General features: G+C 44.1%; 1 protein-coding gene across 1 annotated transcript; it reads right to left on the bottom strand.

Annotated features, from left to right (window-relative positions):
* Window positions 1–68,398: 68,398 nt before the first annotated feature.
* LOC129323807 (cytochrome c oxidase assembly protein COX16 homolog, mitochondrial) lies at window positions 68,399–142,040 on the bottom strand. Its single transcript, XM_054970533.1, has 4 exons — window positions 141,897–142,040; window positions 107,041–107,118; window positions 83,462–83,524; window positions 68,399–68,675 (listed from the first exon to the last, which is right to left on the bottom strand). Exons 1-4 carry the CDS (start codon window positions 141,954–141,956, stop codon window positions 68,583–68,585), a joined length of 294 nt encoding a protein of 97 aa, XP_054826508.1. The 5' UTR covers window positions 141,957–142,040; the 3' UTR covers window positions 68,399–68,582.
* Between the last annotated feature and the right edge of the window lie 2,139 nt (window positions 142,041–144,179).

Genomic DNA, 144,179 nt, shown 5'->3' with positions numbered 1-144,179 from the left:
ATCAGAGTCCATGTAGTTCAGTGTCCTGTTTCACACAGTGGCCAACCAGTTGTCCTGGAGGGCCAACCAATAGGGCACAGAGAGGCCAAGGCCTCCCTTGATGTTGCCTCCTAGAGCAGGTATTCAGAGGTTTGCTGCCTCTGAATATGGAGTTCCATTTAATCATCATGGCTAGTTCCCCTTTAAAGCCATTTATGTCTAACATCCTTTTAAAGTCATCTGCGTTCATGGCCATTACTACCTCCAGCGGCAGTGAATGCCACCGTTTTAGGAACAATACGGACATAACAGGCCTCGTATTTCCCCAAATGCAGAGTGATCTCCAATCTAGTGGGATCAGGAATTTGTACAAAGCTGTTATGTGAGGCTACATAGAGCCCTACTGGTCGTGTAATTCTATTAAATTAATTAAGATTCCAATTGACTACACAATTGTTAACGTATCTGCCCTCTAAAATGTAGGAAAGAGTCAGAACTATATTTTATAAATAAGTACACAATCCTATTATTTATTTATTTGACATCTCTATATACCCTTCCTTTCCCATACGGACATAAGGCAGCTTTTAAAAAGGAAAGCCTACGTGATCCATAAATTAAATAATTTACTCAACACTAATAAAGAAATTGGAGACAGAAATAACTGAGGCAGGTCTCCGTGATCCATTTCCAATGTTGTGCCCTGGATACCACACTAATACCAATCATAACCACTGCCTTAAAACACTGTTATCAGATCTATCATTTCTTTCATGGCTTGAAAGTGACTGAAGGGATCTCTGCCACTTTCCCCTTCTTTCTCCAGCCTTTTTTACCACCCATTTGAAGCTTAGGGGATCTAATTTGAATTTGGCCATTCGCTGCGAGGCTTTTGCGAACTTTTTCACTGATAAAGTCTTGTCTCTCTGCCGCAAACTGCCGGCCACAGTTGATACGGTATGTGAACTAGAGACCCCTTGGCCATCTTCGGGGCTGGTATTCGATCATTTCAGCCCTCTCTTCAGGGAGGAGGTGGACAGGATTCTGCAGGTGGTGAGGCCTACCACATGTCTCCTGGACCCGTGTCCATCATGGCTGGGGAAAGCCAGTGTCAGTGGACTGCAAGATTCCTTGGAAGCTATTATTAACATGTCCCTGGGCTCCGGGGGTTTTCCCAGGGCACTGAAGGAGGCTGTGGTGAAGCCCCTTTTAAAGAAACCATCACTGGACCCCACCGACCCACTCAGCTACCGCCCAGTTTCAAATCTTCCATTTCTGGGTAAGGGGATTGAGCAGGCGGCAGAGAAACAGCTGCAGAACTTCCTGAAGGAGACCTCGGCTCTGGATCCCTTCCAGTCCGGCTTCCACCCGGGACACAAGACTGAGACACTGCTGGTCGCCCTCACAGACATCTCCATGGACACCTGGATCGAGGGGGATCAGCGCTGCTGATTTTGTTAGATCTCTCGGCAGCGTTCAAAACAGTTGATTACAATCTTTTGACCCACTGCCTTGCCGACGTGGAAATACAAGGGACGGCACTACAGTAGCTTGTCTCTTTTCTCCATAGCCAGGGACAGAAGGTGGCACTTGGGGAGGAATTGTCATCCCGCTATCCACTGGTATGTGGTGTGCCACAGGGGGCAATATTCTCCCCACTGCTATTTAACATCTATATGCACCCCCTCGCCCAGTTGGTGCAGAGATTCGGGCTTGGGTATCATCAGTACGCTGATGACACCCAGCTATATCTGTTGATGGCTGGCTGGCCTGGACTGGCCCCAGCTGCCCTGGAGCATGCTTTTGGAGCCATGGCTGGATGGTTGAGGCAGAGTTGCCTGAAGTTGAACCCTTCAAAGACGGAGATCCTGTACATGGGCCACGGGGGTGTGGATTTGGGACCCCGGCTCCCTACTCTCGATGGGGTGGTGCTTACACCAGCACTGAGAGTTAGGAGCCTGGGGGTGATCCTGGATGCCTCCTTAAAAATGGAGGCCCTGGTCGCAGTGGTTGCCAGGTCTTCCTTCTTCCATCTTCGGCAGACCAGGCAGCTTGCTCCCTATCTTTCGACCCATGACCTAACTACAGTGGTCCAAGCAATGGTCACCTCTAGGCTAGACTACTGTAACGCGCTCTATGCAGGGCTTCCCTTGAACCTGATCTGGCGATTGCCACTAGTCCAAAATGCGGCAGCGTGTGTCATCATTGGAGTGCCTTCTTATGCACATATAACACCGGTATTGCGCCAGCTGCATTGGCTACTGGTGGAGTACTGAATCAGATTCAAGGTTTTTGTATTGACTTATAAAGCCCTATGAGGACTGGGACCAACATATCTGCAGGACCGCCTCTCCCTATATGAGCCCTAGAGGACGCTCCAATCCAGCAATAAATAGCTGTTAATGATCCCTGGCCCCAAGGAGGCCCGCCTGGCATCAACCAGAACCAGGGCCTTCTTGATCCTGGCTCCAGCCTGGCAGAACACTCTGTGGCAAGAGACTAGGGCCCAGTCGGATGTGTTATCTTTCCACCGGGCCTCTAAGACGGAGCTGTTCCACCAGGCATACGGTTGATGCTGGCTAGGGCCTCCCCACCGGCCAAACTGAGGAAAATCTGCCCTCCCTATCAGATGTATTCTCCACCCAGCCTCTCTCTCTCTCTCTCTCTCTCTCTCTCACACACACACACACACACACACACACATATATATATATGTATGTATGTATGTATGTAATCTGCCCTGAGCCTGCTATTGCGGAGAGGGCGGAATATACATCGAATTAAATAAATAAATAAATAAATTCAGGAACAGTGTATGATGCAATGAAAGGAGCTGTGGTGTGTAGGGGGGATTGGTGGAAATCACACACTCTAGAATTATGTGAATTCCTACTCCGTTTACAGAAGAATTTGTACAGGAGTGGGAGGGGCAATTCCCAGCAATTCTTCCTTCACACTCACGTGCACTTCCCACACTGTTCCTGAGGGTCTTCTGACTTGGGGGGTTAGTTTTTCAGGGGCATAGGGACCTGAAGTAAGAAAGAGAAGGCAGAAAAGATGCCTTCCTTGAGTTCTCTTCCTCTTGTGGAAGTTTGGCTCCAGCCTACTATTTCCACATAGTCAAGCATTATCCAACTACAGACAGAGCATTATCTCAAAACAGCTACAATGTAGAAGTAACACAAGTGCTGCAGAAATCACAGTGTTGTGCCTAGGAGAAAAGTTACTTCCTTCAGTCAAACTGAAGAAATGGAAATAAATATCTATAATCCAGATTGAACCCCAACATTCTCTGATAAAAATGCTGTTTCAGTCATCCTTCTTCCTTTGTATTTGCATTAAGTCTACAGCCTCTTGATTACTTTTCGCGTCAATCCATTCACTAGTATTTAATGCGTTTAACGTAGAAGCAAGAGACAGCCAAGGACAGATGGAAGAGAAAACCAGTGACTAGAGGGTTGTATGGGGGCTATGATTATGGAATTGAGTCCATTATGCGGCTTTCATTGTATGTTTTTCTCCCTCATTTCCCCTACGTAAAATGAGAACAACTGACTTTCCATACAGACTTCTTATGAAGAGGGATGGTATCAGAAACTGTCATCAAGTCCCTGAGTGAGCAGAGCGGGGGGATATACTGAGTACAGACAAGTGGCTTAGTTCCCACTGGTTTGGGAATCTGTTGTTCTGAAAGAAAATGCCACACTGTGTCAGTAAGGGTCAACAAACCACTCAGTTTTGTGTACAATGAAAACATATGTCCTCACAACCTGAAAAATCTTTAAAATGTGGGTTAAATCTGGATATTGGGATCTGAAATCTGTGTGAAGGTCTTCACAAGACCCACCTCAATTCAACTCATAGTGACACTATCACAGAACCCCAACTTCTAAAAATGGCCATGTAAAATAGCCAACTGAAAAGATATATTAAATAAAACCCTGAAAGCTTCCTTCAAATACCCCTTTCCTTTCATTTTTCATGCAGTGCTGTTTTCTTTAGAGAAACTTCATGATACAGACATAAGAAGTCAAAATCAAAACCACATTATCATACTACTGTTCCACAGGAAGAAAAAAATGTTCTTGTCATGCTAGGACAAATGTAGTTTTAGAATCTGCATGCTAATTCTTAGATGAAAAGCAGAGGAAAGAGAATGCAACTTTTCAGAGCAGTTAACACAAATAAATAGTGTAAATATGAGCAAATATGATTTGCCAGTTAGTCCCTAAAATAACCTCAACTGTATAGTTTCACTTTCCCCATATATGACAGCTCTGCAGAGCAGAAGAATAACATCAGGTCTACTGATGAAATTAATGAAACCCTTGTCAGGAAAGGTTAAGGCCAACATGAGATTTTTCCTTTTAAGCTTCAGACTGTTTCGCTGGCCAGTTTGGCCTCACAGATGTTTAGGGAATGGGGTGTTCAATCCTACACAGAGTTATTCCTGTCTAAGCCCACTGATTTCCATTGATCTATGCTGGAGTCATCTTCATAGGGTTGCACTGTGAGTTAGGTAGGCCTCAAAGGGCAAGAAGGGGCAGAGAAAAGTAAACCCCTTTTGCAGGAGCAGACTGGATCCCAAGCCGTCTCCCACTAAAAAGTCAACTGTTCTTGTCCTATTTAGGAAGAGAGCATGGCGCAGGAGCTATATTTGAAACCCGAGGTAAACAAGATCTCAGCAGGAGTGGATGGAGCACAACAGCTGCGCAAGATTAATCGCACACGTCGAGACGAGGAGAGACACACACCGGGGGCTGCGAGAGGTTCCCCTCGCTTTCATTTTGAAATCAGCATCATCGTAGCAACGCCGGCTGGAAATCCCTTGGCTTCAACCACCGCCGTTTCCTCTCAACCCAAACACCGCCCCCCTTCTCTTTAAATATGTAGAGATGATCTCCGGCGATCTCCTTTTCAAACATTTCTGGGGTCCAGCGACCAGCTGGCTAGTTTCGGGTACTTTTTTGCTAAATTGCACGTTTTCCCTCCCGCCTTCCGGCTCTAAATCAAAACAAGCCACGCTCGGGCTGCCTGTACACCTGGAAATAGGGCGTTCTGGATAGAAATTTATAGCACTGCATTCAAGGCATTTATTCTGCCTATCGCTCCCGCCCCCAAATGCCTTCTCTCTTTCTCTCCCCTCGCTAATAACCCACCGCTTTTGCCCTTCCCTTTCCTCCTGCATCTGATCCAAAGGGCTGTCAGCAAGTTCTGCAGGAATCAAGGGATCCCGCGGTTTGGCTGTGAAACTGAGCTGCCGCCACGTTTCCCCTCCGAGCCTTTGCCAGCTTGTTGTTGTTATATTAAAACACCCCCCGCCCCCCCCCCGTCAACCTTTTGATCCCTGTATAAATCCTCCCGTGCAGTAGGAGGAGAGTTTTGAAGTGGCAGCAAACCACAAGGAAAGGCAACCTTAAAAATGCACCTTGGACAGAGCAGGACCCCAGCAGCTTCCTTCCTTCCTTCCCTGCAATTTCCTCCTGCTCCTCAGATGGTCTGAGTGCAGAGCTAGGATGCGAGGCTGCAGCACACGGCTTATCTCCATATGTATGTGCAATACAGACACACACGCACGCGAGGCTACCGCTCCAGCGAGGCAGCAAAATAGACCCTCCCCCCCCGCGCTCGTATCTGCAACGTTCTATCCCCCCGTTTCATCTTGTAAAGCCATTCCATCCCCCCCCCCACACACACACACACTGTATGGGAATTCACACGCAATTGCTTAAGTGTCACTTCCCAGCAGCAAATCACAAACCTTGTATATTTTGTAAACCACTGATATGGGACTGAACGTACCTTTCCGGCCTCTTTGCTCCGGGGAGGGGTGTCCTCGTTGCTCCCCCAGTTACAGATCCTTCCGGCTCTCTACAGCGATCTCATTCCATCTCGTGGTAAATCTCTGCCAGGACGGGATGGGAGGGGGATCCTCCTTCGCATGTCAATCCAAGTTGCGTTGCTTGCTGGAAAAGCAGGTTCTCGTTTGCCGCTGCGAGTGAGGAAGCGCATCTGGAAGCGGGGGGTGGGATGTGGATAAATGCCACCACCTTCGCCTTTTTCAGTCGCGTGCAGAGTGCTTTCAACGGGGGAGGGAAGGGAAGAGAAGCCGAAGAGCAGGAGGATGAGGATGCAGCGGGGTGTGGAGTGGGCAATGACGCCTGCCCCCCCCCCGATTGCAAGAGAACAGGATGGGCTTCCCCCTTCTTTTGCAGTCTCTCTCTTTCACACCATCACTGGTTCAGCCGAGAGACTTCCCAGCATCACAGAGCAAGCGGGCAAGCCTTGGAGCCTGGTTGGTTTCTGTGGGAGAGACAGCCACAGCTCGCCCTTGCACAACTGCAGCAAAGAAGCCAAATCAAAAAGCCAGTCTCCAAGCCTCTCCAAACTCCACGTCACCCTATCAGCTGGGAGCAAGAACTGCAACCAAATTACAAGCCATGCATATTTATCCTTCGCCCAAACTGCGGTGTGTGTGTGTCAGATTGTGTTCTTTGAAGCAAATCACAAAGAGAGGAACCACAGGCAAGCCCGGTGCACACAGAGACTTGAATGAGGGGAAGACTCCGGCTGGGGCTGACTGACTGGCAACCGGAGAGCTGAGCAGGGATCACCCGGGTATCTCCTGCTTGCTCTGTGGCCTTGTGCCTTCTGGCGGGGGAAGCAAAGGCTGGGTGGAGAACAGATCTGAGCCGTAGGCATCACAACACAAAACCAAGATTTTGGGTCCTGTTTGAAATTCCTGCCAAGGACATCTGAGAGGGATGTTATATATAGCCCTGGAAATGGCTTAGGCAGAATGCGAATGGGCTGTTGTGCCCAGGCCCTTGTTTGAAAGCACCCAGCTCAGCTGGATAGTGGAGCTGTGGCAGAGAGCGGCCACCCCATCGTCACTAAACCAAAGTCAAATGACAACTGGGGAGGCAGCAGGAGCCATTTGGAGGCTAAAAATATGACCAGCTGCCTCACAAATTGCTGTTTGACTTCAGTGACAAATGACCAGGCTTGAATCTGTGGGTTCCCTCAAGCTGGAGGAGAATGATAGCTTTTGAATCATGAAATTAAGGCCAGGCCCAGATGTTTGACTCCCTATAATTGCCTCTATATTTGTCAAGAACAAGCCTACGTAAGTGTGCCTGAAGAGGTCTGCCACTTGGCATGGGCTATACTTTTCTTTGAAGCTTTCTTTGAAGCTTTCTCGAAAAATCCTCTCCCCACCCAGCACAGTTTGTGCAAAGGATAAAGTATGGGACACCATCCATTGAAAATTCAGGCCCCAGTGAAACAAATGGGAACTGTGCAAGAGCACTGCCACGTTTGTTCACCAATTCAGTTGTCAAATGAAGGAGCCCTTTCATTCCATGCATCTTATTGTTAGCGCTTTGTAAACATTAGTCATGTTTAATTCTCAACAAGAGTCGAAAGCAGGTTGAGGCATCAAGATACATCTTGCTTGCCTGTGAGAGCAAAACTGCAGGCGGATTTACAGTTGAGAGTGTTAAGACAGACACGGCTCTTCAAGGTAGGTAGGGGTTGCACTAAAGTTGCCACTTGCAACCCTGTATAGCAAACCATTTCCTTTCTCCCATCCTATGGAACTATAAAATTCCTGTTGGTTTGCTCTTTTCAGACTACTGGTTCCTAGTTCTGACCTTTCATGTAGCTAAAAAACCTCTGCTTCCGATAAATTCAAATTTATATTTTTAAAAATTTGCCCTGCAAGGATCAGGTCACGTTCTGATTGATTATTTATGACAGTCTTTGCATACTCTGTCAGCTAAGCCTAAAGTGACTGTCCTCTACCCTATGCACAGATCATTGGACTACGTTCCATAACAATATTACCCCACATGCCAAGTTAAAGAAAACAAGGGTATATCTTTGTGGCAGACCACAAAGTCTTACAAGTCTTGTAAGACTTTTTAACTGGCTGGGTTTTGCTGGTTGGAATTACACCAATGATATGTGTGAGGACTCAGGTTTAGTAGGTCCTTCAACAGCAGTCTCACACAACGATGCGCAGATTTCATTCTCATTAAAATAGATGGCCTAAAGTGCTCATAACATTGCTGGATTGCAGCCTTTCTTTTCCATGTAGATAGGTCTCTGCATACACACACAGGATGGTTCCTTGCCCTGAACTGAACCCCACTCTGTCAGGAGCTCCATTTGTGTGCCTAAGTACATATAAGAAGCTACTCAGGACAAACAAAAGGAAATACCCAACAAGCTATTAAAATATGGATTTCACTGCCAGAGGATGTAGTGATGGTCACAATCACAGACAGCTTTAAAAGGGGATTAGACAGATTCATGGAGGGTAGATCTCAGTGGCTACTAGCCATGCTGACTCAAGTGAAGCTCCTCATTCAGAGGCAGAAAACCTCTGCATACCAGTGTCAGCGGGCAACATCAGGAGAAAGCCTAAGCATCACTACCCTTTTGTTGGCCCTTCATAGTAATTGGTTGGCTACTGGGCGAGACAGGATGCTGAAATAGATGACCACAGGTCTGATCCAGAAGAGCTTTTCTTATGTTCTCAGAAAGCTGAATAAAAGGGATGAAAGGAATATTTTTGAATCTCACCCCCATCTTTACATATTCCTAGAAGCTCCATACTATACAGAGGGACAGAGGTAGATAGTAGAAAGATAGGGGGTGGAGCATGAGGCACTTGTTACATATCTAGTTTGTAATACAAAAAAAATCCTGACTAGAGGTGGGCATGGACCAAAAAACAGACCAAATTTTTACACGGACCAGGCCAGTTCAGTGTTCGCAAGCCAGCGGGTCGTGGGATGCACCTTTTTTCACGGCCACGACAACCTTTGGCCGGTCTGTTGGTCCATGAAACCAGACATCCCGGAGCCGAGCAATCAGTTCCCTAGACAATGTAGGAGCCACCTGCAGACCTTCTACTGCCCTTGAAAAACACCAATCGTACCCTTAAAACCTTGATAGGCAGCTCTAGCTGCCAACCAGAGAGCAGCTATTATTCTCTATGTGAGCGTTTAGTATATAAGACACAGGCAGAGCTGTGGTTTCACTTTAGAGCTGGTTACCGGCTTAGAGGAACTGCTTGTTGTGGGAGTTTTTCCCAGATGGTGCCAGAGGGAGGCTTGGGGCTTGTGTTGCAGCAAGGTTCTGGGTGGGAGCAAGCTTATTGGGTTTCCTCGCCTGAGGGCTCACTCTTGTTTCTCCTTTTTTCCTTTTAATTCTTATTTGCTTGTGGGGCAGTGGGATAGCTTAGGGTGCAAGCTTATTGGGCTCCTTGAGGGCTCACTCTTCTGTCTCTTTTTTCCCCTTTCAGTTCTTATTAGATTGTGGGGTGGTGGGCTAGCCTAGGAAAACCTTTCTACTTACAAACTTCATTTCTGTACAGTACAAAATTGTAAAGTTATAAAATTATACAATTTAAATAGTTACATAATAAACATTCAGAAGAGTATAACTTTATAAACATTCTAACTCTTTAAGGGCTCTGCCCCACCCGTTTCAGGGTTGCAGTCATGCTCTGGGACCAAGCTTATTGAGTTTCCTTGGTTGAGGACTCCCTCTTCTGTCTCCTTTCCCCACCCCTTTCATTTCTTATTTGTGGGGTTGGGATAGAGCTCTGCCCCAACCCAGTCTCAGGGCTTCAGTCAGACTCTGGGACCAAGCTTGTTGGTTTCCTCAGCTGAGGGCTCTTCTTATAGCACCAAGAGGGTTGGAATGAGGAGGAAGGGTGGTCATGGGGGGAAGAAGTGTCAAGGTTGTCCTAGTTGCCCATCGCCATCGGTGCCCAGCACCAGCCATACTGGGAACTGGGAGGTCTCAGAGGCAGTGCTTCTTTCTACAGATCTGCTTTTGGGGATCAAGGAGGAGACAGGAGAGCTGTTAGCGTTGCCAGAAGAAGAGCAGCTGCAAAAACTTTTTGAGGAGGGAGCTCAAGAGGATGTCTCGGGGTCTTGGAGAAACATCCAGCATCCCAACCTCTTGGGGCTGCCCCTGCCTGCAGTACGTCCTCCCAGTCCAGCCCCTCGCCTCAGCGGTTATGGCTCTGTCCTACTCCCAATCCACCAACTCCCAGTCACCATTTCAGTCCCACACTTTGGCAGCACTGCCTAATCCTCCCCAATGATCTCTGTTTGGCACATTGCCGGGCCTGCAATGCCCTGGTGCATAGGTGCATGGACCCCAATCACCAGTCATCCAGTGTCCTCTACAAGCATCTGCAGAGGCATCACCTGAGCATGTTGCCTCAACAAGAACCATCCAGTGGGGGGGGGGGCAAGAGGGCTTCTGAGCAGGGAGAAGGGGGAGGGGAACAGGAGTCCACCCCAAGGAAGAAGACTCACACCGAGGGCGCTGTGGATGGGAGTGGAACTTCCAGGAACGCCACCCTTCAGGAGGTTGTTCCCTCAGGGTCATCTGTACCAAGCAAAAGATTTAGAGGGAGGGCTCAGGAGGTGGGCACTCGTGTACTGGCTGAGATGATAGCCGAGGATATTTGTCCGTGTTGGAGGGTGTGGGCTTTTGTCGGGCACTGTGTCATTTTACCTGCTGGTTCACAATGCCCTCATGGCAGACTGTTGGCGGACAAGTCTTGCCTGCCCTCTACAACTGAGTGGCAGAGATGATCAGTAACTAGTTGGCCAGAGTAGAAGGGCAGACCCTGCACTTCCCAGCCAATCTGTGGAGTGGCCGTCATCATGGCTACCTTGCCATTACTGCCCACTGGTGGCAACCAGAGGACCTCCAGGCACCATGGGAAAATTCGGGCCCCGGGAGGAGGACCCACCCCTGCCACTGGGCTATAGAGCAGTTCTGCTCCAGGCACAGGGGATGGATATGGGTCAAACTGGGAAGAACATTGCCAGCATGATCAAGTGTGGACTGAGGGAGTGGGTGCCCCCAGCTGATGCTGTCCATGGCTATATGGTCATGGACACAGGTAGAAACATGCTAGTAGCCCTAAATGATGCATGCCTTGAGGGCATTGTCTGCCTGGCACACAAGCTCCACTTGGCCGTGGGGCATGCTCTTGAGCTGAGTAGCACCATCAAGCCAACCTGGAGAACATTTGGTCTGGGGAACATTGGAAGCGCGCGAGTTGTGGGACAGCTTTCATTGTCTTGGTGCCCACTTTTCCTGCAGCATTAAGTCTTCCCACCAGCTTCACAAGATGCAGGGGGAGGGGGGATCCCGAGCACCAGCTCTTCCAGAACATGGCCACCCATTGGAACTCCACCTACCTGATGATAACGTGTCTAGTGGAGCAAAAACACGTGTTGGAGGACATTATGACCCCCATGTCAATTATTCATGCAGGAAGGGTGCTCAGCATCAGCTCCATGGACTGGCTAGTCCTCTCCCAAAGGGTCCATTTGAAGACATTTCAGGACACCACCAACCTCCTCTGCTCCTACAAGTCTAGCCTGGGGCAACCCCTGATCCTTGGGCTGGACTGGGCGCTGGCCAAAGAACTGGAGCGGGGAGGAGCTCTTCTCCCCAGTGTCAGGGACTTAGTGAAGAGGTTGCAGGCAGGTGCAGCTGCCCTCTTGCATCCCGTCTGCAAACAGTGGGCATACAGAATGGCCTGCATGTGCAACCCCTGTGTAAAGGGAGTCATCGCCATGCAGCAATGTGAGCTCCAGCGCTGGAAGAAAGAGCTCCTCAGAGAGGTCCGCAGGTTTCAGGAGAAAAGACATGGCCAGAGGAAAGAGGGTACGGAAAAGGGAATGTTGGTGGTGGAGGAGGAGGAGCCCAGCATCCCAGGCCATGGCAGCCCACCCAACAAGGACCACTCCCACTACTGGTCCTCTGTGTTGAATTGGGAGGTTGCCAGCATCAGGAAGGAAAGAGTTGCACTCGCAGAGGACTCGGCGGAAGTGATGGTGAGAGAGTACCTTGTTAACCCCCTCCCCGAGTCCCCTGACTTCAGTCCCCTGGAGTATTGGACACGTAAAGCTGCCATCTGGCCAGACCTGTCATCCGTGGCCATGAACTTCCTCTCCTGCCCCCCCCCCCGTGTCTTTGGTTGGGGACCAACCTCTCCCCAGTCTGTGTGCCACTGCCAGACTCACTCACCGACAGTCAGGCTCCAGGCCACCCCCACTTCCTCATGGAGGAATGCCATGTTAGTCTGTCTGTAGCAGCAGAGTAGAGCAGGAGCCCATTAAGTGAGGGTCATTTCAACCTACTTGTCTATGAATCTGCTGGGGAAAGGCAATTTTGGTGTCCACCCTGTGGGCGAGATGGTTTCTTCTTCTGGGTGTTGTGCTGCTGCTGCAGCTGCTTCCCAGGGTGTGTTTCTACATCAGTGGGGTTCTCCGACCACCCCGTCAACGAAGTGTCTCTTGCCAGCAGAAATGAATCCACGACAGGTGTGAAAGCCCCCACCCTCAAGGGAACAGAACTCTCCTTTACTCATGGGTGGAGAAGGTGCACCTCGCGGCCACCCCATCTGGGAGGCGGGTTTGGGTTGATGGGAAGCGGGAAAGTTTCTTATTTTGAGCAATTGTTCCTCACCATCACCAAAAGATGCTAATCTCAGCACCTGAGGTTTGCTCTGCCACAGAGAATGTCGGGGAAGCATCCATCCATTCCTTTCTGTCTACACTGAGGTGGGTTTTGCCTGTGGTTGTCTTTTCATTGCAGGAACTTGTGTCCACCCCATTGGGGAGATGGGTTCTAGTGGTCTGATGCAGCGGGCTTGCAGAGCAAGAGGAATTTCAGCATTTCCCTTGGGTCCTCTGGGGGAAGGATTCCCGTTTGGACACCCCGTTGGTGAGGTGGGTTCTTGTTGCTGAACCAGCCTTGGGTACAACCCTTATGTATTCCCAAATAACCCTGTAGCTGTTATGTACCTATTCCCACCCACCCCAGGACTTGGGCAGTTGGAGGTCCCACCTCTATGAGTCTTTCCAAGAACTCAGATAACACTTGGTGGCTTCCCTCTCTTGTGGCCCATTCAGGAGGTGGTGTCTTGGTCACCATCACCACTCTTTCATAGAGGGGATGGTACTCCCTTTCCATCCCCGCTCCCTTCTGTCCCCGCTCCTTTCTGATGGGGTGGTGGAAACAGCCCCCCAAAGTGGACTCTTAACTACCTTTTCCCCAGATTGAGAAGAAAACTCTCACGGCCACCACGTTGATGAGGTGGGTTCTGGGGACTGACAAGCACACCTGTCGGCTGTGGCAACATGTCTCGATCAGTGGGAAGGCCTTTCATCTATGATGTGTTTCCCACAGGTGAGCCCCTCCTTTCCCTTCCGTTCCGTTGCAGCCACCCCATCAGAGAGGTGGCTTCTGTTGATGGCCACCTCTTCAAAACTGGGGGGGTCCATCTGCCACCATTATGTTTTCTGGATGGGAACAGGCTCCGTCCTCAAGGGGCCTTTGAATTGCTTTTCCAAATGGTGAGGAAGGTATCCATCCATTCCTTTCTGTTCCATTGCAGCCACGCCATCAGTGAGGCGGGTTCCAATGGCCAACTCCTCTCAATTGATGGAGCATCCGTCTGTCTCAATCATGTGCTAGGGTAGGTAATGGGAACCCCCCTGTAAGGGGAAGAAAAATCACCTTCCCCAAAGGTGGGGAAGGCACCCATCTGTTCCCTTTCTATTGTGGGCAGCACCACATTGGTGAGGTGCCTTTGGCCAGCTGAAACACATCCACAACAGGTGCGAATGCACCCCCCAGCAAGGGTGCAGGAAAGGTTCTTATTTTCAACATCTGTCCAAGCTGGGTGGGGAAGGAATCATTGCAGGCACCCTGTCGGTGAGGAGTGTAACTTTTGATGTTGACCTGTGTCGTGGTTTCGTTCCCTGCACTGCACAAAGGGGGGGGGGTTGGGGCCATCCCACCTCTCACTACAGAAGCCCATCACCCCTGGGGGAAGGAAGGGTGGTGGGCCCCTGACCACCTCCCAGGCCCACGAGGAGGGGGTGGCCAGCAATGGAACTCACCTCACCAATGTGGTGGCCACCCCCCAGTCAGAAAGAGGAGTATTTCGGCCACCCCACCCCCCACTACAGGAGCTCATTGCCCCCAGGGGGAGAAAGGAAGGGTGGCAGGCCGCTGACCACCTTCTAGGCCCTCTAAGAGGGGCGGCCACAGATGGAACTCACTTCACCAACATGGTGGCTGCCCCCCCAGTCACAAAGGGGGGTGTTGAGAGCCACCCCACCCCCCCAGTACAGGAGCTTGTCACCCCCAGGGGAAGAAAGGAAGGGCAGCAGGTCTCTGACTGCCTCCCAGGCCCTTGAGAAGGGGGTGGCCACCGATGGAACTCACCTCACCAACACAGTGGCCACCCTCCTGTCACAAAGGGGGGTGCTGGGCCCACCCCCCCAGGACAGGACCCCATCACCCCCGGGGAAGAAGAAGGGCGGTGGGCTCTTGACCACCTCCTGGGCCCTTGAGGAGGGGACAGCCACCAATGGAACTCACCTCACCAACATGGTGGCTGCCCCACAGTCACAAAAGGGGGTGTTGGAGGCCACCCCCCAGTACAGGAGCCCATCGTCTCTGGGGGAAGGAAGAACAGTAGGCCCCTGATCACCTCCGGGGCCCTTGAGGAGGGGGAAGCCACCAAAGAAACCCACCGCACTAACCCAGTGGCTGCCTCCCAGTCACAAAGAGGGGGTTGGGGGCTACCCTGCAGTGGAGGAGCCCATTGCCCATGAGTGAAGAATGGGCAGCGGGCCCCTGACTGCCTCCTGGGGGGCAGCCTCCTTACCCTTGTGGCTGCCCCCACAACTGGGGCTTATGGCCCGCGGGGGAAGTAAGGGAGGCTTGCAGCACTTGACCACCTCCCGGGCTCACGAGAAAGGGGCGACCACCATCTGAAGAACCCATCTCCTTTGTGTGGCCACTTCCCAGACACCGGAGGAGGTGTTGCAAGCCACCCCTGCTCCAGGAGCCCGTAGGTCACGGCCAAGGACCAGTAGGCATCTTGCAGGCTTGGCATGGGAAGGGTGACTGAACGGCTCTAGTGGTTATCTAGTTGCAGTGCAAAGGTTGCTCCCCCTCTTGAAAGTCTTCTAAGGGCCTCTTGCTCCTAGAGACAAATACCACCCCCTCACCAGTGCATGAGGCTCCTCACAGAGGTCTGGCTTCCTCCATTGGCGGAGCACCTCATTATGGACTGCAATACTAATGTACAGTGGAGACCTGCCGATGTCTGGCTGTCCACATCTGCCTCCTTCCAATTTTGGTCTGTCCCCCATAAAATCCTCACTTTCATCCTCCTTTCCACATGTGTTCCCTCAAGATGTCTGCCCCCCGCCCAGAGTCCTCCAGTCTTTTAGTCTCCCCATACCCAGGTCTGCCTCCTCATGATGACTGTTCTCCATCCCTTTCCTGTACAGGGATATTCTTGTATCCCCAAAGAAATCCATTCCCTCCCCCCAAATTTAACCTCCTCTTGTAGATTGTCTCTGTCCTCATGCCCTTTAAAAGAATATTCCTCCTGTCTCCCTCAAAATATCTCCTTGACTGTCCTCTCAAATAGTACTTCTCTGCCTCAACATTCCAGCTCCAGAGCAGGTTTTCTGCCTCCAGGAAATGTCATTCCTCTCTGGGGGCCATCATTCCTTTCACAGAGGAAGATTCTCCAATTCCATCCCACGTTTTCATTAAAACTTTTTGGTGCTGCAAACGAATGCAAGTTGCAACTCCTATTCTATGTACTGGAAGTTTCCTGGGGGTGGCCTCTTTGGGGTATGTAACTCGGACATCTGAAATACAATCTTGGCCAAACTTGACGAGTGGCTGGAGGAGAGCCTGCTGAAGACACACTGTGTGTTTGGCATCTCTGAGTGTGAAGGGGGCAGTGCCAGGGCCCTGACAAACTGGTCCATGAACTGGGGCAGATCCATGAATGGTCCATGGTTTGTGAAATGCAATGGACCACGGACCAACAGTCCATGACTTTTTCCCGTTCTGTGCCCATGTCTAATCCTGACATCTTTTTATAACAGGACACTCATTATTAATAATCATTTAGATACTCATCATATTCCAGAGAGAAAGACAGTGAGTAATAATTATGTGTTTATTGTGTGCACAGCAAAGATAAAATTAAAATGTTTCAGAACCTGTCACTCCCAGTGCAGTCAACGGGTTTAGAAAGATGCAATTCTGCTTAGTATTGCACTGCCAGTATCTCAAAGTGTTGTAATAGCCAGAAAGGGTATAATTTACACAGTAATGTGAGATTCTGTGTTATTACTTATTAGTTTGACTCCAAAGGCCTATTAAAGGCTAAAGCCACTCTCATAACTTCTCACAGACCTGGGTGGTTTCCATAATGGGACAGCCTTGTGTGGCTTCTCCATTGCTAGTATGGCTGCCAATACAGTGCAGCAACAGCAGGGCTTCCATATGGCAGATTTCCCCACAGTTTGCCTGCTCCAGTCCCCCTGCTACAGCCATCCCCTCTCCCTTAGGCCACTGGGGTCTTTTCAATTTTTTTTAAAAAATGGCAACTGTTTATTTGCTGTAATAATATAAGGTTATGACAATATGTGTAGCAGGTTCTCTGATTCCCCAGTTTTCATTTTTTAAAATAGGTCTGTAGACCAGCAGTCCCCGATGTGGTGCCCACTGATATCTAATGTTGCCAGCTCTGGGCTGGGAAATTCCTAGAGATTTGGGGGGTGGAGCCTGGGGACGACGGGGTTTGAGAAGTAGCTCAGTAGAGTATAACACCAACACCACAGAGTCCACCTCCTAAGCAGCCATCTTCCCTAGGGGAACTAATCTCTGTTGCCTGGAGATGAGTTGTAATTCTGGAAGATCTCCAGGCCCCACCTGGAGAATGGCAACCCTATACCTTTCCTGGGGCCTACTAAATGATTTTAGGAAGTGGGCACAGCCATGTGGGGTTCCTGCTCAGTAGGGCTTCAGCTTAACCGCTGCAGATTAAAATACAATCATTTCAGCAGCAGCTGCTACCCACAATGATGGTGTTATTCTCTTTCCCAATATATTTTTAAAAATTTCTCTATTTGTCTCCTGCAGTTGGTTTTCCTTTCTCTGCCTCCCACAATAGCCATTTTGTGGTTGCACCCCCTCATCCTGTGTCAGAATACTAAAGGAGCCCATAGGCTCAAAAAGATTGGAGACCCCTGTTCTGGCTACTTCTGCTGCAGAGATATGCCTTTCCTAGGGTTGTGTCAACCTCCAAGTGGTGGCTGGAGATCTCCCAGAATTACAATTGATCTCCTGGCCATAGAGAACAGTTCTCCTGGAGAAAATGGCTGTTTTGCAGGATGGACTGTATGGCATTATACCTTGCTGAAGACCCTCCCCTCCCCAAATCCCTCCCTCTCCAAGCTTCACTCCCCTCTCCCCACAAATCTCCAGTAATTTTGCAGCCTGGAGCTAGCGATGCTAGCCTTTCTCCTTTTAAAAAAGGAAAAGTGGAATTTCAGAGATCCTTTTAAATGTATTAATATAATTTTATATATATATAAAATCAAAAAAGCACACACACCCCGCCAGTATCCGAGAGAAGGTCGTGACAGCACAGGGCTGTCCACAGGCTATAGTGTAATTCCTATAGTGTTTTATCAAGTTTGTACTGTATATTTTACCTGCATCGTTGCTCATATTTTTGTTACTGTTTTATTGTTTGTAATGGCCTTTGGCCTAATGCAATAAACTTTACCTACCTACCTACCCCCCCCTCCCCCGCGCCAGTGAGGAGATGGGCACCACAGGGACAGTGTCAGAAAAAATGGCTGCCTTGTGCACAGGAAGATCTGAATTAACCTGAACTAATTTGAACTTTACTGCGATCTTTCCCAAAACTTTGCAACAAACTAGATTTGAGAGAAAGATCAGATAAAAGCTGGAGAAACCCCAGGAGGTGCTTGAATAACCATGATTCTGTGGGGAGGCAGGGGAAAAATAATCTTCTCAACAGTATTGAACCCATGGTAGATAACCTGTGTGGAAATGGCCTTATTTACATGTTGTAAATGGCATTAAAACCTATTCTGCATGTGTATTATAACAAAGTACCATATCTATTTATTTACATCATTTATAGTCCATCTTTCTCACTGGGACTCAAGTAGGGTTTCTAGGCCTGTGCCTGGCAATCTCAAGAGCATTAGAGGATGAGGCATTCGAGATGCTATTGGCATGATGGCATGGTGCTTCTCCAGGGTTCTAGGGAAACACTGTGATAAAGCCATAGATTTTCCATAAAATTCTAGAGAGATGTGATGTCACTTATGGGTTCAGTTCAGAAATGATGTCATGCCATCACATTGATGGTGCTTTGCAGTGGTATTTTTCCCTGCCCCCCACCTACCAAGCGGCAGTGGGGGTTGAGGAGTCACCAGCAGGCAACCCGGGCCTAGACTCAAGGCAAATTACAGTTGAAAACACTGCAGTAAAAACAGTATAAGACATCCAGCCAACAAAATTAGAGAACACCATATATAATACAGACAATACAGAAGGATTACAAGACTGCAGAACAATGCAGTGAAATATTATATTATATACAGCAAACAATATAATACAGCTGGATTATAAAATTAGAGAATAATATAGAAAAAAACAGCGTAATATATGCAATGAAGACTGCCTTAAATTCTATAGACATTAACTTAAATGTGCAAACAGGGCACAACAAATTTTAATTATAATTGTACACCATAAAAATTAAAATTTAAAAATATATAATCTCTTGGGAAACTAAATTCATTTTACTGGTGTGCAAGGAAAAATGTGTAGATAAGGGAATTCTGGAGAGGTTAGCAGTTAATTTATTAACGGCTGCCAGATTGACTGCAGCTGAGTGTGGGCTAAGCAAGCCACCATCACTGAGAGAGTGGCTTTACATGGTCAGGAATGTCATATCACTGACAATGTTGAAAGATTTGATAAAGAGAAGGGAGGGGAGGCAAACTGACAATGGATTTGTAGAACAGTCATTGCATTATCATGTCCTGGAATGACACATTTTGAGAGAACTTGATATTGACTGGTTGGATGCTTTACTATCACTTACCTCATTGTGTACTATCAGAATAAGAGACCCCTGCTGGAGCTGACCAACAATACAGTCCTAAACAGACTTACACCCTTTTAAGTAACTCTGTTCAGGATAGCACTGCAAGAGTCCATAAAAGCTAGCGCCCTCTTTCCTACAGTGGCCAGACAAATTTCTCCAGGAGACCCATAAAGGGAACAAAGACAATAGTCCTCCACCATTGTTACTCCCCAACAATTTATATTCAGTAGTATACTGCCTCTGAAAATGGAGGCTCCTTTAATCATCATGAATAACAGATCTCCTATCCTCCATGAATGTGTCTAATCTCTTCTGGCTATCAGCATGGCGAGATCATGCATGTATGTGGACTTTACACTACAGGCATTTAATCTTAGCTATCAGCCTCACAGAGGTTCCGGCATACAGATCTGTTCAATGGTTTCCCTGTTCATTTTAGTGGGATGCTGCCTCCTCTGGGTCCAGAGGACCTTTGTGGACTCTTGGGATTGCATATGAGATTTTGGATTGGAGCCATTAAAGTGATTCTGGGCCCTTGGGGAAAAGTCCGGGATGGGGTCCCAGAAATCAGCCTCTCCAACCGCCCTGCTGGGCAAAAGCCACTGCTGCCACCAGAAGCCAGATGCCTAAGCTCCAGTTGAGGCAGGTGCAAGTGATGGCAGAAGCATGCTCTTTTTCTTCTCCCCCTCATTTTTGGGTGATGTGCAGAAGCCCCCACCCCACAAGTGTGGGGCCCAGAACAGCTGCCCATGTGCTCACTGGCTAAGATGTCCCCTGACTGGAGCAGAAAGCATTCAAGACCATAAACTAGTAGAATGCTTGATACATTCCCTGGTTACTTTTCTGTCTGTGGTGGACCAAGGACATGCCTTCTCTCCCAACTCACCTTGCATTCCTGCCCTGTCTCCATTCCAAATCCATATGAGGCTGTAATGTTCAAAATTGGCCTTATGCACATTGCATTTTATATATGTATTCTGGATTTTAATGCTTTGCTCCTCCATGGATGTTTGGAGGTAGGATGGGTACACCATTATACACACCTTCTTATTCCTTTCCCTTGCTCATCATCACATGTAAGGAAGCAGTTCAGAAATGTATCTACCAAACTGGCCCTAATTATTTTGGGTTTATACTCCCAGATTATTACTTTTTTATAATAACCTTGGATGCCAAAAACCATCTCAAAGAACTTTTAAAATGAAAACCAAAAGGTTCTCATTTTTTTTAGTCATGTGCCACTGTTTATACGAAAAACATCCTTGGACCATAAGTGTCGGGAAGCTTCCTCGTCCCAAGATCAGTCCATTGACCTCTCTAGCCTCATACTGTTGACTCTGACTAGATACTCCTGTATCTTGTGTTTCTCACCCTTCCCTGTGCTTCTTATTACTTTCTTTCCTTTCGGGTTTCTTCTAGCAGCCACTGCACAGATAAATCATAAATAGCACCTGGGATTCATGGCTTGTTTTGGATATTGGGACATAAAGACTTGGGTGACAAATATTTGTAATATCTGAGTTGGCAGTTCGGGGGCACAGAGCCTTACATTTTTTTGTATTCTCTGTCATTCAGCAATCTCAGTGTGCCTATTATTGATGGAGGTGACTCTGATAATACAGTAGCTGCTATATTTTTGCTTGAGTTTTTAAATTTAAAATCATCTTTAAAATGTAATCCATAAAAGGATAGACAGTTCCCCCCTCTGCTTCTAGCAACTTCTTATTTTTAAGTTACTTATCCCCTTTTCCCCACCCCCACAACTTGCACTAGATATCACTATGCAGTGAAGGAGTAATTCCCATTAAATGCAAGGTTAGATTATTAATAAAGATTCTTACAGGGCACTGGACACTTGGAGACACCTGTGTGAATCTATTGTCTTTTAATGCTATTCTCTGTAGCTGCCATGAAGGAAGCTCTGGTGCCATTAGCAAATTTCCGTAGCTATGCAACAGCCTCTGGCCTTGCTATTATTCAACTGGAGATGAGACGGGACAGATAGAGCTGCTGGCCTTTTTTTCTGGCTTACCTTGCAAAGCTTCACCTGATGAATTCTTGCTTGTTATTTACTTTATGTATACCCTTTTTTTCTCCCCAGTGGGGACCCAAAGTGGCTTATATTGTTCTGGCCTGGGTCACCAAATTTTCTGTTACTGTACCAAAAATAAAAGACTGGATGAAATACGATAAAATAGGGTTTCACCAAATTCCTCCCCAACAGTAGTATCAGTTCAACTAGAAAGAATTACCTCTCACCATAACAGAGACCTATCTAGGGTAGTCATCCCTACTAAGGGCAAGGTATCTCCTGCCTCCAATGGGCCTTGCCCACTGGCAGTCCAGTGGCCGGTTGGAGAAAGAAAGAATGTAAAACATCATTGGTGATAGCAAGACATCACTTCCAGGTTTTCCCTGTAGGTGATGCCATGCCTCTCTAGGAATTGCTGGAAACTCTATAGTAAACCTGGTGATTCCTAGAAAGGCATGACATCACTTTCAGCAAAAACCCAAAAATGATGTCAGTCCTTTCCAGGGATCACACACACACCCCAAACCCTTTTGGTTGTTATCCTAGAGCTTCCAGTATCTCACTATTCAAATTCCCTGGTGACACAGTAGAGGTTTTTAGTCACTGCCTGACACCTGTAGTTAAATGGTTGAAAGCAAACCTACTAAAACTGATCCCAGACAAAACAAAATTGGTGCTGGTTGGAAAGGCTGATGGCTGCTCCTCCATGTCCCTGCCCCCTGGGACATGTGCTCCCCACTTTCAGTGGGATTCAGTTGACACTGGTAAACTAGGTTAAGAATCTAGGGGTTATATTAGATATGACATTACTGTTAAGGAAGCAAGTTAACACAGCTGCAAAAAAAGACTTTCTTCCAACTTTGTATAGCCCAGAAGATGGCCACTGAAATTAATACAGATGATCTGGCCACTGGGATCCACACCACGGTAACATGGAGACTAGATACACATTACATAGATCTCTTCTCAAAGTCAACACAGAGACTCCAGTTGGTGTAGAATTCCACAGCTCGATTTATTATTGGGAGCTAGGTGGTGTGTGCATATTATTCCCATTCTGCAGTCTTTCCATAGGCTTCCCATAAGTTACCAGGCTGAATTGAAGGTACTGGCTATCACGTACAAGGCCCTTCATGATCTTGATCCCTCATAACTGTGGGACCACCTCTATTCCTATACTCTACCACAGCAGTTTCACTCATCAGAACAGTGCCTTCTGCAGGTGCCACCTTGTAAATGAGCAAAATGAATAACTGCTGTACACATGCATTCTCTCGTGTGGCCCCCACCTTCTGGAATGCCTGATGATATTAGAAGAGCTTCTGCTCTCTTGGCTTTCCACAAACTGTGTAAAACTGAATTATTCAGGAGACTTTTTATACATGGGTAGGAGGGTTGTCCTGTTAAGGAAATGGTTCAAAGAGATGCATTGGTAAAGAGAGAGGGACTGTAGATACTATAGTATACTATCCGTTGCTGTATGTATGATCCTGCTGGGTGGTTTCTGTACAGTTTAATATGTCCTGTTTAACTACTTCACTTTATTTCAGCATTCCTCCCCTGCCTTTGGATCAAAACCTAACAGGAGATCTGATGATCAGGTTCACACTAAGAACACTGAGGATTGTCTCAAAAGTCCCAAAGATGTATACTTCTGTGTGACAGCCAGTATGGTGTATTTGACACAGTATTGGACTAGGACAGGGGTGGCCAAACTTGCTTAATGTAAGAGCCACATAGAATAAACATCAGATGTTTGAGAGCCGCAAGACACTGATGTGACTTCAGATGAAAAGGGTTTGGGGGAGTGTCCTGAAAGTGACACCATGGGAAGGAGTGGGGGTTTGGTGCCGTATGCTGGAAGGGACATCATCAGAAGGAGTGGAGCTTGGGAAGAGCCATCACATGACCTTTGAGTTGGAAGTGACATCACAAAAGTGATGTCACATCCTTGTTAGGCTTTACCTCCAAAGTCCCCAGGTATTTTCTGAGTCAGACCTGGCAAACCCAACATTTTTACTGAAAATATAAAAAAGACATGGAAAGAAAGAAGGATGGAAGGAAAAAAAGAAAGGGGAAGGAAAGACAGGGAAAGACAGGGAAAGAAAGAAGGGAAGGGAGGGGAGGGGAGGGAAGGGAAGGGAGGGAGGGAACTCAAATAAAATGTATGGTCACAGCAATACTCAGAGACCTCTGGGAGCCACACAATATGTCTAGAAGAGCCACATGTGGCTCCCAAGCCACAGTTTGGCCACCCCTGGACTAGGACTAGGAAGTCCCAGGTTCAAATATCTGTTTGTCATGAAACTTACTGAGTGACCCTTGGTCCTTGGCCCTAGGATTGTTAGGCCCCTGTTGGAGCCCAGGCATTCCCACCCCCAGCCAGTGCTCCTGCTGCTACTAAGCTGGACAGCAGGGGGAAAGAGTAGTAAACTGGGGAGAAGCTAGATAGCATGGCAATATGCTGATGTCCGCCCCCATACACCTGGAAGTGACGTCATCATGTTATTGAGTGAAGCCTTGGTATTTGGCCATAGAATTTTGCCCAAATACCAGAGTGGATCTGGCAGGCCTGATGATATGATGATATCACTTCTGGGAGTGATATTAGCATATCACCTGTGAGTGCCCCCAACACCCAGTAAGTCCCCTCTCCCCCTGTCAGTTGCTAGGGAGGGCCTGGCACCCATACTTAGGCCAGTCATTCTGTCTCAGCCTAATCTATCTCACAGAGTTGCTGTGAGAATAAAATGAAGGAGGAGAGAACCATATATGCTACCCGGAACTCCTTCGAGGAACAGTGAAATACAGCAGCACTTGAAACGAAAAATAAGATTCAGAGATCACAGAAAAAGTATATCCATGTGTTGCTATAGATAACAACTACTTCAAAACTAGCTCCCTGTGTGATTAAAACATGTCTTTTTGTAAGATTTTTTGGCACATAGTGTTAGTTGTTGAAAGGGTTCCTCTTGTTTGTTTGTTTGTTTCTCTGGTACAGAATTGTGTGATGATTGTACTTCTCTGCTAGACAGAAACAAAGTAAGAACCTTTGCAATCCTAACTTTCTGTATGCCAAAAACTAACCCTTTGCATGCCATAAACACTTATAGTTTTTTGGCATACAAAAATGCTAAGGTGGGGTGGGGTGAGTGTTCATATTACTCCTTGGGTTGTTCTTACTCCTTGAGGTTTGGTCAAAATTTGATCTAACAACAGAACGAAAACCTAAGCAAAGGGACTGCTCTTGGGGTGGAGCAGAGGGAATCTGCTCCTCCGTATGTATGTATATATATACTAGATCTTTCTTTAATTGACTGGTGGTCTTTCATGCCTTCTAATGGCTGAATAAACCTTTCTTTCTCTGCAAGGAATGTATGCATTTGAATGACACCCTCTGAAATAGTGTTGTTTCAGCCATGTTTGAACTCTGTTAATGATCATGCCATGCAAATACTTGCTTGTAGACTGCAATCCTAGATCCCACAACTGCCACAAACAGAAACAAATTGGAGGAAGAAAGCTCTTAATTGGACCTGGCTTGAAATAAAATTGAAATATATACTATTTCTTATTTGGTTTATCCTGCAAACAAACATTTCTTTGCAGCATCTACATTTGGGGGGACAGGAGAATCAGTGGAGCCATGGCAAGCGGTTTCACTGCTAATGATGGCTTTGCCAGCCACAGTGACCCTGTCTTTGAGCAAATACAGACATGTGGTCTGCTACACTTGGCAATATTGAACAGATTCATACAGGAAACAAAATTATTCAAAGGAACCTAACTACGGCAGACTTCTTCCCTTGCTCTCTCCTCAGCTACTGCCGTGGCTAATCATTTTCATAGTGTATCAAAATGTGTGAAACTGCTGTTTAATTTTATAAGTGCAATTTTCACCATGAAAGGTGGAGACCTAAAACCCCTGTGTCGTCAATGCAATCACAGCTACAAATTTGTTCTCATTTTGTCAAGTCCCTCCACTAACCTCCATTATGAAAACATGCAAAGAGTTTTCTGTATCATACCCTGTGGGGTGCTAAGCAAAGTGGGGTGACATTTTCCTTCACAGGAAAGTACTACTATTAGAAGTCATGAAGGCAGCCTATTGACTGAACTTAAAAGGTAATCATAAATAATGAGACATCCAGATTCACTACTGACACTCTAGTATAAGCCCCAATTTAAGGATTTGCTTAGAAAAAAGCAATAGTGATACTATTCCCTTTACATCTTCAGTGAAACTAGTTGTGGCAGCTTCCTTATACTGTCATACCCTTCATCCATATAGCCCAGAGCTGTCTGGCAGTGGCTCTCCAGGTGTTTGCTAGCCCTCTGTAGAAAATGGTTACACTTTGCCCATGAGTCCTTGGGGGCTGACCATGGCCACCAGCCCATTGATATCATACAGTTTATTACTGACATGTCAGAAATCAAGAAACATTTTTCTTTCATGACTCATGCGTAGGGTTGCTATATGCTGTTGGGGTGGGCGATTGACTGCCCCTAATAGGCCTTTCCTACTGACATTCCAGTGGCTGGTGGGTGAAAGGATTTTTAAAAATTCGTTGGTGATAGCATGGTGTCACTTGCAGATTTCCCCCCAAAAGTGACATCATGCCTCCCTAGCAATAACTGGAAACTCTAAGGTAAAACCTAGACATTAGGCCAGTCCTCTATAGGAATGCCAAAAACTCTATAGTTATATCATAGAGTTTCTTGCAATTCCTAGAGAGTTATGACTAGACATGGGCACGAACCAAAAAAATTTAACGAACTAGTGGTTCATGGTTCAGTGCCGCTGCTGATCCCGAGGTCGCGAACATTTTCTGTTGCCGAAACAGTTCGCGCTTCACGGTTTGTGGGGTGTGGAACGGCCCCTGTGGCACTTAGAGAGCCCATATTCCCGGGGAGTGTTTTGCAAGCTCTCCTACAGCCATTACCCAAGTTTGGACAAGATTGCAAAAGGGATCTTGAAGTTATACCCTCTCCAATCCAAGGCCCCCAGGAAACTCCCACAAAAATCCAAGCTCAATTATACTCTCAGAGCCAAGCTACAAGTGACGTCTTACACAGGTTGGACACTTGTCAGCTTCCCTCAAGTTTTGATGGGAAATGTAGGCGTCCTGGTTTTACAGCTTGGCTCTCCATTACAGCTGCAAGACCAGGACGCCTACATTTCCCATCAAAACTTGAGGGAAGCTGACAAGTGTCCAACCTGTGTCAGGCGTCACTTGTAGCTTGGCTCTCAGTCTCTCTCCCCAAAGGCTAGCAAGTGGCAAGCAAGAGCTCTGTCCCACTCCACTGTTCACTGAAAGTGAAACCCAGCCTGGGAGCCCACGGCTATTTATAAGCACAGGTCCCATTGAGCAACACAGGAGGTCTGTATTTGGCCATCAGAGCTGCCTATCAGGGTTTGCAGGGATGAGATTGGAGTGCCTATGGCTACAGAACACCCCCTTCCCCCTCCCTCCCCTGGGTGTCTTCTCCCAACTTGTAACCGCTTTGCAGCTCCGTGGTTGGAAGGAAGACCTGCCAATCAAGGTAAACTGGGCTTCCATTCGGGTTTCCAGGTTGACAGAAGGAGCACAGACAGAGTTCAGGCATTCCCCCGGCTCCGTTGCCAGGGGAATTGATTGCTGGCGCCTGACTGTCTGCCTTCCCAAACCGCGGCCGAACGCACCGAACCAGGCCTTTCCCGAACACTGGTTCGTTGGCCATGGATGATCACGAAACGCCGGATCGCAATCACATGATCGCCAATTTCGTGGGTTTTTGAAGTTTGTAATGCGGTTCGTGCCCATCTCTAATTATGACATCACTTCTAGATATTCCTGGAAGTGATGTCACAATGTCACTGCCAGCCCTACACATTCCTGCCTCCTACACATTCCTGCCCCCTCAGTCTCCTGCTAGGCCAGGCTTGTCAAACCTACTCATTAAATTACTGTATATTATAGGATAGGACTTGGGGGGGCGGTACTGTGTTACAGCTTTATAGTGGGCCCAGGGTAAAAGTCATAGGTACTGGAACTTCATAGTGTTAGCAACCTGAAGGGGAAAGGAGGGCACCTGAAGGGGAAAGGAGGGTACTCATGGGTAGATAAAAACTTTTATCAGTAACTGTCCTTTGTAATCTTTGGTATCTTGTGAGTAATAAAATTGAGTTGTACTCTTGTGGTCTGGATTTCTGTTCCACTTACACACTCTGTTGGACTCTGAGAAACATAAGTCTCACACTTCAAAGAAAGAATTTCTTACGTACCATTATGCAGTTTATAGAGCTCATCCTCCTTCTCCAGCACAGCAACCCCCTGGCAGCTGGGAATGAAAGAACACCCACTTTCTTGCCCCAAATCATGGTGGCCCTTAGCACTTGTCTCGTGCTACTTGGTCCCAGCTTCCCGGATGCTTACAAACTTCATCTGTCCTTTTGAAAACTCTTTCATTGCAGGCAGAATCCATGTCTGGATGCAAAGTTGAATTACAGTTTCATGGTCTGAGATGAAATAGGATGTCTTTTCAAAGACTACAAGACATTAATTTCCCCAGCCTCCTTGTTTTAATATGATGGATTGTCTGATAATGACAGGCAATGGTTTTGGCTGACATGCACATAGAGGTACAATAACAGGAAATTGGATACAAGACTTTATAGCCTTTCAGGAGATCCTGGAATCGTCAGAAAGGCATTTGGTCAGATTGTAAATGCCATCCCATCCCCCTTAGCTGTAGACATATAGTTGTGTGTTCAGTTTACTGCCACCAGTTATTGTGTTTGTTGCTTAGCCAAAATCAGAAGTCTGAAGACAAACTGATTTAGAGATTTTCATGACTCAAATGCCAGCTTGTGGGCATAATGCAAAGGAAACAAACACAGTTTTCTTTGTCAAAAAATCCCAGAGCCAGTACAGCTGTGCAAGCAAGAGGGCCCCAACAAGCAACTCAGCAACTGCAACAGCATAAGAAGCAAACAACAATGCAAGTTGGCCAGCAGGGCATCTAGTTCAGCAATGTATGGAAGAGGATATTGGAATAGATGTACCATTGGACTGATCTATTGAGTTTTAGTTAAGGCATGTCAACTAAACAAACTGCACGCAGAAAGCTCTCATCCAAGGCTGCTTCCACACACGTCGGATAATCCACTTTCAATACTCTTTAGTGAACATTTGAAACTGATTTTCCATGTGTGGAACAAAAAATCCACTTCAAAAGGATTGCGAAAGTGCATTGAAAGTGCATTATTCAATGTGTGTGGAAATGGCCCAAGTTAGAGAACCAATAACTGTTTATTTATCTAAAGAAATATATTTATATAAGTTTAGTGGAGAGAAAGAACTACTGATCTAACTAGCTAGGATGGCTTTAGATTGAAAGGCCATCTCTCTCAGGAGGAGACACCATGCTGCCTCTCCTAGTGCATGCAGGGAAGGAGAGGAAGAGAGAGAGGAAGGGGAGAGAAGGAAAGGCAGGAAGTTCCCCTGGCAGGAAGGAGACTGATAGCAGCCTATCTATCTAACTGACTCTATGGTTGTTGCCTTCCTTCTTCTCGGCTGGCGGTCCTAAAGGCCTGAGCAAGAGACATCGCCAGTCCCTTCTTCTAACGTGATCCAGTGTGGCTGCTCTTATGTACTGAGAAAAAATGCCCTAAGTGCTAGTTGAGATGAATAATGTCCATTCTGGTCCATCCGTTTCTTGCCTGTCGTTTTGGTTTTCTAGTAAGAAGTGATCCAGTCAAGTAGGTTCTCCATGAGATCAAGATGGGTCTGTTCTTTCTCTGTTCCCTTCACCATCTTCCTTTTGACTCCGCCAAAGCCTGAGTGCTTTGAAAATTCTCCTTTCTTCCCTTAGTTGCCCACCTGCAGGCAACACTCTGATCCCACAAGTATAGTTTTCTCCGTTCTGGAGGGGAAACTGCACTTTGTCCTACCAGAGAAGGGAAATAAAAGACAGGGTAGCACTTTTTACAGCAGAAAATGCAGGAAAGTCTTTAAAGAGCCAGCAGAGGCCAAATGTAACTGAAACTAGTTTAAGAAAAACAGTGTTTCTTACCTGTAACTGTTGTCCGTCGAGTGTCTTCTGTGCAGACACACATTGGGCCTGCGTGTGCGCAGTCCCAATGTGGGGCTGCACAGAAGGACGAAGACGAATGTAAATTGCCTTGTTGAATTAGACCCAAATGTCTGTCTGGTCCCAGCAGTCATTTTCTCCAGCAGTGAATGTCCTGATGCTGCTGAAAAATCAGACGGAGGGCAGTAAGTAACGGGCATCACTTTTAATTTGCCTCCAGCCTTCAGCAAAGTCCTGCCTCCTAACACGGAGCTCTTATTTTGCTATCATTATCACAGAATGGTTGATTGATCTCTCTTCCATGAACTCTCCTCATCGCATCTGTGATATTGTCTCTGAATGCTTTTTCTCTATTCACTGTCCGTCAGAACTTTTCACTGTTTTACATTGTCTCTCTTCCTTTTCATCTTTTGTAATCTAAGGGCCATGGCAGGGCTTTTTTTCTGGGAAAAGGTGTTAGCAGCGTAGTCTTCTTATCAGAATAGCCAGGGAAAGTCACTCATAGAACAGAACAGGCCCTTTAACTGTTCTACTGCTGTTTTTTGGAGCTGTTCTGCAGTTACAGTATTGGAACCTGGCTTTAACTGCCAAACAGCTTTGCTTTGGTAAGGTTACTGTTTTGGGACGGTGGTCTGTTGGAAATTACCTGGAGTCTTCTGACCGATTTTCTCTGGATGCTGCAGCTGCCCCAACTTGACCTCCACAAGGCAGTCATAGAAGCCCGGCTCCTCCCAGAAATCTTCCATTTGTTGCTGGTGTGCTGGTCAGGCTTCTGAAAAGGTATGAAAGATGCTTCTATAAGGGGAGAAAGTCATTTTCACAAAGTGATGCATTGTATGTCTTATCTTTCTGTAACAGTCCATGTTTTCCAATCCATTCAGCACTGCTATCTACTATAGAACATCATTTTCCTGAAGTATTTGAGAGAACCTGACGAAGACTTGTACTCTGTTAATCGAAGTTCCATAATCAAAGTCAAAACTTTAATAGCACATTTGATTACTCATCCTGTGCCTTGAGTCCCAAGCTATAGGTGTGCTGCAAACAAGGAAGACCAACAAATTGTGTAGAGACATTTTATAGGATTGTTTTCAAAAACAACATGTGCTTGGTTCTGGTCCTCCTCGTCTCTTGTACCAGGGGTATGCATCATGGAGCAGCAGTTGGAAGATGATGTCCTCCACTATACCAAAGGGTCTGTTATCCAGAGCAATTATCTGGGCAATGAGGCGAGCGGCCCTCTTGCATGCCTGCCTGAGCCCACTCCGAGACCCTCTCGTGCCGGCATCACCAAACATCTCAGTCAGTGGCATCTGACTGAGGAAAGAGAAACTGGAGGCTGAGATTGGGGAAAGGGTCATCCCCCTGTGGCTAGTGGCTGGACAGCCACCTGACCAGCAGGATGCCTGTTTCCCTGAAGAAGCACTGCATAGTGGTGGTGCTTCAAATGGCTCATCAGCCCAGAAGTGGAGAGATGAGCAAGATCTTCCCCCTGGCTCACCCTCAGTCTGCAGAGCTGACACGAGGCATAGGAGGGGGTCTTCCATTTTCTGGAAATATTTCCATACAACAGAGGTTAAGCTGTGCCCCCCTCACCCACTTGTGTGGGTGGGTGGAAGGGTTCCTGTCGAGCTCCCTATTGTGATGTGGTCTGGGAATAGACTGTGTGTGTGATGGGGCATGAGGGATTGCCAGGGGTAGTTTGAGGTGTGTCATCCCGAAGGAACAGCACAACCTCTTCCTTTTCCAATACAACCACATCTCCCCCTCCCACCCTGGACTGCTGGACCCCACAGAGGTCCAAGGGGCCTCAGTGACAATTCCTTTCTCCAGCCCCTCTGTAAGCCTCTGCATCACAGTGGTGACCACCAGCTTGACTTCCTCCATGTCAGCCCCAAGCAATACACCATTTGACCACTCCCCCTGGTGCTGTGGTGGCTGCTGAGTCACAACAGACAACAGAGGTTCAGGGGAAGCTGTAGCAGACCCATGTCCAGTCTTATCTGCTGCCGACTGGACCACAGCAGGTGGCTCAGTTGCAGGCCTAGTTGAGCCTGGCACAGGTTGCTCTGCTGCCAGCCTACACAAAGGGGGTGGGAAACCACAGGCCTACCCCCACCCCTCCCTAAAGCTATCCTCCTCATTCTCTTAGGACCCTTCAGTACCTGCTGCACCCCAGGGCCCTTCTTAAGTGGCTTACCACTCATAGTGTGCACAGTGTAGAGTATGTAAACTCACTTCAGTAATACTACCAGGAGAGCAGTTTGATCAAACCAAGTCCTCCTAGTATGTCACAGGACAAAGTGCCCCAGGGCAAGTGAGACTTGCAGGAGGAATCCCATTTCCCCCGCTTACCTACTGGGTAAGCCACTTGTCAAGCTACACTGCTACTGCTGCTCCTCCCTCTCCTCTCATTTTCCAGCCCATCTGGCTCACCCACTCGCCATCTCCCAGATGAGGAGGGATGGCATTAGCAGCTCCTTCCTCTTTGCCTGCATTGCCACCCTATGTAACTTACAACCCTTGTGTATAGAGGAAAGGGGTTTACAGGTGCCTACCAAGATGTCAGCTCTGCTGTTCATGCCCCCTGACTGTTTTGGTGAGGCTACCCATCTTTTCCCCAAGAAACTGGGAGTGGGATGAGAGAAAAGGCACATCCCCTTCACACACGCGTGCACCTGCCTACTTTCTTCTCTCCTCCAGCCGCGGGCACTTCTGCTTTTGGGCAGCCCTCCTCGTCCATTGCTTGTGCCACAGCCTCTTGTTAGTTCCTTTCTGGCATGGTCTCCCCCCAGGTTCAGGTCATGGCTTTCCAAGCCCCCAACTTCAAACTGGTTGGTCTTGGGGGGAGGGTTGCTGGTGGGTAGAAGGCAGGGAAACTGTGGGCATGGGGGGCAACAGCAGCAATGAGGGGCATTGAGTTGAGCTGGGGAAGGTTATGCCAGGAGATATGTCAGGCATGGGGCAGCCACACTGGGCCCCAGGGGCAGGAGCTGTCCTGGGCCCATTTGGTGATAGTGGACATGGGGAGCTATGCTGGGCCCAGGGTGTGGTGGTGGCAATGTTGGGGTGCAGGGAGCCATGCCAGGCCCGTGAGGTGGCAGCACCATCAGAGTGCAGGGAGCTGAGCCAGGTCTTGGTGATGGTGACAGGAATGGTGGGGGGACAGACTCCAGTCCAACTGAAGTGCTGCCACCACCTGCCTACAGTGGCTTCCCTTCCCTGGAGTACTTCCAACAGAGTAGTGTTGTCTGCACATGTGCAGACACTTCTTTATTTGGAGGGTTTACTTTGAATGTAACAGCCTATTCAGTGTAACAGCTCTTAGAGTGAGAATAATGTGACGGTGACCCCACACAGTTGCCTGAGGAGAGCATCACCACTGGGCCCAAAGCTATACTAGGTTCATGTGAGGCACAATTTACTTTGCCAAATATCTAAAAATGTCAGTACAGTTTCAAATTTTTGACCATTTGTTTTAAATGGTAAAACTTAAAAAAATTAAATAATATCCATATCTTCTGGCTACCTCTTGCTGAGATCATATATGACCATGGGCACTCCATGTGATAATGATGTGATTTATTATTTTTGAAGATTTTACTAGTACTGTGCCTGATTTTAAGATCAAAAGGAGACATGTTTACACATTGGTTTGTTAATGTGATTCTTTTCAGATTAAGGATGGATCACTCTTACGCACAAGGGAAATGCACTATAGGATACAATTTACATGTTGAGAAAAATGTGCTAGACCCGATCTTCAGAAACAGGGGTTTATTTCACACTGCGTACAGTCCCTATCTCCTAATTTAGTAGATTTAGTAAGATTAGAGATTATGCTATCTTTACATTACAGAGACAAAATTGCTAAATTCTGTGGAAAATTGAAATTCTTTTTCATTAAACAGAATGGGCTAAACAATAAGGAGAATTCTGATGTAACATCCAACTCATTAGAGATAACTAGAGTGAAAAAGACAGGAGCTACTTGATGAGAGCACACAGTCCCTAGATTCATCCTCCCACAAATTTCGGTAAGACACTTACACTATATTTTGGGACCTGTCAAACATTACCAGATTTTGTGAAGCTCTTAGGTCAGTAACACATTTTTTCCACTCCAGATACAAGAGAGTTCCCTGTGCCAAAGATCTGCCCATTCTGTCATCCTCTATATACAAACCATATGGAGACTGAATATTTTATTATGCATGGCATTCAGAGCACTTCATCTCATAACATAAAAGTAACATTTGGTGGTTGTTAAAATACGGCATTGGCAATTTGGCATGTCCTATCGTTACCTCCTGACCCAAAATTCTGTGGGTCTTTCAGCATGCCTAATTTACTTCCCCGTTCATTCCAATATTGAAACATTCCTGGGCATACAACAGGGGTGTACAAGATGAGTTTTATTTAACATTGCAGTGTGTTGTATAGCCTTTATATTCACAGGATCTCAGTGTGCAAATTGAAACTCTCATATACAAACAGGGGTTCTGGTGCAGGGCTACAGTTCCTAACCCTGAACAGAGCCATCCCTTAGGTAGCAACTGCCCAGGCTACGCACTTGTGGGGGCTGTTTCAGAATCACGGTAACATAGCTGCTGGAAGGAAACAGCCAGCAGCTAAGCAGTCAAGCTATGGCTGGCTGGATGAAAGTGGTATGAACCACAGGAGTTGCTCATGCCAGGGAGCAGGTGGGAGGGAGAGGCTAGCATTATATCATTGTTGTCTGGTGTCTGGATAGCCACCCTCACCTCCTTCACTGGAATCATGCCAGGGACAAAGTGGGAACTGGGGAGGAGGAGCCTACAGGAAGGGACTAAGATATTTATAAATATTTAACTTGAAAAATAAAAAAATAAAATTCTGTTCTAACTGATGTGAGATTCCTGCATTTCATTTTGGAGACAGGTAGCATGGGGTTACTTTAAAAGTGGGTCCTGAAGTTTAGGAGGGGTCTAGTCTTGCTTCAATAAGCTTGAGAATTGCTGGCATAAATTTGGTAGTCTTGGCTCTAAGCTTTGTTTTCTGGTACTATTAGAATTGTTTGCAGAAAACACAATGACTATCGCATCTTGTCTATGTCCTAGCCAAGAAACAGAGGTAGCAGCAGGACATAAGGGTGATTGTAGGAATAGTCCATAGCTGAATGGTTGAATACATGCTTTTCATGCATCCAGTTATTTTCTCAGGTCTATCAGAGATGACAAGACTTTGTGGCAGATTTCTACCATAGCCTCATGATGACCATCTTGCAATGCAAGAATTAGTATTCTGTTTAGTGGAGCCATTGCTTATGCTGAAATTGTTTGCTACTCCTCTAGAGCTCAGACGGAAGCAACCTAAAACAACTTTAAAGAAAGGTCTCATTTATTAATCTCAATTATGTCTTAGGTAAATAATAGCTCCAACTGTAGTATATATGCAAAAAGCATTTTGAAACAATTACTGGGCTTTGCAATGGAATATAAATAAACCTTCTGGTAGTCCTGAAATGTAATAGAGCTCCCATGAAGCCTACAGCCTTAAAATAATGTTGTTGGAACACACAGGGGACAGAAGGAAACTTAGAGCCAAGCTACAAGTGACGAATTACACTTGCCTGGCAAGTGAACAGACTCACATGTATTCCTCCCTGTTCACTTGCCATTCACTTAGAGCCATACAAGTGACGCCTGACACAGGTTGGACACTTGTCAGCTTCCCTCAAGTTTTGATGGGAAATGTAGGCGTCCTGGTCTTACAGCTTGGCTCTCCATTTAATTGAAGTTTACAGAAACCCACACACACACACCCAGCGGAGGGGAAGGGGGGCACCCGGCGAGAGGCCGACGCCTGCACTCCCCTCCCGACCGCATGTTCTCCCTCCCATAGACTGCCGCTCTGTAAACTTCAATTAAATGGAGAGCCAAGCTGCAAGACCAAGATGCCTACATTTCCCATCAAAACTTGAGGGAAGCTGACAAGTGTCCAGCCTGTGTCATGCATCACTTGTAGCTTGGCTCTAACTCTCCACTTGATCAAGTGGAGTGCAAGTGAATGGCAAGTGAACAAGGAGGAATACACATAAGTCTGTTCACTTGCTAGGCAAGTGTCATTTGTCACTTGTAGCTTGGCTCTTAGAGGCAAGTGGGAGGGACAATTTCAGGTCACAAGACAGAATGTGGCCAAAATGTTAGAAGGACATAATGTTCTCTGATACAAAGTGCATCTGTTGAGTGGAGACTTTTCCTATTCCATAAGCAGACTTATCTTTTCCATTATTCTTTTATTCAGATACTACATTGGCCTGGTTAAATATTTAGCTGCGGTGACTTGTATTCACTTCTCAGTACTGGTGGCATTTAGCAAAAGAAACATGGGATCTGACATCATCACAATAAGCATTTTCCTACCCACTGCAAGGGGCAGCCAATAAAGGGCAACAGATATATGCTGCAGAGGATAATACCACTTCATGAGTTACTTTTTCTAACTTTTACCAGGAGATGCATGGAAACAGCACCAACAAATAAAGTTTAGTTGGGGCATTTATTACAGCTGCAGTCCCCAAAAAAACTAATTCTATTTAATTCTTAATTCCATTTAGGATTTAAGTTCTGTATTAAGAATTTAAATCTCATCTATTTCAATGGGAATTACAAGTATCTGACTTTCTCTTTGTCAGTGGAATATGTGAAGGTCTTTACATTCATTTTCTTACAGGCTTTGTTAAAGTACTTTTTAACACAAAATTTGTGCCAGGGGCCATCTAGGATGGGACTCATGAGACAATGAAGGTGGGAGGACAGGTGAGTTGAGAGAGTGGACAGGAACAACCAAGGAGGAGGATTCAGAATCAACAATGTACGTGGGGCTGTGCAGAGAAACATCAGCAAAAAAGACCATCCTTGCTCCCAGGATCTTACAACAACGTGTTGGAGTCTAGACTGGGGGGGGCTTAACCACATCTCTGGCAGTTGGATAGGAGAAAAAATAGCACAGAGTGCAGAACTGAATCTGCGCTAGTGTTCACCAAGGTTCAGTCTTTAAATTTGTTTTCAGCACTTCATGCTCTTTTAAAAATGTATTTTCTGGCTCCAATGAATATTGATCTGTCTACCTCACGTGTAATCAAATATTATTAAAAAGAAGAATCATAATATGGCAGCGGTCTTCAGTTTATCCAGAGCCAATGTGCTTAGAAACTCCACGTCCTCCTTCCCTCTCTCTTTCTTTCTTTACACATGAAGCTGCCTTGAGTCTGACCATTGGTCTGTTAAGGTCAGTATTGCCTACGGGCAGCAGCTTTCCAAGATCTCAGATAGAGAGGTCTTTCCAGGGCTTTTTTTTCTGGGAAAAGAGGTGGTGGAACTAAGTGGGTTGACCTCAGAGAAAATGGTCACAGCGGCGCAGAGGACAATGGTTATACTTAAGTCCTCCCCAACGAACTCCCAGGGGTGTTATGAATTATGCATGGTCAGCAGCTTTGGAGACACGAAGGCTGCAAACTACACTCCAAAGGGGAAAATTCCAACATTTCTGTATATAAGGCTACAGTCTTCAGACTTGCAGGAAAATCATGAGAGTCAAAAGCCTATGGTTTGATGACTCTGTTTTGCCTGCACAGTTCCCCTGTTTATCAGGCATTGTGCTTCTGCTTCGCTGCAGGATACAGAATAGTCATTGCTTCCTCACCATATCTGCAAAAGCAATCAAAAGTCCCCTGTAAAACCATGGCAGTCTTCTGTCGTTTCACTAGACCAACTGATGGGAGCTATGCAGCAGGAGGTGGAGTAAACATGAAAATGAAGGTTCGGAGCAGAGAGAAAAGATCAGCCCTCTGCCTCTGCCAGTCCAACAAGCATGCTGTTCTGAGACAGGAGCAATCAGAAGGAAGGCAGAAGACAAAGGATCCATCCGACTGGAGTGAGTTGTCTCTTTGTCAAAGGCATCAGCACCAAGCCAGTGCATAGAAGGGCTTGTTCAATTAGTCAAGGCACTGGCTGGACACATCTGTCATACCCTGACTGCCTTTTCATTCTCACACTGCATGGCAGCCAAGCCTGATCTCAGGTGAAGGCAGCAAGAGACAGGTCCCCATGCTGTGTATCTCCTCTTGATTGGAAATATACTTGGCACTTTGAATGAGAACATCACAGAACATGGGAAACTGCCTTAGACTGAGTCCACCCATTCACCCATTTAGCCCAGTATGGTCCACTCCAATGTCAAGGTCTTGGGCAAGCCCTGCAACTTGCGATGCCAAGGACTGAACCCAGGATTGTTTTCCACCCATGTGCTCTGCCACTGAGCTGCAGGTTATCTCCGGAGATACAATCCTTTTTTCTCTTAGTTACATTGGCTTATTTGACATCAAGGGGCAGTCAAGAGTAGCTGGCTGTGCAAAGGGGAATGACAAAACTCAGCATTATTCATGTAGGTAAAACCAGAGTTCTGTTGCCAAAAAAATGTAGCCACAAGCAAGTTCAAATCAATGGCAAAAGGGACCTCCACCTTTGATTTGGCTTCCCCCCTTCTATACATGATCTTAAGACGGAAGTACTTTTGTTGTCCACTGCTGTCCGCTTGCTTTCTCTTCCAGTGTTTGGTTTCTCTCTACCCAGTTGAGGGAGGGCTCATCATCATCACTACATGTAGGGCATGAGGTTGCCAATATAAACCTGCTTTTCTGATAGGAGAATAAATGTACAGATAGACGCAGAGACAGAAGCTGCAGTAAGCTGTCATAAATAAACTTTATGCAGCTTATTCATAAGGCCACTCAAAAAACAGAAATGAAGCCACGATCAGCAGTTTCTTACAGACATCTGTATCTCATGTAGTCACAAAGCCTCACCAGTCCATTTCTCAGATTACACAGTGGTTTGCTTCATGGACTATCAAATGTGAAATATTGCCCCAGCAATGGAACCCCAAACTACCTCCCAAAATCCTGCTCCTGTTTCTGGGAAAATAGGACTCTGGGGGCATTTTGAGCTGCCACGAGATGGAGGGAGCAGGGAAAATGCACTCTGCAGGCAAAAGATCTTGTGCCTGCAGAAAAGTTAGTTTGGATCCAAGCCACAGTGTCCCAGGTTGAGGATCTCCTCCTCTTTTTTCTTCTTGGGGATGGGTAAAAAATTTTCAGCATCTATTGTGAACATTGCCTTAAACATCAAGAAAACGGAAGGAGCAAGATAAGGCCCAAATTAGAAATATATATTTCAAAAGTTTTCATTTTACATTCATTTTTCTATTTCATAAAGGACATAATTACTATTATCCCAGTTTTTTCAGTGTATTAATACTATTTTGGGAACTTATTTCAGGTAATTTTGTGGCGGGGGGGAGGATTGGGTATTGGTAGACCTGGCCTCCTTCCAGCCACCAGGTCTACTGCCACTTTCAGTGGGTGGTATTCCTGCTGTCCAGAGTCTGGACACCATGTTTACCACCCACTGAAAACAGTAGCAGTAGACCTGTCATTTGGCCTCAGACTGTCTACCCCTGTTGTTTACAATGAAAGATGAAATTATCTGAAAAATCTCAATAAATTTTAGGAATCCCAAAATTTCAGGCAGCAAAAGTGGTGTTTCAGATATCCCCAGGCCTAAACAAAACAGTGCATTTTAGGTATAACTGCAACTTGGAAGTATCCAAATGCACACCCCATCCCAGATGACTAGACAGGTCCAGTCTAGGCTAGTGTTGTTAAGCAATGCTGAATGGGCATAGTGAAAGTCACCTTGAGGATGCGGGTTGTCTTTTTTATGGTGGAGGAAACATTTCCTCAGACGCTGAAAGGGCAGGCGCTATGACAGAGGTATTGTTACTTCTGGCATGCTCATCCCCCCATATTTTTAAAATTTGTTACAACGTACAGGTTATTACAAATGTTGAATTGTTTTAAACTAGAGCCAAAAGCAGGACAAAAGAAATGAGTGTGAAAACCATGGGGAATCAACTCTCTTAAAAATACTTGCAGTTTGCAGCTATTTCTTCATGGAAGGACAAGGGTTAAATGTGTAAACTGTGTGGCCACCTGATCAACTTTGTTCTGCAGTTAGTTCTGTTCTGTTGATGAGGATCCCACAGTATACCTCTTAGACTGTGCAGCACACAACATGCTGCCAAGTATAAACAGAGCCGATCAATTAGTTACCTGCTTTCCTCTGTCAATGTAAAGCACAAGACTGTGCTTTACAGAAAATCTGTGATTGCTGTTTGAGTTCACACAACCACAGAAGAAATTTTTTTGTGAGAATCAGCCCTAATCTACTGGCAAATTTGTAACAACCTGATCTGCATTACTGCCAACACAACTCTGAAATGTGGGTTGATCGTTGTGTGCTCATATTAGAGCTCATGTCAGTGTCACACAAATTGCTCTATAGTATTGAAGAGAGACTATCATATTTCAGGGTGTTGATGGTGGTATGAGATAGGCATTGTTGACCAAGCTGCTTACTCATCAAACTGTTGTCTCTGGAAAGCTGTTTTTGTAGTTTCAAAAACTCACAAAATCCTGTTTGACCAGAGATGACAGAAGCACAAAGTAAATGTGTGTGTACATCATGGAAATGAAGCCTCTCTCAAATAATTTCTTTTACACTATTGTCTGTCTTCAGCCTACAATGCCTTTCATGAATACATCTGAAACTACTGTTGTATTGTCAGAGCAGAACAATAGCTTCTAAAACAGCATTCCCAGATAGCAGATGCACACTTTTTTTCTGAATTAAAACAGGATGTTCACTTCAGTCTTACTTGTCTAAAGGCTAGGAACAAGACTGAATTTCTCAAAAGCTGTCTGGTTCAGTTTGAATATCACAATTTCAGCTTCATTTTACTCTTTATCTAGTGCATCATCTAAAATTGAACACATGAAGCTGCCTTATACTGTGTCAGAGCCTTGGTCAAGCAAGATCAGTATAGTCTGCTCTGATTGTCCATAGCTCTCTGGAGTAGGAGCATGTGATTTGGTATTCCTAAGCTGAATATATACCCAAAAAATACCTATTCAGTATTATTTGAGTATATCTAGATATATGTGGGTATATTAGCATAGACTAGTATTTGCATTCCCAAATACTATGGATATATTTAGGAATCTCTGGGAATCTCAGTTTAAAGATTGCAGTCGTTCCCCCCCTCCAACTTCATAAGCTTCCCAAGCATTCTAGGCAACAGGAGGAGGGAAGCAGGAAGGGAAGCAGTATTACTGTGCCTGTGCCTGTGTCAGCGTTGCTTGCTTGCCATATGGCATTGCTAGGTCTGGCTGCTGCCTTGGTCTTACTGGTCTGCTAGGTTGGATGCTGGGATTCTCTGGTTTGCTGCTGTTTCTGTTAGGCCCTGGGTTCTGCCCGGCATCTTTGAGTCACACTGGTTCTGTTGGGCTTGTAATGCCATTGCTTGCTTCAGTTTGGTTCTGCTGGGATTCTCTGGTTTGACATTAGTTCTGGTGGGATTCTTGACTTGGTTCTGTTGGGCTTTGTTGGTTCTGTTTGTCTTGGGAGAATTTTGATCATTGGTTGCTGTTATGTGTTTAGCTAATGCTTCCTGTGTGGAGAAAGCCTTGGATTCCGCGCCCTCCCTCCCCCCCCAAAAGGATGGAAAGTGTCTGGGGACAGCTTGTTTAGAGGTCTATAGAATTGGACCCTTTGATCCGATTCACTTGAAACTTGGAGGGTATTTAGTGAACAGGCAGGGCTGGGTTCCCTGCAATTTTGGTGTATTTTGCTTGAGAAAATGGCCCCTCCAGGCCTCTGGAAAGATTTTCTCATAGGGATAATAGAGCCTGAATAAAACCAGAGTCCAAATACTATATACTATTTTATGTATACAAATACTGTTCTATTTTTGGATCTGAATATTGAGAATTCCAAATATATATGTCATTCTGGATACCCAAATCTGAATAATACCAAATTTATTGGTATTGGTACCAAATTTATTGGTATTGTTTTCTGGAGTTTTTCTATCTGAGACCTTTTAATAGCTGGAAAAGCAAGGCTTGAACCTGGAACATTCTGCAGGCAAAGCAGATGCTCTTCCACTGAGCAATGCTGAATCTCCCAGTCTCTACTATGGTTTAATAATTATTGTGTTTAATGACCATCATGCCTCAGACTTTGAAGGGACTTACGAGTTCTAGTATGTTAAACAGACATTTGATCAACTACCAGCTTTTATACTGTAATTATTTATACATATGTAACTTGTTAATTTCTAATGTACGTATATTGCTATCACATTTTTAATCGTATACTGATTTTACATTTTTAAATCATATTTTAGGGTAGTGTAATTTCTTGTGTCTGTGTTACGTTGGTCTTTGACTGTAATAAACAGATCAATTAATACTATAATTGGGGGGCAGCCATTCTACCCTCATCTTACCCCAAGGCAAAAGTGCAACCTGATATCCAGCTCAACTCTATCCATCCAAATCTGCCTGGCATTCCACACTGGATGAAGAAGCCTTAAGATCAAGGCTTGAAACATTTTTTTCTTCCTCTCCTTAAAAAAAAAAAGTTTTAGAAAACTCAAGAGCCTATGTGCCTTTTTAAAAAAAATGTGATAGTTCCTAATGAAATTACTTGTTTTGGGACTTTGCTTTGGACTAACATGGCTACCTGCAGCCTCTGCCATTTTTCACATTCTTCCCTCCCTTACTGAATTTTCTCCATTAAAACAAACATCTTGCTCAACATTAATTTTGGTATTAATTGCATATAAATTACCTGAAAGTGAATATATGGCATTAAACAAAAAAATTATCACAGTCAGCAAAGAAAATAGCATGAATCAAAACTGACTACATAAAACATTCCAAAAGAAATAAAAAGTGTTCCATCAGTTCTTCATGAGTAAAAGCTTATTTAGTGCAGGAGAATACAAAGTCCACACCCTTCGAAGGCACTGCCTAGCTGTAGGGGTATGCCTTCAGGAATTCTTGAGCCCAAAATACACATAAAAGTTGCAGTTATGTGTTGTTACTGTGATTTTCTGGAACAGTTACACAAGTCTGAGTTTCATAAGCATTACAAAAACACCCTCCCCCCTTTTCATGTAGTTCTTCATGTTCAGGTGCTTACCATCAGCTGTAACAGGCATGTTGTTTTTCTTTGATTTCCCAGATTTCCCAGACAGTGGCCTGGGGAAGGCAACTTCTGGCTGGCACAAGACAAATGCAAGTCCTGGCAGAGCTGTGGTTCTAGTTCACCTCTACTGTTTCCCTCCCTCCTTTGTGGGTGGTGCCCCTTTTCTCTATAAGTAGGATGGTTGGGGGCATGTTGTTCCAGGGGCCCTTAGAACTGGACCCCTTGGTGTAATTTGCTTTAAAATGGTGGGGGGGGGTCTTTAGTGGACAGGCAGCACCTCCTCCTCTGCCATTTCGGTGTCATTTGGTTGAAAAACAGCCACTTTAGCCCCTCTGAAAAGAGTCCCCCATAGGCAATGATGGCAGAGCAGCAGTTCTTCTTCCCTCCTTTCTATCTTAATTTGTGAAAGGAAACAAACAACAGACAACAAGGAAAGATGGCAAATGCAGAGTTTTCAACAGAAAGGCAAACATTTCTATTATCCGTCAGTTTCTGTAAGAATGTTCTGTGTTATGTGCTGTCAAGTCACTGCCAGCCTATGGCAACCCTATGAATGAAAAACTTCCAAAACGTCCTATCATTAACAGACTTGCTCAGATCCTGCAAACTGGAGGATGTGGCTTCTTTTATTGAGTCAAGCCATCTCATTTTAAGTCTTCCTCTTTTCCTACTGCCTTCCACTTTTCCTAGCATTATTGACTTTTCCAGAGAATCTTGTCTTCTCATGATGTGACCAAAGTACAATAGCCTTAGATTGGTCATTTTAGCTTCTAGGGATAATTCCGGCTTGATTTGATCTTCTACCTATATATTTGTCTTTTTGGCTGCCCATGGTAACTGCAAAACTCTCCTCCAGCACCACATCTCAAATGAATTAATTTTCTTCCTGTCAGCTTTCTTCACTGTCCAACTTTCACATCCATACATAGTAATGGGGAATACCATCATTTGGATTATCTTGATCTTAGTTCCCAGAGAGACATCTTTATCTTTAAGGATCTTGTCTAGCTCCCTCACAGCTGCTCTTCCAAGTCAATCTCCTTCTGATTTCCTTGTTGCGGTCTCCCTGTTGGTTGATGATTGAGCCAAGGAATAGAAACAATCTTGAACAATTTCAATTTCCTCATTGTCAACTTTAAAATGTGTAATCCCTCAGTAGTCATTATTTTTGTCTTCTTGATGTTCAGCTGTAATCCTGCTTTGGCACTTTTACTTTTAACCTTCATCAATATTCGTTTCAAGTCTTCACTGTTTTCTACCAATAACGCGATGTCATCTGCATATCTCAAACTGTTAATGTTCCTTCCACCAATTTTCACTCCACCTTCTTCTAGATCTAATCCAGCTTTCCTTATGATATGCTCTGCATAGAGGTTGAACAGGTAGGAAGATAATATGCATCCTTGTCTAACACCTTTGCCAACTGGAAACCATTCTGTCTCCCCATATTTAGTAGCCTTTTCTCCAGTAGCTGTAAGAACAGGAAAATGAAATTAATGCAGACAGGGGCCGTTTTCACACTACTAACCTGCTTCCATAACGTTGTGCAACGTTGCGCAAAAAACGTGGAAGATAGCGTCTTCTTGCGAGAGTTTTGTGTGACATCGCAGAAGCAGAAGCAGGTTAGTAGTGTGCAGGTTAGTAGTGTGAAGCAGGTTAGTAGTGTGAAAACGGCCAGGGTTTTTTTTAAATGCTTGTGGTCAGACAGCGCTTTCCTGTTAGGCTACCACTTAAATGCCATTCTCCCCATAGGAAACAGAAGTGAGAACTGTGCCTGTGCAGAGAGGGACCTACTTTGTGGTCTGTAAAATTTGACTCTTTTGTTAAATCTGCTAGAAACTTAGCATACCTTTAGATTAGAAGGACACTTATATTCTGCGCAAATTTTGTGCCATTATCTTTATGAGCAGCTGTCCCAGAACCTCAAAATATTTTCCTTATTGAAAATAAATGGTTCCAAAACTCCAGAACCAAAAAAATCAGACAGATCTGAATCCCAAACTGGTAATGTCCTACCCCCAAATCAGCAATCATGATAAAAAAAATCCTTCATAAATTCCCTATCTGAAATCATAATGAAATTTTTCTCAGAGCACACCCGTACCTAGGTGCCTGCATGAGCCATAGGGCCAAGCTACAAGTGACGAATGACTTGAATGGCAAGTGGATTGAGTGGAGGGCAAGTGAACAGGGAGAAATACACTTGCTGTTCAAGTGTCATTGGTCACTTGTAGCTTGGCCCATAGTTCTGCCTCCTCTATGGACAATCAATTATCTTGTGCCTCTGTGTTAAGGAGTGATTGAATAATCCATCACCATCTGCCACAGAGATACAGCAGAATGACCACCTTCACAGCAGCAGATTGGGAAAATGTATTTTATATAGCCTGCCTTTGTCTCAACACAACCAGGACTCCAAGTTGGTAATAACTTTTTTAGCTTAAAAAACCCCCAAAATTATCTGTGACTAGGATACTTCAAGGATCACCTTCTCCCATGTGTACACAACCACACAATCCAATAATCTATAGAGGCCTTGCTCTATTCATGGAACAGTGAATAGGAACTATTATTCAAAAAGATGGTACAAGCACTAACATCTGTTCAAAATAAAGTTAGAAACTTACTGTGTTTAAAAGTATCTGTTAGACATAAGCATATCCCCAGCCAGTTCACATCGAACTGGTTTGCACTGGAGTTTCACAAAACTGCACGCACTTAAAGGTCTTGCTTATACCAAACAATCTGCTGCCATTGCTATCTTTAGGAATATTTTAGATGAAGGGTAGGATTTTATTAAAACATGGTATTTATGACTGATTTATATGATTTCTGACATATTAAATAGTCTATTAAAACAATTGCAATTGAGACGCCCACTTTTTCTTTGTTTCTGCAATTGCAAGTGCTGACTTCAATTGTTCTTGTTATCACTAAATTATCTATTTGCAGTATCTGTACTCATTGTTAAAATGTTATGTTTGTTGTTCTTTATTGTTCTTATGAAAATGAAAAATAAAGTTCTCAAAAAATAAAAACAATTGCCTCTCTACAGGGAGAAGTTTAGTGGAAATCAATTTAGTTGTGTGAAAATGTGCATGCAGGAAAAGCCAATTGCACTGTATTGTGTGATTAGGAAGGAATTCAATAAAACAACCTGCCACACAGCCGTGAACAGGTTGATAAACAGTTGAACTAATAATCAAAAACCTTCTCCCTGTTTGTAACTGGCAAACAGGATGTGAACCAAACTGATGGATGTTTGAGCATCCCTAGTTTTTATTATATGTTGCGAACAGACCTGATGCCTTATCATACACGATTTATGTTCATCATGTAAATTTCTTCCCCTTTGCCATAAAATGAGAAGGCGCAACCAGTGAAAACATGAAAGTATAGCAGCAATATCATGCCCTGGAATCTATTGGCACAGTGTGCCTTTACCAAAGGAAATTCACATAATCAGAGATCCAAGTTTTTCTAAGGAGGATAATAAAACTACAAAATTTGTATAATTGTCTTTGATAGGAATAGACTTGCAATCCATCACTGCTGTTATGTCTGGTATGTACAAATATGTAGGTATCAACTTCTTCATGTGTATAATGCAACATATGATCTAGGCAGATGTCTCGGTGGCTTCCTTCTAATAACAGTTGTAGCAGCTCTCATTGCAGCTTTCTGATCTGCTTTGTTGTTAGAATGTTGACAAATGCGTCTCCAGATCTTTGGGACTCCACTCCTTCCTGTTACCCTTCTCTTGATCCCCCACAACCAGCAAATTTGAACCTAAATTCAGCCTTCAGGCTGGACTATTGACACATCAAATGCAATGTCTCTCCTGTTGTTTTTGGTACTATGTACTTCCACTGCAGGAGGGATAACAGCTTGGATCCAGTGAAGGATTTTCATGGATGAAAAGGGAGGGTTATTTTTGGCATCCTGCTGCAGACCTCCAACTCCCCCTGTTACTAGGGACTCCTTTCCCAACTGTGTGCTGTCTGGTCAAATTCCATCTTGGCTGGATTCATTTTGGCAGGCATTTTAGAAGTCAGCAATGACATAATTTGGAGAAGGTAAGGCCAAAGCTTTCCTCAGGCTACGAGGTGGCCATAACTTTGGGCTGGAGACTGATGCACTGGTGGGACATCTGCACGCCTGCCTATTGCCACAGGGGCTTGCACCCACCTAGATCTATCAATGTAATCCCATCTGCAAGAACAAATCTTCCAGAGCACCAAATCTGTCAAGCAGCCAGATGGGCTTGCTTACTTGTACTGATGCTGTCTAAATGTCTCCTATCAACCTGCCACAGGCTTGGGCAAAGTCTCCATCCTGCCAGTCTTTGTGTGTGTGTGTGTGTGTGTGTGTGTGTGTGTGTGTGTGTGTGTGTGTGTGTGTGTGTGTGTGTGTGCGCGTGCGTGCGCACGCGCACATCCTGCCAGATCTTTTTGTTCACTCTGTCTAGAGACAATCTCCTTTTGTTACCTTTCTAGCTCATTCAAAGTCAGGAAACCCACAAATGTGCACCCAGGACGCACCTTGAATTCCTGAACGTTACAATGTTTCTTTGATATTCTTTTGTGTGGGCTGGCTCCTATAATTATTGCTGTTCTGCTAGCCAAAGGCAGGCAGCCTAATCCCCTCTGCTGGCTCAGAGGCTGCCCACTCTGCTCTGCTCTGTTGGAACCAGCCAACCTTTTCCTTGGGATCTTCAGAAGCCCTGCCTGAGATCCTCCTGTCTCAATCTCTGGACCATCAAAGCAGACAACATACTCTATTCAATTCAGCAGACACCTTCTCTGTTCACTTCTTTCCTCTGGAAACTCTCCTTTCCCCCTTTTTTAAACCTCTCTGACATGCACAGTTGTCCTTGTGGCCATTCCCAGGTGATGAATTCCCTCTCAGCCACAGGCCTGGTTTTCTTTTCTCTCCTCTCATCTAACTCTTCATATGCATGTCCCTCTGAATACAACAACTGCACTATGCTTATGCTTGAGTACCTTTTCAATTCCTGTACCTCTGTATTTCCCTCAATAAATTCTAAGCCTTGCTTTGGACAATATATCTGTTGTGGTTATTACTGGTAGTCTATTAGAGGCACTTTGAGCTTGCCTGCCCACTGTCCAGGTAAAAGATCCCTCAATCACATGTTCTGCTCCCCCTAATTGGCAAAATCAAAAAGAGTCCAGCAGCACCTTTAAGACTAGCCATGCATCTGACCAAGAGAATTGTGATTCTCGAAAGCTTCTGCTACAGTAAAGTTGGTTAGTCTTAAAGGTGCTACTGGACTCTTTTTGATTTCCCTAATTGGCAAGTGTGTCAATTTTCCAAGCTTGCCAGGCTGTGGAAGTGGGAAAGGGTTTCTCCCTGAAACTGAGCTTAATTCCCCCAAATTCGTTGGTGTTCTAGGTGAGTGGCTCAAACCCAAGTCAGAAAGTCCACACAGGTCTAAGGATACACATGAAAGGGAGCACATGTGGTAGCACCCCCTCCATGCTGTTCTTAGGAGGTTCCCCTGTAACCCAGGAGCAGCACTGAGGGTATTTTGGGCTGTAGCAAGAAGGTGATGTTGCACTTCAAGGCTGGAAATTCCTTCAGTCCACAGAAATTACTGTAAACATTTTTTACATATTCTTCAAACATCTTTGCTGCACTCCATGGTGCTATAGAGTGATTATCAGTGCTGACCCATGATATCATCTGCTGGTGGTTCATTTTTTGAAACAATAACTTCGGCTTCAGGTATTCTGACCAGTTATGACTTCTCATGATTATAAAGTTTTCCGTTGTCTCTGAGAGACGCTGGGGTTGGCAGAGATTTGGGTGGCAAGAATTCTTCCAAAAACAGCTGTTTGAAAGAACAGGTTACAGCTGCAACAGCTACCGTTTGAAGGAGGACATCTTGTTCTTCTTGACAGACTGCTAGGAGAAGCTTCTGTCTTTAATATGTCAGCATGTGTAGTAGTTAGAATGGGGACTAGGACTTCAGAGGTCAAGATTCAAAACCTTAATCAGGAAGCTCATTGGGTGAACTCGGCCCAATCGCTTTCTGTCAGCCTAATCTACCTCACAGGATTATTGTGAAGAAAAAATGGACAAAGGGAGAATAATATTAGCCACCCTGAACAATGTAAAGGCAGGGCAAGAGAAAAGAGTGACAGATTCATTCACTATGAATGAATTGAAGTTTTCTCTGCCTCTGTTGTAGTCATATCAGCACAGTCTTGATCAGCAATATTCACAAGAAGGGCTCAATTCTTTTGTGGAGTGCTGTCCCACATTTTATATACCATGAAGAGCTTGCATACCTTGTCAAGGAATTCTTTTGGATCCACTGTTCATGGTGACAGACAGTCACCATGAGGAGCCAGGTAGTCAAAGAATCATCTCATCCACTGGGCAGCTCACTTCAGATGTACAGCAACTATCCACCATTACAGTGCTGAAGGATTCCCAGTCGCACTAACTGCATGTGTGTGCACGCGCACAGAGCAGTCAAATTGTCCATAAAAGTTTACAGCCCTAAAGCAAAGCCAGAAGAGTGGGCAACGTAAATTCTAATGATCCTACTTCAAGTGCTGGACATCTGGAGACATTCAGAGCAGCTCAGAAACTGAACCAGAGAGCTGAACCATTATAAATGTGTGTGAAATTCCAGATCAGCTTCATTTGTATTTTCTCTCTGGTTTGGTTCAGTTAAAACACTAGCTTAAAAATATGGTTCATTAACCAGTTTCAGCAACTTTGGACTGGTTGTGAACTGGTTCAGATCAATTTCATATAGATTAATGCAAGGGCGTACAAATCATAGGCAGCCAAGCTGAAGGCATGCCCCCAACCAATGAATTGCGGCCTGCTTGTAATTCCCCTTGTTTCTGCAGCTCCCAGCAGGCAGGAAAAACTGGAAGCTTCCTGAACGGCTCGAGGGCTGCATTTGACTTAGAAAAGTAAAAGGTGTGCAGCTTGAGATGAATATTACAAACTCTTACAACTACAATGTAATTCTGTCTCCTTATTCATATAATGATGAATATGTAACATGAGAAAAGTTAAATTTTAGCTCCCCAGGCTATTTGCATGCAGAAAAACCACATTTTCCAGAGCTGTCAATCATATGTGCCGACCAAGATAGAATGAATTTCTTTCTACATTTGACTTGCACAATAGAAGCAGAAAATACATTTTAGCCTATTGTGGACTCTTTCTTTCTTTCTTAGCTGAAAGCATAATGCCATTATGTAAATCTGTAATGTCACCACATATAGAATATTCTGTACAGGTCTGGTCAAGCCCTATAATAAAAAAGGAGAACACAAAAGGATACAGCTATGCCTGAATAGCCTGGAATGGCCAGTGATTTTTCCTTAATGGGGGCTAATTGTGAGGAGATAGTCTGATAGGTCAAGATCATCACTCATACAATTTCCAACAGGTTTTTTAAAAAAGAAATTTGACCTCTGCTGGATGTGAAAGACAAAGGTGATTTCCACATTCAATAAGCAGATTTTTGACAGAGTGTTAGAAGGGTTTGACTACAGACCAAAATGCAGCAGAACGAGTTAGCTGGGCAAACCTTGAAAATTCAGGTAAGAAAAGGGGTGTACTATCTGGGAAGTAGGGGAGAGGAGCCAGATTTATGCCGATCTGTTTAAATCTGGCTTTCCTTGATCAGATTAGATAATCCTGGATCCAATCCAGAAACCCAGATCAAGAAACCGGGATAAATCTAGGTTAATCTGGGAAATGCAGCTTCAGCCTCTTGGCTTCTCCCACTTTTTTCCCAAGAGGGTAGAGGGAGGAGAGGGGAGTGAGGCATAGGCAGGTGGCAGTGCTCCCCACTGGCCCTGGCTTCTGCCTGGCTTCTGTGAGAGACATGCATTCTGTTGGAGTTGCAGCAGTGTCCCTTGCTTCAGTTTGGTTTGGGTGGAATTCACTGGTTTGACATGACTCTCTGGTTTCATGTTGGTATCTTTGATTCACTTTGGTTCTGGAGGGATTCCATTCCCTTGGTTCAGTTTGGGTCTGTTGGGCTTTCTCTGGGTTGAGCTGGCATTTGAGAGTGTTCCTTTGGCCAGCGGCAACCTTGCCCCTGTGATTTTAGTCTGACATCCAGCTTGGTCTTTTCCCCACCATAGGAAACTATGGAGAAAGGCTGGGGGGCAACTTGTTCAGGGACCCATAGAATTGGAACCTGGGGTCCAATCTTCCTGAAACTTGAAGCGGGGAGGGGATCTTTTGTAGACAGTCAGGAGCAAATTTAGTGGAGTTTGCTTGACAAATGCACCCCTCACTCACTCAGATAGTTTTCCCCATAGGGAATAATGGCAGAATAAATCCAGAATTCTCTTATTTTGCTGACCAGAATCAGCAAAATCTTGCCCAGATTTCAGGGATCCTGAATCTTTTGAGTATCCCTGAAATCCAGATCTGGATTGCCTGGATTTGGGGGTGGGGGTGCATATCCCTATTCCACCACAATGCTCCAGTAATGACAAGCAGTTGAACTCATCTAAGGGCTTTATTTTAGATGCATGTGTGTATAGAGAAAGACCAAGTGGGGATGTGACAAGGGTTATGAACAGCTGGAGAAAGTTGATTTTTTTCCCCTTTACCCTACTCAGATGTGCAGTATATTCAAACAGAGGGGAGCAGGAGCGCATTCTCTGGTCCCTGGACAGCTGCATGCCCTACTGGAAGTTTTCAGTGAGCCACACACATGCTTACAAATATGCATGTTTGTGTGTGCACGCACATGCATAGGCTCTTCCATGCTATTGTGGGTGTACATGCAGCCTCCCTGTGGGCCACTTGGGGTTAGGAAACGCCTGGGGGTGTTTTGGATCAAGAGAACTACATGGTGGGAGGCAGGAGCTTCTCCTCCCCCATTGCAACAGGACTGATTCAAATTGAGTCCACACAGTGCTTCTGAATTGAGTTCTCACAGGGGACCTTGCAGATGTCATATGGCTGCAAGTCCCAAAGGAAATCAGGTGGTATATATAGCATGTAAGTCTCTTGCCTAGAACACAGAACATACCTGTGTTGCATGTACAGAAGAGGAATGGAGAAAGTGCTGGCCTCCCCTCCTGAGTCCTGACCCAAGTATGAAGCTCCAGCCCTCTCTGAATGTAGGCTAGTGCCTGCACACATACAAACCACATACACATAGGCTCACCGTGGCCAAGTGCAGGCGGTCAGTGTTCTCAGCCATGAATGAGGTCAGAGTACTTGTTCTTGCTCTCCCTTTGTGTACATTGACCCTGTATTCAGATATGTTGTGTATATAGCATGTCTGTCTCATCCTAATTGTCTTCCAGAAATATAGTCATTTTTACCTACATATCTAGGGTTGAAATATCTTTTCAAACTTTTAAATCTGAACCACTTTTGTTGAGCTGGTTGGCTCTTTTTGTGTTTAAGGATTCCACGCTGGTTCAGGTTCACAGTAACTGAGAGATTTTACCTTCAGGTTCACTTATGAACCTTTCACAGGAGAAAAGCCCCCTAAATGGATTTTTCCATCCAAGTTCAGGTTTGGTTCGACTCGCAGCATGAAACCACTTACTAAAGTGTCATCTCAGTGAAGCCAATGGGATTATTCTAAATTTCTTGGATTGCAGTTTGAATAAGCTCCACCAATTCAGAATGGCAGTAGAGCCAGAAGCCAAGTTTCCTTTTCTTCACAGGCACCTGCTTAGTAATGTTTCATAAATAAAGGATCAGTTTTAATTAAACAAAGTAAGTTCCTCTTGGCATTGGGAAGAATAATTAGAAAAACTTAAAATGAGTCCTGATGATTAAGAGGATTAAACAAGATGATATTTTCCATCCATTTTCATAAATAGATTTTATACTATTTATGAAGCAAATCAACTAATAACTTGCACTCCTTATTTGATGATCTGAATTTGTTACCATGTCCCAGCAAATAGATGAACCTATGTTCAGACTGACATATGGAATTAGTTTATATGTTTGCACAGGGAGCAGAAAACAGATCTTTTACCTAAAGAAGTGGCTATAAGTAGTATGTTTAGAAGGAAAAAGGACAACAAAGACTGGATTTAAAGGTTTAAAAGAAATATGGAGTTTATTGAGGGATTTGGTACAATATTAGGGAGGAGAAAATTTATCCTAATCAAATACTAGCAATACTAAACCAAATAGCACATTCCTTATCCGTATTAACAATACCCAGATTAACCAGAGTTACTCCAAGATTAACAATATCCAATTAACCAGAGCTACTCCAATTTGCAACAGGAATTATGTTTAAGCTAGAAGTATAAATGTGGGAGAATTGGGGAACCGGAGATAGAAGAAATGAGTACATTGGGAGAAAGGAGTCCAGTCTTCCAAGGATGAGACTGTAACTAACAGAGAGGAGCAAAATGCCAGCTGTCTATGTGGTGCAATGTGGTTTGGAAGATAGAGGCAGATAGATTAAGATGGGAAGCATTTATTCTGTGCAGAAATCATGATGGAAAAGGGAGGTTCCAGTGTGCTGGGAGTCTGCATTGCAACTCATGTTATAGCCAAGATCAGACTCATATTACTGGCTCTAAAACCAGGCTAGTTATAGGACAAGGGTGAGGGTGGGCACTAGCTAACAGGGGGTCTTTTCAGAAAGCAAAGAATTGTAACAAATGATAAAGGAATGGTTTGGAGAGTTAGGTAAATTATCACAAGAGAACTGGGTATGTACTGATTGAATTAATAGAGGCAAAGACAAAGTTAGAAAACTGAAAGCATGATACTGAGTAATACCTTTGGTGGGAATTTTGGGACAAGGGATTGGATGTTCCTAGCTGTCACACGGCACTTAAATCCAAATTGCATTAGTGGCCTATGATTTCATTACAATGTAAAGAACAATATGGGGAGCAGTGTCTTTGTCTTCTAACCTGGCATGGCTTGATTGCTTTAGTCCTGTTTGAATAACATGCCCTCCTTGATTTTTCTCACGAAAGGCTTCTTCTTCAAAAGTTGTTGTCTGTGGAGCAAGATCCATCATGAGACAAAAAACATGGGGATTACTCTGTGTTGGCCTCATGAGGGTTGGAACACGCTCATGGTGTTACACATGCAGTACATACATTCAGGCTGGGAATGAGGGATGCATGGATGAAAAGGGGGGGGGGGCAGAAACAAATTCCTAGTGCCTGAATCTTGGACTGGTTTATCACATAGTAATTCCACAGCTGAGCACAGGCAGCTCCAGTAAGGCCTTGAAATTATTAGAGTACTTTTATGTGTCTAAAATCCAACATAGCTCCCCCTACCCCACCCTCCCCAGACTGATTTAATGTGGCATGACTGAAATCCAGTGCCATCACATGTGGCAAATACATAAGGAGGAAAAAACAATTCAGCTTCAGCAGTATATGGAATTGTTCCATAATATTCTGCACTTTATACAGTCTAATAAGCTCACTTCCAGCACAAGGGAACTGAAATAAGCTAGCATCCACAAACCAGTATCCTGCCGCCAGCCTACTTATAGACCACTCGCCCTGGACAACATGCCGCTTAATTACTATTAGGAGAAGACATGAATATCAGCCATTCTGTTGACTTGAATGTGATTGGGAAACCTCTGGCTTTCATCTCATGCAGTCTGAGATCTTGCTGAAGGGATGCTCTCTGAGCAGAACCCTTATCTTTTTAGTTGGTCTTGCTAAAAATAGCTGTCTTATCCTGAGGTCAGTATTTCATTTAGTCCCTCCTTTCTTACAAGAACACAATATTTCTTTGCCACAAATGAGCACTACCTATTTCATTCCCTGTTCCCTAGCACAAAGTGCTCTTCTGTCACCGAGGTATGGAGGAAGCAACATCTGATTAAAGGAAAAGACCAAGTAAGAAATCTTATCTCTGTAAAAGCTATTCACTGACATGCTTGAGATCAGTTTTTGATTTTTATCATCAGCCTTAGGGCCTAAGTGCATTTCAAACATTTCCTAGTTTAAAGCATGCCTTTGTCCATGAGTAAACAAGGGAATGGTAAAGCCATCAGCCCATCTGATACATTTTACTCCCCAAGATTCAATCGTCCACATTTACAGCTAGTTGAGCTGAAGGTGACCATGTAGTATAAGACAAAGAACTAGTTCACCCATACATGGGCATCACGTGATTATGCTGTGCTTGACAACTACCAGCTGAAGATCACCACCCCGTCACTAAAAAGCAAGCTAAAGTGATCCGAGCTGCTGTAAAGGTTCTCTTTGTGGTGCCTTGAGAAATGAGGGAAAAGAGCCTGCTAGTGCCTTTGGAAGGGGATATTGTCCAGCAGTCACTACGTAGCAGAGCAGAGCTTTTCATACTGTGTCCTGTGTGTAGTCCATAAGGGTTGACAGGTATCATATATTAAGGTCCCTTGAGATTACTGATAAAATCCATCTTGGACTAATGAAGATGGGGGTGGATCCCTCTACAAGGGCTGCTATGATCTCATGGCACTTGGCAAACCAAAAGGGAACAAAGTGCATGACAACTGACTTACAGAGGTTTTTATTTGCAGTCAATGGCTCTTTTAAAGGGACTGAGAAAAGTCTATTTCTAAGAGGGGGAATGATGGGATTTTAAACCTTAGGCAGCTGCTGAGACTCCTTTGTGTGCTCCCCTTCTACTGGGAGAAAGAGAAAGCAGCAGTAGTTATTACTGCCTCAAGGAAAATAAATGGGAACCTGGTAGATGATACGATATGCATAGGTTAAGGCCCAGGTCAGTCTGAGGTGATACAATGTGCATGTCCGGATTCCAATGATTGGCAACTCATGGATCTCATGTTAGACAATCATTATAAAGTCCATTTCAGCAGCTCAGGGGTTGTGTTACATCTTGAATGTCTGTGATAAACAATTTGAGGAGTGGGTTGAAAGGGAGAAGGAAAGATTCAAATGAATTAGCAGTCATTTAAAAGCAATACACATTAAAAAAAAGGAAACGTGGGTGCTTGATCACTTTGATCTTTTCAATGAAATCGAAGCAAATTGATCCCCAAATATATAAGCCTATAAAAGCTGTCCAGCTGGAAGCCTACATACCTGGTAACCTATAAGCTCTCTCTGTGTTCTGTGAGTCCACAAACAAGCATGAGATTTAGTATTTGATAGGATAGGTAAGGGCAATGCCTTGTGGAAGTTAAGAAGTTAAAGAGTGATACACATAACTTCCACTAGGCACTCCTTGCAGCCTTGACTTGCATTTTTGCAGCATATGGAACATGTGGTAATTCACACCCAATGGAACAAAGCCAAGAGGAATGGACCTCTTGACTGCTGTCATTTGTCGTTTGGCCCTGAATGGCAATGAAACTTGATAACTGTAAATCTTGTTCAACACCTCGTTCCAATTCTTGACTGTTTATCAGGAATTAACTGCATATTTTTATAAGCTGTTTTTGCAGTAGAAAGAAAGAAAGAAAGAAAGAAAGAAAGAAAGAAAGAAAGAAAGAAAGAAAGAAAGAAAGAAAGAAAGAAAGAAAGAAAGAAAGAAAGAAAGAAAGAAAGATCAGCTGGTAGGTGTGTTAATAGTGCTTGAGAAGTTCACATTGGTCTACTTTCTTCCACTTTTCACTAGAGTTTTGCTAAGAGAATAATTTTCTTTACAAAGTTGCATTGTATTCCACTGGCCTTTTGTTCAAAAAAAGACAGTCCATTAAGCCATTGAATTACTATCGAAGAACTGTCTTTTCAAACCACTATTATCAGCTGGTAACGGGAACTGGATTATGGTTGCATCATTTAAGAAAAAAGTTCAATTGGTTTTCCTTTTGTTCATGTAATGCATATGGCTATATTATGCATAAAAAAAATAGGAATCCGGAGTGAGCTGGTTTTAGGAACACTAATCCCATGGTTCAGGGGAAATTGCTTAGATTATAAAAGATGGCTTCAAATTTAGTTGGAGGATTTCATTTGTCTTCTTTTAAAAGACAAAGATCTATTTCCACTTTCTGCATGCTGTGAAATCAACTGTCTGCCAAGAACAGATAGAAGTGATGCAGCTGCACACGTATACCTACACCCCACAGCCGGACTCCATTCCGCATGGGGGAGTCAGGCTCCTACCCATCTACAATGCATGGCAGGAGAGAAACACTGCTTTCCCCACTACTCAGGGACTGCCAACTTTCCCCTGTGTGGGCTAGGCAGTGAATAAGAACCTTAGCACAAAGCAAAAAACTTCACACCTGCTCTGAGTTGTGTGGCTAAGAGGTGCCACCATTCCCTGGACAGGAATACTTATCTGAGCCTAGCTGTCTGCCTCATCATGGCCCAAGTATGGCCCTGTTCCTGAGGTGGGTCAAACAAAGTTATATAACATCCTCCTACAGCATTCCCATGCTATATATGCAACTGCCTGGGCATACCAACACCCACTGGCTCCCTTCCACCTGCACACCCCCTTGCCCTGAACATTTGCAGGGGAGGGAATTGAACAGCATTGTACTACTTTCTTCTATGTTCTTCTTGGAGTGATTAAGCAAACTTTTTTTCTTTACAAAGTTGCATTATATTTCATTGGTCTTTGTTTAAAACATAAATCAATTTGGCCACTGGATTACTACTGAAGGATGATTTTTTCAAATTTTATTCTCTGCTAGTAATGTGCTGGATTATGGGGCATTTCCACATGCCATTATTGCTTTGGTTATGGGCCCAAACATTCCTGTTTATCACCTGGCCTTTCTCTTCAGCCATTAGTTTTCACTTCATATTTTTCCTGGTTTTTTTCCTATTGGCGGCGGGGGGGGGGGGCACTTTTACCCCAATCTTCTTTCAACAACTGGTTTGAGTTGCATTTAGTCTTGTGTGTAAGATTTCCTGTGCTTTAGTTTGTTCCTCTCACTTTCTACTCACTTTCTGCTGGCCATACCATAACTGTGGGACAATCCCGTCCTGTTTTTTTTATTTAATCCCATCCTGGTAATAAGGAATTTTTATCCCTTAGATCAGCAAATTTTCAAGTATTAATTTTTTTAAACACTTGCCTGCTAGTGATATATTGCTATAAGAACACACAGAGCGATCATTGCTTACCCTGCATGCTTGCAGCAATTGGTAACTTTTTCTTTCTCTGCCCCCCTTTCATTTTTTTGCCACAGCTATTTTGCTTCCTTGCATTTTCCGATTTCCTTCAATAGAAAACCAAGCCAAGTGATATATACAAGAAGGCCCAGGAGCATTCATTGCTCTTTTCCAACCAGTCAGCCTTCCCTCCTTGACTTTGTGCCTAGCTCTCATGATATGCCCTGACCCTCTCTCCCTTTCCCTGCAATGGTAAGAAGGATTTTTTTTTCATTTTTTCCATAGGCAAGTTGTTGATTTTTTAAAAAATAAAAGACACTTCCTGATAGTGATAAGATTTGCCTGTACCTCGATATCCAGCCCCCTCACCCACTATGTTTCCTTTTAATAGAAATTTGATATTTTATGGATTTGGGGGCTATTTGTTATCACTTTTGATTCTGGTGGGAACTGTGGCAGAACAACCCACTGGCCCACTTCATTGTTCCCAGCTTGCTAAAGATATTTACATGACTGAATGTTAAGCAGCCATCCCCTGGAAGCAATTGACTAGATGGGTGAACCTGCTGTTTGTAGACAGGAAAACTTTCAATTTGCAGCCCCAAACACCCACATATTGGGGTGAACCTTAGTCCATTCATTCTATTTCTAACCTGTTTTCTAGTGGGATGAAAGGAAGGTAGGTATTTATTTTTCATTGGATTTGTTAGTAGGGTTCCTGAATTTGTCCTTCATTTTTGAGCTGAATTTCTGCTTCAGTTTCGAATCCAGGGTTTCTGAAGGAACTATGTACCATTACAGGTTTTTTCCCGATTGGGGTGTTGCCAACTCAGATCTAATCTGTTTGGGTTTTTCCATTATGAGTTTCGACCCAGTTCTTTGCAATGATGTCTTCCAGGCTCTTTGGGGCAGCTGTTTTTGCACTTAAGAGCACAAAAAGCACACAGAACACAGTCCTCCCTCTAAACCATTGATCTACCAAGTTTTTCCTCAGTTACACTACACACACAACAATGGGCCGTGAAGAAGGCGAGTGTTGGCAGATGCACACTGTGGTGGGATACTGGCTGGCAAAGGGGCAGTGGGGCAGTGGCAGCATTAAAAACAATCCTGCTTTATATTCACTTTTTTCTTTTTCTATAGTGCTAATATATTACCTTCACATCCTGCTGTTGTCTATTGGTGACATGTTTCCTTGTGCCTTGCAGTTTCGTTCCCACAATGAGAAGTAAATTCTTTATTTTGATGCTCAGCATTCCACTGCAAAATGGAGTGCCTTGTATTAATCACCACCAATCTCCATTGCCTAAGTGCAGGCAGGCAGGCAGGCAGGCAGTATGATTGTCTGAGCCTGCCCCCCTGCCCAAACAAACCTGTGTTTTTTTCCATAAGTTTTGCTTTTGTTGTGGGCAAGCAGGATTGTTTATGATGGGGCAGAGTAGGCAAATGGCTTGCAGAGGCCTGACAAGCTTGATGTGCAAAATTTGTTTTTAAATAATGTTTTGGCAGATGATGGTTGAGAGGAAGCAATTGTAAACAGATCTAAATCTCATGTTATTCAATAGTGCTTACTCTCAGGGAACTGTCTTTAGAATTGCAGCCTATGATTGAAGAGTGCAGAGTCCCCCATCCAAATGTTTCCAAAGCTGATAGCTGGGGAGGGGACTCCCCTTGTGAGGACCCAATTGCCAGGGAGAGACAATCCTATTGCCTAGGTAGCAATGGAGAAAAGAAGATGAACGTATGTGCATTGTGCACATTCCCCTTTCCTGCCAACGAAGTTAATTAATAACACAAGGACCCTTTTTGCTTGGGATCCGATTGGTGAAGACCATTAAGGAAAACAAAATGCTGCCATGCAGACCCACTGCCTGCCTGCCTGCTGCCCCACCTCTGCAAAGTAAGAACTGAAATGAAACAAACAAACTTTTTGGTGCGAGGGCATTGTTATAATTTGGTTTCCCAGATTTGGTTCACTATTCCAGAAGATTCTTTAATGAAATGAAACAGAGATTTCCAGATGTATTTCCAGCTCATTTGTTTCATTTTGTGCATCTCTATTTGTTAAGATGTTTAAAACAAAAGAAAATAAAACAACACTAGCCTGAAACTAGGATAAAATAGGAAAGTAAAACTACACTAGCCTGAAACTAGGATAAAATCATTTACAGCCACTACTGCACTGGTCCAAGTACTTTCCTAAAGAGGAAGGTTTTCACAGTTCTCGTAAACCTTTCCCCCAAAACTGACTTAGCCAGATGGAATTCCATACATGGTTCCACCATTAAGTAGGCCCTATATCTTGTACTCATCAATCTTGCCACAAGAGGGAGGTAAGATGCCAGAGACATGGAAAGAGGCTACTATAACATTAATACCAAAAGAGGTTCAAGATCAGACACTGACTCGAAATTATAGGCCAATATCACTATTAAATAATGAATCTAAATTGTTTACAACAATTTTAGCCTGGAAACCTTAAAACAATTCTTCAGGATATTATTCTTGAAGACCAAAGTCGATTTTTACCTAAAAGATAGTTAAAAGATACTATTAGAATAGTACTAGATATTTTGGAGTTAGTGGGAAAACATAGTGAGAAACAAGCTGCACTGATTTTTTTAGATGCATAGAAGGCCTTTAACAATTTAAAATGGAATTTTATGTTCAGACTCTTGGAGGACATGGATTTTGGAGAAAATGTTATGAAGTGGGTAAAAATCTATACATCGCAGACAGCACAAATAATTGTAAATGGACAGTTTACTAAACCATGTGGAATACAAAGAGGTACAAGACAAGGCTGCCCATAGTCACATCTGTTGTTTATACTTGTTCTTGATGTTTTGAATAGAGATATAAGACAAGATGAAAGAACTGGAGGATTAAAGGTTAAAAAGGAGACTTATAAGATCCTTAGCTGATTTTTTGGTTTTGGATGACCCTCTTAAGGGAATTGAAATGTTGATGGTCAAATTGAAGGAATTTGGTACAGTAGCAGGTTTTAAGGTTAACAAACAGAAGACTAAAATGTTAACAAAAAATAGGAAAATCCAGGATCAATTGAAATGGGAAAATAAAATAGGTTATAAAATTGAAAAACAGTTAAAAAATAGGTATTGTTTTGACAAATATGAATTGTATGTTGTATCAAAATAATTATATTAAGACTTGGAATGAAATTAAAAGAAATTTAGCATGATGGGAGAACATCCAATTGTCACTTTTAGGAAAAATAGCTATGATTAAAATTAATGCTTAACCCAGAATGTTACTTTTATTTCAGACAATTCCAGTGCTGTCAATGGAGGCACCATTTAAACAATGGCAGACAGATATATTGAGATTTATATGCCAAGGGAAAAAAACTGAGGGTTAAATTTAAGGTTTTGAAGGACACAAAGAAAAGAAGTGGGTTGGGCCTGCCTGATTTGAAATCATATTTTGCTGCAAATTTTGCTGCTTTGTATGCATGAAAGGATTTTGTTAAAAAACAGGAGATTACTGAAGGACATGACTTAAGATTTGGAAGGCATGATTACTCGTGGTATGATAAAGTTAAGGTTAATGCAGAATTTAATAACCATTATGTTAGGCATGCCTTGTTAAGAATTTGGAACAAATCCAAACTTAGAATTTGCCTGAAAATACCCTTGTGGCTATTGCCACAAGAAGGGCATTTTAGAAAGGAAATGGTAAGCTCTTCTAATTGGCTAACATATTGAGACATCCTAGTATTTTCACAACGTGTTGTTAAAACAAAATCAAGAGAGGAGCTTTTAACAGAGGGATACACTTGCCAATGGTTTACTTATATGTGAATGGTGGAAAGGTTTGAAGTTAACAAGAGGCAATATGATCTCGATCAATCTGAGACTGAATTTGAGACAGAATTATGTACAAATAATGAACATGTTATCACTAAAATGTATACACTCATGTTGAAATTTGAGACAGAGGAAGAGCAAGTCAAAGAATGTATGATTAAATGAGCTAAAAACTTTTGAGTATATTAATGGAACAATGGGAAAATATGTGGTTAAAAGAAATTTACATTAAGTCCCAGTATTATGAAGAAATTTTATAAGATTATGTATCATTGGTATATGACTTCTGAGAAATTGGCTAGAATGTATAAGCGTGCATTGAACTTATGCTGGAAATGTGCTCAACATAAAGGATCATTTTTTCATATGTGGTGGACTTGTAAGAAATCAAAAATCTTTTGGACACAAATACAATTATCAATCCAGAAGTTTTTAAAGATTAAAGTTCAGTTGAAACCAGAGACCTTTTTATTGGGAATGGTGAATATTCAGTTGGGAAAAGTGTTGGAACTCTGTTCTTATATATCATGGCAGTAAGACTATTATATGCACAAAACTGGAAGAGTGTGACTGTGTACAATGGAGGAACGGCTGACAAAGGTGCTGAAATTTGCAATGATGGCAAAACTTACTCCACTGATTAGAAAAAGCAAGTTCGTTTATTGATGATAGAAATCCTTAATAGACTTTTTACATGAAATAGATAATAAAGATTTGATGATTTGCGGATTTATGGATTAAGGAATTTGGACTTTAGAAAAAAAGAGAGTTTTTAATCATTACTTAGAGTAAGTATAAATTTGAAAATTATACCAATATTTGTTGCAGAGAAAATCGGAAGCCTTTTTTAGTTTATATAATTTGTCGTTTCTTTGTATGCTTTATTATTCTTGTATGTTGGCTAGTTGTTTTGTGTGTTTTATTAGTTTTTATGTAATTGTAGTCTTAGGTTTTGTCTTTTTATTATATAAAACTCTTAGTGATAAGGAGAAGGAAACACAAGATCAAAGATGGCAGGGAGGATTAAACATGAGAAGTAATTCCTTTGACTAATGCAGGCTCACACCATTTCTAGTATTATAGGTGAAAAACATCTTGCATAGGAAACCAACATATATTTTTCAGAATTTGATAACAGATATACACAAGCAGGACCTGCAAGGAACTTGTGGGTCGGGGGGAGGGTGTTGGGGGAGCAATGCCTGGGGGGGGGGCAGTGAGCTGCATCAGGCCCAGATGTGGCAGTGATGTTTGGGAGGACAGGGAGCTGCACCAGACCCAGAAGGTAATGGTGGTGATGTGGGGTAGGGCACTTGCTGGGAGAAGGAATCTCATTCTATCTGACTTTGTGTCCTCCCACCACTCCTTCTATGTTATTCTCCCACTCCTCCTCTATTGCTTACCTTCCAGTGGTCAAACTACTGAAAGCACACAAGAAAACTAAAGGGCACTGCAGAACTCAAATAACAATGAAAGATGTCAGATCTTCCACAGAGAAAACTGGCAATCTGCAGACATTTAATAATTAAAGTGCACCGTGCTAAATTCCTATATCATTCATAAATCTTAGTTCCAGTATCAGACAAAGTGCACTGTGCTCATTCATCAATAAATATAGCAATAAATAGATAATAAATGGAACATTCCCTGTATAAAAACAATGCCCACATAGCAACATCAACATAATAATATCAATTTAATATCCATACATTGTTCACATCCGAATCAATTATACATCATGTTATTATTTACAATAGGTCATGCTCTCTGGAGGATGCCTCTCTGCTCCCCGCCTTCACTATGCTCATGAACCTCTGGCTGGAAGCACTTTCAACATATGCAGGTAGCTCCAGATAGGAAGGTAAGTCTGCAGATGGTAGGTACTTGCTAATTATTTCCTAATGCTTGTCTTTATTCTTTCTCTTTCCAGAAATGAAGTTTATGTCCTGAAAGTGACCAAACTGGCCAACTGGTTTGCCGGAGAAAAGCCTCTTGAAGCTGCTTGCCCAGCCGCCCAAGTACTATCCAGAGTCCAATATCCAAAAACACCCAACAGGCTTCTAGCTATATTCCTGTTCCGAGATTATCTATTTCAAGAGCATGATGAATCAGCAATTGTTTCCAACACTGCAACCATCATTTTTTCTTTTGCGGTGTCTTCTTTGGTGAATACTCGAAAGCACAGTTAGGGTGCGGCATTCTCAAGCACTGACTTCACTGTGGGTGCCTGTGACTCAGTTACTAAAGTCTGCTTTTAGGTGTGCTGAGTGAACTACATGAAAGATAAGCAATATTTGTTTCAAGATTTCTAAAGAATGGGATTGACGCAGCCCCTCTGCTCAGCAGAGTTTGAAGCCTTCTGCCAGTTTAGCCACTTAAGGAGGAAGGCTCTGAAAGAAGGCTTCAAACTTTGCCGAGCAGAGGGGCTGGATCCATCCAATTATCTAGTAAAGATAAGTAGGTGACATAAGGTTGAGAAAATGGTCACCTAGCTAAAGTGTACAACTCAAAGTGGTTCCTTGCATTACATAAATATGACTATGCTTGCAAATAGGAGAGCATGCTTTCCCATATTGTAGAGAAATGGTGTGATCTGTTCCTCCCCATTACATTTGCAGGGGACACCCATACTTCCATGCGGTGAGGAGTGGACCCTCAAACTTGGCATTCCTACATAGTGCATGGGTTTCCTCAGCAAGGGATATGCTGTTGTTAGAAAACCTTCATGGGAGATTGGCCTCTAAATGAATGAACACAGGCATCCTGCTCTGCTCAGGAAAAATGTCTCACTCATTTCTTGTCTTTTTAAAAATTCTCCTAAAAATCTAGGTTATCTGTGTTTGTGTTCACAGCTTGTCTGCTTCAGACAAGTTCCTGGAGCTAACTAGATCCTGATGTCACACTATATTAATCTTCTCAAACAAAGCTGCGTGCAAGTTTATCACATAAAAGTCCTCTTTTTAGGTGCTGCTGTGTGGGATGTATATACCAACCTGTCATGGACGAAATAAAACAAGAGGCCTTCCACAAGCAGAGTCTGAACAGTACCAAAATGTGCAGTTCAGTAGTTAAAGGTCCCTGGGGATTCCTAGCAGCCATATTCTAAAAGAGATTTCCAGGGTACTGCTTCTGGTAAGCAGAGAGCCACATTGACAATGGCAGTCTTCAGAAAACATGTCCTTAAAGGAAAGCTTCCATTCACTCTCTCAAGATTTCCCTCTCCTGTTAAGATGGGAGCTTTTACTCCATCATAGTAATTATGTGTTACGGTCTGCCAAGTTCGAGTTCTCAAAAGCCCAGGGCAAAGCAGCCAACAGAGTTTTAAACCTTTAAATTTCAGATTGCATTTGTAATTAAAACATTGTTCCCAGCAAATACTCCATGCACAGAATGAATTTACTCAAATTGGCATGTAAGCTTCCAAGCAATGATCCATATGAATCACTAATGAAACACTGAAGGAAGCATCCTCTCTGTGCCTGAGGACGTATGCACTATGTAGAGCATAGCTCTCTCTCTGCTGGCAAAAAATAAGAAAGCTATGGAAATAACTGTGGAATGATTCCATACTTAGTCTAGTCCAGCATGTTTACTCAGGAGTAAATCCCACTCTGTTCAATGAACTTACTTCCAAGTAAATATATGTCTAACACCCTAATCCTGCCCATGTCTGCATCAGAAGTTCAAACCCAGTAAATTCAAGAGAAGCTACTTCCAAGTATGCACAGGGTTGCAGATTTAGTTTCATTGCAGAAAATATGAATAACAGTACTTATACAGGCTCCTGTGAGCCTACTTGTTGTGATCTGATTTTTTTAAAAAACACTGGATGGATACACATTGTAGATTAGTCATAAGGTAATAAACTGCCTTGGACTATGTGAAAACGTGAAGTATCAGTGCTTAAGCAAACAAACAAAAAAACCAAAATCTTGCCAGTGGAGGCATTGGACAAAATTATATTTGAGGTCTATTACAAATAATTTACAGTTTTCTGTAGAAAAGTATAAAGCTGATCATACACTCAAATTGATTTTCTCTGTGGGATGTAAAATTTCATATGATGCCTTCAAACTGAAAACGGAGACATTAACTGCATTGCCAGATCATTACCTGGTGGAAGTTAGATTAACAAAGGCACAAAGCACATGCAAAGTGGTGGGGGGAGGCAGGAGAAATATTATATCAGTACTTTAAGGCAATGCAAGACTGGATGATCGTGAACAAAAAACTTAATCCACATCTGACAGAAGTACTGTGAGTTGGGAATAAAGGGAACACAGGAATATATATGCAACCTGTTGGGGTTACAGTTCTCCTGAAATATCAAGTAGGCAATCTGAGGGTCCTCCAGGATTTCTCATTGACTTTAAATAGACAGGCTAAGCTACATATTAGTGGTTAACATGCCTTTTATCAGTTTAGGCTGATTTACTACCTGCAGTTGTTCTGGAAAAAAATACCTGCGATGGTCAATGCCATACATACCTTGGTAACATTCAGGCTAGACTATTGTAATGCCCTATGTAGGGCTGTCCTTAAAGACACAACAGAAATTTCAAGTGGTATAAATTGCAGTAGTAGTTGATTGGAGGTCACTGTAACAAAGTTAAGTAGCCGCCAGTACTTTCTAAAATATAATGGCCGGCAGCTTGTTTCTGGGCCTGATTAAAGAAGTTGTTTTTGACCTTTGAAGTGCTAACAGGTTGGGTCAAAAGCACCTGAAGTAGTCTCCATCTGGGTCAATATGCCCTAGTTTTGAGATCCAAGGGTGTGAAGCCTTCTACAGGGATGTATATACATTATCTGAGATACAGCTTTTGGGGATTCAGGGCAGAGCCATCTCAGGTGCTGCCCATAAACTGTCACACTCCCCCAGGATATATTACTGGAGGCTACAGATTTTCCAGTGTCCATTGAAGACATTTTTATTCAAGATGGTCTTGAATTAAGTTGATAATTGTACAATGACAACTTTGTTTTACCTGACATTTTAGTGGCATCAGTTTTGATACTATTTTAGTCTTTTAAAATAGTATCAAAACTGACACCGCTAAAACCTCAGGTAAAACAAAAATGTTTAGAACAGGTTAAAGATCCATTTTACATTTATGTTATTGATTTTTGGTTGACTTGGGAGTCTCTGAGAGGCAGAAAGGGGGCATATAAATCAACTGTAAAAACATAAATAAAGCACAACTTTTCAAACGTGTTCTCCAACTGAATAAGGTAAAAACCTTAGACATTTCAACAAAGCATGACCTAGCATAATGTATCTAATGATGACCTTGGCCTCACAGTGTGAATCAAATAATCTACACAGCTGGAGCCCAACTGAGAAAAGGGAAATGTTTCTACAAACCTGTAGGAACCCCCTCATTAGCAGAAAAATCCCCAAAGTGACAAAACTTTGGAGGGTTTAATGCCCCAAACAGAGAAGTGATGCACACATCACATCTTCAAAAAAAGGCCAAGATCTCTAGAAATAGCCAGATGAGCGTAAAATGTAGATGACTTACGAAACACGGTCTTTCTATTTTTGTCCTGAGTCAGCCTGGAAACAGCATTGGATCTGGAAGGAGCGGTCTCTGCTGCTCCCACTGAAATGAAGCTTAAAGCCTCTGTCCAGAATTCCAAAGTAGTCTCTGCTTTTCCCCTTGTACTGGAACACTCCAAGGGCAGTATTTTTTTACTATTAATTTAGGGTAGGACTCTTTGATCTGTATTAATGTGAAGCGAGATATAAATATTTTTTAAAATAAATGCAACTTCCAAATATTAATTTACAAATGCACAGACTCACACAAGGCCTGGCTTGAACAGATGTTTACTTCTGAAAGGTTGCTGATGCCCAGCTTCCTAAATTTAAAGACTCACACACACACATGGCACAATCAAATATTACCATGTAGAGCTGAACCTTGAAATGCTGGGTTAAAAAATCTGTCTAGCTGTACTGGATGAAATGTTGCATGTCAAGGCTTTTAAAGATATTGCAAAAGAAAAAGCTGCCACCAGCGACAGCAAATTGAATCAGAACAGTATGTGGTAGGCGGAATGCACAATTTGTGGTCCAGAGTAGCTATTGTGGCATTATGAGTTTGTATTTAGCCTCACACAACTGAGAGAAATGAAGTAATTAATTCATTGGAAAAGTGCTCAACTATGGCATCTCATGCAAGCAAGGAGAAGATTGTAAAAGCAGCCATCTAGGAAGAGCTATAGGTCTGAGTCTCTAAGGGTCTGTAGTGTGGCCATAGCAAGTCTCCGTATGTAAACAGGAATTTGGGGGGGGGGGGGGTTGCCTCAGAAGGTCTCCTGTTCTTTGCTAACCTGTTTGAATTAGTCTCAGGAACAGTCTAGCCATTTTCTCTGGGCCATAGTTCAGAGGCACAGGATGTTTGACATGCAGATGGTCCCTCCCAGGTTCAATCCCCAAAATTTCCAGTTGTTTTTTAAAGCTCTGGTAACAAACTTCTGCTTGAGAGGCTGGGGAGACACCACCAGTCAGAGTAGGCCATACTATATTGGCCTGTGGCCTGACTCAGTACACAGCTACTTCATTTGTTCTTTTAGACCCAAAAGCGCTTTCTTTAAATGAAAACTACACTCATTCACAAATGTATCAATGCTCAGGAATTGCTGAAGAAAAATATTCCCCAGGTCAAACCACAACCACAGGCCACACTTCAAGCCTACTCTAATGTCCCTTCTTGGCCTGTGTTGAAATCTTCTGCTCCCTCTCTTCCACATGGCTTTACCTATTTTCAGTACAAGGAGACTCACTCAGCCTGCCTTGGACTCATTTCCACTAAGATTCCTTGCTGCCTCCTGCCACCTTAAACAGCTATTAAATGAACTTCATAAAAGAATCAGAAGTCTATGTTTCTAGATAGGTAAAGGTAGTCCCCTGTGCAAGCACCGAGTCATTACTGACCCATGGGGGGCCGTCGCATCCCGACGTTTTCTTGGCAGACTTTTTATGGGGTGGTTTGCCATTGCCTTCCCCAGTCATCTACACTTTACCCCCAGGAAACTGGGCACTCATTTTACCGACCTCGGAAGGATGGAAGGCTGAGTCAACCATGAACCCGGCTTTCGCCAGGATCAAACTCAGGTCGTGAGCAGAGCTTGGACTGCAGTACTGCAGCTTACCACTCTGCACCATGGGGCTCTTCTGTGTTTCTAGATATTCCACCTTTTAATGTCAAGGTTTTAGCCTGAAGTGAGTTGAAGAAACATCAAGTTAATAAATTCTTGCGTTCTTGGCTAAAAATGGCATGACTGTTTTAAATAAAAGGGTTTTTTTTCATTATCATCAGAAAGCACACATCTCAGAATTCTTTATTCAGTAGTCTTTATTCAGAAGGCCTCTCCTTTGTTTGAAACAGTTATTTCCTTGCTGGGTTTAACTACTGGTTCGCCCATCCACTGAGGAGGGAAAAATCACACAGTTCTGGAATTGTTATGAGCACAGCAAGTGAATGGTCAGGCTGATTTTCAACCAAGTCTTCACTGCTGCTGCTATTGCTGTTGATCTTGGAGTGGCTCAGACTCTTCCCATGGACGGGGTCCTCTGATGTTCTTCCAGTCATCAAAAGTGGCATCTTTCAATTTCTGTATGTGAAGCAACAACAACAAAATAGGTTGGTAAACATCAAGCTTCTTCCAAACATTCTTAGCTCCTGTACATAAATTGCAGTGCCTTCTTTAGAACCCGGTGTCTGCTTTGTTTTTTTGAAGAAGACAAACAGAAAATATCCAAAGGTAAGCCCAAATGAAGCCACAAGTCAGCACAAGAATGCCCACATTTCTCTGTATCTTAGGAATAAGTGAAGTATCTACAGCCAGGAAGCAAGGTAGAAACCTCTCCTTTCAATTTGACCCTCTGCAGTAGTTTCCTCAGGACCACTAGTAAAATTTTGGTCTGTCCTGCTTTGGAATGCATCCCATTACAACCCAGGAAAGGTGAAACTTGTATAAGAAACAAGGAGCACCTCTCTTCCCATTCTAAACAACAGATTCTCCTCTGCAGTAGTTTTCAATAAATATCAACAGTTTGTGTGCTTGGGAGCAGAGGGGATGTGTGTGAATGTGCACATGTATCACAGAGTATATCCTTCAAATGTGTGATGTGCAAACCTATTCAAAATGGCTAGTGCAGCTGCCAGACAAAACATAACAATCCTTGCTCCAAATCTAGAGAATTCCTTACTAGCTCAAAAATAAGGGCCCTGCTGACTGTTTTATTAGCAACTTCTCAGTTTACAGTGCTGTTGAGTATGCAGGACTTTTTAAACATCTCAGTCACCGCCTTATCCCATCATTCCATCACAAAGTATCATGGCATCATCTAAGTCTGCTTTTCTGTCTCCCTCTTTCTCCAAAAGCAACAGGGCAGAGTGTTAGCAGAACTCGAAAACAAGATCAAATCAAACAATTTCCTCTCAGCACAGGAATGTGAGAGTAGAAGGGGAAAACACTGAGTAAGGACAGTCTCCTCAACAGGATAATCTTCAGATTGTAAAGCAGTAGAAGGTAGCAATTCACAGAGCTAGAGGTGAATGCTATTCCAACTACAATCTGGGTGAGAAACTGGAGTTCTGATTGGGATGGAATGATTTATGCAGACTCGGGTTAGGTATATGAAGGCATCTGGCATGATTGGGTGTCAATAATGCCATCAATTACTTGCTGCTTCAGAGACATAACATTCTCCAGCTCCATAGTCCGCACTGGCCATGCATACAGATTCCTATTTATTCCTAGCTCTGGCAAAATTTTCCACAGCAGAAGCCAATGGCCTGTACAGCCTGTACCCCTCCCTAGTTATTTTTTTTCTTCAGTGGATGATTGTTGAAAAAACACACATAAAACACCTGTTATTAACTGACATCTGTATTGCACCAGCTCAGACAAGACCATGGCTATTTTTCATTTTCAGCTGATATTTATTTCCTGTTGCTAACTTTCTAACCGTGACTATTCTTGTCCCCTCAAGATGCATAAAAGACAAGTGTTGTTGGTAAAAGAGAGTTGGAAAAGTGATATGCTCCAACCCTGACATGTCCTCTGGTCTTTTTTTCTCAACCAAATACTACAAGAAACTATGGCCTGGAGTCATTTTCATTCATAAAGAAAATATGTTTTGAGAAGGTAAGAAAAAGTGGAATAAATACCATAAAAATGGCTAGAAAAACCCCTGGCCACTAAAGAAAAAAGTAATCTTAGTTCTCAAGATTTGAAAGTACTTATTCCACTTTATAAAAGGCACTTACCAAAAAAGTTTGGTATTGTGTTGTAGGAATCTGAAATAATTTTGTAACCATGAAAAAGCAAACCACTGTGTGAATGGCCCATTCAATAGAGAATAGTCATATGAAAGACCTGAAGGACTGCCTATTCCCTTATGAACTTACCCAACCACTGCAGTTATCTTGGAGGCCTTGCTTTGTGTGCTACTGCCTTCCAATCCAGGGGAGAAGACCTCCTCAGTCAGGAGGACACTCAAACTCTAGAACGCTCTTCCCAGGGAGATTCACCTGTCCCCTTCTATTGCTCCAGTTTACTAAGGTTTACTAAGTGCAGCACCCAAACAGTGGAAGGGAAAGGGATAAAAACTACCTGAAAGAAGAATGATTGACAGGCTGCTCCCCCCACCTCACTCTGTGATTGGTAAGATTGCCAGGTCCCCCAACACCCCCAGGCAGGAGATCGGAGGCCTGGCTCCTACCTTTCACCTTCTCTTCCATGCACGCTCCCAGCCCATGCAATGACATTACTTCTGGGAAGTGCCATCATCACGCGGGTCACATGCCTCCCTGGGAGTGCTCCCGCACTCTGCAGAGGGCTTAATCAGGCCCGATTTGGCCCTGAATCAGGCCTGAATCCAGCTGATGTGGAGCGTAGGAGTGATCCCGCTCTCTGTAGCACCCTGATTCAGGCCAAATGGGGCACAATTCCAGCTGAATCCGGCCTGATTCTGGCTGAATCTGGCCCAAATTGGGCCACTGCAGTGCATAGGAGCACACCATGCTACCTGGGAGTGTGCCGTGCCACCCAGGAGCATGCCAGGCCACCCAGGAGTGTACCCCTGAAGGTATATTCCCCCACTGCTGGCCAGGTAAGGAGGGGTGGGGGGTAGAGGGTGGGAGCAGAAGATCCCCTGCCCCCAGCAGAGAACTGGCAACCATAGTGATTGGCCAGTGAGAAAGTAACAATTGCTGCTGACAGAATTATTGGAAGGAATTGAATTTTGGAGTCTGGCAAGGAGGGTCAGTATGGTAACCCTGTGTGTGCGGGGAAAAGGGAATGTTTGCCCAAACTGGGACAGCTTTAGGTTTCTGGAAAACTTTTAGTTAAGGAACTAAAGTGTGAAAGCCAGCACTAATTTACACAGACACAACAGAACTGGGGGGCGGGTGTGTTGGCAGAGGAAATGGGCAGTGAAAGAAGACTTCAGCCAAGTGATCAGGGTTATGTCTTCAGACTCTTGAGGATTGTCTTGCTCATCAAAGGGGATTCCTGAAGGTATCTGAACTGCCTTCTCCTATGGTGGTTTTAGGTTTCCAGGTGCCTCCTCCTCTGAGCCTTTGGCCTCTTTGCTTGAACAGGAGACTGTAGCCTTGGTCTGTGACAACAGCCTTTTCCCATGTCACCTTCACAGAATCACAGAGTTGGAAGGGGCCACACAGACCTTCTAGTTCAACCCCAATGCAGGATAAGCCTAAAGCATCCCTGACAAATATTCATCCAGCCTCTTCTTGGAAACTGCCAATGAAGGGGAGCTCACCACCTCCCTAGGCAGCTGATTCCACCTTTGAACTACTCTGACCATGTATTTGTGCTTCACATTTTTGTGGCCCAGATGTAATACTGTGCACTTATCTATGTTGAATTGCATCCTGTTCACAACCGCCCACTTCTCCAGAGTATTCAGGTCTTGTTGAATTTTAACTCTATCTTCTTGGGTGTTTGCCACCCAAACATCAGACTCATATGAGTTCTTTCCTGAAAATGTTGGTTTACACACATTTGTGGGTTCAAAAGGAACAAATGAGAGCAGTCAGTCAGTGATATTCTTTGGTGTTTGGGTTTACTTAGGAGCATTACTTCAAGGGTCAGCTGAGAAAGGCACAAAACTGGCAAGAGATAGTGGAGTTCTCAGGCATAAGCACTCTGTAAGCAAGTGGGCAGTAGCAGTAAGAATGATGGGGAAAGACTTGGAAGACCAAAGTTGAAATCCCCACTCAGCCATGAAGCTTACAGGGACTCTCTCAATGTGGTACCTTAAGGGTTAATCTCCTGCACTATAGAAGACATACCAGACTATTTGGGGGGGGGGGGGTTAAGATATTATTAAACTTGGTTCCTACTAGAAGACTGTCTGGACTCTGTTCCAAATATTGGTTGTAAGCTAAGCTCAGCTTACAACATATGGTGACAAAAGTTTAAAAATTCCTTCTTTTTCTGTCTCAGGGAAGGCATTGATGGGAAAATCAAAAACAATAGCAACAGATATCACCACTGGGCAAATTATGCAGTAGGCCCCATCAGCCAAGGAAATCTTGCAGTATAAACTGAGAAGCGTTGCCAGGTCCACCCAGCAATGGGTGGTGGGTGGGGACCTAACCAGGGTGCGAAGAGGGTTGCTGGCAATGTTATTACATTACCAGGAATGTGCTGACATCACTCTCCATACTCCCAGAAGTGATGTCAGTGATGCTCTACTCTTTGAGGAAAACGATACTCCCCTGCCCCCAAATCCTAGAGTGTTCCTGGTGTTCCCCAACAATGTGCTGTGTCACTTCTGGGCACACGGGGAGTGACATCAGTATGTTAGGTTGCTGATGATAAAGGATATATTGGGATTAAGAGTATTCATTCACATGCCAAATTCCTTTGCTACTGTAGCTGACCGCAGGATGATGATGACGTCATCAATATAACGACGGAACAACACTAGCTCATCTTTGAACGGATTGTTGTCATTGTTAAAAATCCATTCATCCTCTATATCCGACATGTAGAGGTTAGCGATACTAGGGGTGGCAGTGCACCCATCGCTATTCACGTGGCAAGGGAGTGAGACCTACATTAGCTTTTTAGACGTGACCATCTATAAACGCAGCTCCACTACCCTGGGGGTGCGCCCGTTTAAGAAAGCAACTGATGGTAATTCCTATCTCTACTTTGCATCATTCCATCCCGGGCATTTAAAAAGAAATATCCCCCTAGGCCAGTTTCTCAGGTTGAGAAGGAACGCGACTGATACTAGAGATTTTCATTCGAGCAGCATAGAACTGAGCTCCACATTTGCCTCTAGGGGTTATCCCGAGTCCTCCATAGTGACGGCGCGAGCAAAAGCAATCGGGAAAACTCGAGAAGAACTTTTGAGTCCCAGGGATCGCCCTAGTAAAAATTCCATTCGCTGGGTGTTAGATCATACTACACTAGCGGCCCCGATTTCCAATATCATTAGGAAACACTGGCACTTGCTTAATGATATCCCGGGGTGCCAAGAATTGCCAGCGATTGGGTTGCGCCGCACTCGCTCCCTGAAGGACATGCTTGTACATTCAGAATTTAAAGGGACAGTAGTATCACGGTCCATGCCCATAGGTCACTTCTCCTGCGGAGAGTGTAATGTTTGCAGTTTGATGGACACGTTGGAGAATCTGGACATTAGACAGGCTAAACACCAGCCCTTTTCGACTTGTAAGACTGCCAACGTGGTCTACATCATACAATGTACTTGTAATATGTATTATGTAGGCAGCACTACACGACAGTTAAGGACTAGGATTCAGGAGCATTTATCCCGTTTGAGGCATAGAGTACAGGATGCCCCGTTGGTCTCACATTTTGTTACAGAACATGGAGGGATTAGAGAATTTAGAGTATCAGTACTGGAAGTTGTCCAGGACCATCTTTCACTTGACCATTCTAGAAAATTATTGCAATTGGAAGCAAAGTGGATCTTCCATTTGAATATCCTGTCTCCCCGGGGTCTCAACAACGAATTGGACCTCTCCTGTTACATTGGCTGTTAAAGTTCGTTGGAGGAAATGATTTTAAAATAGGTTCCAACTCGGAATGGATCACTGGGGTGAGTGGTGCCTTTAATTTGAATGCTCAGCGTTTCATATTTAAGTAAATGAGGTGGAGTCAGCCCCAGTCTGTATCCTTGGCAGTGCAGTGAGTACATGGGGTGAAAGAGCGCAGGTGACCAGTGTGTGAGTATTTGTTATACTTAGTACATGGCGTTTTTGATTTATGTCATAAGATTTATATTCAGGCTTCTGATTATTCACCTCTTTCGCTCACCAGATATTTGCCCAAGAAGAAGATGTGCGAAACGGGAATTGGAAATCTTGCCCCGCATCAACCCATCAGCTTTTGGCCCCTTGGCATTTATACCCTACATGGTACTGGTGGTCACTTACCTTGTGTCATCTAGGTTCACCATAGTTGCGCCTGCCTGTACTCTTTGGACATTTGCACTCTGTTTAATTGTTGCTCATGTGAGCGCTAAAACTGAAGAATTATTGTTGTATATGGATTGCGGATTTGAAATACCTTTTGTATAAATATTTGCTGTATTTATTGAATATTTATTGTACATGAATTGATTCATTGCACTTTGCACTTTTGCACTTGATAAATTATGCACATTTCATAACTACCATTGATTATTTGTGATTGTGCCTACCGGTTGGATTATTTGTTAACCCATGAAGAGCAGGAGCATGCCTGCCGCTGGGCGCGAAGAAGTCACCTGAGGCAGTGACGTTGCACCCACCGGGAGTTTGCCTGCTGCACTTTTGCCCTGGAGGTTCCTTGCCTCCCAGGACCATTCCCCATGCCTTTTCCCTCGTACCAGCCAGGTGAGAGGTGGTGGGGGAGCAGAGGCTGGGAGCAGAGGATCCCCTGCCCCCACGGGGGAATGGGATCCCTACTCACAACTAAGTACTGTTGCTCACGGAGACAGCACATCTGTACTATTTCAGACTTCATGTTGCCACAGCTCACTTCTTCAGATACCCTACCACTAATTTTGTTAGTCTCATAGGTGCTACTGGACTCTTGCTCTTTTCCACTGCTACAAACAGACTAACACGGCTACCTATCTTGATCAGACTTCAGGTTGTGGTTGACATGAACAAATGTTCCTCTGTACCAAAAATCCTCCCACAAAGAAAAGAAGGGTGTCAGAGAGAAGGGTTCTAGTCTAGGGTTATGCAATATGGCTTTCCTGATCCAGCTATAAAGACAGATTTATGCTGAATTGATCAAATGCGGCTTTGCCAATTCACATTAGAGAATCCCGGAGCAGATTCAGGAGGATGCCAGCTCAAGGTAGCCAGATTAATCCAGGTTGTTGTTAATCCAGAAAATTCAGCTTTGGCCTGTTGACTGGCTACTTCTCAGGCTTCCTAAATCTTCCTGGGTGTTCTCTCAAGATGGAAGGGGGAGTAAAGGGGAGTAAGGCAGAGGAGGGGCGTGGCGAATCTGTGCAGGAGCTCTCATTGTCCAGTCAATGGGGACTGTTGGATAGGTGAGAGTCCTTTTCAAACTGCCTGCAAGGAGTTTAAAAAGCAGGCTTGCCTTTGGAGTTACCCAGCCCACCAGTGGATTTGCTGCCTCCCACCTGCTGTGCCTGGAGGAAGACCTGCACTACCTGCCTGGACTTCTACCTGGTTTGACTCATATAAGACTCATTGTTTTTTCCTGTCTTTTGGGGAGGGGGATTGGCCTGGTGTCTGGGAGGGATACGGTAAGGTGGGGGAAAGGACAATTTTTTCATCCTGTTTATCTGTGTGTGTGTGTGTGTTTGCTAAATAGTTTGTTTGCACGTAGTTGCTGTTAATTTATTTGCTGACTGTTCTTCTGGGTGAGGGCTCTTTTTCTTGTGTTGTTGCTTGCATGCTGTTTGAAAGGCAAGCAAGTTATTGCTGCTTTCCATTTGTCACTGTTGTTCTTGCTGGAGGGGCACAATTTTTCTCTTGTTGCTTTGGCTTTTTCTGATTTAAAAGCAATAGTTGCTGCTTGCTATTTGTTGTTGAGAGTTCCTGTTCTGGTTTTGGGTGGGGGTGCTTTTCACCAAGAGGTGTATTATTCTGTGCTGCAGTAGTTATTATTGTTTTTGCCCCTAGTGGGCTTTTGGGTTGTTCAGAGAACCAGGTGAGGTTTTCAATAGGTTGCTTAACATAGTTTAGGTGTAGCCCTTGTTAACAGATACAAATTAACTTTTAGTTTATGGGGACCAACAGAGTTTTCCCCTTAAGAGGCTTGTATAGGAATTAGGATGGGTTCAGGCGTGTTTTAGTCAAATAGATGAACAGCCCCCCCCCCCCCGTCCTTTGTAAAAAAAAAAAAAATTAACTAGGCTGCTGCCGCCTTGCTTTGGTGCTTTTGGTTTCAGTGAAGCCAGGCCAGGTGCTTTAGGAAAGAAATAGTGTTTGTACTGCTAGAGAATGTGGCTGTCTCATGTTAACATGCTTCATTGCAAGGCTGAGAGGGAACAGGATGGCCAGTGATGATGCTTCAGTGATGCTTCAGCCTGCAGTTCTGCCTCAAGTTTCCTCTGAGCCAGTGAGAGGGGCAGTGGGGCAGTGTAGGCTGCAGAGCAGACTGCAGAGACTAGAGAGAGAAGAACTTGGGTTTCCCAAAACTATCCCTCTCTCACTTTCTGAGGCCTTCCTTGGGAGAGGGACCCATTATACCAAGTCACAACAACTGTTAGCTTGCCATTGCCTTGTACTTGGTGGTTCTGCTGCTGGAGGACTAATGGTACTCGGTTCTGTTCTGTGCTGTTCCCCCACTGGCCCTGGCTTCTGTGAGTGACACTGGTTCTGTTGGGCTTGCAACAGCATCCGTTGCTTCAGTTAGGTTTTGGTGAATTTGCTGGTTTGATATGATTCTCTGGTTTGATGTTGGTCTCCTTGCTTCACTTTGGTTCTGGGGGGATTCCCCTGGCTTCAGTTTTTTTCTGCTGGGCTTTCTCTTGGTTCAACTTGCATTGGTACTGTGTCTTTGGCCAGCAGCTGCCTTGCCTGTGAGTTTCTGCCTCAGAGCCATCTTGAAAACTTTCCTGCCATAAGGAAACAATAGGGAGTGGCTGAGGGCACCTTGTTCAGGGGGCCCATAGAATTGGATCCTTGGGTCCAATCTTCCTGAAAAGGGGAGGCCTTCAGTGGACAGGAAAGAGTAGGTTTCTTATTTATTTACTTATTTAATCACATTTCTAGACCGCCCTCCCCATCAGACGGGCTCAGGGCGGTTTAACAGCGGCAAATTCTTGCAAATTTGGTGGACTTTGCTTGAAATATTCCCCTCCCAGATAGTTTTCCCTATAGTGAATAACTGAGAGATAAATTAGGGATTCTCTAATCTTGCTGAAGCAGATTGGAGAATCTGACCTGGATTTCAGGGATACCAAATTTTTATGGAGTCCCTGAAATCTGAATCTGGATTGAGCCGTTATTGTTGTTTTGTTTTGCTACACACCCCTATTCTAGAGTTCTCCCCAACACATTTTTTTCACATGGAGATAACATTTTGCACGCATACACACACCGCAAACTCTGAGGTGGTATAACCCAGGAACAAGTGTACCATCTCAACAAGAACTAGGGCTCAAAGACTATTCTGCCCTCCTCATAAGATGGGCAAGATACAAATGTAACCTACATTTATCTATGTATTCACAGCATTTATAGCCACTTTTCTCAAATAAGTACTAAGTGTGTTTGTATCTCCAAGGTTGAGAGTTATTTTTAAAATGAAAAACAACAAGGGTTCTTTACTTTTTAATTAAAGTTATATGATATGGATAAATTTGCCTCTTGTGCCTGCCAAGCTTTATTTTTGGATTTTTCATCTCCCTCCCCCACTGCCTCAAATAATGTAGACCATGGTGTCCTAGCAAAAAATCATATGCTTCGCATTTTTACAACCTGCTTTACAAGGTGCATCCCAGAAGTGGAACTAGATTCCCATTAGCATTGGTGGCAGTAGTCAAAAGTGCAGTGATTTATTAGGGAAATGGGAGAGGAAGGCCTAGCTGGCTGCATGAGAACACAAACATGTGTGAGCAGAATGCTTAAGCAGTGGAAGGGATCTGGGGAAGTAGCTTGCCCTCAGAACCCAAGAGGGAGAGAACTCATGATAGACTTGAAAATGCAGTCACTTGGTAGATAAATATATGCACCAAGCTCATGCTTGATACCTTGAAAAAATGTTAATTTTGGAGGCACTGCTGTATGGATGATCAGAATTCTACACATCTTGCACTATTAACAGTTTATTAATTACTCAGCACCACCAGCTTCATCTTGAAACAACACTCTAGCTAATAAACCAGCCAGTTCTCATGGTGATCATGAAGGGCCCACATTGGGGCCACCCACAGATAAGGTAGAGTCTTTACAGTTAGAGGACTCCCCATGTGTACAGGAAAATATGACTTTTTAATTTTAAAAACTTTAAAAACTGGGCTGAGGAGGCCTCAAAATTCTCCACAAGAGACAAGCTATTGACGATCAAAGGGAGAAGGGGAGGATAAATCAGCCTGCTCAAGCCACTGACAGCTCAGTCCCAAGTAGAATTACTCCAGTCTAAGCCCATTGTGAGTTACTATTGAATCCTAGAAGGCAAGATGTTGGGGGTTAAGATGAGATTTCCAAATTGTTCATCCTTTTCACAATTCCTTGCAGGTTCCCACTTCCATTGGTACTAATTTGTAGCTATTTTTAAAAATCTGAATATGTTGTTTGAATTATGTGCCCCATCCTCTCAATTCACAAAAGGAAGTTTGAAGAGGCAAAATTCTATTCAGACAGACCCAGTCCTATTAGCGTGCTTCCACATAGGTAAGAGAGGGGTTCAATATGCTGTGGCTATGATTTAAGCATAGGCATGGAAAGTAGAAACTTCAGCTGATGGGAGTTTCTTACAAAGGGAAAGTATATGATCATCAGTTAGAAGAGAGTAAGATCAGCCAGGAGAAAATAAGGAATGGGTATTACCAAAATAGGCAGTCTCCTAATTAGTTGGGGGAATTAGCTTAAAGGAGACAAGTGAGAGGGGATAACTGGGATTCTCCATCTAAATTTACAGGGATTATTCCCTTCAGAGAACTCTTGAAATAAGCTGAGTAGATGTTCAGCCAGAAAAGTTTTAAAATTAAAAATAAAAGGGCAAACATACAGAAATGACACACAGCACACATACAAAGCTAACTAAGAGAAAATCAGAGAGGAAAGGGGAAGAAAGTAGTTTTGGGGAAGGTGATAGTTACCAGTTTCAAAGACAGAGGTCTGTGGAGGCAGCAGCAAAACAACCAGTGCTTCACAAAGAGGCCCAAATGGATTCGGGCAGCACGTGCATGGATTCAGAACATACACCCAATCACTGTCAGCTAGGGAGTCCAGTTGTAGGGCAAAATGCTCTCTTGAGCAAGCTGACGTCTTTGCCCCCAAAACAATAACTTGATGAGTTTCTCAGGAGGTGGACAATAAGATGGGAGAGGCTTCCTGAGGTGGACTACAGGTGTACATGGTGCTTGATGACCCTTTGAGTACCAGATGGGAAAAGCTACCAGGTTTGCTGAATAGCTTGGGTGGTGCTTAATCAAGGGAAGTGAGGCAGGGTGTGGATGAGGTTAAGGGTTTCCTGGGAACCTCATTGTCCTAAGTAAAGCAAGGACGATGTGTTTAGTCAGCCAGATGCTCTGACTCTCCTTTGAAAAATGTTTTTTCCAGGTTTTTACCTGGCTGCATCCCTTGTTGTGCCAGGCAGTTCCTTGCACTTATGCTATATGAGGAAGGGAGCTTATGATTTTCTATCTATAAACTGCACTCAGCAGGAGGAGGGGTCTGACTTCTACAAGGGGAGACAGCCTTTCGGCAAGGGACAGGACAGAACGAAGAAAAAATAATGACTCAAGAGTATCCCATCGCTTGGTAGTGCTGCCAATTTAACAGGTTTGATTTAGCCTGGATATGTGTCCAGACAATCCGAATGCCAAAGGGCAAGAAATGAATTATGGAGGAATTGTTGCCCTCCACAGCCAGCACAACAACACTCACTGTGTACAGCAAAAGAAGGTAGTAATTGGATGTTTCAGTGAGACAGGACTTTTCTCATTAACCAAAAGATTTTGAAATCTCTGCTGGAGTTCCTGCTGATGGGCTGATATGAAATCCCTGTTGAACATTAAAAACTGTATCTAAGAAGACTTTAACTGATAATCATTCTCAAAGCATCCTGACATTGCCCCTACATTATAAGCTCAAAACTTTAAACCTTTCCTTTAAGGAACCTGAAAACGTTGCTTTGTTATTATCATGGTTAGATTATTACAGATATTTTTCATCAATTCAGGAAGTCATAACAGTTGACCAAGCCTTGGTTTTCCACATAAACAAGCCCCATTGCTTCCATTCTCAGACAGATGAAAGCCGCATAAATGACACTGAAGAAGGATTTAAGAGGTCCACAAACTGTGCAGTTAATGATGCCCGGACTGCAAAATCTCTTCCTCTGTTATGATTCTTATTATTTTTAACAATATTCAACAATCTTTGCATACTTTATACATCCGTTGGGAATGTATGGTTAGTGTCCTTCACAAGGACTGTTATGCAAAGGTATATCCTTCTCCTTCGAAGCCCATCCATCTTCTCAATCAAGTAAAATCTTCTCATGTTTTGCTTTCAGTAGTGCCAGGTAGTATCATTTACTGCCATACTGAAAGAAAGCAGTAGGTGATCAAACCATCATGCATTTTGCAAGCACACATATATGTTCCTGGATGCCACTGGAAATCTAACCTCCACCAAACAGCTAGACTGAAGTGTGTGAAATGCGACTCCCACAGGCTAACATTTAATCTCATATATGGCTTGTCCCAATTCATGACAGAGTGCTGGCATCTATTATCCTGGAAACCTGATCCCCTCAGTCGTGTCCATTAATTGCAAAATTACCCACTTTCAACCTTTTTAGAACAATGCGCATTCAAAAGCTCAGCCTTGGATGGAAATAACAACTACTTGGAGATTCACTTCAAGGCCCCCTCCTCTTTTAGGGATTAGTTCTCCATAGATTTATGAAATGTTCTCAGCTATCAGCCTTTGGCTAATTGAACGCTCTGTGTGTGAAAAAGATGCGTATGCCATCCCTCAAAGAAAGTTCCCTGTTTGAGAGGCCACTTTCAGTGGACTGGATCTAGCGACCTGTCAAAGACACTGATGACTGTAGATATTTCCCACATTCCCTTCCCCCCAACAGTCCCATTTGACCCCGGGAAAGTGGATTATTGGGATTGTAGGACTGTGCAGACAGCTAACACATGGAAGAGACTGCTGCAATGCAGAGAAGTGAATGAAATTGGTCAGAAGGGGAAGGAGAGAGTGATTTCTCTTCATGCCATCTCTTCAGCACAGTCCACCAACACTGCGTGACTATTATTTCAGGAAGGACCCACAACCCTATGAATCAACATTCCTAGGGTTGGAAAGAACTGCTAGGGAGAGGGGCATGGAAAACATTCCCTGCCCTTATACCCATGAATTGCTGGATCCAACCCAGTAGCAAGTAAGGTGATGGAAGAACAGACTCTGATTAGAGCTACTGTTTTTTCCTCAATGTCCATCTTTACTTGGGTGCGTATAATTAAATCTGGACAACATCTTTATTTAAGTATAACTATATCCAAACACATTTGTTTGTGAAGCACTTTCAAAACTGGGACAATCTGAAATGCCAGATAGAAATTAATTCCCTTTTACTTGTAGAGATGTTAGGATATGCCCTCAATGGGCCATGGCAAAGCACAGCAATCTTTTAACTACTTCCAGCCATCAAATATAGTCTCTTCAAGAACCATGGAAGAGCTGATGGATATTTAATATTTTGCCATGCCATTTTTGTGTCATGAACTATTGATTCTTCCACAACAATCAGCACAATTCTGGCCGTTCAAATATTGTCTTTCAAGCTATTTAAGCCAAACAGAGAGAAAGTACTCCATATCTAAGTAAACACACAGTTCTGAGATGAGGCTATGTGTCAAGTTTAAAGAAGAGAGACTTCATCACATGATAGTTCCCTCACATAAATCAGAACAGTGCTGCAATATTTACCAAGGAGTACTGAAGAAAAAAGGCTTCCCAAAAGTAACATAGGGCTGGATCCAGCAGAAAATTTCCACTGATGGAGAGGGAGCAGTTTTCGCTAACACCCTCTTCCCACAGCAGCCCTCAAACTCTCCCCTCATGCTGTTTTTGCAAATTGTGTCCCCAGAAGCAGTATTTGGGGGGCGTTTGGGGCTGCAGTGGGAAGGGGATGACAAAGAAATCCTCCTCCACTGACAAATATTCCTTCCATCAACAGAGATTTTGCACAGGTTAGACTTGTGAGTGTGGGACAAGCATTTTCATTCTTCTTACAAAGAAAGATGGTTTCACTCATCAAAATAATACAAAATGAATGTATTTTGAATCAAGGAGTTGCCCCACATCTAGCTATTTCTAACCATATCTCTGTATCATCTAAGTACATGAATAGCAAAAATCAAAGAGAAAGGTTGTAGTATAGAAAATGTATTCAAAGCCAGAAAAGTGCTGGATCTACCTCGTTCTGTACCCCACTTCTGCTGCCTGTCATCTGAATCTTTTCTAGCACCTGGACCCAGCCAAACAAGGGATGGCACAGGGAGAGAAAAACAAGACTCCTATCAAAGTACAAGAAGTACTACAGAGATCTCTCCTGTTTGAAATGGAACTCATTTCTAGACCTCGGAGTTTCAAGAACTAACAGTGCAATCCTAAGCAGAGTTACTCCTGTCTAAGCCCATTACACTGGAGTAACTCTGTTTAGGATTGCACTGCTAATGATCCACACATTCACAGCAGCTCTCTAAAGAAATTAAATGTATTTCTTTGCAAAGATTTAAATTGTCAATGTGTAATGGAACCAGAAAAGCCTGAAGTAGTCCACATGATGGTGGAGGCCAATAAAACAGTCAATAAAGACAATCAGAAAATTTTGCAATTGCCACATGGATCCCATCATAAGGTCAGCACATAGTATAAATGAAGACACATGCTCATTCCAGTCAAGACGCACATTTCCTTTATAGTCTAACCACAGAACAATAAAACCATTTGTGTTGCTTTATTTGGCAGGTTCACATCAAAGAAGGGGTGTGCCTATAAGGTTCTGAACACTTAAATAATATTTCTTCCACAGGGAAAAGCCAGCTTTTACAGGATGGCAGTGAATCAAAGCCAGGGTTTGTTTAATTTTAGTTACGGGCAGAGGCACCGAATCATTGCTACAGCAAGGGGGAAAAAGAAAGAAAGGGCTTCAGTAACAGAAGATGCAGTGAATCGTACCTCATATTCAGATTCCAGTGTCACTTTATTCTTTTTAATTCTTTCTTCCAGAGCTGGATCAACCTGCCAAGTAAACAAAGACAATCAGAATGTATAGGTATGAACTGCACTTTAGTGTGAAAGAACTTCGAACTCTTCTGAAGGCTTTACAAATGAGAAATGCTCTCTTCAATCTGATTTAGTGTGCTGTTTCCCAATGTAGGCAAAGAATAAATAAATGAACCAAGAAGAACTGCTAGCATTACAATTCTAACTATGTCTAACAAATGCTAGAATCAAAATGGTTGACTACAGTCAAGCACAGACAGGGGAGAAGGAGTCCTTGAAGTACAAGGTGGGAACCTGAGACAGGACAGAAAATTTTACCCTGCACTTCCCCCTTATGGTTTTTTATTGCTTTGCTATTTTTATTGGTTTTACTGCTGCTTTGATATTGCGTTTTATAGACAGGTGGACAAGAAATTGGTTAAATAAATTAATAAATCCAGTTCCAACCTCAAACTGAATCAGTTTAGATTTCAGAAGCCTCCAGGCAGTCTGGAGGTCTCAAGGGGCTGATCCCACCAGATGTATGTCTGCAACAACCACATTCTGCACAGGCACCTGTCTCTTGAGGAGCCTGCTTTGGAAACCGCAGGCTGACGTTCTAGAGACTCAACGAAAAGCCTGGGGCTCAAAAGCTTTAAGCAAGAGACTAATCTGCTGAAAAATCAAATCCACACAGTGGAACTAATGGCTCATGCAAAGAGAACAAACAGCCTGAAAGGAAGGACAGAGTACAGGCTCCTTATTTTATTTTATTTGACTTATATCCCGCCCTCCCCACAAATGGGCTCAGGGTGTTGGAGTGGGGGAAGGAGAGGAAAGCATCCTAAATGCAAGAAGAAAGAGCTCCCTCTTTCCACTAGCTTTGAGACCTAGTCAAGAGAAGGAACAGAGGTTTATACTCCAATTGTGCTTGCAAAACGTGCATGCCCAGCTCTTCCATCTACCCAGCTGTTACCTCTACTTCTCTTCCTGCTGCTGCTCTTTCTTTTTTCAACACTCCTTTACCCCATGCTCATTCACCCACCTTCTCTTAAAGAAAACAAAAGTATTAAAATGGAGCTTGAATTTTGGTTTCCTTGTATATTTCTAAAACATTTTAATAAGGAAATAAATAAATTCTGATTATATGGCTGAACTTCTATGATTGTTCTTGGACTGAAAATGAACCATCTATTTGCAAAGCCAAAGCTGACCTGTAAGAATGCATCCCTCTGTCCTCAAGTAGACCAAGACAGCTTTCAGGAAGAGGGACAAGGAGTTCAGAACTTCAAAGCAGACTGACAATCCCAGTTTCATTTAACAACCAGAAAGAAGGAAGCAGTTTCTTTGATCTAAGTTTTTCTTAAAGGCAGTATCTCTGACAGCTGCTGCAATGAATTCAGTCCTGTGTTCTAGTAACATTTCACAGCCATAACATATTTATAGATACTATTTGTGCACATGCTATTTTTGGACGAAGGGAATGAGGTTCACAACAGAGCTAGTTTGATGGGTTGCAGCCCTAATATTTATTTCAGAACATATTAGAAAAAGAAACATAGCCAAGGTGGTCAGCTGGGTCCCACATTCCTAACCAGATGTCTCAGCCCAAGTTGTTTTAGTGCACACTGGATTCTTGTCAGGTATCAAGCAACGATCTACCCACAGGTTGGCAATTACTGATAGAATATTTGTACTTCAGAATTTTTATGGGCAGTAAAACTAATCTGCATTGACTGCTGGGCATTTCCAGAACATTAGAACAGTTGTTGAAATCCCAGAAAATGTAGGATTTGAGTCCAGTGGCACCTCAGAGGTCAACAAGATTTTCACAGTATAAGCTTTCAAAAGTCAGAGCTCCCTTCTTCACATGAAGAAAATCTTGTTGGCCTCTAAGGTGCCACTGGACTCAAATCTTGCTGTTCTACTGCAGACCAACACTGCTACCACCTAAAATTACCCTGAGCTCTCTTTCCTGCCATCATCTACAAAGATAAAAGTAAGCTTAAAATCTTATCGGATGCGGGGGGGAGGTAAGAGTTCCTTTCCTCCACCCAGCCAAAGAATGACTGGAAGCCTGTAACAAGAACTACGTGTACCCCATGACTGAACTGCCATCAGTGGTGGTCTTAGTGATTCTGGGGCCCTGGGCAACATTGAAGGGCGGCAAGCCAGGATCATGGGAGGAGGCACACCTTCCCCTGCCACCACACAGCCGAAGCCACTGCTGCTACACAGAGGTAGAGGCGGGCTGCATGTTTGTGGGGGAGGGAGGCCTGCATGCTGGGGAGGAGCTGCTTTTCCCTCTCCCCTCAAGCTCTTAACTGGTGGCACAGGCTCAGCATGGCTGAAGAAGGAGACATGCTTGTGGGCTTCACTCCCACCTCACTGGCTCAGGCTGCAGCTCTGCTGCATCAGATAATCTCCAAGCATCCTTCGCCTCCTGACATCCGTACTGCTAATCCTCTGTGGTTGCTGCTGTCAGTGAAATCTTTGGAGTCATCATGGGGGCAGCCAGGGATGCTGCCCAGGATGCCCCACGCCTAAGACTGCCCTGGCTGTCATTTCCTCCAGGGAAGCTGATAGCTGTAGCCTGGAGATCAGTTGTAATTCCAGGAGAACTCCAGGCCCCACCTTGAGGATGGCAAAATGGAACTCTGTAAGCAAGCACAATCGACAGTGTGGTGGAATGAAGGTGGAAGATGAAAAGGATATTTCATGTGACATAAATCCTTCTCTTTTTTTTAACCTTCACCCCACCATCACCCATTTCATTAAGGTTTCTTGTCCTTCATATGCATGAATTCGATATCCTCCCTATGAGAGGATGGGAAGTCTTTGTAGTATCTTTTAATGCCGACACATTTTAAAAATATTAGTTTAAAATTAAACCAATACCAATTTTTCCAATAATTTCACACACTGTGGTTTGAATCCTGAAAATAATCTCCTGCTTAAAAAGGTGTTTCATCTTTCCTGCTTCCTTCATCCTGCTACAGCCCACTGACCTCTCCAAATATACTCTGGGGAATGCCCACCCTGAAGAGCATGGTAGGTAATCTGGACATCTGCAGCAGGAGGGGGGAAATCAGTGAAAATAGCTCTCCCTTCTGCTAACAGAAATCATTGTCAGGATCCAATACTCTGTTTATTTTTATCTAAATTTAAAAACATAATTGTCAGTTGATGGAGCTGCCTTACATAGATTTTTTTTTTGCTTGCATAATCATGGCAATCACAAGACATGTCAAAAATTAAAACTGTACAGATGTTCTGCCTTTATATCACCCTGAAGATAACTGTGCAAATATTATCCAGTATAAAGAACATATGCATCATACAGCAATTGTTAGCAGATACTGACATTACGTACTACAAGGATGTTGGCTGCCACGATGGACAGGTCCGGCCATATGGCAGATTTGCTTGCCCAATACTCCAATGGGTTGGACTGGGGGGGCTTGGTGGGCTCTGCAAGGTACTCTCGCAGCATGGCCCCCACCGAGTCCTCCACTGCGAGAGACGTGCTTACTGTGCTGCGGCCAACTGCACAGCCCACCGAAGAGGACCAGAGATCGAGTGGTCCCATTTTGGTAGATCTCTCCTGGCGTGGCTCTCTTCCCATTTCCTCCCCATCCTCTTCCTCCTCCTCTGCCGCCTGCCCCTCGCCCCTGCCTGGTTCCCTCCGTCCTGCCTTCTCTGCCTGGAAAGGGAGCACTGCTCTGTGGAGCTCCTTTTTCCAGCGCTGCATCTAACTGCCCCGCATGGTGATGTTGCCCTTGATATGGGAGTCACAGAGGGAGGCCATTTGGTACAGCACCTTGTGGCGCAGAGGATGCAAGCGCTCAGCCACACATGCCTGCATCCTTCTCACAAAGTCCCTGACCCTGGGGAGCAGCTGTTGCTCATGCTTGAGCTTCTTGGCCAGGAACTGGTCGAGCCCGTGGATCAGGGGGATGATCTGACCCAGGCTGGCCTCGTACGAGCACAAGAGCTCGGTGGCCTCCTTAAAGGGTTTCAGCAACCGGGACAAACCCTTCCCCCACCCCCGGCCGTCCACTCCCTCAGAGCCGCCTTTATCGTGGTGGCGATGTTCTTCCCAGTATGAACATCATCCATCCCCCGGGCCTGGAGAAGAATTACCCTGTAGCCCGGTGTCAACCATGGCACCTGTTTTCGGGTGTGAGTAGACTGTCAGTATACTGGGGTGTCAGTTGGGTGTCAGTAGACTGGGGTGGCTCAGAGCCCAGGCAGGTCAAGATCCATGGTGGGATATCCAAGCAGGTTGAGGTTGACCTTAACAAAGGTCAGCATGTCCACCAGGTCCGGGTGCAGACGTGAACGACGGGGACGGAGGAGGTCTCCCAGGTGAGAGAACACCCGCTCACTCTGTATGCTTGTGGGAGGGCAGGACAGGATGGCTTTCTAAGTCCCAAGGGGGCCGTTCTGGCCCCCACGCACAACGAACAACGAACATGTTCGTTAACGAGTCATGTTTGTTACTGTTCATTTGTTCATGCTCATCGACGGCAACAAACAATGAACAGTGTGTTCGGATTTTTTCCCCGTTCATGCCCATGTCTAGTGAAAACTAATACACTCCTATCTTTCTCACTCCTTCCCTAGGCTTGTACTGGACTTGAGTAACACAAGCATCCCCAACAAGCGTGACTCAAATGACAGCAAAGGAGAGAATTGTTCAAATAATGGGAATTCCTGCCCTAGCCATTCTACTCCTTTCCCCAGTCATTGCCTTGTTTTGCACATCAATCTTTATTCCTACATTATATGAGTAGAAAATATACTGGTGGAAACTCCATTTTTCCCTCTTCCTTGCATGAACATTTAAGGCCCAACAGAGTCCATTCAAAATTAAGATGGATATGGCAGAATGCCTGTGTTTCTGCCGCTGCTTTGCTTGTCCTTTCCCTGGAGTCATGCTGGTGCATCTGAGGTTCCTTCGCGGGGAATTGCTGGGAGAGAGATATCCTTGTATGCTGAAAATCTTGTTGGTCTCTAAGGTGCCAGTGGACTCAAATCCAGTTGTTCTACTGCAGCTCAACACAGCTATACACTTAAAACCACCTCTGTTTGTCTCATGCCTTGCAACCCCTATGAGATCACCAAAAGTCAGCTGTTACTTGACAGCACTTTACACACAGAGAGAAAAGGAGCCAGACAGGATAGGAAATTGAGGAGAAGGGGGTTTACATATGAGAGAGTAAATAGACTTGTAGTGATGAAGAGCAAGAGAAAAGGAAATGAAGGAGAGTTAACAAAGTAATGAACCGGTGGAGAGAGAAGAGAGTGTAGAGAGAAAATGAAGGTTAATGGAGAATGGGCTAGAGAACACACTGAAGATCTTATCAAAATACTTTTCTACATATAGTGAAGCTATCTGGAACTAACAAAAATGAAAGTGGTTGAGAATTAGTTGAGCTGTGGTTCCCTGATTAGAGGAAACAAGAAAGGAACACATTTTTTTAAGTACAGAATTACCACCTTTTCCACTGAAGTTTCTCGTAGTGGACATACACTCCATTGTGGGTCAAAACTGCTGGACTACTGCAGATAAAATCACAGCTAGGTGGCATACAGATTCTCCTGCTGGAACTGGAATTCTGCAGCTGAATAGTGGCTGACTCATCTAGCATGTAATGGAGGAAGATGGGGCAGGGGAGTAAGAAAAGTAAGGCACCTCTGTTTAAAATATTAAAGGACAATTCCTCAAGGTGCCTTTGTAAAGCCTCTTTAATATGCTGTACCTGTTCTTTTACAAACCACTTAAACAGCCTGAAGTGCAGGATTTAAAATGAAATGCCCTCAGGGCTTTGACTGAGAAAGAGGAAATGCTATATAGCACAGTGCTTCAAAACTTTCCTTCTTTTCTTCTATTTTTCAAAAATAGTATAATGTGAGGGGGGAGGAATCACTGATTTTTCTGCTAGGAGTTGACATGCTTAAAACATCAAACATGCTACCTAGAGTCTCATTTATTGCACAGTATTTTTATAAAGAAGTCTGCTGGATCATCACAATTATGTTTATAGCATGTGTTCTTAACTTTTTAAAAAGTCTGTATTAAAAGCGGCTACAAATCAGCACTCTGCTGTTTCAAATCCCACTACTGCCCTGAGCTCAATAGGTGGCCTTAGGTAAGCCACTCCACTCAGCCCCCGATATATTGTGGGGATAATAATAACACTGAATTTGTTCATCTCTCTGAGGGGGCACTGATCTGTTTAGGAGAACAGCATACAAGCACTTTCTTATTAAATAAGGTTTGGATTGTAGAAATCTGGAAAGAAGTGGAAATCTGAAAACAGCTGAAACATGACACGTTAAACAATGCAGAAATTACACAATATGGTCTACTCACAGCAACAGATAGTACATACTATGCACAGTGATATAGTCCATAGTCCCTATACTTTATCAAAGCATCCTTCTGAAACCATTTGTTATAGTACAGTCCGAACTACCTGTGCAAAAAAATGCCCTCTTGAATAATTTAGTTTTGCATAGTTTCCAGAAAACCAGGAAGTTGAGAGCCTACCTAACTTTGTCAGGCAGGCCATTCTGTAAAGTGGGGATCACAACAGAGAATGCATGTGTATGGGCAATTGTTGATTTTGCCCGTTTGCTGAGTGGCACCAGCGAGAGGCCCTGCTTCAATAAACGAAGCTGTTGTGGCGGAGCATAGAGGGGAAGGCATTCCCACAGATTTAAGGGGCCAAGGCCATGGAGGGATTTATGAGGAAAGCATGGAATAATAATTAGAATGTTAGATTAGGATTTGGGAGGTGAGAGTTCAAATCCCATGTCATGAAGATAGAACTCCTCACAAGAGGAGGGGAGAACCATGTAAACTGCCCTGTGCTTCTTGGAGGAAGAATGGAGTAGAAATGTACTAGACAGGTACTTCCGATTTCCCTATCACTCAGTCGTGTACAGTGCAATCCAAAGCAGAGTTACACCCTTCTAAATCTCTTGCAGACAGTGGAGGTGTATAACTGTTTAGGATTGCTTGCGTGGCATCTTACAGTCTTTTGAGGATATGCCTCTTGAGCCCAAGAAAAAAGGACTGGCTTCACATTATACATTCCAAATATCAGGTTCATCTTGTGCAAGTTAGAAGAAACTGAGTTTTTTAACATCAGATGTTAATAATTGTACTACCAGTACATAAGAAATTACTGCAATCCACCAAGCTCACCTGCTGTGCAACCTTTATTAGTTTGCAGATGGTGCTTATGTGATGTGGGAAGTACAGTTTTTGTAAAAGTTACATGCATGTAAATTATGGAATACAAACTTTAGATGCATAATATGTTTACTGAACAGTTGCTCATCTTCTCATTAAAGGTATCAGATCCTTAACCAAATAGATTCATTTTCCTCAAAGCTGAAAAGGAAACAAAATCAGGTCTCACTTCAAGATTCACTAAACAGTACAAGTCAAAGTAGCCTGTATACCGACATCTAGTGAACTGCAATAGTTACAAGAATTCAACAATTTAAATATTTACACAGTGCTTTTGTGCTCAAAGAACTTTAAGCACCATCTCTTTCAAATCCTTTGTAAAATGGGTAAAATGAGAATTTCTGCATTTGCATTGTTCAGCTTTTATTTTGTAAAATTAAAGCATACTGCCTTAGCAGCAATGGAATCATCTTTGAATGTCCTGCTGTTTTTCTATTCAATAATCGCATTCTGGTGGTGGCAATAGAAATACCTTTATTAGATTAAACTCCAACATGGTACAGTAGTTAGACTAGGACTGGGGAGACCTAGATTCAAATCCCTTTTCAGCGATGAAACTGTGGGCTAGACCCATTTTCTCAGCCTAACCTGCCTCACAAGATTGTTGGGAGGGAAAAAATGGAACAGCAGGGATGAACTGCTGAGTTCTGAAACTTCTTGAACAACAGGTGGAATAAAAATGTGGCAGATAGATGGGAACATTACCAACATTCTTATATGCTTTCTCAATAAATGTAAGAATTGCATTGCATTGTCTCTTTTAATTTGTAAATTTATGGGAAAATGGGAGAGTAGGCAGTGCAACAGGGCAAGTGCCCTACTAGGTTTAAAAAACATATGTTGCTAATATCATGTAGGTATTATGGGAGTAGAAGAGAACGGACCTTTGGACACTTACCGTGAAGGGTCCTTCTCCTCTGAGGAAAGGAGGACATCTTGGGTGATTCCCACCATCCAATCAGGGAGGCAGGAACTAACTTTCTTCCTCTTCCTGTCTAGCCTGTGGGACCACCCTCTCTTCAGTTCAGGTGACTCCACAAAGCAGTAACATTGAATTTATCATTCAGCAACTGTTAATACTGAGAGAAAAAACACCTGTTGCATTAACATGTACTGTAAATAAAGCATAACCCGGAGGAGGTATAAGAATGAGGCAGCAGGGTAGAGAAGGACGGAGACCCGGGGAGGGCAAGATGTCCTCCTTTCCTCAGAGGAGAAGGACCCTTCACGGTAAGTGTCCAAAGGTCCGTTCTCCCTCTGAGGCGGAGGACATCTTGGGTGCTCCCAAAGCAGTTTCCAGTTTCTGGGTGGGATGTGGTCTTCGTCCATGATCACGCACTGCAGTACTTTTCCACTACAGTCGCTGTCCGCTGAATCATATAGATTCGATTTGTAGCATCTTAATAAGGTCAAGACTGACAAACTTGCAGCCTTCTACAAAAGTGTTCCCGTGTAACGCTGCACTGGTAGTAGCATCCCTCAAAGAGTGAGCTGGTATCCCACAAGGAACCTCTGCAAAAAGAGTTTTTAGGAGTTTTGATAGTGTATGTTTTGCTATTGGCACCTGCTGCTGCTGAAGACATTTTCTTCCCTAAACTGAGATGAGATATATTTAAGAACAGTAAGACTGACTTTCTAAATTGCAATATTCGGAGCAGAGGCCTTAATCCTCCTTCTGACATCTAGGTTGTGTCAGAGCCCCTCCCTAGTCTATTTAGGGTACAGGTATAAATATGGTAGCCTTATCTCTTGCAAACTATGCAGTTTGGAATACAGTTTTGGAAGACAGTACGAGGCATCACCTTACTATTGGGAAAGATACAGAGTTCAGGTCTGACTAAATCTTCTGGCAGACGCGAACATAATAAGGAAGATAGTCTTCATTCTCAGCCTTCTTAGGGGAACATCCTTGACTGGTTCAAATGGATGCTTGGTCAGGGCTGTGTAAAATGTCTACTGAGTGAGGGCTTCCCAATAAGAGTTGTAAATTCTGAGCATAAACTGTTTTCTGAATGCTAGGAGAATGTCGGCCACCTCTCAGAAATATTCCCATCTTAGAAAGGTGTTCCTTTCTATTTCCACACGGTTAAGCAGAATAAGTCTAAATGAGAGAGCCAAATCGGCCCCTGCTGTAACTTGACCGGATAGGTCAGTAGGATGAGAGGTGGAAATATCACCATCTGTTGGAGGGTGGAAAGGCATGGTCTGTTACTGGTAAGGGTAGTAATACATAGAGGAGGCCTAATGGCCACTGCAATGTCAGGGCATCTGCTTGTGAGTAGAACAAATCTTGTCATGTACCCCAGTAGTTGATGGCTGTGTTGGGGCGCACACAGGTTCATTAGGTGTTGTGAAGTGCAATGTTATGAGATGTTTCTTAAGGGACTATACCCGTTGTCCCCTCAGCCAGTCTGCCTGGGCATTGGATATGCCTTTGATGTGTACAGTTCTGATTGAAGCTAGGTGACCATCCTCCCAGGTAAGTATCCTTGCTGCCACCTGTGTCACTTCAAGGTCTTGAATCCCCCCTGCTTGTTTATATATGTTTTGTCTGCAACCTTGTCCATACAGAGCTCTGAACTGGAAAAGGGCCAGACAAATTGCTCCCCTTTCTACGTCATTGATAGGAAGACATGCCTAACCTGATTCTTACACCTGTAAATATTTGTTGTTCTTGAAGGATCATGAATCTTTTGCTTTGTATTGGGTTGGTGACCTTAGCTCCGATGGGTTTTGATCTGAAGTGGTATCTGAATGGGAAGATCTGTCTTCTCCATGATCTGTTGTTAATCAGATCTAAGTAAGGTCTGAAGTGGTCTTGCCTATAGATGACCCCAAAGGTATTGCATTGTAGGTAGCAACTAGCAAACCCATCAGTTTCAGTAGTGTTGTGAGAAGTGATTTTGCACTCTGATGACAGTCTCAGTCAGCAGTTTGGTCTTCCTGACCTTTTCTTTGGAGAGGGATAGAAAAAACCATTTTGGTGACTGTGATCTAACCCAGGTGTTCAAGCTTGTAGGAACTGAATGGTGAATTGAGTGTTGTGGTGAGATTTTCTCTTGAACCGATCAGGATATCCAAGTGAACATGAATACCCCGTCTCTGAAACGTATGATGGGGTTGAACATGAATTTTGTAAATACTCTTGGTGTGATGGACAGGCCAAAACAGGATGGCTCAGAACTGCCAATTTTTGTTTTATTATTATTGTTGTTGTTGTTGTTGTTAATTTATTTATTTGTTTGTTTATTTTAAAAACATAAAATCTTAGATAATTTTGATGGGCTGTCAGAATTGGTACATGGAGGTATGTCTCTGTGAGATCTGTAGATGTCATGTGTTCTTCTGATTGATTTAGTCACTGCGACTGAGCACAGAGTCTCCATTCAGAAGTGATATAATTTGATAAACTTGTTCAAAAAACTTGAGGTCTAATAACACCCTCCAGTCCCTATTCTTTTTAGGGACTGAGAAGAAGATTGAGTAGACCCCTTTCTGGAGGGCAGCTTTCAAATTGTATGGAATAGCCTTGTGAGACTATGTGTAAGGCCTGCCTGCTTGTCAACCTAAGCTTGATGGTAAAGAGTAGTTGGCCTCTCACGGGACAGCTAGCAAGTTCTGTCTTAGAGATCTGGGTATTAAGGATGATCTCTTTCCCCGTGTGGAGAACTGGCTGTTTGATCTTGGGAAAAGGTAAGCATTATCCCCACAATACAGCTGGAGAGCTGGGACTGAGAGGACTGGTTTATCCAAGACCATGTGGCAAGTTCATGGCAGCAGTGAGAAGTAAACCTGCAGAGTACTGCATCACTGTTCAGTTATTTAACCGTTATACTACAAGTGTGGTCTTAAAAAGACACACACACCCTTATTAAAGGGTTGCCTAGATTAACCTCAGGATGGCCATTTGGAATCTTGTCTGGACCTTAGTAGTGTGTGTTATGAATAAAGGGCTGAGGTCCGATGGATCTCCTCTCAGACTGTTTGAGTGTTTTTGGCAACACATTCTTCTGTCCTAGGTCTCAATCTAGATCTTTCCCATGGCACCCCCAAATAGCTTGTCTCTCTGAAAGAGGTAAGCCAGGATGATAATTTTAGAGTGTGAATCTGCTGGCCATGCTCTTACTCAAGCGTGCCAGCTTGTCACTGCTGTCAAGACCATAATCCTAGAAGAAAAAGGTAAATGTATCCAGGATGATGTCTGTCTTGAAGGTATTGGCCCTTACATTTCTGTTTGCCCCTTCAATGGGGGCAGCTATTGTTGTACAGGAGGAGTTGGATCAGTTTCCAGATCCATACTCCTGACACTCTTGAGGCAATAGAGACAATAGCTGTAGCCTTAATAGCCATGGTCACGGACTCGTGAGCTCTTGTTAGCATGGCCTCTCTCTTCTTGTCTAAGTGGTCTCTGACTGATCCTTTACCCATCTTCTGACCAGAGCCCAGATGACTGAAGAGTAGCCACTGGAGGTTTCATCGCAGGTACCTGCAACAACTCATAGCAAAAAAGGTAGTAAGTACAGGGGTTTTTTTGGGGGGGGGGAGACCAAGTTTGGGGATTATTAATTGGCTTATGGTGTAGAACACTCAGCCTTGAACCTTCTCCACAAATATTCTGGAAATGGGAGGACCTTCCCTGAGGAACCTTCACGAGGAAGTGACTCGTTTCCCTGGGCTGGATTTAGTATTCCCAGTCTAAGGGTCCTACTCCCCCAAGGCTAATTTTTACAGCTCTAAGGCTGAGAATGTCTTAGGTGTAAATACTGGTAGACCTCAGATTCTGACAGCTGGACTGACTGTTCTGGTAGGGATATTTCTTCCTTTTCCACATCTGAAGGAATTCATCCTTCTCCCTGTCATTACAAACTCCATCTGAGGGTGATTCCCCTGCTCCGTGGGGATCCCTGAATTATAAACGTTACAAACTGCCTTATTCTGACTCAGACCATCAGTCAGTGTTCTCTCCTCAGACTGGCAGCAGGTCACCAGGGTCTCAGAAAGAGGTTTTGTTTTTTTTTTTTTTCCCCCCCTCCTCATCTACCTAATCTTTTAAACTGGAGTTAAGGGGAACAAACCTGGATCTTTGCATACAAAGCAGAAGCTCTTCCACAGAGCTACAGCCTTACTCATGGAGGGAGGAGGAGGTAGACACCACACCACTATTTCCTCTCTCCTGGTTAGTCTTAAGAGTTAAAAGGTTCAAAGACACCGGCAAAATTGCGCCCTTTATACATTACCCATCTGACAGGGAAAGGCAGGGCTAGATCCTGTTGTAAAAGCAGGGCTAAATCCAAAGGGGAAAGGCCTGCTGTAAAATCTCCAGGCAGGAGATTGGCATGGGCACATTCACATGGAGCCAGGGCTGAGGAGATTCCTGGAATCTTTATAGGGCCAAGGTGCTTCTGACTGGTAAAGTAACAGGATTTTCTCCCTCACAGCCAGTCTAATTGCTGACAGGAATTCTGGAGGTATAACACGCTCGGGGGAACACTTACGTGGCCCTCCTGGGCTTGTCGGCTGGAGCTCTGGGTGTCTGGATTATGTTTCAGCCGTGTTTCTCCTGCCAGGAGATTGGCAAGTGCATTGCGTTGTTTCCCGCCAAAATTGAGCTCCAGCAGGTGGCGCTGTTCTCAGCTGGCTGGCTGAGGCACGCTGTTTTAACAAGCTCCCTCTGTGGAAGATGGAGCTGTTGAGAGGCCTGTGTCTCTTCCAAGGCCATTTCCTTGCCGGGGAACACATACAGCCTCAGAGGCATGTTGGTGCCGGCTGGGCCTGTTCCCGCCATCGGTAGGACGGCACTCCATGGGAACAGCCCATATTCTCCTTGCCAGGGAACCCATACAGCCTCAGAGGCATGCTGGTGCTGGCTGGGCCTGTTCCCGCCACCGGAAGGATGGCTCTCCGTGGGAACAGCCCAAATTCTTCTCCATGAAGCTTTCCTCAGAGTCTGATGACTCTCTAGAGACCATCTCTTCCTCTTCTTTTCTTTCTTTGGCAAGAGGAGCAAAAGAAGAGGAAATGGGAGTAGAGTAAGGTAATGAAGTAAGTAAGGAGTAAGGTAAAGAATGATTTGAGGAAGAAGAAAGATAAACAAGAGATAGAGAGAAAAAAGGCAGCAGAGCTAGTCTGCTGCAGAACTGCTCTCCCTGGAGGCAGGAACAGAACTGGAGAGAGGGTGGTCCCACAGGCTAGACAGGAAGAGGAAGAAAGTTAGTTCCTGCCTCCCTGATTGGATGGTGGGAATCACCCAAGATGTCCTCCGCCTCAGAGGGAGAACAGATGCTACACTCTACAAAAGATATTATGCATCAAACAAGGAACCTACTGCTGTTAGTCTAGAGAATTACAGAAGGGTATACCTATTGCTATGTTCATGGCCACAGCACCAGGTGCTCCCAGCCTACTTTCCCCACCTGGCAGATAGATCAACACAATCAGAGGCTGGAAGCACCTATCAACAACAAATACAGGAAGATGGTGCTTACAGTGCAGTTGCTGCATGCAGGGTTTCAACAGGACTCTAAACACACACACACACACACAGAGACAGACACATCTTCCTGCCCCAAGAATGAAATACCTCAGGGAATAGCCAACCATGATGCCAGATAAATAGGTTGTCTTATCACAAATACCCCAATAGTATCAACAATTGCCATGTTGAGCAGGGGAAGATCAGAGATGCTTGGAGTTTCTAGACAGAAAAGAGGACAGGCCTCTAAAAGTTACGGAAACTAGGACATTTTTTAAGGCACAGCTTCTCACATAAAAGTGAAAAAGTTGCACCTGCCAACACTTGTTCTTCACACAACTATTAGAAGTGCATGTGGAAGCACATATTCTGTCACTGATTTACTTTATTTTCATCAGTCTACTGATCCAACAATATTGTGAATATATTTGCCAAAAAAGTGTTGCTACTTTCAAGCCATTTGATGACCTCAGCAGTCACTGTGATCTCACAGTGAATTCTGAAGTATCATCTGGAATTTCAGAGATTCCTAGAAAAGAGTTGTATCGGCCATCTAGTCCAACTCTCTGTTCAGGAAATTCTGAGCTAGGACATCCAACACATGGTTGTCCAATCTACCTAAAAACCTCTAGTAAGGGGAAGCCCTCTCCTCAGGTAATTGGTTTCATTACCAGACTGCTCTTACCAATAGAAAATTTATCTTCTTTTCAATAAAAATCTTGCAACAACCTTTAGATCGAATCTTAGCCTCTGGAGCAGCAAAAAACAAGCCTTTGTCATCTTCCACATGACAACTCTGCGGGCATCATCTCTCCTCCTCTCTAGGATAAGCATTCTCAGTTCCTTCACTTTTTCCTCACCAGACATGTTTTCCAGACGCCCAAACAGAGATGTTCCTTTAATAGAGCAAATCGGAGTAACCATCCAGACCTTGTGCTTGAGGAAGGGGTGGGGAGAGATGTGCTTCCCAGAAACCACCCATCACCTCGCTATTAGGGTCTCTGTGGGGCATGCTGCCCTGGTGGTTGGCAGTGGCATGGGACTGAAAGTGTACAATTTCAGTGTTCTTGCACCTTCAGCCGCAAGCTGCCACTGATCATCTGGGTGGCAGGAGCTGTGCAGGATCCTGTGCGGATGATTGGCAATGGTATCGGATGTGGACGAGCTTCTCCTAGGCCCCACAACCCCCTAAGGACGGTTCTACACTTAACTATTTGAACAGCCCTCTTCTGAACTTGTTCACATTTCTCTACATCTTCCTTAAAGTTTGGCACCCTGAACTCTACACTGTACAGAGGATGAGGATGTGTCTTGCATGGAGTAGAGTGAAACTATTGTTTTTTGTAGCTTGAATGCTGTGCTTCTGTTAGTGCAGTGCATCACAAGTTCCTTTTCACATTCCTCTGCATGCAGAAAGGCCCTTGCTGCAAAGCCACTACCATATTAAGCTAATTCTAAGTAACTGCCTCAGATAAATAGATGACATCACTAAGTGCTCTGAGGTCACTTTATTTTGTTGTCTGAAATTATTTTAGTCTCTCTTCATAAGACCTAATCATGAGTGCATCCCTGTCCTTCATTAAGCTTTTCTCTAGATAAGGTTAAATGCTCTTTCACTTTCCTTAAAATGAATTCTGCATAAATAGCCAAGAGGTCAAGATGTCTTTGAACAGATGTTTCCCCAAGGACCATCAGAGGGTGGTGGTGTGCATTTTGCACAGGCAGAATGTCTGACAGAGTGTTTTCTAGTTCACTTCTCAACACATTATAAAGAATAGGGTGGTGGGCAGTTTATTCAGCTTCCATACTTTGGCTCTGGACTGGGCATTAGATACTGACTATAGTCTCTGTACATGGTTGGCACTTCCTCTTTTGGTGAGGGGAGAAGTCATCTGTGCCAATGCCCCTCTGCCATTGCAGACTCCCCACTTTGCCTGGTATGCTGTTTCTGAGGGCCTACCAACTCCTTGGGGCAGCATTCCAGGGGCCTGGCAGGAGAGGGGAGGTCTGAAAGTTCCTTTCTAAACCTGTTCTTGCATTCACATGGCATCAGATCCAAACCTGGGTCACAAGCTGTATCATAAGTAGCTCATGAGTTCAGGTTCAGAACACAGTTTAGACAGACCTGACTCACAACAGGGTGAAATGCCAAGTGTATTTAGAATCCAAGCAATGAAACCTTCTTGCTGAAAGCCCTAAGGAGCCCAGAGAATGTACTCAAAGAGGCAAATATAATACATAAAACCAAGTATAGCCTATAGCCATTTTCCAGATTATAACAGTACTCTCTTCAGGTCTACCTTGAGAACTGCTGAAGATGTATCTATGGAAAACTTCTCTAGAATATTTCAACATGCTGCTAATATGGGGCTACTGCACTGGCTTATGTGCAAAGGAGGGAATCAGGTGAACAAGGTTAACACGCTTAAGCTCCCCCACAGCATGTAATTTTCCCAGCCTGAAATGGCCCTGAAGTGGTTTGTCTGTGTGTGTGTGTGTGTATACGCGCGCACGTGTGCTATTTGTCCTGTTGGAGAAACAGAGTACACTTGGAGATTTTTAAAAAGCCTATGTAATCCTTCATTCCTCTTTCTGCTGTGTTCCAGCATGGTTCAAAACCAAGACTCAAAGAGACGGCAGGATTATTTGCCAGGAGCAAAGCTATTTATATCATCATCCAATTCTGCACCAGCAGAAAAACAAGAATTGCCATATTAATTATGCCACTGCATCAAACCTTCCACCAACTGGGCCAAGCAACAATGAACTTCTCTGAAAGCGAAATTTGTTTAAATTAAGCAAATGGTTTTTTTGTTAGTACACCCCAATGAGTAACAGTAAGGGATTTTAAAAACAGTACTTACAAATGTTTACCAGTCACAAACCTTGAATGTGCTAAATGACACTTCCCAGGGATTCTTTAAAAAATCAGGATTTGGAGCTAAGCTGACTCACTGATGAATTTAGTGTCTGAAAATCAACTTACGCAAAGAAATTAGCAAAGGTTTGTCTTCATTACACTCAGATTCCAGGCCTATCTGACCCGCTTAACAAGAAAACGAGAAAAAAAAATGAACAGTGCTCACCATCAATCCTCAGCCACATGAAGTCACTGAGATTAGTTTACTGAAAGCCAATTAAATGCAGAAAGCCTGGCTAGACAAGACAACTTAATTATTCTGTAAACTTCAGCAACAGATGCTGTGATGCTTCTGTATTCCCTTGCTGGCAGATTTAACATGTATTTACTGTTCTATAAGCATCAGAAATGCTTTCTTGCATACACGTTAGCTGCTCAGGTCAGATGACGGGCTGGTTTCACAGACAATTGAATTGTGTCACAGTGTTAGACAAAAGGCTTCCTCTCTTATCACCAATGCCCAAGAACCATCCAATTAGACACACTTTGTTTTTTTAACTTCTATCTTAATTGTGTAACCCGACAAGAAAGTTTTTTCCCCAGCAAAGGTTGATTTGCTTTTACTAGAAGGAGGAGGTAACAATATCCCCAAATTTTCTTAAGTCATAAACTGAACAGTTTTAATTTGGAGACACATCTTCAAGGTAGCTTCTCTGAACAATTTCTGAGGAGCAGTGGCATTTGTAATGTGATCTGCTTTGAAAACAGTGTTAAAGTGATTTTTACCTCTAAATTAGGTTACAGTTTTCTACATTTTTCTATGAACTCACAAGAGAAAACAAGTTTTGTTTTGTTCTTCCATAACTTTTTGAAGACTGATCCTTCAAGACAGAGAGAGGAATCCAAAAAAGGTCTTGTTCTGGGTGTGTGCGCTTGCTGTGTCTGAGTCAGCAAACCCCCACACTTCCCTCTCCCCTCGTCTATACTACTTCCTTTGGTCTTCCCACCACCAAACTGATTTGTCAGGCTTTGCTTTCACAAGCAGTTTGGGCCTGGTGAGCCTCCGAGAGCACACAGAGTGTTGGCATGAATGAGCATCCAGACTTATGGGGAGGAATCTTTGACACTGCTTGTTCTTAACCAAGGAAAGATCTTTATTGTACTAAACTAGAATATATAAATGCAGAGCACAGAAAATGCAAGGAAGGGGATATCTTGGCAAAAAGGCTAAGCTACTAATACAAAGGAAGAAAGGAAAACATTCTAGCTAAATAAACTTGAGAGTTACTGAGGTACCTGGTATCCCAAATAATCCCTGGGATTAATGCTTCAAGAGCATTAGGAAATGGAAGCAAGCCACCCTCTATCCCTTTCACTCCTTATTCCAAGTGAACACACACACAGACACACACGCAATGGGCTACAGATCTTTCTAATTCCTCCCCTGAGAGGGTAGCCCCCCACCACCAAACCTGAGTTGGGAAAATCTCCCTCCAGACCACCATGGCACCCTACCCAGCCAGACATGTTTTACCTGTTGGGTTTGGCCTTATGATGCCATCAAAGGTTAGGGAAACAGTAATTTCTCTAAGGATGACAGCTTGAGCAAATGGTTAGACATTTAACCTTTTATGGCCCTGCTCTGCCTGGGAAGTTTGGCTTTCCCAAGATTTGATCCTAATAGTTTGATTAAAGGCCAGCTTTATAATGCTCTAGCATAACGATTCTACTCATAAATAAATCCCATTTTATTTATGTCTGTGTGTGTGTCTTATGTCAGTGTCTGTGACACTGAGAGATCTCTGTCTTTTGGTGCTACACCTCTGAAGATGCCAGCCACAGCTGCTGGCGAAACATCAGGAACTACAATGCCAAGACCACGGCAATACAGCCCGGAAAACCCACAACAACCATCGTTCTCCGGCCGTGAAAGCCTTCGACAATACATAAATCCCATTTTATTCAGTGGGGCTTCTTTCCAGGAAAGTGCTGTTAGTACTGCAGCCTAAGGCTTTGAAGAATTGGTAAAGCTTTGTATTTCTTATTCATTGAAATTCCTTTGGATTTACCTCCTGAATGCCATACCAAGGCCATACATATTTTAACCAAGAGGCTACTCTTCTAGGAGCAAACGGAAGCCTTGCTGCCTGACCTTTGGCTCAGTGCACATATAACATGAAACCATGGTGAGTTGTAAAGCCAGAATATGGCTCACATTCAAATTCCGGTTTCCTTCAATGAACACTGGCTTCATCGCCTTCACTCTTTCCCTTACTGAGACCCTGGTGTCCTGGCCAACTCTGCAGCTAGGGCAGCACCAAGGAACAAGCCAGGATATCCACACTCATGTGACAAATAAAACCATAGTCGAAGCTAACTTTGGTTAACATATCAACTTCAGGCTATGGTTTTTGATTGTGGTTTGACTGACCCTAATCAACTGTAATTAGTAGCATGACCTGCATTCAGATAATCACACTAAACATAGTAATTTAATTAAATCATTGCTTGACACAACCTTTAAGCCTATTCCATCACACTTGTCAAGATGGTACAATGTTTAACTTAGTCTTCTTTTGCAGAACAGTGTAGTTTCAGCAGAGAGCTCAACAAAATGTAAATATTCTGAACCTGCAGTACGGTAAACCCAACTATGCTTAGCTTAATACTCATATGATACCCTCAAAAAATCCAAGATATGCCACGCAAGTCTGAGTTTTGTGCTCAGAATGAAGAATACAAATGATCAAAATTAGCATCAACAAAATTTGTACACTTCATCCTAATTGCAAATAAAGACATTTTGTTTTCTGAAGCTTCTATAGACATTACCTATATATTTTAAACTTAATTTCACAATCACAAGGATTAGAAATTTCCTTTTAAAATGAGACTTTAAATAGTCTCATTTTAAATAGATCTGGATGAAGGGGTAAACGGGCTACTCATTAAATTTGCTGATGATACTAAATTGGGAGGAGTGGCAAACACCCAAGAAGATAGAGTTAAAATTCAACAAGACCTGAATACTCTGGAGAAGTGGGCGGTTGTGAACAGGATGCAATTCAACATAGATAAGTGCACAGTATTACATCTGGACCATAAAAATGTGAAGCACAAATACTGGATGACGGATACACTTCTGGGTAGTAGTGTATGCAAAAGAGATCTTGGAGTAAGAGTGGACTGTAAACTAAATACGAGCAGTCAGTGTGATGCGGTGGCAAAAAAGGCAAACTCAGTCTTGGGTTGTATCAAAAGGGCCATTGCATTGAAATCGCAGGAGGTCATAGTCCCTCTCTATACTGCCTTGGTCAGGCCACACCTGGAGTACTGTGTGCAGTTCTGGAGGCCTCACTTCAAAAAGGATTTATTTATTTATATTTCAATTTATATACCACCCATCCCCAGGGGCTCTGGGCGCTGAACAGTTAAAATCGATAAAAACAAGAACTAAAATCAATATACAAACAATAAAACAAATTAACGAAGTGCAGTGGTGGGGAGAACCCTCCCCCACCCCAAAGGTGGGAGGCCGACATGGCACCGCCCTCTTCAATCACCAAATGCCTGGCGGAACAGCTCTGTCTTACAGGCCCGGCGGAACGATAATATGTCCCGCCGGGCCCGGGTTTCCATTGACAGAGCGTTCCACCAGGCTGGGGCCAGAACTGAAAAGGCCCTGGCCCTGGTTGAAGCGAGGCGGGCTTCCTTAGGGCCGGGGACCACAAGTAAATATTTATTCGCTGATTGAAGCGATCTCCGGGGAACGTACAGGGAGAGGCGGTCCCGAAGATATGCCGGTCCCAACCCGCTCAGGGCTTTAAAGGTAAGAACCAACACTTTGAACCTGATTGGAGTTTCACAGACCCTGGCAGCTCTGGCAGCAGGAAAAGAGGCTGTCAGTTTCACAGACCCTGCACTGGAACCGGTGCAAGGTCTGTAAAACTGACAGCCCAGACAGTAGGAGAAAGGGGCTGTCAGTTTCACAGACCCCGCACCCGATTCAGCCGTGGAGTCTGTGAAACCGACAGCCTTTTTTCCTGCTGCCTGGGCTGTCAGTTTTACAGACCCAGCACCAGTTCCAGCGCGGGGTCTGTGAAACTGACAGCCTCTTTTCCTGCTGCCCGGGCTGTCAATTTCACAGACCCCGCTCTGGAACCGGTGCGAGGTCTGTAAAACTGACAGCCCAGACAGTAGGAGAAAGGGGCTGTCAGTTTCACAGACCCCACACCCGATTCAGCCACGGAGTCTGTGAAACTGACAGCCTCTTTTCCTGCTGCCCGGGCTATCAGTTTTACAGACCCAGCACCAGTTCCAGCGCGGGGTCTGTGAAACTGACAGCCCCTTTCTCCTGCTGCCCGGGTTGTCAGTTTCACAGATGCTGCACCGATTCCAGCGTGGGGTCTGTGAAACTGACAGCCTGGGCAGCAGCAAAAGAGGCTGTCAGTTTTACAAACCCCACGCCAGTTCCAGAGCACGGTATGTGAAACTGACAGCCTCTTTTTCTGCTGCCAAAGTGGCAGGAGAAAGGGCTGTCAGTTTCACAGACCCCACACTGCTGCCCGGGCTGTTAGTATCACAGACCCAGCACTGGAACCGGCATGGGGTCTGTGAAACTGACAGCCCCTTTCTCCTGCTGCCTAGTCTGTCAGTTTTACAGACCCCACACCAGTTCCAGTGCTGGGTCTGTGATACTAACAGCCCGGGCAGCAGGAGAAAGGGGCTGTCAGTTTCACAGACCCTGCGCTGGGTTCAGTCGACGGGCTGAAACTGGTGTGGGGCCTGTAAAACTGACAGCCCTGTTCTCCTGCTGTCCTGGCAGCAGAAGAAAGGGGCTGTCTGTTTCAAACACCCCGCACCAGCTTCAGCAGCCGGTGCTGGGAGGTTGAAATGCCATGAACCACGAACCACAAACCAATTCCCGAACTGGGAAAAGGTTGGAAGTTTGTGGTTTGTGGAATGCTATGAACCACGAATCCCATGGCTCAGGGGTTTTTTGGTTCGTGCCCATGTCTAGTCCAGATAGAAAGCCAATTCTGTACCAGACAGAATTCAGGTGTGTGTGTGTGAGTATATGGAAAAGAGAAAATGCCCTTAAATCAATTTCACGTAGCCCTCTTAAATTATTACATATTAGAAGCCAACAAAAAGTTTATTTTACAGACGTCCTCATTAGCACTGTCACTTGGTCTTTGCAACCATAAATTGTAATTTCTGATTAAAAGAATGTCAAGATATCTATTCTTAGATCCTTCTCATGAGGAGAAAGCCAGAGTAGAAGGGTTTTAAATAAATACATTCTTGAGAGTATTCCATACCAACCAACCTTCCCTTGATATGCATTGTCACCAACTTGGCTAAAGACTGGCCCCTCTTACAACCAAGCAGAGAGAAAGATCTCATCACATCAAACAGACCCACTACACATAGCACTAAAACACTGGGGAATTTAAAGGGCCTACACAGCTTTTAAAAGTCAAATTTTAAAAATGTCCATTCCAGTGAGAGAGCGCAAGAAACACTGGGCTGGATGATCAAAAACTCTATTTGTTTGTTATGACATAAACCCCACTCAATCCCCCACTGTGAGGCAGATTTTTCCTCCAAAATGTTCAAGATTTGCATTCTGTGGCTAGGCAGCCTCTGGTAGCATGTCTCTGGGTATAATTTAAAGGTCTTTTTATCCCACACTTTAAAACATATACATTTTTGGCTTATATCCCAGCCTAAATATTTGGTAGGGGAGAAGCAAGAGGCTATGTTTTCTTTAAATGTAAAAGCACTAAAAGCTGAGTAAAGTTCAAAATGAAACAGCAGGGTTGGTATATAGGCAGGCAGAGAAAGTAAAGATGAGGTAACTTTTGATTGTAAAACAGAATACTTCACAAGCATTAGGCTCAATAACCTTCTTAAAGCTTAGTTTCAGGAGTTACAGATCTTAAAAGTGAGAGGTTGATAGTTTCAAACTTAGGTTACTCTAACAAGGTTCCTTCATAGATCTCACTTTACAGCTTAGGTGTCATGATTTCAATACAGCACTCCTTTCCCTTTACACTAGACCTAGAACCCTCCTCAGAGCCAAAAACCCCTTTGTAGCTACTGAGCAAGAATTATTCTTCTCCAAAAGACATAACCCTGATCACTTGGCTGATGGGGAGTCTCCTTTAACTGCCCACTCCCTCTGCCAACAACACTCCCCCTCCCCAGTTCTATCTTGTCTGTGTAAATTAGTGCTAGCTTTCACACTTTAGTTCCTTAACTAAAAGTTTTCCAGAAACCTAAAGCTGCCCCAGTTAGGGCAAACTTTCCGTTTTTCCTCACACAGAGGATTACTAGACTGACTCTCCTTGTCAGACTCCAAACTTCAACTCCTCCAACAATGCTGTCAGCACCAATTGTTACCTTCTCACTGGCCAATCACAGAGAGGGAGGAATAGCCTGTCAATCATTCTCCCTTTGGGCAGTTTTTAATTCTTTACATTCCACTCTCTGGATGCTGCACTTAGTAAACCTTTCATTTAAAAGCCCATTCCATCACACTTGTCAAGATGGTACGTTTAATCTAGTTTCCTTTTGCAGAAGAGAGGGGGTTTGCCAAGTACAGAGAACAGGGAATCCAGAGAACCAGGCTGGTCTGGGCCAAGTCAAGTTTGGGAGTTCACTGATTTGCAAATGTAAACTCATCTCAGAGCAGGTGGCAATAACAAATGTAAACTCATCATTTCTGGCCACATCAAGAAATGTCACTGGGGAGCTCAACAATGAGTCTCTAACAGCTCTTCTACCTCACTCCACTATGTCTCTGCATGCTTTCAGCCAGAGAGCTAGGCACTGGTATGCAGCCAACTTCATGCCCTAATGGACAGAAACAGACTTTTCCAGCAACTGCAGTATCTCAGTTATGAGCATACCAATATTTTAGCTGCCATGGGGGAGGAGACACACCAGTTTACCTTGCTGTGTAGCTTGTGAGCATCATAGCGAATCTGGGTGAATTCCCTGAGTCCAAAAGAGCCTCCGATGATAAGCAGCTGAAATAGTTAAGAGAACAACAACAATAATCAGGATGGTAAAATGAAGCTCATAACATTATATACAATGCAGAGAAGCTATCTTAGAGTAACAGCTACGAGTCCAGCCAAGTTCAAATTCACTCACTAGTTCTTAGGCAAGCTGTGCTGAGCTTCCATCCCAAGCTCCAATACAGGGACAATAAAACTGACCTACCTTATACTGCATTGGAAGAATTCCCAGTATGTGCAAAATCTTGTGCAAAAAATTTAAAGACATCATCCAAGGAGGATTAGACAGCATGGCAGGCCCATGATGGCCTTCAGAGGCAAAAATGCTAATGCCAGAGCTTAACAAGCTTGATTAATCAAGGTTTGTGTTTGAGAGAGACAGAGATGTGTGGAAGTATTTTGTGCCAGGGAAGAAATTTTCTCTGGCTTTCATGAGTATCAATATGACCTGTTTAGTTAGGTGGGTAGGGCTCCTACAGTACGCTTAAAAATGTAACAATGTCACACTTAACGCTTGGAAGACCTATGTCTTCTATAACACTGGTGCCTTCCAGCATTCCTACCATTATACATCTCCTTGCTCAAATCTCTCCTTCTCCATGTGCCTTCTCCATAATTCAGCATCAAGGGAGCTTTCACATCATAGCCCTGAGACTTGTTCTCACCATTTTCAAACTTTAACAAGTGAAACAACAATACTCAGTAGGCTCATTCTGGTGCCAAGGTGAAAAGAACCCAATTAAGCTTCTGGAACAGCCAGTAGATTGGAACTAGAATCCTACGGCAAGTTATTATGTAGCTGGAGAAATCAATCCCTGCTGCAGCTATGTCTTCATTAGTTCTGCTGCTGCTTGCTCCAAGCCACTGAGACTCATGAAGAGGAGGAATGAGCACATCAGCATGAAGAAAACAGCAAAATGACTTCTTATGGCAGAGAGATTTCATAAAACGCAAACACCCTTTCCTACTTTTGACCCTTACTAAACACTGGTATCTGACAAACCTGAAGAACAAATAATAAATCACAAATGCTTACCTAGCAATTAGAAAGTTCTACATACGACCAGGTCTGTTTATTGTCAACTAGGGGTGTGCAATTCGGGTATATGATACCCGAAAAAAACCCAAACCAACCTGTTTCGGGTTGTTTCGGGTTTTCCCAAAACGTTTCAGAAAACCCGAAACGTTTCGGGTAATCCGAAACAGCGATTTCCGAAACGTTTCGGGTTGTTTCGGGTTTTTCAATGGGAAAATGCCTCCGTCTTCCAGGACGCCTGGGGGAAGCATTTTCCCACCGAATCAAGCCAAAATTGGTGGGGTCCTTCCTCTAACTCCTCTCTAACAACCCCCCAAGTTTCAGACCGATTGGACAAACCAGGTCCCCCTATCCTCGCCTAAGAAAGGGAAAAGTGAGCGTCTTTTTAGCTTGCTGCTGCTAATCTTCTTCATTATTTCCTATGGGGGGAAAATGAAGAGGCAGGCTTGTCTTGCCAGGGGTGGCATTTTGCATGCAAAATGCCCCCCAACCCTCAGGGGCCCTTCTCCCACCTCTACTCCCACCCCCCATCAAGGCTCAGCCAGCTCCCACTTGGGGGGGCATTTCATGGCCTCCCCAAGTAGGTGCTCTCAGCCCCCAAAGTCCACCCCCTACAGCCCCACACAAACCCAGTTCCCCCCCCCAGCTGCCACACACAGACCCAGATCCCCACATTAGCCCCTCACAGACCCAAATCCACCCCCAGCAGCCCTACACCCATAACCCCAGGAACAGGCTGGCCAGCCCTCTCCTTTTGTTCCCTATGCTGGGAACTTCTAAACTCTCTTTCCCAGGGCAATTCTGCACAGCCCAGGGGTGCCACAATGGTGGGCAAACTTCTGAGTGCCAACTGGTCTCTGGGAGAGAGCACCTGACCTGACACACAGACAACCACCCCCTGACACCCCCACCACCTACAGAGGAGGCTGGCCAGCCAGCCCCATTGTTCCCTATGATGGGAACCAACTGCACAACAAAGAATAAAACACGAACAACACAAATTAAAGTTTTTAAAAAATTATTTTCTCCCTTTCAAAGTACAAGTAGGCAAAGCATTATGACACATTAAACCAGCAGTCCCCCACACAGAAAAATAACACAACTCTCACTTAACATCAGAGAATCACAAAAGCACAATTCCTGTCAAAAACACTTTATTTCTTTAACTGCTTTAGGTTACACAGTAGGAGGGCACAACAGGGCATGATAGCAGTGTACTACACAAAATAATACAACCCACTTCACCGTTTTTGACAGCAGTTGTGTTTGGGTGATTCTCTGATGTGAAGTGAGTTGTGTTATTTTTGTGTAGTACACTGCTTTCATGCCCTGTTGTGCCTTCCTACTGTGTAACCTAAAGCAGTTAAAGAAATAACGTGCTTTTGACAGCAATTTTTTGGGGTGATTCTTTAATGTGAAGTGAGTTGTGTTATTTTTGTGTAAGATACTGCTGCCATGCCCTTTGGTGTGCCCCCTGCTGTGTAACCTAAAGCTGTTCAAGAAATAAAGTGTTTTTGACAGGAATTGTGTTTTTGTGATTCTCTGATGTTAAGCGAGTTGTGTATATGTACCAGGTTCCATCTCCTGTCCCCTGTAGCTACCTTGATGGCCTTTTGGGTAGGAAATAAAACACAAATGATCGAAAGCTGGCAGACCCTAAATACTCATTAAAATACTGTTGGCATGGCTTCCAGAACCCATCCAGGCAGTTTTTGCCAACCACACATTTAATCTCTCTGGGAAAGAGCACCTGACCTGACACACAGACAACCACCCCCTGACACCCCCACCACCTGTCAGAACTGTGGCTAGATAATGTCCTTACTCCAGACTACCTTCTGCAATCAGACAACAGTCCATTGTTTCCAAAAGGCTTTTACTGGAAAAATAGTTCATTATAGTCCACTAGCCTGAATGCAATATTCAGGATGGTACATATGCATTGTTACCAATGACTAGCAAAGCATGAGGTACAAAGTAACAGATCACAGAAGGCCCAATCTCCCCCCATAGTTCTCAAAACATCCCCTTTGAAGTCAGGATAACGAAAGTTCCCAAGGCCGGTTCTTGGTGGAACGTCGGTAGCCAAAACAATCCTCTTCTGTGAGATAGCTGCCTGGGAACCTTGGCACCTGTGGAGAAAGCACTTAAACACTGAAAGGATTAAAGATGGAGTCGGTTAAGCGAAGCAGCACAATACAGCATTCTGAACCTGACATTCTGCCCCCTCTAAGATGCTCCCCCCCCAGGTTTATGTGGATAATGAGAGTGAAATGCTTTAACTAGTCTAGGAGCGTGTACATGTACAGAATTCACCCGCTCATCGAACCCAGAGTCAAAGTCCTTCCATCTGATGAGATAAAACAACTGATTACGTTTTATTTTAGAGTCCAATATTTGTTGAACTTCATAGTGGGTTTGATCATCAATTAACGTAGGGATGGGAGGAGCACGGGTGTGCCACTGGTCTGCAGGAGGGGCTTTTTTCAATAAACTGACATGGAAGGTATCATGTACGTGGCGTAGATTCTTTGGTAAATCCAAGGCAACAGTCACTTTGTTGATTACTTTGCGAACAGGAAAAGGTCCCAGGTACTTTAATGCGAGCTTGCGGCTGGTTTGGGTTACTTTCAGATTCTTTGTAGAAAGGTAAACGAGATCACCAGGTTGCAATTCCCATTCTGCCGCACGGTGGCGGTCAGCGTATTTTTTGTAATCCTGTTTGGCTTTGATGAGGTGTTTTCTAATTTGAGTCCATTGTTGAGCTGCCTCCCCCCACCACTCGGAGACGTCTTTGGAAGCTGCAATAGGAGGGGGGAGCGCTTCAAACGGGAATGGCTTGAAGTGGAAGCCATAGACGACTTTGAACGGAGTTTCCCCCGTGGAAGCGTGTACGCTGTTATTATATGAAAACTCTGCCAAGGGGAGCAAGTCAAACCAATTATCTTGTTGGAAGTTAATGTAACATCATAGAAATTGCTCTAATATCTGATTAGTTTTTTCCGACTGTCCGTCTGTTTCCGGGTGATGGCTTGAACTCAAACCTTGTTCAATGCCCAGCAGTTGCAAAAGCACCCGCCAGAAGTTGGCAACGAATTGTCCGCCGCGATCCGAGATCACCTTGGATGGAAAAGAATGTATTTTTACAATGTTTTTTAGGAAGATGTCAGTTAGTTTTCTAGCAGAGGGAATTGTGGTGCAAGGTATAAAATGAGCTTGCTTGGAGAACAAATCAACCACGACCAAAATACAGTTATGCCCCTTTGAGGGGGGTAAGTCAGTGATAAAGTCCATAGAGATTATTTCCCACGGTCTACTTGGCGTTTCTAACGGCTGTAAAAGTCCTGGAGGTTTGCCTTTTCGGGATTTGGCACTGAGACAAATGGGGCAGGACGCTACATATTGGGAGATGTCTTTGTGCATGCCCGGCCACCAAAATTGGTGTTGGACTAGGTGAAGCGTCTTTAAGTACCCATAGTGCCCCGCAGTGGGAGCATCATGACAGCGTTGCAAAACTTCTTTTCTCAAACTCTTGGGTACATAGAAGCGATCTCCGCAAAGCCATTCCCCTTGGTCGGAACGTTGCAATTTGTCTTTGGGCACATCCCCCCTTTCCTTCTCCACTTCAGCTTTTAATTTTTGTCTCCACCCTTGATCGGGTGGATGGGAGAGGGTTGTGCGGCTGCGTGTGGTCACCACGCCCCCTAATTGCGTAGGCAAAAAGACTGTGTCGATTGTCTCCTCCCTTTTGCTTTTGTGTTGGGGCATGCGTGATAGAGCGTCGGCCAAGAAGTTGGTTTTGCCTGGGAGAAAATTCAAAGTGAAATCGAACTTGGAGAAGTATTCCGCCCATCGCAATTGCTTGGCGTTTAACCTGCGAGGGCTGTGTAGGGCCTCTAGATTTTTATGGTCCGTCCAGACCTCGAACGGATGACGGGCACCTTCTAGCCAATGTCTCCAGGTAGTGAGAGCCGCTTTTACAGCAAAGGCCTCTTTTTCCCAAACATTCCAATTTCTTTCCGCTTCTGAAAATTTCCTGGAGAGGAAAGCGCAGGGTCTGAGTTTATCGTCCGCCCCCCGCTGTAGCAACACCCCCCCCCCAATTGCAGTGTCGCTGGCGTCGACCTGCACTATGAAGGGGCGATTTTCATCGGGGTGCTGCAGGACGGGTTCTGAAACAAACTGCGTTTTGAGGTGATGGAACGCTGTTTGGCATTCAGGCGTCCAGGATAATTTTGCACTTGGTTTTTTGGCTTGGTCCCCCTTGTCTTTGGTTTTTAACAGTTCGGTTAGGGGGAGTGTGATTTGAGCGAAGTTCGCTATGAACTCTCTATAGAAGTTGGCAAAGCCCAAGAAAGATTGTAATTCTTTGCGGGTCGCGGGGGTTTGCCAATTTAATACTGCTTGTATTTTGCCTGGATCCATTTTCAAGCCCTCCGGAGAAATACAGTAGCCTAAATAAGTGAGTTCTGTTTTGTGGAACTCACACTTGGAGAGCTTTATAGGCAGTTTGTTATTCATGAGAGTGGTTAAGACCCTTTTTACAAGGTCCACGTGTTCTTCTTCAGTCTCCAAATAGATCAACACATCATCTAGGTACACTACAACGCCTTTGTATAGAAATTCATGCAGCACTTCATTGATCATGGACATGAAAACCGAGGGTGCCCCGGCCAGGCCAAATGGCATAACCAAATATTCATATTGGCCGAGGGGCGTGTTAAAAGCGGTTTTCCATTCATCCCCCTCTTGGATACGGACATGGAAGTAAGCGTCTTTTAAATCTAATTTCGTAAAGACCATACCTTGCGCCACGACGTTGAGTAGATCCCTGATGAGCGGGATGGGGTAGGCGTTGTTGGAGGAGACCGCGTTGAGTCCTCGAAAGTCCGTGCACAGTCTTAGGCCCCCATCCTTCTTTTTAACGAAAAGCACTGGCGCTGCGTGGGGGCTATTAGCCGGGCGAATGAATCCTCTTTGAAGATTCAGGTCTATGAACTTGCGGAGCTCTTCTCTTTCGTTAGGACTCATGGGATATAGACGGCCCTTGGGCAACGAGGCACCCGGTAAGATTTCCACAGCACAGTCCGTCCTCCTGTGAGGAGGTAAAGTATTGGCTTCTTCCTCTGTGAAGGCTTGGGTGTACGCTCTGTATTGCTTGGGTATTTGGTTAATTTCTTCTTGGGTGAGGAGAGCGGGCTCAGTTACAGTAGGGTTATTACCCCAATTTTGATTCCAACGATGGTCTTTGCATGATTCATGGGTGAACGTGATACTTCCCTCTGCCCAGTTGATATAAGGGTTATGATCGCATAACCACCGGCTTCCCAGGATCAAGGGGTATTTCGCTGTGGCATTAATGACGAATGATCTTACTTCCCAATGTTGCCCCATGCCTGTTATGATCGGAGTGGTTTCGGTAGTGACTGGATTCATGTTAGTGCCATCCATTTGCTCGAAAATTACTGGTATTTCCAAATCTTTTACAGGAAGCACTAGTCCATTTACTAAAGCTGGTGCGATAATGTCTCTGGAGCAGCCTGAGCCAATTAGAGCTTGTATACGAATATGCATTTTCTTGTCAGGATTCACCAACGTTACTGGTATGAAGAGTATGGACCCACGGGGTCGGTTCGGAACCGGAACCGCTGAAGGTTTGATCTGCCGTTTGGGTCCTTTTACGACAGATCCATTTCGTTTCCCGAGGCGGGGCTCTCTGGATTCTCTCCCCCCGTTAGGGCTGTTGGATCGTACTCCATAACTTCTTCCAATTATAGTCCTCTTTCGGGGAGGTTCCTCCTCGACGCCCCCCTACCTCTTGGAGCGGTTCTTGGAGCTGGAGTAGGGCGCGGTGGTGCCGGGTAGGCTGCGGGGGCTGGGCGTCTTAGTTGGAGCAGAGGTCTTTGCACAGGCCGATATGGGCATTGCGCCGCAAAATGACCACTTTGGCCACATTGCAAACATAGCCCTTGTTGCCATCTAGCATCTCTTGCTCCACGAGTGGCATATCCAGCCCCCCGGCTCCCCCTGAGGGGAGTGGAGGAACGTCTTTGGCCCGGAGGTTGTTGTTGTTGTTCCACTAAACGAACTTCTAGTAGGCGGTTTTCAACTTCACAGGTCAATTGTATCCACCCTAACAGCGTAGGAGGGTTATCCTGCATGAGAGCTCGGTCCAACAATTTAGGATTTAGACCTTGTTTGTACAAAATAATCTTGGTAGACTCTTCGCATCTTGGGCATTTGGCAGCGAGTTGTCGGAATTTTGTGGCATAGTCTCTAGCCGACATACTGCCTTGCCTAATAGCCTGTAATTCCGTTCGGGCCCTAGTTTCTTCTAGGGGGTCTTCATATTGGGCTCGGATCGCATCCACTAGCCCTTGGAGCGTATCTAACTCAGGGGCCCCCACGTTATAAAGTCCCACATACCAGTCGGCAGCTTTACCTTGGAGACGTGATCCCAGATGCTCTATTTGACTGGCCTCACTCCCGAAAAGATGTCCCCATCGATTGAAAAATTGCACTACTTGTACCAGGAAGAATCCCAATTTGGAAGGGTCTCCATCAAACGTAGCGTCCAGTTTGACCCATCCCATGGGAAGATCTTGTCTAGGAGCTGGAGCTGGCATTGGGTAGGCATCAAGCGGAGCGAGTTGTAAAGGAGGCTGTCGCGGCGTTGGCGGTAGCTGTGGCGGAGGATACTGAGGGTAGGGTTGAGGTTGGTGCGGCAAAGGCGCTCCCGGAATCGGCTGGGGAATCCTCGGTGCCCCCGGCATCGGCTGGGGGATTGGCTGGGGTCCTCTTGGTGCCGGATGTACTGGTGTTGGCCGAGAAGGTGTCGGATGCCCCCTCGGTAGGCCCCCGGGTGCTGGTTGAAGGGGAGTGGGAGCTGGCCGCAACGGAGGTGGGAGAGGAGTGATGGGTTGGAGAGGGACCGTATCCCCTCGCGGCCCCGGTGTCGGAAGAGGCCTACCCGCTCCTGGAAAGACCGGGGGTGTGGTTCCTCCCAGAAGGCTTGGGGGCTGGCTCGCTTGAGTCGTGGGTGGTGGGATTATCAGGGAAGCTGGCTCTAGCGGTTGTCCTGGTTCTCCCCCTCCTCCTCCAGTCCCACTACCAGCCGGAGTTATAGGGCGATCGGGACGAGGGTCTTCCGGACACGGTTCTCCACCTCCCCCGTCGGCACCGACGTCTCCTGGTGTGATCGGTTGCTCGGGACGGGATTCATCTGGACAAGGATCTTCTGGGCAGGGTCTTTCCCCGGTGATAGAGTCCTCGTCTCCCGTCTCTGGTGGCTGTTGCGGCCACAGTTGATTCTGCAGGTTAGCCAAACTTTGGCTGATGTCAGGTAGACCAGCTGGCGGAACACGACCTCTGTCCCCTGCCACTAGCACTGAAAGCAGATGGACGGCATTTGCCAAACTTTCTTCCATATTTAGGAGTCTGTTCTCCAACAGCTGTACTCTATCCGTAGTTTCCTCCTCCCATAGTTCCGTGGACCCCACATCTCCCATCGTCTGTGAGGTTGGTATAGTTTCGGGCGGCGGTCCCGTGGTTAACGTCTGCTGTCACGGCAAGGGTGTTTCTATCCCTTGTTCCTCTTGAGATCTCGCGGCTAAAACTCCTTTTGTCAGGCCAGTGATTGCTGATATCCCTGAATCAATGGCAATCGTCCGGCTCTGGAGCTGCACCCATTGGTGCTCACTTACATCTGGCTGCCCCGACCATGGGGTGACTTCCGCATAATCCTAACTCAGGGCGCCACGGCGGGACGTTTCCCATTCCGTTTGTTCGGTCGTCCTGTTCCAGAACAGCCATGGTCGGCCACCGGTTTGTTCAGGTATGGATTCCAAACTGCGCCGACTATCCAGCTGCAGCTGCGTAAACATCGCGCTGGCCCTCCGCTCCCTCGTTTCCCTTGGCCTTGCACCCCACTGTGTCGGGGTGGGCAAGTTGAAGAGTGGTGCAGCTGTGGCTCTAGGCCGAGTATCAGCGTTGCTGGGAGCGAGGGTATAAATCGTTGTAACCGAGGAGCCGTCTCCTCGCGGTACAGGTTCTTGGGCTTCCAAACCTTGAGAGCCGGGAGAGGCATACGGGTCAAACAAAGGATCCCTGACTGGGACAGCTTTGGAGTCCGTTTGATCCGGCTTAGGCATTGGAAAAGTTGATTGGTAACAAAATGTCAGAACTGTGGCTAGATAATGTCCTTACTCCAGACTACCTTCTGCAATCAGACAACAGTCCATTGTTTCCAAAAGGCTTTTACTGGAAAAATAGTTCATTATAGTCCATTAGCCTGAATGCAATATTCAGGATGGTACATATGCATTGTTACCAATGACTAGCAAAGCATGAGGTACAAAGTAACAGATCACAGAAGGCCCAACCTCCCCCCATAGTTCTCAAAACATCCCCTTTGAAGTCAGGATAGCGAAAGTTCCCAAGGCCGGTTCTTGGTGGAACGTCGGTAGCCAAAACAATCCTCTTCTGTGAGATAGCTGTCTGGGAACCTTGGCACCTGTGGAGAAAGCACTTAAACACTGAAAGGATTAAAGATGGAGTCGGTTAAGCGAAGCAGCACAATACAGCATTCTGAACCTGACACCACCTACAGAGATGGCTGGCCAGCCAGCCCCATTGTTCCCTATGATGGGAACCAACTGCAAAACAAAGAAGAAAACACGAACAACACAAAATAAAGTTTTTAAAAAATTATTTTCTCCCTTTCAAAGTACAAGTAGGCAAAGCATTATGACACATTACACCAGCAGTCCCCCACACAGAAAAATTAACACAACTCACTTAACATCAGAGAATCACAAAAACACAATTCCTGTCAAAAACACTTTATTTCTTGAACAGCTTTAGGTTACACAGTGGGGGGCACACCAAAGGGCATTCCAGCATTCCACCTCACAAAAATAACACAACTCACTTGACATCAGAGAATCACAAAAACACAATTCCTGTCAAAAACACTTTATTTCTTGAACTGCTTTAGGTTACACAGTAGGAAGGCACACCAAAGGGCATGGCAGCAGTATCTGCCTCCCACAGGCGTCCTGGAAGACAGAGGCATTTTCCCATTGAAAAACCCGAAACAACCCAAAACAATACCTGAACTGCTAAACCCGAAACGGCTAGCCGTTTTGGGTTTTGCTGTATCTGAAACAGATTCTCATTTCGGGTAAACCCGAAACGAGAAACCCGAAACAGTGTGCCTTTGCACACCCCTATTGTCAACACACATTTGACAAAGAAAACAGCCACTGACTCTCCTTGTGGATTCAGATTCAAAGTTGCCTAAAAAGTCTTTGGAGCAACAGCCTCTGTCACTATTTTATCATATTAGGCAGGGCCATATAGCCTTATCTGTTTTTAAAATCTATTTTCTTTGTGATTGGCTACTGGCATAGTGACCTTATCACATAATAATTGTAAATTCCAGCTGGCTTGGGTTTCCTAAGAACTCCTAACTAAATTGAAAATCTGTCTGTTTTCTTACTTTAAAAGACTAAATGAAACATTGTGTGTGTGTGTGTGCGTGTGCCCAAGGAGGTTATTTCAGTGAAATCATTGGGGCTAAAGTCCCACTGAATATATCAATATTTCAACTTTGTAGATCCCCAGATCAAGCATTAATCCCAACCTACAACAAGGAATACATTTATAACTTCATATGTATTACTTTTACTTTTATCTGTGTAGATACGTCTTCTTCCAAAGCATTCTGGGCTTTATATGTGCCTCGTGATCATTTAAGTGCAATTTATTTCCATTGAATCATAGAAGTGTACCATACCTTTTTAATGAAAAAAGGCATGATACTCCTTCATTAGCGTGATGCTCCTTTAGAAGACAGAAATCCATATTTTGCTCATTTTGTGTTTCACATACAAATATGCGCCATTTTAGATAACCCACTGGTTAAATAAAGATTGAATTAAAAGAAATCTGTCCAAGAGGCAAAAGTGTGCTTATGCTCTGTAATAGAAGACTTATTTGATATTGTATAATATCTACCTTTATTATATTTGTAACTGTTTATTAAGCATAGTTTAATTAAAAAATTATTTAAAAGGGGGAAAAAACTTATGCTGATCAGACTGCAAATGATGAACCTTCAATTTTCAATTGGAGGAACTGACAGGCATTCAAGTGGGGCCTTCCCTGAGAAATGAAGTATTTGGGAATCAAGTGGTTTAAACCCAAACCTGTAAGCACACACTTTTTTATTTTTTATTTTTTATTTTATTTTATTTATACCCCACCCTCCTCACAGATGGGCTCAGGGCGGCTAACAACATTCAAAAAATACATTAAAAGTCACAAAAACATTAAATCAATAATAATTTTTAAAAAGTCATTAAAATAGTCCAGGAGCAGGCTATTTAAGCAAACATTGGGAGTCTGTATACGGGCATAGCAGATGGCTGAGGGCAGCCCCAGGTGGTGGTCTTAGATGGAAGAAGGACACCCGCTGGCACTCAGCCAAAGGCCCGGGGGAATATCTCCGTTTTACAGGCCCTGCGAAACTGTAACAGGTCCTGCATCTCCAGCGGGAGCACATTCCACCAGGCCGGGGCCAGGGCAGAAAAAGCCCTGGCCCTGGTTGAGGCCAGACGGATGTCCCTCGGGCCAGGGACCACCAGGAGTTGCTTGTCTGCAGAGTGCAACACCCTGCAGGGGACATAATGCAAGAGGCGGTCCCGCAGGTATGCAGGTCCCAGTCCGTGAAGGGCTTTAAACACCAAGGTTAACACCTTGAACCGGATCCGGAACTCCACTGGGAGCCAGTGCAGCTGGCACAGCACAGGATGAATGTGCGCTCGGATTGGCGTTCCGGTAAGGACGCGTGTCACTGCATTCTGGACAAGCTGTAACTTCCGGGTCAGGCCCAAGGGCAGCCCAGCGTAGAGTGAGTTGCAGTAGTCTAGCCTGGAGGTGACCGTTGCATGGATTACTGTGGCCAGGTCCCAGGGTGAAATATAGGGAGTCAGTTGCCTGGCCTGTTGAAGATGAAAAAAAGCAGACCTGGCAAGGGTTGTGACCTAGGCCTCCAGTGAAAGTGTGGCATCCAAGGTCACACCCAGGCTCCTCACCGTCAGCGAAGGTTTAAATTGTACCCTGTTGAGAGCTGGGAGCCAGGTCCCCAGCTCGATCGCCCCACGACCCAGACACAGAACCTCCGTCTTCAGGGGATTCAATTTCAGGTGACTCTGATGTAACCATACCATCACAGCCTCAAGACCCTTGGCCGTCCATCAGCAGATAGAGCTGAGTGTCATCCGCATACTGGTGACAACCCAGCCCAAAGCTGCGGGCTAACCAGGCGAGGGGGCGCATATAGATGTTAAATAGCATTGGGGAAAGAATCGCCCACTGAGGGACGCCGCATACCAAAGAATGGCAAGCAGACATCTGTTCCCCGAGTGCCACCCTCTGTCCCCGATTGCAAAGGAAGGAGTTCAGCCATTGCAAGGCTGTTCGACAAATCCCCACATCGGCAAGGCAGTGGGTCAGAAGATTATGATCGACCGTGTTGAATGCTGCTGTAAGATCTAAAAGTATCAGCAGTGCCAACCCGCCCCGGCCCAGGTGTCGCCGCAGATCATCTGTGAGGACGACCAGAGCTGTCTCTGTACCATGGCCAGGCCTGAAGCTGCACTGGAATGGATCCAAGATAGAGGCATCATCCAGGTATACCTGCAGCTGTTCTGTTACCGCCCTCTCAATTACCTTACTCAGGAATGGAAGATTCGAAACTGGGCGTTAATTGGCTGGATCAACAGGATCCAGTGGTGGTTTCTTTAATACGGGCTGCACCACTGCCTCCTTCAGTGAATCTGGAAAAAAACCAGAACTCAGAGAAAGATTAATGATGTCAGCTAATGGTGCCCAAATCCCATCACCACCAGTTTTCACCAGCCATGATGGGCACGGGTCCAGTGGGTATGTGGTAGGTTTCACAGCATGCAGAACCCTGCCTACCTCCTCCTGGAAGAGTGGCCTGAATTGATCTAATATCAACCCTGAGGACGACCAAGGGGCCTCCAGTACACATACTGCATCAACCGTGGTGGACAGATCCCAGCGGTGTGACAAGATCTGATCTGCAAAAGAGTCTCCAAAAGCCTCACAGCTTATCACCGAATTTACATTTTTATTTGTCCCATGTGTGAGGGACGTTAAAGACCGAATCACTCTGGAAAGTTGTGCTGGGCGAGAACTAGCGGACGCAGTGGAAGCTGCATAGTAGTCTCTCTTTGCAGCTTTCACTGCCATCTCATAGGCCTTCATAAACGTCCTATAAGATGTTCTTCTTGACAAAGAAGAATATGACTGTAAAATGTAAATCATGACTGTAATCTGGAGAATGCACCTGCAAGCACAAAGAGTAACAAGAATCATTTACCAATCAGTTACAGTTCCCCCAGAACAAAGATTTCTCTTTCATTTGCTACCATCTTCCTTTCCTTACACACAATCATTTCCTTTCACACAATCCACTTTCCTACATCTGGGGGTATAACATATTTTGTAACATTGTGTTGGTACAGCTATAGTCAATCTCCATCCTAGGTATTTATGCACTGGACAAAACTGTGAGAGATTTTTTGAAAATTTGAGAGTAACAATATTATGTGGGGTCTGTTCTGCATGATTCATAATTGATGCAGAATTGTCTCTGCTTGGTTTTGGTTACTGTACAGCAAAGGATACACAGACATAATGCAAGATTTTCCTATCTGAAAGTCACCTCTAACAAACACACAACCATTGTACTTATCGCTCAGACAGTGGTTTACAAACTATGCTGGATACCATAGTCAACAGCATTGCTATCTTTTCAAGATATTCAGCATTCAAAATTAGGGTTTTTTAAATGTGTCACTGAGTTCTCACATACATACCAAAAGTAACAACAGTTTAACGAAATTACACATGCACAGAACGCAAGGTAGAATGAAACATGGGATGTGACATGGAACACCATCTGTCACATATGTTCAGCAACCTCAATAATTGTTTCATGCAGAAAATGACATTTTGAAAAGACACTTTCAGATCCTTCACTGAACAGTATGTTGCCCCAATCATCTATGGACAGAAGTCACATTTGACTACTAAAGCTGCATAGGTGAAGCATATTAGTGTTCATCACCACATACAACTGATGTGTTCAATCAGGCATCTGCTAATCTAAGAATTTGCTGCCCCATTGTAGATTCTTGACATACTGAAATTATTCAGCAAAATCCAAAGCAGTCAAATCCTGCGTTAGTAAAATAACAAGCAGCAATTTTTCTGGCATTGCCTAGCAATTTGCTGTTAGACTTCTTCTGTTGCTAGAGAAACTCCTTCCATGCTATAGCACTGATTCAGAAAGCCAGACTACAATATTACATTCCCTTTATCATAAATCCCTAAATTAATCACATCACAATATTTACTGCTGGCAACACAGATCAAGCACTGGTGAAAGGAAGCAATGGAAATGTTATGAAGTATTTTAACTCAAAGAGGGAATATGATCATTTTCAAGCCTTTTTCTTTAAATCAGTTACTGCTGAAGCCTCCAGCTATGTATTTGTACAGCTGCAAAACTAGAACAATCAAATTAAATATTCTCGTTTGATTTTATACTAATGGAAATGGAAGAGATTTGGGGCAGGAGATTTTTTTTTAAAAAAAACATGCTTGCAGTATATGCAGTTTAGAGCTGGGGGAAGGTCTTGTTTCAATAGTAACAGAAACCAGAGTCCTATTCAAACAGAGCCAAGAACAGCGCCATTAAAAGGTTCTGGTTTACTAATATTTCTCAATCCTAGCCTGAAAAAGACACACAGTAAAGAGTTCCCTTTACTCTTAACATTAAGACCATCCTATTCAAATTGAAAAGAATATTTTGTGTTACTCTATTGTCTTGTTCCATGAATCCACATGAAACAACAAAATATGTTTTTTCTCCAGGAAGTTTTGCTCTATGATCACAAAGGCAACAACCTTGAGAAAGTTTCCAAATCTTGGGCACAATAAGATGAGGCTTGAGAAATGTAACCATCTTTTTATTCAGTCTCCCTTTCAGTCAAGGATGGCCAAAGTTAGTATTCACAAGGTCTCTGTATGTTCAATAGCCCAGTAGGCTATAAGTGCATGTTGCCATACAGAGAAGACTGTATTCTCATCTACAGCTTTCTTAACACTGTTGTATTCTCCTTCTTACAACAGACATAAACCTCACCTCACCTGCCAAAACCATCCCCAGAAACCCTGAGGTCACATAAAAGTTGCTTAGGTTTCCCGCTACAGTGGGGGACACCCCCCACAGCCCTACCTGCCACTGCTCAACTGGGCAGCAGGAGAAAAATGGGGCAGAATGGGGTGGCAACTGGCACTGTCCTGGCATGATGACATCACTCCTGGTTGTGCCAGAAGTGACATCATTACCTTGCCAGTGACACTCTAGCATTTGGACAAAACTCTATGGTTTTTTGATTAAATGCTGGAGTGTCCCTGGTAACACGAGTGCCTTCTCCACAGGTTAGTCTCTTGTTATTTGCCAGCCTGGCTTGTGAGAGTGTATAATTGGTCACAGGCAGAACCCAAGCATTGTTGTTTCAAGCCCTGTTCAGACTTGTAAAATACACACACCAATACGACATTCCCTCAGTTAGGAAGCCCAGCAATTCAGAATGTGGCTTGAGACTGCTGCTCTAACCCTGCTTCTGATTTGCTCCAGCACATATCACAAGATCTGGACTATAAATACAAGGAAACATAGTTACACGAAATAGACACACAAAAACAAGCATATGTAGATGCAATGAGAGGGGAACAGATGAATCTCCCTGGGGAGGCAATTCCATAATGTTGGTTCCAAGACCATGAAGGCCCTGTCTTAGTTTGTCACCCATTTAGCCTCAGATAGTGAAGGTGCTCAAAGAAGGGCGCGTGAAGAAAACCACAGTGACTAGGTAGGTTTGTATGAGAGTAAGGAGGTCCTCTACCAAGCCTTATTACTTGTAGAACACATTACTCCTGATTCAATATAATCAGTAGGCTGGAATGCCACCTAAGTTAAATAAGAAAAATGTAGACAGACATATCCACTTTACACTTGACTATTGTTCATTCCTCTGAAAACCCCTGCCTAGCCTACTTTATGAGTTTTAAGTACAGTTCTGAGAGTAACAAACATGTAGGATTACACATGGCACTTGCTGGACTCATGGGTCATCAGCTGGAACAAAAATTAGTTATGATGATCTTGATTCCGGCCACTCTGGTCGGAAGCTACCAATCCTAGAACAGTTTTTTATAGAAATCAGGAGAAGGTAACCTTTGTACTCCAGTCCACCTTGAATGGAAGGTGCAATACCACATTGCTGCACAAAGGATTATCCTGAACCAATTTATTTGAACCAGGTGATGACCAGGTGAACCTAAGTCACTAAAGGGTTATGATCAGATTTGCATATCTATCTGGTATATTTTTATCCCATATTTCTTTCAAGGAGCTCACAACAGTGAACGTTTTAACAGCATAATTCCTGATTGTCCTCACAACAACTCTGTGAGGCGGGCTAAGTTGATTGTGACTGGTCAAAAGTCACAGTGGGGGTGGGGATCTGAAACCAGGTCCTCCAGATCCTAGTTCTATAATCTAACCAGTGCACTAAACAGGCTGTCATTGAAATGGATGTTGGGCATGCATAAAACTCTATGAAAAGTTCATATTTAAAAAGTTTCCTCCAGGCAACTAGAAGTAGAGATGGGCAAGCACTCTTATTTGAATCACAATTAAGTTGCAAGCTGTCAACAGCACCCTCAAATACCTGAAAAATGTTTTAAATGCCCCAAATTGTTCCAAACTGAATAACAAATGCTTGCGCATTCACATTCTCCTACTGTTTTCCTGCCATTTCCCCCCATTCACAAAGTTGAGTATTATCTCACCAAAAAAGTGCTCTCTACCCAGAGATGACTGTGGGTGGGAAGGTGCACAGTTTGTCTCTTTAGTAGGCCAGCATTTTCCAGTTTGCTTACCTCACTCTCAAAGCAGAATAAGCTCATGTTGCCGCCAACTGATTAATGTCACCTATCCATATAGGTGTAAAATGTATCTGTTTTAAAATAACAACGACATCCGATTTATATACCTCCCTTCAGGACAACTTAATGCCACACTCAGAGCAGTTTACAAAGTGTGTTATTATTATCTTCATGACAATCACCCTGTAAAATGGGTGGGGCTGAAAGAGCTCTGAGAGAGCTGTGACTGACCCAAGGTCACCCAGCCAGCTTCAACTGGAAGAGTGGAGACTCAAACTCAGTTCTCCAGATTACAGTCCTGCCACGTCACTCTTAACCACTACACCAAACTGGCTTGATCTACCTGAGGTTACCCTTGAGTTCATATAATCCAAGCAAGCCAGTAAATTGTGAGCTAATAGCTGCCGGCAATCCATGGTGCTGAATACCACCACAGTATATATGCAAAACCACTCGCAACACTGAGTTAGAAACTGCAAACCATCAACAAGAGGTACTGAATTCCAGAAATGGGTATTGTAAACAAGGCAAATTCCATTTTAAAATGCCTTATTTGCAAAAATGAAACCATTCCTGATTAGAAGGTATATTTCATAATGGGAAAGAAAAGCAGAAAAGGTATTTTACAAAAACCGCTCTTAAATAAGAAGGCAGCCCATATGTTCCATTGTGCAAACAAGATCAAAAATGGCTCCTTTAACCAGATTGTTGTCATTTTGAATTATATATAGTGTCTGGCCAGGTCTGATAATAACAAGGGAGATCTAACAGCTGCAGCAATTTGAAAAGTAATTTTGTTGTGGTGGGTCAAGAAAAACTGCACTTTTCACTTCATCTCAACTTCAAATACAACTAGGTTTTTCTGACCAACCACTGTTGCTCCCAGAAAACTGCTATCAATCCTACAGTTGCCTCCACAAAACAGGCAAGGGAAAGCACCACACGTTCCCTTGGAAGCGAAGATTCATTTTTTCCAATCTATATTCTGTGATTTAAGAACAAGATAGATGGGAGCACATGGCAACGGAAAAGATAATGAACAGAATACAACATTCACTACATTACCCCAAATTGACAAATTTCATTAAAAAATGGCAACCTTTTATAAACTCTCTCCACTAAAGATTCACAAGCAACAACAACACCAAATCAAAAATTTCTAAAACTAGAATCTTAAAGACAACAAGATTATATCAAAATAGACACATAATTTCCTCTAAACTCAAGCTGCTCTGGACTCGCAATGCTAAATGGTTATAAAGTTTGGCACAACAAAAGTACCAAGCATTTTGTAAACAGATTAATCTGATAACTGTACATAATGTAGCAACAGTACTTGGAAACTGTATATGTGTTTAATTCTATGTTGTTTAATTTCAAATAAAAATCTGCGGGGGGGGGGGAGAACAAGATAGGAACAAAGGATTCGTGTACTTAGGAGTTTGCTGATGAAGCTCTTCTCATTAGAGATGGACAGTGACTTTCTTGGACAGTTAATGACTGGCAGGAGAAAGGGGAGGGGAGGAGGGATAAAAGTCAATAGTGAAGCAAAGTTTTAAAAAGGGGATGGCAGAGAGACGCCCTACAAGGCCCTGTGACAGATAACAGCAATCTTTGAAGCCACAAATGGCTTAGCACTATCCCTGATTCATCTTAGAAGTTACCCTTCTGCATGACCAATGGCTAACTAAAACTGATGAGCTCACCCTAAGCATCCTTGCTACATTTGACTTCAAGACTAAACAGACCGTTTCCTTTCATAAGTATGGACACTTTTCTCCTTTCCAGTTAGAGTGGGTGCAAACCACTGCCAAATAGGATGCTACAGACATCACACGCACAAAAAGTCATTGACACTGGAACGTACCTTGCTTGCAATGTGTCAAGTCAAACACTTCCTATATCGATGGTTGTTGTGGGTTTTCCGGGCTGTATTGCCGTGGTCTTGGCATTGTAGTTCCTGACGTTTCGCCAGCAGCTGTGGCTGGCATCTTCAGAGGTGTAGCACCAAAAGACAGAGATCTCTCAGTGTCACAGTGTGGAAAAGATGTAGGTCATTTGTATCTACTCAGGAGGGGTGGGGTTGAGCTGAGTCATCCTGTAAGAGTTTCCCAGGGTGTGGAATGCTAATGGCGGGAGGCTTCACTGTATCCTGAGGAGGTTCTTTTGCATATGGATTGGTACTTGATGTGCTAATCTTCTCTGCAGGGCTATTGTCGGGGATAGAATGTTTTGTTAGCCTGGTGTTTTTTCAGAACTGGAAACCATGCTCTGTTCATTCTTAAGGTTTCTTCTTTCCTGTTGAAGTTTTGCTTATGTTTGTGAATTTCAATGGCTTCCCTGTGCAGTCTGACAAAGTAGTTGGAAGTGTTGTCCAGTATTTTGGTGTCCTGGAATAAGATACTGTGCCCTGTTTGCGTTAGGCTATGTTCAGCCACTGCTGATTTTTCAGGTTGTCCAAGTCTGCAGTGTCTTTCATGTTCTTTTATTCTTGTCTGGATGCTACGCTTTGTGGTCCCGATGTAAACTTGTCCACAGCTGCAGGGTATACGGTATACTCCTGCAGAGGTGAGGGGGTCTCTACTGTCTTTTGCTGATCGTAGCATCTGTTGTATTTTTCGGGTGGGTCTGAATACTGCTTGAAGGTTATGCTTTTTCATAAGCTTTCCCATCTGATCAGTAATTCCTTTGATATATGGCAAAAACACTTTTCCTGTAGGAGACTGTTTTTCCTTGGTTGTTTGATTCATCCTGGGTTTGATTGCTCTTCGGATTTCATTTCTGGAGTAGCCATTTACCTGAAGTGCGTGGTTTAGATGATTAATTTCCTCATTGAGAAAGTGCGGCTCACATATCCGTCTTGCACGATCCACTAATGTTTTCATTATGCCTCTTTTCTCTCGGGGGTGGTGATTGGAGTTTTTGTGTAAGTACCGATCAGTGTGAGTTGGTTTCCTGTAGACCTTGTGACCTAACTGAAAGTTTGCTTTGCGGATGACCAAGGTATCCAGGAATGGGAGTTTTCCCTCGATTTCTTTCTCCATTGTGAATTGTATGTTCAGGTGGATGTTGTTGAGATGATTCAAAAACCCCATCAATTCTTCCTCCCCATGGCTCCAAATGATAAATGTATCATCCACAAACCGGAACCATACACTAGGCTTGTGGGGTGCTAATTCTAGAGCTGTTTTTTCAAAATGTTCCATGTAGAAGTTTGCTATAACTGGGCTGAGTGGGCTTCCCATGGCCACCCCATCCATCTGTTCATAGAATTCGTTGTCCCATTAGAAGTAACTGGTTGTCAGACAATGGTGGAATAAGGCTGTTACATCCTCTGGGAAAATCTGATTAATAAGTGCAATCGTGTCTTTTACTGGAACCTTGGTAAACAGGGATACAACATCAAAACTGACAAGTATATCTTGTGGATTGAGTTTCAGAGAACTGATTTTGTTGATGAAATCTGCTGAATCTTTGATGTAAGACGAGGTTTTCCCGATGTGGTCCTGCAGGAGATCTGCCAGATGTTTAGCTAATTCATATGTCGGTGAACCAATGGCACTCACAATGGGTCGGAGTGGGACTGAATCCTTATGTATTTTGGGGAGTCCATATAGTCTAGGTGGCTGTGCTTCAGTCTTGCATAGTTTTCTGTGCGTGTCGGGATGTAGTGAGGAATTCTTGATCAGCGCATTTGTTAGCCTGGTGATTTTGCAAGTGGGATCTCGTTTTAGTTTTTTGTAGGTGGAGGGGTCCAGGAGTTCCTTAATCTTCTTTTTGTATTCCTCTGTTTTCATGATCACTGTAGCATTGCCTTTATCAGCTGGTAGAATGATGATGTCTGGATCTGCATTGAGGGTCTTGATGGCATTTCTCTCCTTGCGTGTTATATTGCTGGTGGGAAGCTTTGCCTTTCGTAGAATCCTGGCTGTCTCTCCTCTTATTTCCTCAGCTTCCTCTTCAGGTAGATGACGAATGGCAGCTTCTACATTTGCAATGATGTCTTCCACAGGAATTCTGGTGGGGGTGACTGCAAAGTTTTCTCCCTTTGCCAAGATGGAGGTTTCTTCTGGTGAGAGTTGACGGTCTGTCAGATTGATGACAATGCGTGCATTGTCGAGCATTGGGCTAGTCTGTCTTTTTTCCTGTAGTTTGCTAAACTTCTGCTTCTGTCTGGATGTGTGGTTGGTAAAAACTTGTTCCATCTTCCTGTAGGTGAGATTATCGATCTTGTCCCAATCCTGAGTTCTCATTTTATGGCTGGTGTTGATATGCAAGCAAAATAGCTCCTTGTCTGTGGCAGCAAGTTCTCTGCGGGTAGTGTGGATTCTCTCACGTAAGAGGGCCTGTTCTAGACGGTCATAAATGCGGTTCGCCTGTGTGGTTTTGAAGATTCTTTTAGTTGTGAGAAAAGATGGAATGGTTCTTGTGTCCCTGCAGCGTAGGAGAAAGGTTAAAGAACAGAGTAGATGTGCTTTCTTGTTCCGAAGTGTTTCCAATCTCCGGGTCTGTTGGAATGTTTCCTCCCCGTAGAGGTGTTCGATGTATTGTCGAAGGCTTTCACGGCCGGAGAACGATGGTTGTTGTGGGTTTTCCGGGCTGTATTGCCGTGGTCTTGGCATTGTAGTTCCTGATGTTTCGCCAGCAGCTGTGGCTGGCATCTTCAGAGGTGTAGCACCAAAAGACAGAGATCTCTCAGTGTCATTGACCTACATCTTTTCCACACTGTGACACTGAGAGATCTCTGTCTTTTGGTGCTACACCTCTGAAGATGCCAGCCACAGCTGCTGGCGAAACGTCAGGAACTACAATGCCAAGACCACGGCAATACAGCCCGGAAAACCCACAACAACCATCGTTCTCCGGCCGTGAAAGCCTTCGACAATACTTCCTATATCATTTACGTTGACGTTTCACTCACAGTTTAGAACTAAACATAATTTTGGCATCTGCACTGGGGATGGTGGTCAGCATAGTGGCTGGCCGGGTAGCTAACAACGATATATGCTATGCTCACAACTCACTGGCTTGTGCAGATTACATACGCCCCAGTGTCATTGAGGGCAGGTCATGCACTGCTTAAAATCAACTACATTCAAGTGCACATGCTGTTTGCACCTGCATCATTAGCATCTTTTATCAGTTGGTAGCATTCATAATTCTGGTATATCCTCAGAACTCACTGGACTACAATTCCCAAGCAGCAGTCTGAAAACACTTGGACACAATCAATACAAGCAACCTCAGAGACACTTAAGACTTTGGGAGTCATGCAGGGAAGTAAGTGAAGACAGGCTGGAATGGTAGAGTGGTAAACCATATAGCCTGCTGCTCGCTTCCATCACAGCAAGCAAAAATGAAATTATCTGTATAAAAGTTACTTTTAAAAAATATAATAAAAATGATGTGTTTAATTTTAGGTTTTATTTAACAACTTTTTCCTAAATAAAATAAACAATCAGTGGGAAACAGAGATGGGAACAACAGCGTTACAATGTGCATGCACAGAACATTTTCAGTCCAATTTTGAACATCTGAAAAAGCAAACTTTTTAACAGTTGAAGGTCCTGCTTGTGTTTTGCAAAAATAAATAAAAAGGAACTAGAATAAAGAATTTGTCAAGCGCCCTTGCTCCCAACTGTTGATGATCTGACAAAGAAAGAATTCTCTAAGAGTATTTTCTTGAGGCAGAAATCTTGCAGTTTGGGATAGCATCTGGCTGTCAGTACATATTGCTGAGCCAGCAACTTTTGTCATTGATATTGGCCAAACTGGACTCTTTCAGCACAAGAAAATAAATGAAAATTAATCAAACATTTAAAACAGAAACATTAAGTCAGGGAGCATTTTAACCACCCTGGAATTTTAATATCAAAATTCAAATTTACATACCTGAAGAAGAAAAACAATTTTCAAAGGCAGACTCCAGTGCTAAATTATTGAACCGACACCTATATGCACATGTGATACTATCAAACATGGACTCCACAGAGACTGGGAGTAAATAGCTTGGTACAAAACCAAAACTGCCACAGTATTCATCTTTGTCATTTCATCAACAATTGGGGAGTGGTTCAAACCCACCTCTCATTGAATCATTTGCAGGGCATTCTGAAACAGTTACACCTTTCTGATCCTATTTATTTCAATGGATTTAGAAAGATGTAATTCTGCCCAACAGGGGTTGCTATAACTCAGATATGACTTGATGGCACTCTTCACCACTGACTCGGCTCCTCTTTTAACTTGATGTTCTTTTCACCTGTGCTCTACAATGTAAGGTAACACATCTTCTTTTAAGAATGCTGGTCCTGCTTTTTAATAATTGTGTAACACTTCACACATCAGCCAAAGTGCACTCATGCAAGATATAAATTTAATTACTACATTTTATTCTGCCCTTCTTCCAGGAAGCTTTGTATTTTATCCCCATAACCACACGGTGAGGTAGGTTAGGCTGAGAGAGGCTGGCCCAAAGTCACGCAGCAAGAGCCATGGCCTGGTGGGTATTTGAACTGAGATATCACAGATACTCCCACTTGGGGTAGACAACCCTCTTCCCCAGCATGCCAACTAGCACACCAGACCATTTTGTTTGCACCCATGGTCAGATTTCTGCACGGGCTAGTGCAGAAGAAAACAGTGCTGGATAAAGCAACCAACATGGCTTCTGTCCATCATTGCCTCCCAGACCTGCACAGCCACCAAAGCAGTCCAAGGAAAATCTTTCAGATGCTGGCAGCAGCGCTGGGGCTTGGCTTGCTCCAATAACATCTGGACAAGTAAAACTCTTGTCCCCCCACCCTTTGTTTCCCAGCACACCAACATCTAACCAGGCGGACATCTTTCTTTTTTCAGCATTTAGGTCAAAAACGTCTACCCCTGCTTTACCCTCAACACAATACTGGCTAATACGACAATAAATTTGCTGGTCTTTAAAGTGCCAAAAGACTGTGTTGCTTCAGTACAGCAAACATCTACTTTTCTGTTTTTCCAATAGCCTCCAGCCTGAACGTCGCCTTATTGATGAGTTTAGCTTTCAAGGTGACAACCCACTTGATCTCAGGCTTTAATCTTTCTTCTTTCAACACAAAAAGGCAGTTCATGGAGTACAATACCATCCATTATATACCCCCTGATCTACAACTAATATGTCAGCTATCAGTAAAACTGCAAACAAACAAAAAACTCACTAATAAAGACTTCTGAAAATACAGAGATTAAATTTTGGTTTTCCATTCAGTATAACAGATGTAATTGATGAAGCAAAAACACATCCAGAATCTAACATGGAGGGACCTCTAAATACAGCTGTTTTCTTTTCCACATACTGGCTTCCATTTAGTTCAGTGGGAAAGAATAAAACAGTAGTGTTTGAGCACTCTCTGGAGGACAGGAGGAGTTACACACCAGAAGTGCTATATGACCAAATAGAAACCAGAAACTGGAATTCAAATATTTAAAACGGAGATTTCTAACACTTACCTTCTATTTATACGGAAGAGATTTTTTCAAACAACAAATTAATAACTACTTTTACGTGTGAAGTTTTTAAAAATCTATTTATGGTTTTAATTGTATAAATTAATTTTAAATGTGTTTTAAAATGCTGTAATCTACCCTGAGCCCTTCGTGGAGAGGGTGGAATAGAAATCCAAAGAAAACAAATAAATAAATAATCCAGTTTAATCTGCAGAATATCCTGTTTTCCATATGAAGACTACAACTGCAGAAGCGGGGCTCTGCTACCATTCTTTAGACATTTTCTTTTCGTTCCACCATTTTGTTTTTAGCCCTGAACATCTGGCAAGATACACAGTACTTGAGAAGTAAAACAGCACTGTTCTGTAATATTTTATTTGGTCCTAATAAAAGGTATTACATGACTTTTGTTTCTGGATTTTGGCTGTGGATCTATGAAGTCTCCATACATGTTCAGGAAGCAGAGATCAGTTTATTACCATCACAGTCAAACTATCTTGTTGTCCTGGGACAGCATGAAAATGTCACATGAAGAACAACTGCTGGAAGCTACAAATGTATCAGAAACAAAAAATCAATTCTGGAATGCATTATTAAATGGGGTTTTCTACCATAGCCAGATTTTGTTCTTTTTTATGAACAAAATAGCTCCCTCTGGCCTTTGAAATGAGAACAGTAAAGAGAAGTCAGAGGCAAGGAAATGCTAAAATGCTGGAAGTAGCACAGCCGCTTGTGAGACATGTAAGATACATCCATAAGGTCACTGGAGTTCACCTCAACATCTGGACAGATGTTAGTATCCCAGTACTTCAGGACCTGACAGCCTGCAGCACACAAGCTGTTAGACAGTGTTTAATGCCATCTTACATCACTCTCCTAGACCCACAATGGCACTGATATGATCGCCCGTGTTCTCAAGTTGATAGCTGGGGAAATTCAGACTGGCCAGTCTCATGGAAGAACTGTTGTTTCCTGCTCATTTCACTGCATTGATTAGAATAACCAATCCACATCCCAGTAACCCCACATCAATCACTTCTTCTTTGGTTTGAAAATTTATTTGGTTATTTATCCCTAGCTCTAATCTTTCCAGTCCTGAAGGTTAAAGGAAGGATAAATAATATCCTTTAAAAATAAGCAAAAGATACTTAACAGATGATAAATGCTATACCCCTAATGTATTGGTCTTCAGCTGCTAAACTAGCACCTAAACTAAGGTGTGATCTAACCTTGCAGGGGAGGATATCAGTGTCAGGGCTTGCTGCGGCTGCCACTGGGCGTGGCACTGGGCAGTCTGCTCCTGACATCACAGGGGGGCCAGGGACTCTGCAGGACCCTGCTCTGTGGAAGGAGGGGCGGTATACCTCACCCAGACTCCCTCTCAGTCCACTTGCTGGCCTGCTCAACCTGGCCTGCTTACCCTCTACATCCTCCTTCATCTCCTCCTTCCAGAACTCTCCTCCAAGCCACCACCCTTGCATCCTACTGCTCTCACTCCACCTCATCACTCCTCACTCACACCCACCACCTCAGAGCTCTTCCTAGCCACCTTATATAGGGCTTCCTTTCCCCGCCCTGCCCTCCTTCTAGGCTTGTTCCCTCTCCTGACTTGGCCCAGCTGTGCCTTCCCTCAGGTGTTTCCCTCCTACCACTAATCCCTTCTTGGCTTCCTTGCCTTGCTGGCAGGGTGGGGTTGAATGCGAGCCATCCCCAGCTGAGGTCTCCTTGGCCTTGCTCACGAGGAGCTGCCCCAGCCGGCTTCTGTGCTGCTGAGCCTGCCTGGCCTTGCTCGCGAGGAGCTGCCCTGGCCAGCTTTTGTGCTGCTGAGCCTGTCTGGCCTTGCTCGCGAGGAGCTGCCCTGGCCAGCTTCTGTGCTGCCTGTTCATTGATGCTGGGAGGGGCTACCCATCTCCTCCCCCAGAATGCCTGTGGCAGCTCCACCTGGAGGGGCTTGGCTCCTAGCACCTCCTGAGCCAGGCTGCTGTCCTCTAGCCAGGGTGTGGCTCTGGGCTGTGGTGGCTGCTTCTCCTCCTTGGAAGGTAAGGGCTCTGTCTGGGCTGTTGCTGTGTCCCTGTTCCCCTTGCCTTGGCCCTTTTCCTCTAGCCTGCTTAGCCCCCTTTCTCCCCCATGGTGGGTGGGACTAGCTGGCTTCTCCGTGCTCCCTCCAGCCTTCTGAGGCTTTGGCCTTTTGCCCCTTCCCCCTGGAGTAGGCAGGGTCTGGCTCTGTTTGCCAGACAGAGCAGCTGAACTGCTGTCTCCCGGCTGCCCCCTGCCGCTGTCTGCCAGCAAGTCCGGGCGCTGGGCTGCTGACCCCGGACAATCAGTAGTATTGTAACTATTTTTTCAGGATTTTATTTAGGGAGGAGGGGAGTAAGGCAAAGAAAAATGAAACCATGGGAGAGAAAGATGAACATCTATGGTTAAAAAAAATAAAGTGGGTAGGTCTCATGTTGCATGTCAGAGTTAAAGTAGGTCAGAGGTCTGAAAAGGCAGGAAACTCTTGCCCTGGGCCTAATCACAAAAAAGAGCAAACTAGTATGAAGCTTTGACACACGTCTGCTGATATATAAAAACTTGACTCTAGGATAGGAAGTCCAGTCTTACATTAAAAGACCAAGGATGATGATGGAGAAAAAATTAAGAGGAAACACCATTTAAACTGGAAACCACAATCCCAACACCAAAGCCATCTTTCTACTGAAACGTTTGTTATTTCTATCTCCTTTTCCTTAAGTAGAAAGTAAATACCGGTTTTGGTTAAAAGAGTCTTCTTAAACAGGAAAAAAAAAGTTAATATTCCTGTCAATCTTTTTCAAAAGGCTTCTCATTTAAATCAGAGATGCTAATCAGAGCCTTGTTTCTCTTCTGCTGTCAAGAAGGTCATTTTACGCACACTTCCCAAAAGAGAACCATACACTGAAGTAATAGATGCAGAGGAGTTAGCCGTGTTAGTCTGTAGTAGCAAAATCAAAAAGAGTCCAGTAGCACCTTTAAGACTAACCAACTTTACTGTAGCATAAGCTTTCGAGAATCACAGTTCTGTGGTTGTTGTGGGTTTTCCGGGCTGTATTGCCGTGGTCTTGGCATTGTAGTTCCTGACGTTTCGCCAGCAGCTGTGGCTGGCATCTTCAGAGGTGTAGCACCAAAAGACAGTGGTGACACTGAGAGATCTCTGTCTTTTGGTGCTACACCTCTGAAGATGCCAGCCACAGCTGCTGGCGAAACGTCAGGAACTACAATGCCAAGACCACGGCAATACAGCCCGGAAAACCCACAACAACCATCGTTCTCCGGCCATGAAAGCCTGCGACAATCACAGTTCTCTTCGTCAGATGCATGGAGGGCAAGAAGAAACTGGTCAGATATAGAGGAGGGGAGGGGAGGGAGGAGTAGATGCAAACAGCTCTCAAACAGCTCCTTCTGATATGGAGATCAGTTTGCTTCTGTAAAGGAAATCAGTTACTTTTGATAATGAGATAACCATTCATAGTCCCTATTCAGTCCCAGCTTGACAGAGTCAAATTTACATATGAATTCCAATTCAGCAGCTTCCCCTTGGATTTTGTTTTTGAAAGGTTTCTGTTGAACTACAGTGACCTTTAAGTCTTTGATGGAATGTCCTGGTAGATTGAAGTATTCTCCCACTGGTTTCTGGATGTTGCTATTTCTAATGTCAGATTTGTGTCCATTTATTCTTTTGCATAGAGGTTGGCTGGTTTGTCCAATGTACAGAGCAGATGGACATTGTTGGCACATGAGGGCATATATCACATTGGAGGATGAGCAGCTGTAAGAGCCAGAGACAGTGTAGTTGATGCCATTGGGTCCTGTAATTGTATTCCCTGGGTAGATATAAGGGCAGAGCTGGCATCTGGGTCTGTTGCAGGGCCTGGTACCTGTGCTGGTGATTCATAATTGTAAGTGAGAAGTCGTTTAAGGTTGGGGGGCTGTCTGTAGGCAAGGAGAGGCCTTCCACCCAGGGCTTCTGAGAGAGAGGTATCATTTTCCAGGATGGGTTGTAGCTCACTGATGATACGTTGGATGGGTTTGAGCTGGGAACTATAGGTGACAACCAGTGGTGTTCTGTTGTTAGTTCCTTTAGGTTTGTCCTGGAGCAGGCTGTTTCTGGGTACTAGTCTGGCCCTGTTGATTTGTTTCCTCACTTCATTTGGTGGGTACTGTAGTCCCAAAAATGCTTGTTATAAATCTCTTAAATGGGAGTCCCGATCAAGAGCACTGGAGCAGATACGGTTGCAACATAAGGCTTGGCTGTAGACAATTGGCCGAGTGGTATGTTTAGGGTGGTAGCTGGAGTCATGTAGATATGAGTATCGGTCTGTGGGTTTCCGGTATAAGGTGGTATTTATCTGTCCATTATGTAGTTGTACAGAGGTGTCCAGGAAGTGTACCTGTTGTGTAGAGTGGTCCAGGCTCAGGTTGATAGTAGGGTGAAAGTTGTTAAAGTCCTGATGAAATCTCTCAAGGGCTTCCTTCCCATGGGTCCAAATGATGAAGATGTCATCCAAGAATCTTAAGTATAGTAGTGGTTTCAGTGGATGGGAGCTGAGGAAGCGTTGCTCCAAGTCCGCCATGAATATGTTAGCATATTGTGGTGCCATGCGTGTGCCCATGGCTGTGCTATTAACCTGTAGATATAAGCTGTCACCAAATCTGAAGTAATTGTGACTGAGTACGAAGTGACAAAGTTCAGTGGCGAGGTGTGCTGTGGTTTTGTCCGGGATAATATTCCTTGTGGCTTGCAGTCCATCTGCATGTGGGACATTGGTGTATAAAGCCTCCACATCCATGGTTGCTAGGATGGTGTCATCTGGTAGGTTGTCAATGGACTGTATTTTCCTGAGGAAGTCAGTGGTGTCCCATAAATAGCTGGGTGTGCTGGTGGCATAGGGCCTGAGGATAGAGTCCATGTATCCTGAGACTCCTACTGTGATAGTACCTATTCCTGAAACAATGGGGCGTCTCGGGTTACCTGGTTTATGGATTTTGGGTAGTAGGTAGAATCTTCCTGGTCATGGTTCCTTGGGTGTGTCCGTATGGATGCATTCTTGTATGTCCATGGGGAGAGTCTTTAATATTTTATTGAATTCTCTTTTGTATTGCTCCGTAGGGTCAGAAGGTAGTATTTTATAGAATGTTGTGTTGGAGAGTTGTCTTTCTGCTTCTTGTAGGTAGGTAATGTTTGTCCATGATGACAACTGCATTAAAACATTTTATCTCACTTTTTAGTGCGAGAGTTCCCAAAGCAGCTAATAGCTGGATAAAAGGTAGTATTTATATACTTTATTTATAGTCCACATTTCTTGCTGAAACTCAAGGTGATTAACTTGATATAAACAGTGCGATCAGACTGCATAAGACAATCAACATACAGAGAAATAAGACTGACTACAGAATTAGGGAACAATACGAACAACAAACTAAGGCTGGTAAACAATACAGAAAATGGATTACAAGGTAAAGACAATGCAGGAAAAACAGGTGATGCTTACAATAATCATTGCACTGGACTACTGAAATATAAAGGTACCCTTCTGGGCTGTTCTTTCTACTATAGTTCAAATCTTGAGCATTATAGCTTTGCACATTTTCCAGAATGACAGAAGTGGAGAAGCCTTCCTAACCTCCTCATAAAGTGAGAACCACTCCAGAGAATACACGTGAACAAGCAACTGCCAATCGTACCCATTGGTAGAGTGGCACCTTTAGAAGGCCTTTGCTCAAATGAGCAAAGGTGTTGCAGCACAAGTCAGCCATTTAACAGCATCATATTCAAAATTAGCATCATATTCAAAATCAATCACCCAACAAAGTTAGCTCCCATTAACTCCTATCTAAGCAGAAAGGTTTTCACTATATCCTAAAAACTGCAAGGAAGGGTTCCAGTCTTAACAGTGTCTGTAAAAAGGCTGTTTCATATGTTGCCACATACAGGAGACTCTCACTTGACTACAGAGGAAGGCAGTGGCAAACCGCCTCAGCTCATCTCTTGCCTTGAAAACTCAATGAGGCGGAACCAGCAAAGGTGGGTCCAAACTAGGTTAATAGTATATTTGATCAATACAATCAGATAATCATATCTGAAAATTCTTCAAAAGCGTTAGCTAACAGCCTTAGGCAACTGCAGGAAAAGCTGGTGACATTCCCATGCCTGATCATTCAAAACTCATAAAAAATAAAATTAACTTAACATCAGCTTCCTGTTTGGAATGCATAAAACATTATTCCACTCTACCAATGCAATCCTAAGCAGAGTTACACCCTTCTAAATCCACTGAAGTCAAGTCTTGGACTATACTTGTATTATCCGCATATGCCAAGAAAAATTGAACTAACAAAGCTGCAGCTAGGAGACTTTTGCTGTGCCTTCCACAGTTCATTCTTTCCTGAAATGGTTATACATTAAAACACCCAGCAGCAAATGTAAGGGGGGAAAATCAAAGAAGAGCACCCAGCACGTTGCCATGACTTCCCTAGATTGTGCTGTATTGTCTGATGCATTGTATTACATTATCCAGTATACTTGCAACATTACATCAGTTCTTATCCAGTTCATTTTTGTGTGCTTTTAACTAAGATTTTGTACTATTTTACCTGATACATATAGAATTGTTTTTTAAAAAAAACTGTTAATGTGAGCAGGTTTTCTGAGCAGATCTTGACGAGAAAGAACTTGCTCACAATGAAAACAAGACTTTACAGATAATCCTAAAATCTTTACCAAGTCATACTTGCAGCTATTCAATTTCTGCAGAAGCAGGCACAATTAGAATTATGAAAGTGACCAGAACCTTGAAAACTAAGGAAGAAAACAGATCTCCCCTGTGTGGCACTCATGGATGCCATGACACCCACCAGTATTTCCCCAAGTGACCGCTGAGCTTTTTAAAAAACAAGTGAGGTCATTATAAGACAAGATTTGTTATTGGCTATGGCAGCCCTCATTCAAATGAAAGGGGTTTCCATGGCTGCAACAGTGGCTGCAGCCACTGGAGGATCAGAAGGACTGGTAAGTAGCCAGGATTGTGGCACCATTTCCCCTTCAGGCTTTCCTTCATTTTGTCCCCCCTTTTTTCTCCATTCCTCTCCTCTGGGCTCTCCTAAGTTTCTCTTTATTTCCCAGTAGCTTTCTCCCACCTGCACCTCCTCAAGATTTCCTTCATTTCTTTTTATTCCCTTCTGCTATTATTTTGTAAAGCAAGGAAGGAGGTATTATGTCCTGAGGTGTTGTGTTCTCTGCCTCCTGAGGGAGCCATTGTTGATTGGCTCCGCCTCCTGTGGAAGCCATTTTAGGACCACCCCTTCTCAAAATCCCAAAGGTGCCCACAGACTTACAAAGGTTGAGGACCTCTGAGAGAAACCATCAAACAAATCAGTGTATTTCAGCAGTTCAACTGGTATTTATGCAGCACATAAGCCACATAACTTGACCTGTTATTCACATGACTGTTCCATGGTTCAGTAATAAAAACAAGAAGTTTATCAAACATCCTGGCTGGGGAGAAGAGGCTGTGAACATCACTGTTAGGCTGGACTCAGTCTAGTGTATTACCAGTTGTGCAGATATACAAAATATAGACTACTGTAAATAAGCAGTATGGCAATGATTTATCCAGAAGAAACTCTTGTGAGAAACAGGTATTGGCAGGTAACTGTAGAGGGAATGACAGCTATTCTCAAAATATCTGAAAGTTGATTTGTTTAGGAATTAAAGTGGCATTATTGTCTTCCTTGAGTCGCAGCAAGAAGGGCAGACTACAAATAATATCAATTATTGACACTAAAGTATCATCACAGACTGCCACCCAACATAGTATGCATGACTTATCTTAACTCCGAAACATGGCAGTTTTCTCCATTACCATTGTTACAGGAAGAAATGGTTACCTAGATTGCTAAATTAATTTGTAAAGTTGTTTTAAACTTCACATGATTTGTGCTTTTAAACCAATAGCCTATTTATTCTCCCCGTGATTATTTTGAGTTTTAAAAAGCACTCTCCAGATCTATTTACTCCACCATATATGTGTTGCCATATCAATAAAAGCTATGGTCTTCAAAATTTCTTCATTAGATTTGTTATTTGAGATTTTAAACACAGATATTCAACAATTATGATGCTCACTGTGTTAAGCATCTCTGTCTAAAACACTACGGGCTGAATCCAAAGGTTGTTTTTCACCACTAGTGGATCAAAATGTTTCTGCCTCTTCCTTCCCATTATAACTTACTGACATCTCAAAAAAGCTGCTATGGAGAGTCCCCTGCCCCACCAGAAACAGTTTGAGGGAACAGTAGGGATCTGCAGCCAATGGGGGAATTAGCCCCCTCCATTAAGCAACTGGCAGAAAACAAGCTCTGGATACATGGAAATGAACATATTTCATTATATTTCTCTCTCTCTTTCGTGGAGCTGTTGGGGTGGAGGAAGAGGAAACTTGCTTAAGATTCCAAGAATGCCCCCTCTAGGCAGTAACTAGGCCTAGACTTGCTTAGCTTCCACAAGATTGAAACAATGTATTTATATATTCCACTTTTAACCTGCCTTTCTCTTCAAAAGATTTAAGGAGGGTTTAAAACCAGAAGGAAAAATATACTTAAAATATTAAATCTAGATTTAATATAGATTTATAGATTTAAAAACAATTAGAACAATATCTATACTTTTGGTGGGGGGGACCAGGAACCCATCCTTAAACCTTAATATTAAACCGAGAACAGCAGGTCTCCAGTGATTTCACAAAAATATCCTCCTAAACAGGGCTTTTTTTTCTGGGAAAAGAGGTAGTGGAACTCAGTGATGGAACTCAGGACCGCACAATGATGCCACTTTGGGTCAGCTGGAACAAGGGCGGAGGTTTAAGTTTAAATCGCGGTTGGCAAAAATGGTGACATGGCTGGTGGCCCCGCCCCCTGATCTCCAGACAGAAGGGAGTTTAGATTGCCCTTCAGGGCCTTTCCAGAGATCAGGGGGTGGGGCCACTGGCCATGTGACCATTTTCAAGAGGTGCCAGAACTCCGTTCCTGCTGACAAAAAGCCCTGCTCCTAAATAACCTGTCTTTGCAAAATCTTTAGGAATTAATAGCACGGCAGTCTTTCTCATTTCCACAGGAAGCCATTCCACTATGAAGAGTCTAGCACTGAAAGAACTCAGGAAAACAACACTTATCTGACCTGTCTGCCGGATGGCCTCACCTATAGGCCCGCAACAGATGCAGCCAGTTTCAAGAGCCCCAGCATCCCAGGAGTGTCAGCCTTAGGTTCCCAACCTCCAGGTAGGGCCTGGAGCTCTTCCAGAAGTACAACTGGTCTCGAAACTATAAAGATCCTTTTCTGCTGAGGTCTCCTCAAACTCTTCTCCTCCAGATACTACCCCCAAATCTCCAGGAACTTTTCAAGCCAAAGATAACAGCCCTCTGAGCAGGGCTGAAGAAACTGGGTTCAAATCCCCGCTCGGTTATGAAGCTGAGCCGATTGTTCTTTCTCGGACTCATCCCACTGGGTTGTTGTGAGCATAAAATGGGAAAGGGGGAGCCTGAGCTCCTTTGATAGAGGCCAGACTGCTGGCTTTTTCCCCCCAGTCAACCCTTTGCAAGGGGGTCTGCACTGGGGGCTCGGGCGTTTCTTTTCCCAGCCACTAGCTCTGCTGGATCCGACCAAACCAGCAACTCGTTCATCAGAACTTTCTTTCCAGCGGTGGCCGCTGGGTGTGGGAAGCCCTTAGCCAAGCCAGGGGGCGCTAAAGTGGGGTTTCCTCAGCCGAAGCCCGGCCTGGTCACCAACTGCCCGCCCCGCCCTTGTTTAGCGCTAAGGGTCAGCATCAGATAACTGAGCCGCAGTCCTCCAGCCCCGCATATGGCGCGCTTCATTCAGAAAGCGGAAAGTCAGCCCTGCGCTTGACTCTCCACTCTTACCCCACCCCTATAGTGCCAGATCATGACTGGCTAATCAAGCGTCTTTCCCTCCCTCAGAGGTTACATGACGTACACGACGGCGCGTGACTACAGCGAAACCGCCGTTCACTTATTTTTCCAGCTCACGAGCGCTCATGTCCTCAGGAAATGACAAGCTAAGGGCTGCCCTCGCTCGCCTCACTCTCAAAGCCACCGAGCATCTCCCCCTAGCGGTAGAGCTCCGCCACGGCAAACGAAGCCTGTTCCGTCAAGGGCTTCGCCACCCCACCGCCAACTGACCGCTCACCATCATCGGGACTCCATAGCGCAGCGTCTTGCTTTTACTCAACGCTCGCATCCCGCCCATGACTCACGGGGGCGAATCCCGGCCACTCTTTAACCGGGCTAGGCATAGGTACAGCCGCTCCTTGGCCACTTCCTGTTCTGTAAGAAATCCGTTTCCCCCTGGATCCCGTAGCCCGAAGGAGCAAAGTTCCGCACGGGGACGTGCCGCAGAGGAAGAGTATGACGATGTGGTAGTGAGTGACCCTTCGGAGAGCAGGCTCGTGCCGTTGCAGCCTAGCTTTCTGCAGCCGGCATGGCAGACAGAAGTACGACCGGTGCAGTTTTCCCATCTTAGAGATAGCACACTAGAAGGGCTGCAAAAATTGTGACTTCTGGCAGCTAGCTCGGTGTGAAATAAAAGGAAATAGAGTTCTTAGTGGAGGGGGGGGGGGCACCCAACGCTGTTGGTTTCACTGAATCAATTTCATTCTTTCCTGCTTCTTCATCCAATATCCAAGCTTATTTTTTTTAAAAAAAATTGTACCCTGCTGTCTCTACCATAAATCTCTATTGCCACACAGCAGTGCAAGCAATGAAGCATCTATCTATCTATCTATCTATCTATCTATCTATCTATCTATCTATGGTGGAAAGTGCAGGATACGATTTGTTTTAAAAATAAAAGATTGGATATTCCTATGCGCTCTTGGGATGAAGAAGCAGGATAGATGGATGGATGTTGTGCTGATGGAGGAAGGAGAGATTAAAATGATCCTGAGCAGGTTCGGTTGCCTCACAGCTGAGGAAACAGAACAAAGTCAGTTCCAGATCAACACTCACATGCACATCCAAGTTTCCAGATCAAAGGGTGCTATTTCCAATCAGGCTTGAGTTCTAACCTACCTAAGCATGATAGTAATGCACTCTGATAGTGATCTTTAACAATGGATGGATGGCATGCTAACACTGGAAGGCAGTTTGACCACTGTACTAGTGTTTATCCATTAGATGGCACACTCTTTATATCAAATAACATAGAAAGGCAATGTTACCAAATGTTACTGCAATTTCTTGTCACTTTAATAGTCCCAAAGAATCAATGAATTAGATAAAATAATATCTTTTACTTGATGAGCTTCTATTGTGGTAAGATGCAGGCTCTGGGGATTGAAAGAACTCTTCACCAAACAATAAAAAGAGCAACATACCGTTGTGTTTTCATACCACTTTTTTATTTATTTATTTATTTACACACACTAGGGGCATTATTTATTTGAATTTATAGTCCGCTTTCCCCACAAGCGGGTTCAGAGCGGATAACAACAAAGAGCATAAAGAAAAATATAAAATAATAACAACAAAAAGCATAGATTAAAAACATAGTAGCTTTACTTTTGAGCCATAATAGAAACTGCAGGGGAAAAGGGGGGCAGGGATGTTTTGCCTTGTGCATTGCTTGATTTACATAGCTGCAATGTTGTACAATTAAAAATGGTGTTTCTCTGGACATAAATGCAAGGGAATGGGGTATAAGTCTTCAGTGATCCCTCTCTTCAAGGAAACTGACCTTGTATCAGCTGCTCCTGGAATTTCCTCCCGCTCACATAGATGGGATCCATCCAGTTAGCTGAATGCTCTCCCCTGATTCAAAGTCCAATAATTTTGATTCTGTGGAGTGGCTGACATTCCTATGTGAACTAAATTGCACTAGGGCCATTATATAACATTTTGGAATTTTCCCCATTTTGTTTAAAGTTTTGAGAGCTTAATACATTCAAAATGGGGGGGGGGCGGTAATCAAGGACAAATCTGCTGTAGCCATCTCTATATTCTGTAATGATGGATTACACTGCTATTTAAATAAATATATGCATGAATGTATGTATATGTAAATAAGATCACTGAAGAAAGCTCCAGGTTAGAAATGCAGAGGAGTTAGCCGTGTTAGTCTGTAGTAGCAAAATCAAAAAGAGTCCAGTAGCACCTTTAAGACTAACCAACTTTATTGTAGCATAAGCTTTCGAGAATCACAGTTCTCTGCATCTGACGAAGAGAACTGTGATTCTCGAAAGCTTATGCTACAATAAAGTTGGTTAGTCTTAAAGGTGCTACTGGACTCTTTTTGACCAGGTTAGAAAAAGTCTTGCCTTGACCCACTGCCAAGGATGGTACTTCCTATCAAAATGTAAAAATGTGAGAGAGAACCTTGCCAGCTGGGAAGAAAGACTCACTGCAAAAGTCCGGTTTGTTACTAGACACTACAGGATGTGCATTTCAGCACTGAGGAGAGGAAGCACTCACAACC

The sequence above is a fragment of the Eublepharis macularius genome, chromosome 2 (genome assembly GCF_028583425.1).
Source record: "Eublepharis macularius isolate TG4126 chromosome 2, MPM_Emac_v1.0, whole genome shotgun sequence".
Lineage (NCBI taxonomy): Eukaryota > Metazoa > Chordata > Lepidosauria > Squamata > Eublepharidae > Eublepharis > Eublepharis macularius.
This window is presented reverse-complemented; position numbering and strand designations above follow the sequence as displayed.

Coding starts and splice junctions, on each gene's coding strand:
- LOC129323807 (XM_054970533.1), bottom strand. CDS start 141,956: ATGGGCGGGATGCGAGCGTTGAGTAAAAGCAAGACGCTGCGCTATGGA. Junction 83,525..107,040: donor CTCACAAGCTACACAGCAAG/GTAAACTGGTGT, acceptor TTTACTTGGCAG/GTTGATCCAGCTCTGGAAGA. Junction 68,676..83,461: donor CACTGGAATCTGAATATGAG/GTACGATTCACT, acceptor CTTCACATACAG/AAATTGAAAGATGCCACTTT.